Source organism: Euprymna scolopes, chromosome 12 (genome assembly GCF_053919585.1).
Source record: "Euprymna scolopes isolate OS-2025 chromosome 12, ASM5391958v1, whole genome shotgun sequence".
Taxonomy (NCBI): domain Eukaryota; kingdom Metazoa; phylum Mollusca; class Cephalopoda; order Sepiida; family Sepiolidae; genus Euprymna; species Euprymna scolopes.
Window position 1 is genome coordinate 92,534,727 of NC_136493.1, and position 144,179 is coordinate 92,678,905.

The 144,179-nt window shown below is 33.7% G+C and overlaps 2 protein-coding genes across 8 annotated transcripts in view; both read right to left on the bottom strand.

Moving 5' to 3' along the window:
- Positions 1–9,850: 9,850 nt before the first annotated feature.
- LOC145291421 (uncharacterized) lies at positions 9,851–115,152 on the bottom strand. Of its 3 annotated transcripts, none has more exons than XM_080137249.1 (8): positions 115,016–115,152; positions 45,742–45,802; positions 30,930–31,310; positions 25,181–25,579; positions 16,774–16,884; positions 15,486–15,593; positions 13,102–13,123; positions 9,851–10,125 (listed from the first exon to the last, which is right to left on the bottom strand). In XM_080137249.1, exons 1-8 carry the CDS (start codon positions 115,076–115,078, stop codon positions 10,080–10,082), a joined length of 1,191 nt encoding a protein of 396 aa, XP_079993375.1. In that variant the 5' UTR covers positions 115,079–115,152; the 3' UTR covers positions 9,851–10,079. The 3 variants fall into 3 exon arrangements, with proteins under 3 accessions (XP_079993375.1, XP_079993374.1, XP_079993376.1); XM_080137248.1 differs by lacking the exon at positions 115,016–115,152 and adding an exon at positions 73,373–73,453; XM_080137250.1 differs by lacking the exon at positions 115,016–115,152 and adding an exon at positions 60,024–60,968.
- A 13,621-nt stretch (positions 115,153–128,773) lies between these two features.
- LOC145291423 (uncharacterized) overlaps positions 128,774–144,179 on the bottom strand; it is a 117,192-nt gene continuing 101,786 nt past the window's right edge. For all 5 annotated transcript variants that reach the window (XM_080137253.1, XM_080137251.1, XM_080137254.1 and 2 more), the window contains exons 5-6: positions 139,833–139,925; positions 128,774–131,463 (exon numbers count right to left, since the gene is read on the bottom strand). In XM_080137253.1, the coding sequence (XP_079993379.1) occupies positions 131,356–131,463; positions 139,833–139,925 (201 nt within the window). In that variant the 3' untranslated portion in view covers positions 128,774–131,355. The remainder of the gene's footprint in view (positions 131,464–139,832; positions 139,926–144,179) is intronic.

The following is a 144,179-nucleotide window of genomic DNA, read 5'->3' on the forward strand; positions in this document are numbered from 1 at the left end:
CTAGTACAAAATTAAAGTTTAAAAAATATCTAAATTGTAACATGGAAAAACTTATACATCGAATGTGCATGTACTTCCTTGTTCACAAAATCTCTTCAGGTTCGATTGGATTGTACTTATAGGAATTACCGATTTTTTTTTTCTGTAACTAAGTCGGCGCCGTTGATAAAAAGAAGATGAAGCAAACAGAAAAAATTATTACGGATTTAAAAAGAGAATTATCTCGCGTTTATTTATTTATTAATTTCAAAAGTCGCCGACAGTACATATATATATAAAAAAAAAAGATTCGTAAAATCAGAGTATGCGCTGACTTTTCGACGGGTGTCAATAAATGTTTGAAAGATCATGCATATCCGCTACCATCACCGGAAGAGATATTCACGAAATTAAACAATGGTGAAGTGGTTTAAAAATTGGATTGGTCGGAAGCTTACCTTCAGGTTGAAATCAGTGAAGAATATTCAGATAAATAAACACACAAAAATGAATTTTTAAACTTAATCATCTTCCTTTTGGATTTAAGGTAGCTCCAAGCCTATTCCAGCAAATAATGGCGGATATTGAATATGCCATCGCACATACGGATGGCATTTTAATTAAAAACGAAAATAAATAAGGCGCGATATAAAACCCATATTAGAACAGTATTTCAGGTAATTGAAGAATATGGATTCAAGCTGATTTCTGAGAATGCGAGTTCTTCTTAAAGAAAAGAAAATATTTAGGGTAAATATACAGTAAATGAAGAAAACCAGACCCAAAAAAGGTTGAAACTATGAAGATTATGCCTGCACATGATGAAGTTGCTAAACTGATGGCTTTCTTGAGATTAGTAAGTTCTTATCTTCTATATATATAAAAGCGAAAATGTGTGTATGTATGTTCGCTTTTTGTGTATGTCCAAGAAAGGCTTTTTTCAGAGAAGCGGTCGGTCGGCTCGCAACTTCTTAAAACTTTTTATATCACATATAAATCATAATATCTCCGAGTTAACAAAGGAGCTCGCCTGTCTATTTAATTTGCTCGACTTCGGGAAGATAAATATTCAACATTTGTCGCTCATAGCATGTGGATTAGGCTTTTTTCCTATAATAAAAGCGACACTAATTCTGGCGGTATTTTTCCGGTGGCGATCGCCGGAAATGTCCGAAAGCAATCAGCTTTGATCAATGCGGATATATTTTCCTTATATCAAACAATTGCTATTCAATTTGGACAAGGGGAGCTGGTCCCCCCCCCACCAACATCTTGGGGAAAATAAAAAAAAAGCATTCCCGCAATAAATTAAATACTATCCCGCAGTCAAAGTTGACCTCATTAAGTCATTAAAACGTGCACCTGCCAAATCTAAGTAATTAAATAAATTCAAACGTGTTTCCCTTAGTATCTTGTGGTGGGCCAATGGTTAACGTCGCACTCTTTTTTTCACACTTTAATTTCCAACTTCGCCTCAAGGGTTCGGGTTCGATCCTCATACTCACCTACCAAAACTTTTTTAATTTTACCCCCCCCCCTTCTCCGTAGTTTTGATTTACCTCCAAACACCCGGGCAACGCCGGGTACCCCCCGCTAGTCTATAATATAAATCTTACCTGTCGGTTTAAATGTCTGTATGTATGTCTGCCTAAAACTTTCGACAGATTATACGGATTTTCACGTGATTGGTATCGTTTTGAAGCGCGGCCCTTCGGACGACAAATATCAAAAAATTGGCTAAAAACATTAATTCCTTCACCCTTAACTGGGAACTTTTCTTCAGGGAGGGGTCTTATTTTTTGCCGATATTTTCGAAAGTTATCTCCTCTTTCTGGTTGACTAGCCTTAATTTAAACCTTCGTCACTTCCGGTTTGGCAATGGACGCAACAGCAAAGACATCACGTTTTTTATTTATTTATTTTTTTTTTTCACATTCTTTTCCTCCTTTGCGGTACGGATTCCAGTCTGCCTGCCTGCCTTCTATCACTTTTTTTTTTTTTTTTTTTTTTGCTCAATACACACCTCCACATACCTGGGCAACGCCGGGTATCCAGGCTAGTCTAATATATAAACGGCTATATGCCTGTCTGTCTGTCTGTCGATCTGTCTTCCTAATTTAAAACGTATCTCCTCCAAAACTAAAAATCGCAGAGCGATGCTAGGAGCCTCAAATGATTGAATTTTTACGGCTGTTCTTTTAGGGGTCTTTAGCCAGCTAAAATACTTTTTAAGGGGTCAAAAATTGTCAAAATTGAAAAAATCGTGTACATTCATCTTCGTGTATTTTTAATTTTTAATCGGTTTGTATGCGTGTCACGTCGGTACAGGGGTAACTACACCAGGTTTCAATGCTACAGTTTCCGTTTCGATTCTAGCTGATGGTACCTAAATACATATTTTACTTTTGAAATCACGACTCTATAATAAGATATACGACATGTGGAAGAATTTAATTCTATCATATTTAAGTGTATTTTACGCTCGGGCAAAGCAGGGCGCCCCCCCCCCACACACACACGCTAATCCCTAAAGTATATGATATGAGAGCGTTGTTAAATTATTTGATAAAAAAGGGCAAAACGTGGATATGGTCAGAAGAATGCAAACAGGCGTTTAAAGAAATAATAAAAGCTGTTTGGTGTCAGACCTATCATTGGCACATTTCAACCAGAAAAATAAAATCATCGTAGTGGCGGATGCTAGCAATGAAGGTTTAGGTGCCGTACTGTTGCACAAATTCAAAGATGGATTTACAAAGCTTCGAAAACATTGCTGCCCACAGAATGAAATAACAATCATATTGAAAAAGAGAGTTTAGCAATCATTTACGCTGTAAAAAAAATGTTTCACAGATTTGTATACAGAAAAGCGTTTATTCTGCAAACAGACCACAAACTGCTGATAACAATTTTTGATTTTTAAAAAAAGGTATAACAACGAACACGGAAATCGATTTCAACGTTGGGGCGTGATTCTATTAAATTATAATTTTGAAATAGAATGTGTACCATCAAAAAGGATAAGTCACGCCGATGGGTTATCAAGATTGATACCTAAATATTCGGAATCACTCAAAGAAACAGTCATAGCGGCGCTAAGAGACGAAAGTGAATTGTCGAATGTGTTACGTAATACGATTAGAGAATGCTAGACGTGAAAAAACTGCGGAGAAAGAAAATTCCATTAATAAAATAAAAAAAAGCGAGTCTGGTGGAACGGAAAAAAAATTAAAAAGGAAAGTAGTGTGTTACCTTTATCTATATGCGACTACGTATTGCTATACGCTGATAAAGTCGTAATGCAGGCTATTCTGTAGAAGAGAGTACTCAAAGAACTCTACACTAGCCATTCAGGGAGTATATATATGAAATCGTTAATGAGAGGTTACATGTATTGGCATAGGATGGGCCGGGATATAGAAATTGTGGTGAAACAGTGTTGAGTATGCCAACTAGCAGCAAGAAATCCGTTGGTAAAAATTCGATGGCCAAAGATGGATGTCCCATTGACTTGATTGCATATCAACTATACAGAACCGATAAATGGATCATATTATTTGGCCATAGTAGACAGTTTCACAAAGCCAATATTGTGATTGGCTAGTTAAGCCATAAATACCGGCTGATAAAGGCATTCTGGGAAAAACGTCGAAAGGTACACAAGCCTCATGATACGAACTCTGCTGCGTCTACAATACTCGTTCATACTGTAACATGCCGGATTTATAACTCAAGCAAGATTACGCTTTCGTAGATTTTAAATCATAAGTTGTCATTTAAAAGAAAATTGTGGAGGTGGGCCTAATCTAAAAAAAATACCGAAGCATCTACCCATATAAAATTCACAACTTAAACATTGCAGAATTGTCAGGCGGAAGTAGTTTTCATTTTATTTGAATTTAACATCATTTCATTCAGTTACAAACTTCCGGTTACATTTTTATTAACCCAGTAAATATGATAGTTGAAGTCAATTTTGGGAGACATACGTTTCAATATTTTCTTAGACTGCATCACAGCCGATGTGGGGATTAGAGATGTCAATAATCTGAACACGAGATCACACTTACAAATTGTTTGTTAGAGATGAACATCAAAGCAGTATACATAGCAATTTTTGAAAAGAAAAGAAAGAGAACAGGGGGGGGCAGTTTTCATTTTTTTTTCTTCTTCTTCTTTCTTTTCTCTTTGAAGTATTTTTCTTATTAGCCAATGAAAATGGAATGTAAGGGGCTACTATTTGGGATCATGTCAAACAGTGGACTGTAGGTGTACCCCTACTTTCCGATAAGGTCCAGCAAGTGATGCCACCCAGCTTATCTGCTCTGGTCTCAAGTAGCTGCTGGAACAATGCTGTCTCTTTGGTGAGGGTCCTGGCTGATAAGACGATTCGGTTGCATACGTTGCCACTCTCCCCACGTTGCTTTCGATAGAGCGTGCAATCCATTCATCTCTGGTCTCCAAAGTCAGTGTCACTGGAAAGTAGAGGTCATTTCAAAACAAAGGAAGAGAAGAAAGACAACATGAATTGTATAACAAAAACAAGATAATTATTCAGCGTTAGTCACAATTTTTGACCGTTTCTGATTCCAGGGGACCTGTGGTTTTTGTTAGTAAAATCGGGGCGACTAACCCTAAGTTGGAGAGGCCTGTCTCTTCACAGTGTGGACTCAGTGGTTTGGAGTAGAGGGAGACCCAAGTGAAATGTGTTTTCTCTCAGAGGTCTGGGTCTCCCGGCAGTCGGGCAAAGGTGTCTTCGAGGCTATTGTTGCATTTCATTATAATCAGAACCAGGTAGGCTTAGCTCCACCCCCACCCGATCAATAGAACTTTATTCGACTACTAGCAGTTCAGCACAGCTTTGCTCGGGCCCTATGAACTGTTCATAACTTTATGTGCATATATATATATATATATATATATATATATATATATATATATATATAATATAAACCTGAATGTCTGTGTGTGTGTGTGTGTGTGTGTGTGTGTGTCTGGTCACGAATAGGCTCCTATATGGTTGACTATTTTAAAAAACTGATTACATATAATGATAGAAGATGTATCGAGACACAGGAATGGGTATGTTTGATCCGGCAGAACGGTGGTTCATTAAAATTGTGGGGTCTGCATTCGCGCCTGGTCCACAAAGTATAGAAATAAAAAATTTAAAAAAACGTTTACAAGTCGGTTTTTGATATAGATGTACACAAAAATACTTTGATAAGTATGTTTTAACTTAAATAGGGATGCTATAATAAAATTGTGGGGTCTGCGCTCGCACCTGGCCTCCATGGAATGGAAATAGGCACAAACTTTAATAAAGACTTTTCATATCTATCTGCGTAAGTATACTTTGATAATTATGTTTCAGTTTGAAGAAATATGGTATAATAAAATTATGGGGTGTTCGTTCGCACCTGACCGCCATAGAATGGAAATATGTCACAAAGTTTAACAAGGTTTTTTTAATATAGATCCACAGAATATTGTGATAAGTGTCTCAGTGTGAACAGGTATGTTATAATAAATTATGGGGTTTATCTATTTTATTTTTACTTTCATCATATTTTGCTTTGGTTTTGATACCTCAAATTCGAAGCTATCTCTTTACAACCCTTCTTTTTCATAACCTATCATACTTTCATAAATCAGTATCCATTTTCTGTAGGCTGCTTTTGAACCCAGTCAACGACAGGTACTTTTGCTAGTATATATATATATATATATATATATATATATATATATATTAAAAAGTTTGATTTATGTCCAGGTAACCTACATCTAAAATTTAAAATGTTTAGACCCAAAATTGGCTTAATAGTTTGCTAGAGACCACAAAGAAACTTTGACCCTCTGGTAGCCAAATTTTCGGCTAAAAACTGATTAAAAAGCTTACCCTATATCTGAATACACTTTATGTAAAATTTCAAATGTTTAGACCAAAATTTGGCTGAAAGGTTAATTTTTTTTTAATTTGCCTCCAATTTTTATCCTTTAACATTTCTTTTAGGCTCAAATCAAGTTAAAAGGTTTGATCCATGTCTAAAGAACCTACATCTAAAATTTCAAGTGATTAGACCCAAAATTGGTGGAGGAGTTTGATAGAGTTTTCAAAGGTCAAATCCTTGAACTTTAACCCCTTGACAGCCAAATTTCTGGCCAAAAACTGATTAAAAAGTTTTTCGCAAATCTTAATACCCCTTATGTCAAATATCTAGTTTGTACACTGAAAATTGACAGAGTAATTTGGTAGGAAAATGTACACATACACACACAGACAATTTCACTTTTATAGATATACTAACATTTCAGCCCGGCGTTGCCCGGGTGTTTGGATGTGTATGTTGAGCAAAAAAAAAAAAAAAGTGGTAGTAGGAAGGCAGGTTCGAATCCGTACCGCGAAGGAGGAAAAGAATAGGAAAAAAAACTGACGTCTTTCGTGTTACGACCACCACCAAACTGGAAGTGACTTATGTTTAAATTAAGCTAGACAGTTCAAAGGAGAGGATGACTTTCAAAAATATCAGCCAAAAAAAAAAAAAAGCGACCCCTCTCCTGTAGAAAAGTGCTCAGTTAAAGGTGAAGATATTAATGTTTTTAGCCAATTTTCAATATTTGTCGTCTGAAAGGTGGAACTTCAAAACGATACTGATCTTGGTAAAATCCATCGCCTCTGTCGAAAGTTTTAGGCAGGCATGCAAACATACATACATTTATATATTGTTAGCTCAAATTTTCGACCCAAACTGATGAAAAAGCTTGCCCTATCTCTGAATACACTTTATGTAAAATTTCAAATGTTTAGACCAGAAATTGTCTTTAGTAATTTGGGAGAGACCGTAGAATACAATTTTTTTTTTTAACTTTGACCCCTATTATGACCCCTTAACATTTATTGTTTTGGGCTCAAATGAAGTTATTAAGTCAGATCCATATCCAAGGAACCTATATCTAAAACTTCAAGTGTTTAGACCCAAAATTGGTGGAGGAGTTTGGTAGAGTTCTCAAAGGTCAACTCGTTGAACTTTGACCCCTTAACAGCCAAATTTTTGGCCGAAAACCGATCACAAAGGTTTTCCCAAATCTCAGTAACCTGTATATCAAATTTTGAGTCTGTAGACTCAAAATTGACAGTGTTATTGTGTAGGGAAATGTACACAGACACATAGGCACACAAACACACACACATAGACACATTCACTTTTATAGATATAGAGATAGATTCTCCAGAAACCAATCTCAAAAAGGATTGAGAGAGCTTTTCGCTTTCTTCTTCTCTCTCAATTCATACCTTTCATCATTACTAAAGTGGAAGGGCTCAATTGCCGTCACCCTCACTTCCGTTAAGTCTTTGCCTTTTTTCTATCCCTTTGGCTGGTTTTCCAAAGGCCATCTGTATATGGTAGGATAAGTGAATCAGTCATCATAGTTGATCCCCTTTCCAAAGTGATTTCACGGTCAATCCAATAATTAAAATCCACTCACAATTTATCTAATTGACTTGATTTTCTGGTGGTCCCTCAAATAAAACTTGAGTGCCAATCTTCACAGTGTGGAAACATTTTATGATTCCAACTTAGATCCTTCATCTATCCAGCTTGTGCAGGCGGGGGGGGGAGGGGGGCGCATTTTGATTATCTATAAATATAAAAGCGAAAATGTATGTGTGTTCGCTTTTTCTGTGTGTCTACAAAAGGCTTCTTTCAGAGAAGCGGTCGGTCGGTTCACAACTTTTTAAAACTTTTTATATCACATATAAATCGTAATATCTCACAGTTAACAACAAAGCTCGCCTGTCTATTTAATTTGCTCGATTTCGGGAAGATAAATATTCAACATTTCTCGCTCGCCGCATGTGGGTTAGTCTTTTTCCTATAACATCTTGGGGGGGGGAAAAAAAAGGCGTTCAGCAGTAAATACTATTCCGCAGTCAAATTTGACCTCATTAACTCATTAAAACGGGCACCTGCCAAATCCAAGTAATTAAATAAATTCAAACGTGTTTCCGTTAGCATCTCGCGCTGGGGCAATGGTTAACGTTGCACATTTTTTTTTTTTCACACTTTAATTTACAACTTTGCCTCAACGGTTCGGGTTCGATCCTCATACTTACTTTTTTTTTAACCCCCCCCCACCTCCAAACACCCGGGCAACGCCGGGTACTTTTCGCTAGTCTGTTAAGAAAACAGATTTATTATTTTTTTTGCATCATCATCATCACTGTTACCTCCAACAATGTGAAATCCCCTTGATTTGTGTCAAAAGGAGCACCCAGACGCCAACTGCTTCCTAACCTAGCAAGCAGGGCCACTCGGCATTGCTCAGTCAAGCATCTGTTTACATAGGGAGTTGGGCAGCAAGATGTCTGTTCACATTATACTTAAATTTCTGCAGGTTAGTGAAGCCAGTGAAGTAGTAAACATGAAGAAAAGGAAGACTTTAGGGACCAAATCAGTGAAGGGGTGGGATTTCACTGCTTGTCGAGTTAGGTTGGTTGGTTGTTTTTGTTTTACGGCATATCAACCCTTTTCAGGTTATTTAATGCCGAATCCAAAGATTTTGAAGAAAATTTTTTTAATAGAATATATTTGTTGTTTTCAAGTCGGTTTCTATTTAACCCATAGTTGGGACCCTAACAGGTACTACCACTCCGGGTCAGAGTGGACCTGGGAGGAATGGTAATTAAAGGGTGGCTCCACACTCCCCAAAGCCCGCAAGCTGGGGCCTCACTACTGGATATAGTTTAAGGTCATATATAGGACCGTCGAGTTAGGAGTATATATGTTGGTGGAGTACAAATGCTATGAGTTCATCATAACACTTTCCATCCATAGCGTTTAACAACCTGACGAAGGCCAGAGGAATAGTTGACCGAAACGTTAAACAAAAATTATAAAAGATAAGGATAATAGTCCACAATAATAAAATTAATCATCTCAAAAGAATTCCAATAATCAAATAATAGATTAATTCTGTATTAAAAATTACAGAGTAGCCTAATAATACATAATATGTGCTTATATCTACAAATTTTCATTCCCACTGGAAAAATACAAAAATATATAAATTATAAAATCATAGCTATGTTAGTCAGCTGGGATGATTGAACACTCCAGAAAGACAAAGTGACGTCTACCTCCAAGGAAAACTGGGACACAACTATACCATACCATGTGTGCTATACCCTCATTGAGTCAGGAGAGTACTGAGGAGGAGCAAAAGAAATAAGCTGCAAACTAGGAAATATGAGCACTTGACAAAACGCACCATGGGACTAACGCAGGGTTAAAGATTATCTGCCAGAATTTTATTTTTAACATCATAAAATTTTTATTGATTTTCTTCATTGTTGCATTTTTAAAAAAAAGTTATTGACCTTTTTATAGTGTATCTTCCTCGTGTTTCAGTGATGTTAGCCATTTGGATTCTCGCTTAGAATACAAATTAAATTTAAAACAAAAAAAATCTTTGATATACATACTCATCACAGAATGAAGATGTCATATTCCAAAAATCACCAAAATCGATCAAATATTTTTTTGTAATTAAGAAAATCAAAATTTACGATTTTTGTATACAAAAAAAAAGTTGATTTTGAATAAACAAAATCCCAGTAGCCATATTGAGTTATAGCCCTTGAATTTTAATACATTCCTAAACGACATGCCTGCTTCCATTTCATTCATTATAAAATTTGATTTTCTAAGTTAAAAAAAATACTTGATCAATTTATATAATTTTTAGAATATGACATCTTTGTTCCACGAGACATACTTACATCAGAAAGATTTGCCTGTATTTTCTGTATCTTTGTTTAAGTCAAATTCTTAAGAACCGCCATTTGTTAAAAAAGAAAAAAAACAAAAAATATTCCAGAAACTTTTATTTACATTACAAAAAAAAAAAAAAAAAAAAACATGCCAAATTAAAAAAAAAAAATAAATGCAAAAAATGTTTATAAATAAAATGTTTGAGCATTGTTTTTTTCAAATGGATTTATTGCAAATAAAATGACTTTTTAGATTAGGAAGCTGAATTTGAACAAATAATCGACATTATGATAACATTCCATTATAAAAAAAATTCTTCAGCTGATTTTAAATTGAGCCAAGTTCCATATATGGTGTGTGGACATTGGAGAGACTGAAAAAAAAAAAAGAAAGAAAAGTTATAGAAATTCCATCTGCATAATTTACCGTTAACTGTATTATTTCAGATAAAATATCATTATGTAAAGTTTAACAGTCGACTTGAAGTCCGCGATAAATGGTGTCAGATAAAAAGATTTTAACTTTTTAGCAAGTCGATAGGAATTACTTTACCGGGGGGGGGGGATGTTAAAATATACAATGACTGGTTTCATTCATTTCAGAATTTTAATTTATTACAGAAAGTATAAGTTATCTAGAAATTATCACATTGTATTATTAATACTAAATAAAGTGAATAAGAAGAACAGGTGACTCAAAGTCTGCAGCAAACGGTGTCAGATATAAAAATTATTCAAGAAAAAAATCAATAAATATTTTATAAAATCATATTTTAATACTAAAATCAAATTCAAAACAATTATTTATTATTTTATGAAAAAAAAATAAGTCGAATGCCATTTTTTTTTATCTGAAATTGTTTGCTACAGACTTTGAGTCACTTGTTTTTTTTTTTTTGTTTTCGTTTTTTTTTGATTCACCAACAATATTATTAAACAAAAATTATCCCTTTCTTTTATTAAACAACAACTATAAAAGATGAGGATAGTCTGCAAATAAATAAAATATACAAATTACTCATCTCAAAAGAATCCCAATAATTAAATAATAGATTAATTCTGTATTAAAAATTAGAGTAGCCTAATAATACATAATATGCGCTTTTATCTACAAATAATTATCATTGCCATTTAAATATTCTTTAAATAAATATTTCTCTTCTTTATTTATTATATATTGCAACAATTAATATCTTTTGAAAGGGTTGGGTTCACTAATTTCAAGGGAAATAACTTGCTAAAGTTATTTCCCTTCAATTAGTAAATGTTATTTTCTAAGATTTAATAAAATCATATTGATAATAAGGGAGAGAACTCTTAACGATATGTAACGAAAAATACTATATATAACAGAACATTGTTGCTGCATAAGGAGTAAACATTAATCTATGCTACTATCGTCTGCCAGGGAGTATTACTTGGTTTGTCGTGGGGATGATTCTGGAATTTTTGTTAGTGTCTGGCATGGCAACAAGCTCTCCAGTGGAATCAATGAGATGTGCACATAGACAATAACTTAAATAATATGAAGACAGTAACAGATAAAACAGCATTGCAATAATTAACAAACTTGTTAATCCATTCTATATTTAGTGTATATCGTAGGGAGACTCGATGTTGCCCGGGATTGAATGAGGATCAATGAATGTTCCACACTTCCAATACTTTTATTGTTGTTGATATCAGTGAAATCGCCCATTTTTCGATCAAATCGATTAATTGCTTACTCTAGTTGGGAACCCACAATAGTGCACCAGAAGGAAGCTTCACATGCCTCTCCACAGTAACAGTCCACAATACATTTTAGTCTACACAGCACTGTAGAGAAACTGTTGATTTTATAAAATTATTTTTATATAATGGTTTGAATTAAAGTTTAAAATGCAAAAGTCAAGTATTATCGTTCAATTATGCTCCAAACAGAAACATTCATTTCTAACACATTTTTGTCTTATCAAAGAACCTAACCTACCGTTTGCAGAACATGACTGAGTTTTGAAAAGAAAAAAAAAGGAAAAAAAAAACAATAGCATCAATGATTGGTGCATTTTTGGTTAGGAAGCCAGTATTTTCAAATAGCCTGATCTGGTAGCGCCAGTTGCCCTAACAGGTATTACCACTTTGGGCTAAAGTGGAAGTGAGAGGAATTAAAACTATGGGAAAACTCTACTTTCCCCATAATCCCTAAATGACGCCTCACCACTGCATTATATACTGGTACACTACCTCAATAAGTAGAGATTATGTTAATAGTCTGAGTTTCGTTGAGGATTACATTAAGTGAGAGAAACAAAACCACCTGCAGTTGGATTGATTGAAATGTTACATCCATAGACAAAATGCACTTCAACTGCAGGTGTTGAGTGATAGTACATAACATTAACATCATGTTTTCAGAGAACATGACTGACTTTTTTGTCAGTTGAAGTCCGTAAAGCAAGAGGCCACGTGTACCTGAAGATATAGAGAGAATCTAATTTAATGTCACCTCGATGTCTGCCATTTGCATCTCTCCAATCCCCAAGTAGAAGCAGCCAGTGTAATTGAAGCGGGGGGGGGGGGTATCAAGGATTATATCTCCCAAGAAAAGCACACTAGAAATGCAGGTGTTGAACGATATCACATAGAAATGATGTCTTCTGGGAACAGAACAGAGTGTCTAATCAGTCGAATGATGCTAGATAGAAATGATGTCACATGTTCAGTGGACAGAATAGAGTCAGTTGAAGTTGAGAAGCAAAAGAGGCGTCAGGCATCTGAAAACAGAGAGAAAATATCAATAAATGTCACCCCTATGTCTGCTATTTGCATCTCTCAATCTCCAAGCAGAAGACCAAGTAAGAAGGAATTAATTTTAGTCTAGGTAGTCTCTCCCCACCTTGTGAACAAACTTTCTTTCTCCAATAAATCCTTTGAGATCTCCAAGTTTCCATTATGTTTACATGCCCAAGTAAATTCATTTTGAATTAAATAGAAGATCAACGGTCACAGGGGATCACAGCCCATGCATGGAAATTCAACGATCGGAGAATGAAGAGCAGCACCTGCACACCATATGTATAAAAAACTTTTGTTGATTTAATCGTTCACGGGGTAAATGCACATGTGCACACTACGTATTTGTTGGAAACAACTTTTGCAAACTATTTTGCAAACATTTATGAAAATGTCACAACTGGATGTCTTTTAAGGTCACACCGAGGATCAGATACACTTTAAGACGTTCAAACGATGGAAACGATGTGAATATAGCAACCAAGATGAGATTGTCAATCTCAATGTGCAAAATAATGCAATTTTAAAGTTAAATAAAAAAAATAAGTTAAAAAAAAAAAGTAAATTTAACTTACATGGAGTCGCTTCTGACGGCACCTGTTAAAATAATATCCGTGATAGCAATTATAATTATAATAAATAAAATTGATAAAGATAAAAATACATTTTTTTTTTTAAATAAGGTTCATGTTTGAAATAAGAACGAGAATCGAAAGGCGCAAATTTGAATTTCAATTAAAACCCAATGTTATCGACTTAATTATTATGTCAATTTTCAACTAAAAATAACGTCATCTACTTATTAGTCATGTCACAATTAGTAACATATTACTGCATTATTACATAAAATATGTACTTTCACGATTTTACGATCCACTGATCAGCCATTATTATTTTTGAAATGTAACTTAAAACAAGGAAAGTGACTTATAGTTATCTGTTTATTTAAAGATACAACTTCGCATGTTATCGTTCTTCTAATCTCACATCTCAAATTATAGTTTAGAATTTGTTGAAGTATAACTTAGAATTTTTTTTTTTTTTAAAACTATTAATATATGCATATAACGTGTCACCGCTAAGGTGAGAGAAAGCAAGTGTATCATGTGGCACGCAAGCTCACACAGAAATCTTTCCCTTTGTCTGTGGGTAGGAAGATGAGATCTCTATTTCTTGCGTTTTCGAGTGTAGTTCGTTGAGATCTTGTTTGGTTGCGTATAATTCTATTCTCTTCGCATTGTAATATGGAGAAAATATCTCATTTTAAACTCTTACTCTAATATTTATCGAACTAAAATACAGTAAGATAAAAAATGCGTCTGACAAATCGATATTTGATTCAGACTATCCATATTGTTTTTCTCCTTTCAACGTGTTTTAAAATACCAAAAACGTATTTCGTTTTAAGAAAAACCTTCTCCGGCTAAGCAAATTATTACAATTTAGGTATATAAAACAGACACACAGGGATAAACAAGTAATTAAAAATGACAATTATTAATTCTCGGCAACACAGGATATGTACTGCTATATAAGTACAAACATACGTTCATTTTACTATAGATATTCAGATATCTAACTCTTAATCTCGTCTTATCAATTTATCAATTATTTCATTGACTTTGCTTTTCTGTTTCGTCTTTGTTTTCTCTTTGTTACACATTTTCGTCCATGTCCGCAATAAAATCGCACACGATTGTACACGCTCCCCGGGTAAACTCCAGTAAATTGATTAGCAAGTCAAATCAGCTAAAAGGAGATACATATATTATAAAGGAGAGAGAAACACAATATTACTGGAGTGCGTTACCTTTAATAATAATATTTGATGTCTAATTCACTGTATATAAAGAGAGAGAGAGACTCATTCTTTTTTATAGACTCCAATAATTCTTGTCATATTTGTTGCGGTTATGCACATTTACACTTTGCACAGCCATCTTCCTACATTCTAAATGAGAGACATAGAAACCGTACAGATGAACAGTTTTTTATTATTGTTATAAAGCTCTATGAGAAAGTATATTGAGTACTTAGCATGTACAAGCATGGAAAACATTGTGGCCTTGTTCAATTTCATGTTCAACCCTTTCAATGCATGTTTAATGTTAGCCATATATATATATATATATATATATATATCAAATCCCCAAAACAGTATTTCATGGTAAACAACTGATGATCCCTTAAAAAATAAATTATTAGTACTATAGTAAATTCGAGAGCGAGTTGATGCAATGATTAAATGACTTACTGACTAGATGGTTTTCTAACGAACGATAAAAAATATTTTTTTGTATAGTTTTAAAGGTTAAAAACTTCAAAGACTATATATATATATATATATATATATATAAAAGCGAAAATGTATGTATGTTTGTATGTGTGTTCGCTTTTTCTGTATGTCTACAAAAGGCTTCTTTCAGAGAAGCGGTCGCTCGCCTAACAACTTTTTAAAACTTTTTATAGCACATATAAATCGTAATATCTCACAGTTAACAACGAAGCTCGCCTGTCTATTTAATTTGCTCGATTTCGGGAAGATAAATATTCAACATTTCTCGCTCGCCGCATGTGGGTTAGTCTTTTTCCTATAACATCTTGGGAAAATAAAAATCCCGCAGTCAAACTTGACCTCATTAACTCATTAAAACGGGCACCTGCCAAATCCAAGTAATTAAATAAATTAAAACGTGTTTCCGTTAGCATCTCGCGGTGGGGCAATCGTTAACATCGCACGTTTTTTTTTTCACACTTTAATTTACAACTTTGCCTCAACGGTTCGGGTTTGATCCTCATACTTACTTTTTTTTTTTACCCCCCCCCCCCCATACACCTCCAAACACCCGAGAAACGCCGGGTAACCCTCGCTAGTATATATATATATATATATATATATATAGGGAAAATTTATGAAATAATGAGTTGAAGAATAGTGAATCGTTGAAATAATGTTTACCTTGTAATCTTGGATAGAGGAGCAGTTTTACTTTTATTGAAATGAGGATGATGATGAGGAGAAGCAAGACAATTGCGATACCAATCGTCACCGGCAACCAAATTCGCACTGAAAAAGAGATGAAAACATGCAACCACCTTCAAACATTTACATCAAACTTTAAAAGAAAAAAATTAAAAACGCTACCAGAACAAATAATGGTCAACAACTTAGTTCATACCTACACTCATCTACCTGCACCCAAAAACATCTTAATTAAAATACATAAATTTGAGAATTGCATACAATAGTAAAGTAACAGTCGCAAGGAAGGTGGCTTCCTTCTACCATGCTAGAAAATTGCTCATGCCAGATATATCACCTAAGCCACAATTTGCCCATATATGTAGTATTGTTGTCACATCTGGGCTAGTGTTTCTACCATTAGTCTCTCACTCTAATACAGTGTCCAAAAAAAAAAAAAATAATTAATTCTAATAACTCTCACACTGTTGGCCAAGCTCCAACCTCTGTCCCACAACCACTATGTTGCATCCCTGTGCCCGTTTATACAAGTAAGTTAATGGAATTCGTTCTGATGAACTCATAGCACTTGTGCATACTCCTGACTAACCCGACAAGCAGCAAAATCCCACCACTTCATTGTTGAGATCCCTAAATGCTGCAAAACCTTCTACTCTAATAGTTTATTCTTGCAGACTGATAGACTTTTTTAAATTCCCTCCCTTTTTCCTGCTTCTTTGACTGTACTAATCTGCTGAAGTTTAAATGTAATGTGAACAGAGATTTTGCTGCTCAAATCCCCGCCGACCTCTGTTAGACATGATCATAAATACTAGCCTCTTATGTTCCAAGTGGCAATATGCCTTGTTTGGGGGTGAAAAAGAATTTAAAAAAATAAATAAATAAAATAAATAAAATGCTACAAAGATTAAAAACAAAAACAATATGTACATGCACATAAAAGTTTTAATGTTAAAAAAATTTTAATTAAAAAAAGATACAAAAATTAAAAACAATATATAGATACACATAAATATTTCAATGTAAAAAATAATTTAATTAAAAAAAATACTACAAAAATAAAAACAATATATACATACACAAACGTTTTAATGTAAAAAAGAATTTAATTAAAAAAATGCTAAAAAAACTACAAACAATATACGCATGCACATAAACGTTTTAATGTTAAAAAAAAACTTTAATAAAAAAAAAATCAAATGGTCAAAATGAGAAAAGCTTCTCTATTCGTCATAAATCTAAAAGTGAACGAATTGATACTCACTTTTTGAACAGTTGGGTCCTTTAAAGCCTATCAGACATTTACAATGGTAAGTTGTTCCATTATTTATACATTCACCACTGTTTAAACAAGGTTGATTTACACAATGGTTCGCTGTGAAAGGAAAATCAAGAATGATATGATAGATGTGTTGATGAATGATTAAAGACTGGCTTGGATCTGATAACATCAGATAAAGATTATCTGAACTGTATAGGGCAACAGGTATACAACAGGAGACTATGTTGGTTTGGTCATGTTGAAAGAATGTTTTGGGGTTGGGTGTAGAATAGTTGAGGTAGCATATTCAGTTCATATGAGGACGGCCCGGAAAAACATTCTTTTTTTTTTGGTTAGTTGCTCGAGACGAGACATGCAGCCACTTAATGTAAGGCGGTAACAAACACGTTGATTATTGCAAAGACAAGAGATGCTTATTGACCTTAGTCTTGAAAAGACCAAGGATGTAGGTAGAAGAAAAACAGTGAGGCATCGATAAGAATTCACTTAAAAAAGAGGAATACATAAAAATAAAGACCTGGCCAGAGATAGATTAGTTTGAAAGTCAATTTCTAAAAGCTGCCCAACACATGCCAACATGTAAAATATATGTTAAACCAAAGAATCTGACAAAGAGTTTTGCTAAAGATTGGAATAAGTTAACACAAATGTAATAAACTAGATGATATTCACAAAAAAAACATTGCATGAAAATTAAAACAAAGAATCAATAACGTCATCAAAAAAAGTGTTTTTCTCTTTTATACAGTTATTTAAGATGGAGATGAACATGTATTACCCTCTTATAGAAATAAATAATCTCTTGTGTTTATCAGCTAAAACCCTTAGTACGATAAACATGCATCAACTAAAAGAAAGAATAGAGGACGTTAGACTGATGCTTCATTGAACTACACGTTTTAAAAAATGGGCAAAACAACAGAAAGCTGGATATCCAAGAGGAGAAAGTTTCCACAGACCAAATGGAAAAGGACACAAATACCAACATGAATGTCAGTTGGAAGTATGAATGAATGGTCAGTATAAGAAAAATCGTGTGTTCTATAAATAAACAGATTTTTGTTAGAACGAACAAACTAATTGTGCTCGTGTTTTTATTATTTTTTGCTATTTTGTGAAAAGCGATAATTTAAAAAGTAAAAAGAAAGCTAACAGAAATAAGACAAGGGAGGCCACTCTTCAACAGACGACAGCACAGATTTTAAAATCACGGTTATCCCCCTTTCAATGTTTTATATATAAGTGAAATTATAATTATATAATTAAATAATTATTTTTATACCTACAGACACTAATGTTTCATGCCAAATGCTTACGCAATCATGACAATTCCTGCCGGTAAAGAGATTCGAACCCAGATATAAGGCCAGATTTGACTATATGCTTCACCTCTACCTCTGGGCCACCAAACAATTGCCCCAAGAATGAAGGGTATTAACTAATAAACGCTCAATTCGGGCACAGACAGACAATCCAGAGTGTTCAAACGAAAGTGACGTGAAATTATATAAACATCAGAACAATCCCACATAAATTAATCTAGGTTACGTCGATGTTAATAGTCTTATAAGGGGTTCAATGAGACGATTAATAGCGGTGAAACAGATTCATACCTGAAGGATTTTTCTGCTGTTTATATAATTGTATAATTTAATTACAAAATTTCTGCATATGTATTGAGCACTTTTGAAAAAGTATTGTTTTCTTTTTAGTTCAATACATGTAAACTTAGTTTATATATAAATAATATATATATATATATATATATATATAAGATGTATAATATATATATAATATATATATATATGTATAACATATAAAATATATAAAATATATATACAGATAATATGCATATAATATATATACATGTAATATGTATATAATATATATATATATATACATGTAATATGTATATAATATATATGATATATATACATGTAATATGCATATAATATATAAATGACATATATATATATATATTATATATAAAATATACGTATATAATATAATATATATATATAACATACAAATATAATATACATATATTAATATACATATATAATATATATATATATACATAATATAATATACAAATATATATATATATATATATAATATACAAATATAATATACATATATTAATATACATATATAATATATATATATACAAATATAATATATATTTGTATATATAATATACAAATATATATATATATATATAAAATATACAAATATAATATACATATATTAATATACATATATAATATATATATACAAATATAATATATATTTGTATATATAATATACAAATATATATATATATATATAAAATATACAAAGATAATATATATATATATATAAAATATACAAAGATAATATATATATATAATATACAAATATAATATATATATATATAATATACAAATATAATATATATATATATGATATACAAATATAATATATATATATATGATATACAAATATAATATATATATATATGATATACAAATATAATATATATATATAAAATATACAAATATAATATATATATATAATATACAAATATAATATATATATATATATGATATACAAATATAATATATATATATAATATACAAATATAATATATATATATATATGATATACAAATATAATATATATATATATATGATATACAAATATAATATATATATATAAAATATACAAATATAATATATATATAATATACAAATATAATATATATATATATAATATACAAATATAATATATATATATATATGATATACAAATATAATATATATATATAAAATATACAAATATAATATATATATATATATGATATACAAATATAATATATATATATAAAATATACAAATATAATATATATATATAAAATATACAAATATAATATATATATATAATATACAAATATAATATATATATATATAATATACAAATATAATATATATATATATATAATATACAAATATAATATATATATATAATATACAAATATAATATATATATATATAATATACAAATATAATATATATATATAATATACAAATATAATATATATATATATAATATACAAATATAATATATATAATATACAAATATAATAAATATACAAATATATATATATTATATATATAATATACATATATTATATATACAACATACATATATAATATACATATATAATATAACATACATATATAATATATATAATATACATATATAATGTATATAATATACATATATAATGTATATAATATAATGTACATACATAAGATATATAACCTACATATATAATATATATAATATGCATATAATATATATATATACTATATATAATATACATATAATATACATATATAATATATACATATAATAATATATACGTATAATATATACAAATAATATACAATATATACATATAATATAATATACATATAATATATACATATTATATATATAATATATAGATATAATATACATGTATAATATTTACATATAATATAATATACAATATATACATATAATATATATAAATAATATACAATATATACATATAATATAATATACATATAATATATATATAATATATACATATAATATACATGTATAATATATACATATAATATACATATATATATATAATATATATAATACATATAGAATATATACAATATATAGTTCATATATAATATATATAATATATAATTCATATATAATATACTAGCGTGGGTACCCGGCGTTGCCCGAGTGTTTGTTTCCGGGACGGGGGGGGGGGTTTAAAAAATGTTATGGTAGGTAAGTAGGAAGGATCAAACCCGGAGTCATGAGTAAAAGTAGGAAAATAAAGTGTGAAAAAAAAACAAAAAACATCTGCAACGTAAACAGTTCGGCCACCAAGAAAAGTCCATTCCAGTTGTTTAGGAAAAAAAACAAAAAAAAAAAAAACGACTACGGTAGGTCGGCGCGAACGTGAAAATATAATGTGAATTGTCCAGCACGCTAACCACTACGCCACAGAGCACTGCAGCTTAGTTTAGTGCTTTTAAATAACTTCACATGAAAGAACTACGAAGCCAAACCGGTGTTCTCTTCTCAACTGTTCCTTGTGAACGATCCCCAAACGGTGTTTAGTGGTGGCAGGGGGAGGAGGAATTTATTAGAGAGAAAATATTTTACCACTTCCATTGATCTTAACCGATTTTTGCCGTGACTTCTCAGCAGTAAAAATTATAGAAATCTAAGATTATCAGGGAATTTGAGAAATAATAAGCCTATAACACACCTCAGATATTGTTCTGCCGTTTGTGCATATTATATTTGCATGAAATATCTTGATTTTTAATCCTATTAAGGTCAAAATCAGACGGGGAAAAATGAGTTCATTTTATTTATATAGAGATAATATTTATAATATATAATTATTATATAATATATATTATATATATAATATATAATTCATATATAATATATATTGCATATACATGTATATAATATATAATTCATATATAATAATTTAAATATATATAATTTACATATATATATATATAATATATAAAAACATATATAATTTATATATATATATAAACAAATATATAATTTATATATAATATATGAATAATTTATATATATATATAATATAAAAATAATTCATATATATATCTGTAATATATATATATATATTATATATAATATATATAATATACGTAATATATATAATATATATATCATATATATATAATATATATACAATATTTATATATAATATATATAATATATATGTAATATTTATATATATAATATATATTAAATATATACAATACTTTTTATAATATATATAAAACATATATATATATAATATATATAAAATATATATATATAATATTATAAAATATATATATAATATATATAATATATATAAAAAATATATATATATATAATATATATATATATTATAAAAATATATATATAATATATATTATATATAAAATATAATATCTAATAAAGATATATATATTATACATAATATATATAATATATATAATACACATAATATACATATATAATATATATAATACACATAATATACATATATAATATATATATATATAATATACATATATATAACAAAATATAATATACATATATAATATATTTATAATATAATATATATATATATATATACAATATACATATAATATATATGTAATATGTAATATAATATACATAAATAATACATATAATATACATATAATATATATGTAATATGTAATATAATATACATATATAATACATACAATATACATATATAATATATATTATAATATAAATATATAATATATAGAATATAATACACATATACATTACATATAATATAATATACATATATAATATATATAATATACATATATAATATATATAATATACAATATATATAATGTATAAATAATATATATATATTTACATATTATATAATATATATATTATATATATATTATATAAAATATATATATAAAAAATATATATATATATATGTTATATAAAATATATATTATATAAAATATATATATCTAAAATATATATGTATAATATATTATATAAAATATGTATATATATAATATATTATAAAAATGTTATATAAAATATATACGATATATATATAATATATATATATATTATATAATATATATTGTATAGTATATATATAATATATAATATAGTATATATAATATATATATATATAGTATATATATATAATATATAATATAGTATATATAATATATATATAATATAGTATATATATAATATAGTATATATAAATTAGTATACATATAATATATATAATATATATATAATATAGTATATGTATAATATATATAATATAGTATATATATAATATATATATAATATAGTATATATATAATATATATATAATATAGTATATATATAATATATATATAATATAGTATATATATAATATATATATAATATAGTATATATATAATATAGTATATAGTATATATATAATATATAATATACATATAATATAGTATATAATATATATATATATATATATAATATATATATATAATATAGTATATAATATATATATAATATATATATACATAATATATAATATATATACATAATATATATAATATAGTATATAATATATATATAATATATATAATATAGTATATAATATATATATAATATATATAATATATATATACAATACATAATATACATATAATATAGTATATAATATATATATATAATATATATAATATATAATATATATAATATATATATACAATACATAATATATTTAATATATATATAATATATATATAATATATATAATATATATACAATATATAATATATATAATATATATAATATATATTATAAATATATAATATATATTATAAATATATAATATATATAATATATATATAATAAATATAATATATATAATATATATAATATATATATAATATAATATAATATATATAATATAATATAATATATATAATATAATATATATATAATATAATATATATAATATAATATATATATAATATATATAATATAATATATAATATATATAATATATAATATATATATAATATATATAATATATATAATATATATAATATAATATATAATATATATATAATATATATAATATATAATATATATATAATATATATAATATATAATATATATATAATATATATAATATATAATACATATAATATAATACATATATAATATAATATATATATGATATATATAATATAATATATATATGATATATATAATATAATATATATATAATATATATAATATAATATATATATAATATATATAATATAATATAATATAATATAATATATATATACATATATTCAAATATTTTTCCTTATTCCGATACAATTACTGATTCTTATTCTTTTTAAATCAGTAAATATTTAACTATAAAATCATTTATCCTGATTACCTTAAAAACACGTGAAATGTGCATATATTTTCTCAAACATAAAAAAAACACTTGTAGGCGATGATCTATGGGTTTTAGCTTCACAGGTAGTTTAAAATCAATAAAAAAGTTAATTAAGAGAATTGTTTTTGGCATCAGAAAATATGCACACATTTTTCTGATTTCAATACCCTAAAAAGTTATGATTTTTTCAATTTCCTATTCTGTATAATCATCCCAACACTATTATATATTCAACATTAATAATTATATACTCAACACTATCATTATATACTCAACACTAATAATTATATATTCAACATTAATATTTATATATTCTTCAAACAGTATGGTTCTGAATCACTTATCTGCCTTTTATAAAGACTAAAGTCAAAATATAATGTTATTAAAACTTTTTTTTTTTTAAATTTTATTCACAAACAAGGCGCAGTGCCACTAAGTCATAAGGGGATATTATTTTGAACCAGATTCGCAGGGATACTGTGTAGAGAGTGTGGTGACGATGGGAATTTCCATCTTTTACAGAAATCCAAAATCTATATGAAAAATTTTCTTTGATTTATTTTTGAGATTAATACATATCTACTCAATTTTTTTCTTTGAGGGGAGTAGTAAATACCGGCCATTAAGGCATTCAATGTCTACATCTAAGATTAAGCTTTTCTTTGGTGAGGGGGTAGGAAAATGCTTATTCTCAATAAAGCTATATTTAAATACCACCATAATACTTAGTTTTGTTCATAAATAGACACCCACTGTATATCATGCGTCAGTTTAAAAAAAATTGAAATTTGTACATCATAATTTATAATTCATGGCTTATGGTAAAGAGATACATCAGATTTGATTGCATAATCAGAAAGAACACAGAATTTTACATAAGAGTGCCAAGTTTCATGAGAATAGCTTGGAAAATAAATAAATGGTGGCGAAATTACCGAATTTCTTGAAATGTTGAGGTCCATAATTTAGCCCACTTTTTCTAAAAGAAAAATGCCCACGGAAAAGCCTAAATTTTGGCACTTAAAATTCTCATAACTTTTGAATTACTGATGGTATTTGCATAATTCAAACGGGTTTAAGCATGTTTTACATAGCTATTTTCATGCAAGTTGATAAAATAACAATTATCTAAAAAGAAAAAATCAACTTGTAATGCTATATATATATATACACATATATATATATATATATATATATATATATATATATATACACATATATATATATATATATATATATATATATATATATATATATACACACACAATGTATACTATATTAATGCAATATCATACAAAAGGAAAAGAATAATAGCTGAATAGGTTTACAATTACAAAAAAAAAAAAAAAATCGAAATATACTTACGATATACACGTAAAGTGTACGAAGCGTCAAATGTGATTCCCCAACAATTAATGGAAATGCCATCATCTGCTGCAGTAACATTTGTGATGTTAATATATGAAGCCGATTCATTCAAGCAACCGACACTCGTCCGACCTTTCAGCGGATAAGATATAGAGTTGGATTCTCGTTCGCGGAGATGACCTCTTTCACATGTCCGTTTTGGAATGGCATAATTGTAACAATAGAGCCATGGGTCACCAACGTATTCACCACCAGTACTTGGCCAGTCCCAGCACACAAAATACGCATTTTGTGCCTCTGGATTCCAAGAGCAGATGAGAGTCACATCTGAGCCGGGCAAGACATAGCCAGCTACATCTTCAGACGTTGTACTGATGTTTGCTTGGGATATGGCATCTGGGATTGTCAAGATTAAAATAAAATACATAAAACATGGAATAATAAAAATATTTCATAAAAAAGATAAAATTTCAGTACAAGTCTAGGGTTCAACCTAATACAAAAAAAAAATACAAAAAATCTTTATGATGTACATACCCATTACAGAATGAATATGCCATATTCCTGACATCATGTAAATTGATGAAGTAGTTCTTTTTTTTTAAACTAATAAAATCAAATTTTATGAGGAAGTGAGTATGGTGTGTTGCGGTCTGCCATCTTTAAAATTAATTCAATATGAAATAATGAGGAGTTCGGAAGAAGAAATATAGTTTATGTATTCTTTTTTATATGGGTTTTATCTTGTTTTTTATGTATAAAAACAAATAAACAAACAAACAAAAACAATAACTCAGGATTAAAAGTGGTGAAAAAAAGAGTTCATTGATGATGGAGAAGAGAAAAAGCGGTCGCCCTTTAATCCAGAGAAAAAAAGGGAGGGAAGGGGGTTAGTTCCGAATTGGGATCAACAGTTCGTTTAAAAGGTCCATCCACATGGTAAACTCCGGTCAAGTATCTGCCGAATTGCAACAACAAAAGTCTTTTTGGTGAGGGATAAAGGAAGAGAAATTCACAAACCTGTTTATCATGCGAGTCCAAATCGAAGACCCTTATTTCCATTTTAGGGTAATATGTCACCGCATATAACATTTCTTTTTCTTTCATTGTCCTCTCCATTCTTTTTCTTTTCAGAGTCCAGTGAAAAACAAAAAAAAAAGGAGAAACATTCATTGCTCTTCATGGCTAACTCAGATTCAACCGTATAACATTTTTCCTTTTTAAGCTATCATTCACTTCATCGCCTCTGATTCTATGAGCCAAGAAAACAAATACGTTGCCTTCTCTTGGCGATTTGTGAACCCAGACTGCCTCTCTTTCCTTCTTCCTTTTCCTCTCCGCCTCGTTTGCTGCTGCTGCTCGTGTTCCCTACAACGTTTGCATGGTTTCGCATTGATTCTAAAAATAACTTGACCCCAGCAGTGTCATGGTTGTATCCGCTCTGCCATGGACTTGCGTCCACTCGGGGGGGGGGGGGGGGTCATTTGTGTCTTGTGCTTCTTCGTGACAGCACAATCATTGTGTCTTCATTAAAAATAGGTCCAACACTTACTGTGCCTTTATCTGGAATGTCATCAACCAAGTCGTCATCTTCCCCCACAGTGGGTGTTCACTCCCCCAGCATCTCATTGGTGGTCATAAATCTCTCACTTCCACTTCCTGAAGGCATGTTAGAGCAGGTCATTGGTGGGCCCGGTCCTACTATAGGTTGCAGGTCTTTCACATGGTGTGGCATTCCATTGACCAATATATTTTGTGTACTGGTATTCCCAGTCACACGTCCCGCTCCATACTTTGTAGTACATCGTCCGTGTGGAGCCTTTACCCACACTCGGTCACCCACTGTGTGGACAGTTTGCTGTTGATTGTCTATCGGTATCATTATTCCATCAGTTCCTTTAAGCTATGTACAGTACTGATGGACCATATTGGCCAGTGCTGTAGCAGAGGACAAGTCATCCTGCGGCGTAACATTGTACAAATATACTGTCTCCGGTATAGTACATGGTTTCCTGCCTGCAATCCTTTTCACACTTCTATGACATCACTCGATGATGGAGTTACCAGAAGGAACATATGCACAATTAAATCAAAGTCTGATTCTCCATGAAGGCTTTTAGCAAGCTGCTCAAAAGGCAGTGTCATTATCCGTTAGAATTTCTGACAGCAGACATTGTTCATAGAAAAGTCTTTAGTTGATTGATTATACGTTTTGCATCTTGCCAAGCGAGGCGTCGCCAGACGGCAAACTGAGCAGGGCCGCAGTCAATTAATGTCAAAAAATGGGCCCCATCACAATGAGTGATATCCATCGCTATTCTATGCCATGTTTGTTTAACATTTAAAGTCTCTTTTGACCAGTGTATGGGTGACGGATCGATCGACTGACACTCTTTGCATTCTTTGACGACAGTTCTCACAGCACTTTTAGAAACCCCAGGATTAATTTGCTTCACACCAGGATGAACGCTTTGCTGGCGAACAATTTGGATTCGGTCTAATCCGACCGAGTTCACAGATGCAATGCAGACAGGTTCTACAGGTTCGGTGTTCCTTTTAATCCCATCAAGCCACCGCTGAGACACTCATCAATTCATACGCCTTGTTTTGGCTAGATTTGACCAAGACTACATCCATCGACAGTGCATATTCCTTCACCAGTTTCATTATTGTGTCAAGACACCATCGGATGAGCATCTCACTCATAGCTTTAGTCCATACCTTGGCTCTGCTGGTAAGGATATTCAAGACCCATTTATGGACACATACGGAATCAGTGAATAAGTGTAAGGTGTTCATCTTCCAGAGGATTGCCAAGTTCATTCCTTTAATGATCGCATAGAGTTCTGCTAGGTATATATGTTAGGAATCCTTTTCTGGACGTAACCAGCATGCATCCTCTATCACAGTCCCATTATATATCAATGACACACCGTTAGCGAGAGAATTTGCATCGACCCAGACGTCAAGAGCTTTGCTTTTGATGCACCATTTGCGACAGATCTTTGTGGAGTCTGGTGAGAACTTTCTTGATCATAGTTTTGATAAATGCCACAGCAACACAAAGCCAACCACCCACAGGAAGGTGTCCAAACAACTTGCCACAAAGTGAAAATATATTTCGTCGCATAACAGCATGAGGTATGTCTGGGATCTTGTTTCCTCTTCTCCAACGCAGAGTATTATGCTCTCCCCAGAACTGCAAACCAAGCACTCATGCACTATCCTGCAGTTTCCCTGGTTCTTTGCTGAGAAGTCTGAAGTTGCTGAGATGCTCCTTCACATGTGCTGCAGACAACACTTTCGTCGACATATACATTTTCAATATAAGCGGATGTTGCCTGGTGTATACGCTTGTCCTTCGTCAGGATAGCATCATAGATGGTTTGCATCATAGATGGTGCCACATTGAGTCTGAACCCCATACGGATCAGGCAATACCTCTGTTCTTTGATCATTACTGTTTGGTATAGCCACAGTGATTTGTGCACACTTACTTGAAGGTATGCTTTGCGAAGGTCCAACACCGATACATTTGATCCTGCCTGCCGTCATTCTCTTAGTTTTTCAGTGCATATGTCTGCACAGGCCGTAAATGGGTCTATATGTTTATTCAACTCCCGATAGTCGAGCACTGGCCTCACCTTTTGTTGGTTCTACTGAATGACCACCATTAGTGGGATCAGGCCCTTTGAGGCCCCAATTCTTTCTCTGGGTACAGAACCAACCATCCATTATCAATCCAGGCCTGTACCTCAGCATCATAGTCTCCACGGGCTGTCGCAGGGATGTTATACTCTGGCACTCTAGTGTATAATTTTTGTTGTGGCTGATCATCAAACCACTTTCACGACACGGTTCAGGTTTTGGTGCGTTGGTCGAAGTCGGGTTGTTCCAGCTGAATGGTTGCACCCAAAGCAAAAGCTGTCCCAACAAAATGTGCCTTGCCTCTCTTATCAATATGCACGCCATCAAATTTCTTTATGACATCCATCCCTAGAAGAAGGTCAAACCCCAATCGTTTTCCATCCACCACCAATATGTCAGTCTTCAGAGGGTTCCTGTTGGCTAATGTTAATGTTATGGTGCCAACACCATGAGTTAACAGACACTTCTATCCTGCCGTCAGAATTGTGGTATTCTTTCATATCTTGTGTCGACATAACGACCCACTTACAACCGATGATGAGCATCCAGAATCCACCAACACTATCCAATCTAGCCCGTCAATCTTTACCTTCATCACAGGGAGCACCTCCTCTAGTTTATGTGGGGAGAGAGTGGTGTTGGCCTCTCGCCCCCTTGCCTCATTTCCCGGACACCTTGATGCCACATGTCTTTGCTTCTTGCATCGATAACAGTATATCTCTGAAAGCACCCTGCCTGTTTTGCCCACAGGCTGCCGGCAGTCTCTGGCAAAGTGATTGGGATCTCCACACTTGTGGCACTGCACTATAACTGCATCCTGTTGATCAGAGGTTGAAAGTTGGCCCACAGATACATGAGGAAAAATTGTGCGTCTCTTGATTGCTGCAGCAACAAGTTTCTCCACTTCTGCCTCCTCCATCGTAAGAGCCCAGGCACTCGCAAGAATCTGCTCCAGAGTCATTCATTCCATTCTGAAAGATCCCCGCAATCATTGCCAGAACTGGGGAGTCCTGACACAAAAGCACAGCTGAGCTATCGAGGGGTTTTCTTCTATTAACCGCGCAAGATCCTGCAGGTCACCCACATATTCATTGACAGTTTCCCCAGGACACAAATGACAGGAGACAAACTTGTCATATGTCAAAAAAGGGTCCGGCGCAAAAGGCACGAGGAGGGCTCGTTTTACTTGCTTCAAATCCACCCTTTAATCATGGGTTAATCTCCGGTATATGGACAGCATGCCACCTTTTAGCCTGAATGGTAAAACATGCTCAACATTGTCAACCCCACACATTTCACACACCAGTTCCATCTGTTTCAACCATTCAGACACTGTGTGATCAGGTGAGATGCCATGATATTCAGAAATAATATGGATATCAAATGCTTTGCCTGCCATTTGTAAGCCGAAATAGCTTGAAAACTGGTGGGTCCTTCCAGCCTCACTTTCTTTCTCACTTTGAGCCGGAACTTTCTTTAGGAAGGGACTTTCCTCGCCTCTCACCATTTTTTCTGCTTGAGCCTATCCGTCCAGGTTCGGTCTTTTATTCCTCTCAAATCTTGAGAATTCTCGCAGTTTGTCTCACCCTCTTTCCCATAAAACCAACCATGCCTATTGCTTCTTCTCCTTCCTCTTCTTCCTCTCCCAGCCCCTGTGTATTGACAGCAAACAGAACGGACTTTCTGTCTTTTGGAGGTGAGTGCATTAGAAGAATTACTACTACTACTACTACTACTACTACAGGTATCTTATTTATTAAATTGTTAAGTGAAAGCACAAACTAGTTACAAAACTCCTTCCCCCTCCAATGTTAAGAATACGAGTTTCGAAATAATAAGTTATTATTTCAGTATGGTCTACTTTCTAAGCTTTGAAATATTGAAATTTGGAAAAGAAGGAAAAGGAAAATGTGTTAAATTAATGGAAAAATTTAAATTAAACAGCCAAAACTAATGAGTTAAATGAAAGATGTTAAACCATACACGTTAAATGAAACACATGAAACAATACACATGAACTGAAACACGTTAAACAATACACGGTAAACAATACACGTTAAACAAAACACATTAAATGAAACACATTAAATGATCTTACTGGGAAAATCAAATTTGTACCAAGCTGATTGGAATGATGCTGTTCGACTTTTGCAAGAGATGCGGATAGCATCACTGTCTTCTGCAATGTTAGTGATTGTTAACAATAATGCAGATCCATTGAGACATCTCACAGAAGTGTTCCAATTTGTGTGTCGATATCCAACACCCAAACTCCTCTTTGGGATCAACGTTCCATTGTTACACGTACGATTTTCTGGTGTTGCATACAGAAATATGTAGGTTTTACCGGGTATATTCCACATCACTCCGCTCACACTCACCTCTTCTGTGTCCTGCCATGCACATACAAGTTCAGTTGATTTGCCTGCAATTAGCACGCCATTGTTACTGATTACGTCTATTTTGGCAGCTAACGATTCTGGAAGAGAAATTTTGAAAGTTTTAACAATAATAAAATAAAAAAGTTAAAGTCAAAATCATTTTGGGGGGATTTCTTAAAAAGAAACTTGAATTGAATGAAGATAAAAATGTTTTAATTTAAAAAGAAAAAAAAAAAAAGGAAATATAAATAAATTTAATAAAATGAAATTTTAAGTTTTGTCCAGATTTAAATTTGCTAGAATTTTAAAGGGCGTTTTATGAAAATTCAACCACTCACATTTAATTTTTAGACAGTTTTGTACAAATCGCAAAGAACTACATCACTCTACACCAAACTAACCCGCTGAACACAGTTACCTCAATTTTGACAGCTACCACCCTACGGAAATTGCTCCAGACTTGATATAAGGAGCTTAAAAAAATACTCCAAAGTCTAACCCTAACTTGATAAGTGTTAGGTAGATTATGACCTGGAAAACAGCAACTCTTTAATGTTTCTTGCTGATGGAATGTGAGGACTAAAGAAGAAAATAATGAACGTGAGGATTACAAGTTCCTGTACAAATCACAAAGAACCACATATCACTCTACATCAAAGCCACTGACGGACACAGCTGCCACCCTAACAGCATAAAACGATTCATTATTTACAGTCAATGCCTGCATGTCAAAAGAATCTGCTGAAATTCAGATGAGCATGAAACACAGTTAGAAATTTTAGGTGAAAACTTCCTCCGTAGAAACGATCGTTTCAAAATAATCAAACAATTCATAAAAAAGAAATCATCTATAATATAAATCTCACCTGTCTGTTTAAATGTATGTATGTATGTATGTACATCTGCCTAAAACTTTCAACAGAGTCAATGGATTTTCACGAGATAGGTATTGTTTTGAAGCTCGACGTTTCGGACGACAAATATCGAAAAACTATCTAAACACATTAATTCTTTCACCCTCAACTGGACACTTTTCTACAAGGAGGAGTCGCTTTTTTCACCAATATTTTTATAGTCATCTACTCCTTTTGATTGACTAGCCTTAATTTAAACCTTCGCCACTTCCGGTTTGGTGATGGGCACAATGGCAAAGACATCAATTTTTTTTTTTTCATGTTCTTTTCCTCCTTCATGGTAGGTGTTCAAGCCTGCCTGCCGGCCTGCCTGCCTACTACAAACTTTGTTTTTGTTGCTCAACACACACCTATAAACATCCGGGCAATGCCAGGAACCCAGGCTAGTCTATAATATAAATCTGACCTGTCTGTTTAAATGTATGTATGTCTGCCTAAAACTTTCGACAGAGGTGACAGATTTTCACGAGAATGGTATTATTTTGAAGCTCGACGTCTCAGACGACAAATATCGAAAAATTTGGCCAAAAATATTAATTCCTTCACCCTCAACTAGGCAGTTTTCTACAAGGAGGGATCGATTTTTTGCAAGTTGTCATAATGATTGGATTGACTTTGCCTAATTTTAACATTACAAACTTCCAGTCGCGTCATGGAGTAACGTTAAGACATCAGATTTTCTTTCACCTTCTTTTCTGCCTTTGCATCACAGGTTCGAGCCTGCCTGCCTACTACTAGGTGTGTCAGAATTTTGGGGGAATTTTTGAGACCACTAACACAAAACTGCGAATAAAATATAAAAAAAACTTGTAATTTCTCTTTTAAAAGTGGGTTGTTTATTTTCATTATGTAATATACTTCCAAAATAAGCTATTAAAGTTGTTTAAAAAATAATAGAAATATTATTTTTTTATTTAAAAAAAAAAAAACAGTTTACAAAGTGCCTGCGCGCGTTCATGCAGCCATGCTTTTTATGTAATGAAATCAATTGAATTTTACAAGTTAAATTTTTTTCAATTTTTAAACTTTAAAAATCTATCAAAATTTTTCTACGGGTTCAATTTTTCTGATATTTTCAGGTTCAATGTGAAATTTTATGCTCTTTCCAATAAACCGAATATAATATTCTAGGTAAGCGTTTTTTTTTTTAATTCACCCCCATATTTTGAAATGTCTATTCAAATGAAAATAATTAATTTTCTCACCTCAAATTTATATATCACAAATTGAAGATAAAAGATCAATAAATAAGATAATTTTAAACAAAAGAAAAAAAACAGTTATTTCCAAATTTACCTGTAAAGTCCAAAGTTTAAAACTTTTAAAAATCACATTAAATTTTTTTAAGTGAAACCTTATAATCTTGTTATATTGTCCAGAAAATTTGTAGAATTACGATAATTTTTTCTATTTCATTCAATGTTTTTTTAGATATTTAAAAAAAAAAATTTTTACTCGATAAAGAAGAAATAAATATATTAAATCAAAAACTCATGTATTTCTTTGAGAAAAGAAAAAAAAAATTTGTCGAGCGTTTTTTTTTTTTTAAAGGCAAAAATTGAAGTAAAATGTGATTATTTTTTTTTTTTTAACTACAATGACATATTTCTTCACGCACAAGGCTAGATGGCTAACGTGTATGTGTTGTTTTTACATCCTTCTATCCATCCATATTTCAAAACAGGAAGAAACAACGCTTAGCTAACACCGGTTAATGTTTACGCAATTGCAATCTTTTTAAATAGTTGTTTAAAAAAACTCTTTTATTCAAAAAATACATGGAATATAAAGTATAAATATGGACAAATTCTCATAAATGAAGAATGACAGCATCTATTGATTAGTATTTTATATAGGTAAGTGATTTTTTTTATTTATATATATTATATTTACATTAAGTTAAAATTCGTTGAATTAGGTGAAATCTTTCTTTAAAGAAAACTGATCGAAAAAAAAATAAAATTGTATATTTTTTTGATAAAATCTTTTATTATTTTAAAGTTTGATCTTTGCTCCTTTTATTGAAAAAAAAAGGAGGATTTAAATTACATTATTCATATTGTTATATGCTTCGAAAGATGGCAAGTCTATTTAATCACTCCTTTTTTAATGGCGAATTCTGACACTCCTAGCCTATACCACTTCTTTTTTTGGCTCAACACATACCTCCAAACACCTGGGCAACGCCGGGCACCCAAGCTAGTCTATTATAAATATACAAATATATAAAAATCATACAAATGGTTTGGACTTCAACCACAACACTGACATGCAAACCCTTCCGAAAGTACTCCAATGGCTAAAAGATGATTCCAGCATCAACACAATATGGTGACTTAAAATAAGATGTAAAGCCACTTGATGTAAATAGATTAAAAAGAACATATTATTGTCAAAACTGAACCAACAATAAGCGCTATAAGGATAGAGTGTGACCCAGAAAACAGCAGTTTTTCCTCCTTTGTCAGAAACATTGCTCCTGGAATGTGAGGACTAAAGGATAAAACAAGGAAAATGAGTTACAAGGCCACCATAAATTTAAAATGTAAATAAATTTTCAATTTTATCAAGGAAATATAGAAATGTTTATATATTTTTTTTATTTCTCATTTTATGACAAATAGGAATATAAAGGGTCTTTTAAAAACAGAATTTCCTGGGACCCTTTTTTTTTTTTTTAAATTCTATTTTCACCCCAAACAAGGCACAGCTATGACTTTGATGTAGGCGGCTACTATTGGGGACATAAGTTGCAGGGAGACTATGTAGGGAGTTGTACAGCAAGATGTCTGTTCACATTACACTTGAGCTTCTGCATGTCAGTACTGTTGGGAAAGCAGAATGTCGGAAGGGAGTTCCAAAGTCTAGCAGTTCTGAGGAAGAAACTATTGGAGTAAAAGGTTTTCTTACATCTAGGGATCTCTGTGTAGGGGTGGGATTTTGCTGCTTGTCGGGTTTGTCAGAGGTACAAGTGCTTGTAGTTCGTTGGAGCAGTCACCATTAAAATACTTGTAAAACAGACAGAGTGATGCAACATTTCGTCGCTAGGACAGAGGTTGAAGCTTAGATGACAGTTCAGAACCTATCAGGTTGACGACTCTTTTGAACTCTGTCCAGGAGCGACTAGTAGACGATGGATCAGTCCAAATGTGACAATATTCCATTCATGGACGAATGGTGGCCTTATAGGGATACAGGATACTTTCAGGCATAAGTAGCTTTCTAACATGATAGAGAGAGCTCACCTTCCTCGCAGCTGCCCTGACAATGCTCTCAATGTATCTGTTCCAACTCATATTCCCTGTGAACGTTTGGCTGAGGAGTTTAAAAAGAAGTACTTTCAGGTAATGTATCTTTAACCATTGCTATTGGTGGTTGAGAAGGTTTCTTGTAATTATTGAAGGAAACAAGCTTAGTCTTGGCAGCATTGAATGTAACCATCCATTTTTGTCCCCATTCCACTACAGATTGGCAGTCTTCCTCTAGTGTTTCCTTGGATATGAGTTCATTTGTTTTCCCCTTGCGCCTGTTATAGAGCATGATGTCATCAGCAAATATACCCATATCAGAGACAATTTTATTAGGGAGGTGATTTATGAATATTAGGAATAATAAAGAACCAAGGATACACCTCGGAGGTACTCCCACATTCATATCATATTGTTTAGACATACAACCATCGAAGACAACCTAGATTCTTCTTTTACTTAAGAAAGATTTAATTATGTTAAGTATTCGTCCAGTGATGCCATATAATCAGATTTTCCTGAGAAACTTTTGTACCATACTTATATATATCTAGGGCTACCTTACCTGTTTTGTCCAGTGTATGGTATATACATTCAAAGATTACATTTAGGATATCTGCTGCAGAGCAGGCTTGCCTAAATCCATATTGTTGGTCAATCACTCAAAAGTTTAGCAATTGTAAAGTGATGGACTAGAGCTTGGTTAATTAAGAGCTCAAATATTTTGATGAAAAGTGGGAGGAGGCTAATGGGGCGATAATTTAATGGGTCAATTCTTTCGCCAGATTTCTTGAAAACAGGTACCACCGAAGCAGTTTTCCAGTAGATAGGAAAGCAAGATTTGTTAAGGCATTTGTTTTAAAGTTTGGAGAAAACAGGAGCAACCACAACAGCAGAGTGACTATCTTTAAACGCAGATCTGAAAAAATTGACAACGTCCTGTCTGCTTATCCTTCAGCTAACATTCACGTATGTGGAGACTTCAATGTTCACAATGTGGAATATTAACCCACTCAAACAAGACCAATGATGAGGGAACGTTCTGTCATGATTTCTCCATTGCTTATGACCTCACTCAGATTGTTAACAAACCCACCCATGTGTCCGACATTGACGGCCAGTATGCAAATCTCCTAGACCTTTTTCTCACAACTTGCCCTGAACTATATTCAGCTTCCGTTCTGTTTCCACTGGGATCTTCCAACCACTTGTACCAGTTAAGATAAAAATGAAATGTAATACGTCCTCAGATGTACCTCCCATCATACAGTATATCGATACTCTATGGTGGACTGGGATAGCTTCCATATATTTATATCAGATCTACCTTTGCGTTCCATGTTTAAAAAGGATATGTTTTCGATAGTATCAGACCTGATAGAATGGTTAATTATAGGTATAGACCATTTCATACCCTCAAAAAAGTTCCAGCAAAAACCTAACAGACAGTCGTGGTTCTCTCCAAAATGTGCTGGTACCATTGTGCACAGAACTCACTTTTTCCATTGCTTCAATGTAATAGATGTACTGAGACTAAAGCTGCTTTCAGGACTGCCAGCAACCACTGTCAAAAAATAAGAAAGAATACGAGAGAGTTGTATGCTCAGTCCGTCAAGTCCAAAGTAACTGAGCAGCGACTTGGTTTCCACCAGTTTTGGCAAATAGCAAATAGAATCCTGAACAGAAGCGGGTGCTCTATCCCAACTATCATCAATAGACCTGAGGTAATCTAGTCAGGATCAGACAAAGCCAAACTCTTTGCCAAGAATTTTCCAGCTAATTCTACCCTTTGCGACTAAGGCCACCAACCCCCAATATTTCCTCCTGTATCAGAAAGCACGCTATGTGACATACAAACATCTGTACATGATGTTGCCAAGCTAATCACAAACCTTGATTCCAGTAAAGCAACCGGCCCTGACGGTATTCCTATTATAATACTCAAAAAACTTCAACCAGAATTAGCGTCCATACTTACAAAACTGTTTAAGCATTGTCTTAAGGAGAATTGCTTCTCATCACCCTGGAAAATCTCATCAGTATGCCCTGTATTTAAGAATTCAGGTGATCGCTCATCTCCTCAGTACAGGCCAATAAGTCTCCTGTGTAAGTTGCTGGAATCTGTGTTAAATAGAGAAGTAGTCAACCATCTCAGCAAAAATAACCTTCTTAGTGACACACAATATGGTTTCCATTCTGCTAGATCTACAGCAGATGTGCTGACAGTTATATCTCATAGGGTTAGCAAAATTCTCAATGGAGACTTCCTTTCTAGGGCAATTTCTCTTGACATATCAAAGTCCTTTGATAGGGTATAGCATAAAGGTTTACTTCATAAGACCTCGAGCTACGGTATAGCTGGAAATGTCTTCTCAATCATTAAATCATTTATCTCTGATAGGTTCATAAGAGTAGTGGTTGATAGGCAGAAATCAGAAGTTCACAGTATTAATGCTGGTGTCCCTCAGGGGTCCATCCTGGGCCCAACTCTCTTCTTGATTTACATTAATGATCGTCCAAATCACATCCTTACATCATTCGTAGACATTTATGTTGATGACACTATCATCTATGGTAGCACATCAAAGACCATAAACGACCAAGTTCTCTCTGATTCTCTCTCCTCTGATCTTGAGCAAGTGATACAATGGGTAAAGAGGTGGCTTGTTACTTTTAATGCATCAAAAACCAAGCTTTTATCTTGACATCATCAATGCTCTGATCTCCATCTATTATCAATTGAAATGAATGGCTTTCATCTTAAGGAGGCTTCATGTTTTGACAAGCTTCTGGGCTGGACCTTTACTCCTGATCTGAAATGGAGCACATACATCAAATCGGTTGCCAAGGCCACTGGAAAAATGGTGGGATCCTTCTATCGATCCAGTAGATATCTCACTGCTGATGTAATTCTCTATCTATATAAGAGCCAGGTTCGTCCAAAGATGGAGTACTGTTGACACATCTGGGCAGGAGCTGCTAGAAAGGACTTACCCTGCCTTGATAGGGTTCAAAACAGACTTGTAGCCTCATAAGAGATGCCCTTTTCTTTTCCCTGCAACCTCTTTCTCATAGGAGAGATGTTGTGAGTCTGTTTTATCATTATTTTCATGACAAGTGCTCGTCTGAATTTCAATCCATGGTCCCCCCTTGCCAAACTTTCACAAGAAACACTCGTCTAGCTGAAACCACTATCAATAATGCCCCCTTTATCTGTGCCTAAACCTAAATGTAGGTTCCATGAACAAAGCTTCTGTCTTAGAACTGCACCCCTGTGGAACTGTCTTCCATTTGCCTACTTTCCAGCTGACTACAATATGGCTGTCTTCAAGTCCAATGTAAACAAGTTCTTGATGAGCCGTTCCACTTAAGTTAACAAATTTACCAAATTTCCATTACTAATGATTACTATATTGTCCAATTGATTACTGTACACTTTTTAACCCTTATCCTTGAGTGGCTTCTGGACCTTGATAGGTGGTGGTTCCTATGTAAAAAAAAAAAACTTGGTGTAGCATTTTTTTAATAGCACAGCTGGGATGAGATCGGATCCACATGCTTTTGAGGTGTCAAGGTTTTTTATGATATCATGCACCTGAGAAGGGGTGATTTTCAGATCATCTAGTGTGGTGTCTGTCTGCAAAGGAAAGTCAGGGAGGGAGTGGTTTGCTGGGTCTAATGTGGAGTTTGAGGCAGACTGACTGGCAAGCATGCAAGCCTTCTCGGTTGCTGTGCAAACAACAAACCTTTTTCAGTAAAATGAGAAATGTGTGGGTGTGTGTGTGTGTGTGCATATATAAAGTTAGCTATGTAGATCTCTGTATATATTAGTGTTGCAATGATTGATTTGAATCGGAAATTTAGGGGGTATCAGAATCGGAAAAACAGTGTGCCTCTTTTTCGATGCCAAATATGATTCTTTTAATTGCCTTTTTTTTTGTTTTTAAACTTACTTTTTTGTTGCTGGTACTAATCAAAAAGCGATAAATATTAACCAGTCAAAGTAAAATCTATAGATGATACTCCACACGTTTTTATGTTTGCAAAATTATATGCACATATAACATTTATTTTATGGTAATCCAAAGAAAAGAAAAAAAATGCATAAATAAATATTTCGACATTTTAAAAGAAGCGTGAATTTTATCAAAATCTAGAAAAATATTGCTATTGTTCCATCACTATTAAATATTAGTACATTATAAGCAACTAAATTCACAAACCAATGATTATCAATCAAGGAATAAATATTCTAACCAACACAGTGGATAATACTTAGGGGGTTCATTATAAACATATATACATACCATTGCACACAAACCTCTAAACTAATGAACCAATCATTATGAATTTTGGAGTATATATTCTTGGCAACATGATGACTAACATAGGCACATTAATTTTTGTAAACTTTACCATTTTACCAAACTTGTGTGATCTCCTATTTTTAAATAATCAAAATGCAAACAATGTTAGAGAAGAAAAATTGTAATATAGTTTGAAAAGTCTGCCTGCTTCCCACCAGACTACAACTTGGATGTCTTCAAGTCCAACGTTAACAAATTCCTAATGAACTGCCCCCTTAAGTAAACACTTCATGAAATCTCCACACTAACGTACTGTACTTGCAATAACCCTTATCCCTGAGTGGCTTCCGGGCCTTGATAAGTGGTGACCACCATGTAAAAAAAAAAAAGTATTGGTGTATGCGTGAGCGCTGATAATATATACATGCGTGTTATGTATTCTAAGCAGAAGGGTAAGAAATGTGATACATTATTTACTTTAAAACAAATAGTATATACTTATTTGATTATATAGGTATTCTACTAGTTATATATATATAATTTTTTTTACTATAATAATTAAATACCTACAGACACTAGTGTTTCATCCTTTCGGGAATCTTCAGTGCAGGGTGTCACGATTAACACCAGTCGAACGATTCGAACTCGGCAACACAAGACATCTCTGCCTTGATTAGCAAAGACCGTATCCATTCTGCTACCATTAACCGCATGAAATAATGTTGAATTTAAACATTTTAATTTTTAAATGTTCTTTACGTCAGTCAGACAGTGATCTAATCGTTATACGATGATCTATGCATAGGAGCTAAATTGACCGACTTTAATTCAACTGAAAGTGCTCAACGATAAGAAGCGAATTTCTTAAAGAGGCTGCATTATTATTTTTTTACTATAATAATTAAATACCTACAGACACTAGTATTTCATCCTTTCGGGAATCTTCAGTGCAGGGTGTCACGATTAACACCAGTCAAACGATTCGAACTCGGCAACACGAGACATCTCTGGTTTGATTAGCAAAGACCGTATCCATTCTGCTACTATTAACCGCATGAAATAATGTTGAATTTAAACATTTTAATTTTTAAATGTTCTTTACGTCAGTCAGACAGTGATCTAATCGTTATACGATGATCTATGCATAGGAGCTAAATTGATCGACTTTAATTCAACTGAAAGTGCTCAACGATAAGAAACGAATTTTTTAAAGAGGCTGCATTATTATTTTTTTACTATAATAATTAAATACCTACAGACACTAGTATTTCATCCTTTCGGGAACCTTCAGTTCAGGGTGTCACGATTAACACCGGTCGAGTGAGATATATATGCGTGTGGTGTATCTGGAGCTTTTTATTATCTTAAGAAATCCCAATTTCAATTTGTTTAATATTTGGCTTGCTATTTACATACATACATACATACATACATACAGATACATGCATATACACATATATATAAAGAGAGTCTACAGCAATTTTAAATGCATAAGGAAAACATCTGGAAACTTATTTAAGGCACCTCGTGTGTGTATATATATATATATATATATATATATATATATATATATGTATATGTATGTATATGTTTTCATACACGGATTTAAAATTACTGTAAACTGAAAAATTCAGTATGTTATTGCTATACATACTATGAGATGACTGACCAATTTTTATGATTCCAGGTTCAAATGAACAGGTACAGCAGGAATTGGAATACACCCTACTAAAGCCCGATTGTCTCCGCTAGTGAATTGTAAAAATGCAACCTGGACAAGAGGACACTTTAGAAGAATGATATGCAATAAAATTCTGTTTTAAACTTATGAAAAAATGACACAGAAATGTGTGGAATACTTCAGACTGCTTTTAGGCCATCATGCATGAATCGAGCATCAGTTTTTGAGTGGCATAAGAGATTCAAGAAAGGCAGGGAGTCTGTGATGGATGATAGCTGCGGGAGGAGAAAAGAAGTCAGAACACCAGAGTTGATTGGCCAAATAAAGAATTTCATGGATAAGGACCGTCGTGTGTCTATAGATGCAATAAGTGCACAGTTTGATGTCAGTGTGGGAACTGAAGATGAGAAAGATTTGTGTGAAGTTTGTCGCAAGTGTGCTCAGAGAAGACAAAAAAAAAGATGTTCCTCACACTCCCTATAGTCCAGACCTTGCTCTCTGTGACTTTTTGTTATTCCCTAAGCTCAAGGAAAACTTTAGAGGCTGTCGTAAAGAGACAATTGAGGAGATGAAAGAGGCTGTGATGAGGGTAATTGGCACACTCACACAAGGATTTCCATGGGGCCTGCCAGAAATTGTTGGAACAGTACAAGTGCATTGCAGCCAGAGAGGATTACTTCAAAGAGTTTCATGTCTATTCTATCAATAAAAGTGCCAATACCAAAAAACTGCAAACTTATTGAAGGCACCTTGTGTGTGTGTATATATATATATATATATATATATATATATATATATATAAATAAAATAAAGCTGAGTTTAACACATATCTTATTTTTCTTTTAATAATATTATTGGAATTCTTCCCCATTTTTTCTTGTACCTATTTGTGAATTATTCCAGAGATTTCGGTCTTTTGGATTATTTTGGACCATCTTCCAATTACTTGTGCGAATGGAAATTTAACTAACTTTCTTGGATTTACATTTTTGGATCTTACCGATATTTACCTTTCACCAGACTATCCATTCACATGAAATCACCTTTTTCTTCACTCTATTCCTTCTGTTTCACTTCTTGTTATCAAGTAAGATCTTTGACTTACTTACAGTTTCATCAAATACTTTTGTATGCAAAATCCCATCCTGCATTTTGCTAATTCTCTAATGAGAAGGAAAGTATTTCTTTGAAACTATGAATGGCTCTCGTCTTCAGGAGGCCTCAAGTTTTGACAAGCTTCTGGGCTTGACCATTACTCCTGATCTTAAATGGAACACGTATATCAAATCTGTTGCCAAGGCCGCTGGAAAAATGGTGGGATCTTTCTATCGATCCAGTAGATATCTCACTGCTGATGCTATTCTCTACCTATATAAGAGCCAGGTACGTCCAAGGATGGAATACTGTTGCCACATCTGGGCAGGAGCTGCTAGAAAGGACTTGTCCTGCCTTGATAGAGTTCAAAATAGACTTCGTAGCCTCGTAGGAGATGTCCTTTTCTCCTCCTTGCAACCTCTATCTCACAGAAGAGATGTTGCGAGTTTGTCTCTGATGTATCGTTATTTTCATGGAAAGTGTTCGACTGAGCTTCAATCTATGGTCCCCCCCTCGCCAAACTTTCACAAGAAACACTCGTCTAGCTGTAAACACTATCAATAATTTCCCCCACTCTTTATCTGTGCCTAAACCTAAACGTAGATTCCATGAACAAAGCTTCTTTCTTAGAACTGCACGCCTGTGGAATTGTCTTCCGTTTTCCTGCTTTCCGGCTGACTACAATATGAATGTGTTCAAGTCTAAAGTAAATAAGTTCTTGATGAGCTGTTCCATATAAGTTATTAAATTTACCAAATTTTCATTACTAATGATTACTATATTGACCAATTTCTACTGTACACTCTTTAACCCTTATCCTTGAGTGGCCTCTGGGCCTTGATAATGTGGTGATGCCTTTGTAAAAAAAAAAAAAAAAAACTCTGCAGATTAAGGACTATCCACTTATTAAGTGTTTCCTTTTCAAACTAAATGTTTTTAACTCTTTTTAAAAGTGTTTTTTAACATGTTTTATTAACTATTTGCTCTTTATATATATATATATATATATATATATATATATATATATATATATATATATATATATATATACAATTATATACATACACACATTAATGATGAGAGGATTCCCATATTTTTCCCGATTCCAGCATAATTTTCGATTTTGTAATAAATTCTCTGATTCTTATACAATTACCAATTCTGGTTCTTTTCAAATTTCTAAATATAGAGTTGCTTTTTGTGGAGGGAGAGTCGAATTACCACAAAAACCCATACTATATGTGCACATATTTTTGCAAATGTAAAATTACACTTATGGGTGTGATCTATAATTTTAGTTTTATTGGTATTTTAAAATTCAATAAATTTTTATCATTTCATCACTAACACGAGATGTGGAAAGTTGAGTTTTAAACAAAATGAAAAACGGGCACAAATTTTTCTGATTCTAATAACTCTAAAAGTTCTGATTTTATTTTTTAATTCCGATTAATCGTCCCAACACTAATACATATACATACACACATATATATATATATATATATACACACACACACACACTAACAATATATACCCGATATTGCCAGGTCAAAACATATTGCCAGGCGGTGAGTCTAGTCATATACTATTTAAGATATACCAAAGGTATTTATTTTTCTTCCACCACAAGAAATGTGACATGAGGGTCAGAAGGTGAGATTGAAAAGCAAGCGTCCCAGAAGAGGAACATTCTTACCCTGCAAAAGATGCCTGTGCAGCCCTGTCAGCATTACCCAGTACAGGTGCCTAAAGTGATTAGCAATAAATTAACTTCTCCTCAAAGAGAGAAGGCAAAGCTTGAGAAGCCGAACTTCTTAGCACTGCGCAGAATCAGCATTATACTGCAATCAATAGAGAACAGCTCATTACAGGAATGGTCTAATCTGTCTTGATTTGGGGGTCATGTGAGAAAAACAAATTCCCCAACCGAATATCTTAACTCTCAATCTTGCTAGGTTTTCCCATCAAAATGGAGCACATGTTGGATTTATGGAAGCATAAAACACACCCATCTTCATCTATAAAAATCAAATGGGAAATAACTCTTATAGCTTAAATAAATAAAGCTTACTTCTGTTTTTAAATGCAACGGATGTTGGGTAGTTATAATTAAAATTAAATAAATCAACTTTAAATAACATTTCTAAACAGAACAATTAAAACAATTCTATTACTAATAACCATTAATAACATCAAACTAACTATTGAAATAGATTTATTTAATGTAATATACAAATGAGGTTACTTCTTTAATGTAGATTTCCTTTGAATAAATAGTATATTTAGAAATTGTACTGGAATAAAAGTGTAAAAGTCTGTTTTAAGTATGAAAATTAATTTGTGAAACAGTGTATCTTTTGTAGATATTAATCAAATTGTAAACAAACAGACAGACAAGAATACGACTTATATATATATATATATAAGGAAAATTTAAGTGAAAGAGCAAAACAATTTTATATGTCCCCAGATCAATACATACGAAATTTATTATTTTTACAAACTAGATCCCATGAATTTCCCAGGATATAATGAAATAAATAATCAAATTCTACAGCACCACCTTACATTCATTAACCCTTATCCTCGAGTGGCCCTTGAACCTTGATAAGTAGTGACTCCCAAGTAAAAAATAAAAAAAGATGTTCAATGGTTAACAATCTATATAATGTTAACCTGTCCTTTTGTCGCTGGTACAAAACACACACACACACACACACACACATACACACACAGCAAAGTAAAAATCACAACACAGTTGATCTACAAAAAATATATTGTTTTTAATTCACGCCGACAAATTATTATTCAGTTTTGACGTTTACTTGAAGGCATAGAGGGGGGGGGCGTGTTTAGACGGTTGTCAGGCGGTGAAGAAATAGTTATGCGTGCTGCAACCTCTCTCTCTGACGGATTTATTTTCTCTACGATGATTTTATTTAGAAACACATTTTTTCATATTGGAATTTTTAATATTTCCTTAGTCTATTGTCTAAACCTTTGACCGATATCTGCTCAAATATTTCTAGGTTAGACAATGATGGCAATACAAATTCTGTTAAATAATGGTGGAAATACAAATTCTTAATCCATTTGCATGTGTGCAACCCATCGAATATCCCCCCCTCCCCAAGGTTGCCTGCCAACATCTAACATTCATAGAAAAAATACAATTGAATATAAAAAGTAGGTTAAAAAAAAAAAAAAAAAAATTAAATCAGATTGGGGTTAAAATAATTTTTTTTTTTTTAAGAATTCAATTCTACGAATCAATAATTACTTACGATAAAATGTGAGGGTGGCCGCAACAATAAAGATGGCAGAATTTCGACAACATTGCATGATCTGAAAAGAAACGAATAAATTTAATGTTTTTCAAACATCCAATTAGTAAACAAAATGGTTTCATGTTACCATATATACTTGCAAAGAAAATATTTACAGATATACTTTTAAAAAGGAAAAAAATCATCTTTCATTTTAAAATCATATTTGGTTTAACGAAATGTTTTACATGCTGATGTCGTATACTGGTAGAAATATATATATATATATATATACACACACACGTGTCTAAATTCATGTATTGTTTAGTAGTATCAGATGTTCTAATAAATGTGCGTATACAGAGTATATACGTGTGTCCATCTAATCTAGTTTTTTTATTGAATTGATGCGTGTACAATACTTATGTCAGTGTTGATATATAAACAGATATGGTTTAACAACAGTGTGACATTTACAACAGAAATGCATGACAGTTCTCTGGGGATTTACATTGGGCAATCAGAGAAACATGCCTGGTTCGTCTTTGGTCTTGTTTGACAAAAAGCTGCAAAGAAAATTCATCCTGATCAATCAAAAAATCTTGGGTTGTCTTTTCAGCAACTTTATTACAGATGCTTCCCCGTTGGAAACTGCAACTCGATTCTGACTATTGCCATTTCTGATCCCCTCTATTTCGAGCCATCCGGACCTAAACTGTCTCTTGACTACAAAACGATACATGGCTTTCAAGCTCTCTCCTAAAGTCCATGCTACATAAGACTACATCAGACTGTAGAAGTCATACCTATGTTTAATTTATTGTTTGCGTTCTAACATTCTTTTCTATTGAACATTTAAACATAAATAGTTTTATCTGTAAATTTTTTATTTTGCTATGATAACATTCTATTTTGACAAATATTATAACAATCATAATAATCTAGCACATTTTCGGCATTGCCCTTCCAATATCTAATACTGAAACGGAGAGCTATCTCTTAAGTCAAATCAATTTTATCACTTCCTCCCATTCCGGGCAATAGCGGTTAGAAAATAATTATTTAGAATCGGGTTTATCTATCTATCCATTTTATATATATATATATATATATATATATATATATATATATATATCCAATTATCTGTCTAGCTGAAGAACAAGAATCGTGAAAAGCAGTAAGGTTAATAAACTTTGCAGGTGCAATGAAGGGTGAGGATGTCATGTGATCTAAATCAAACTCTATGAGTGACCTAAACTTGCACCAGAAATTAGGTAGATGGGGCCGGATCTGACGTGTCAAAAGTTCCAGTTTGGAGAAATTTAGTAAATTTGATTTGAGTTGGTTCCTAGACATGCAAGCGACAACAGGGGCTCCTCAAAAAGGAGTGATGATTTGTCCGCATGCTAAGATCGCCGGTCCATTCCAGTCTGCTCAGATAATACCTGTGAAGTGGAATGAAATATATAAAACAACAATCATCATCTTGTGTTCATTTGGCATGCGTTTGTCTTCAGTTGGCAGAATAAACTCCCAAGATAATCGATGAAGAGTCCTCCACAGCAAAAGCAGCAGAGCCAGGTATGTCATTACATCATGTATTTGTCACACGTGTATTATAATTCACACATCCACACACTAAGAGATATCTAACTAGATGGTCATTAAAATAGACATTAACTAGAAAAGAGTTAAAGATAAAAAAAGAAATAAGTAAATAGATAAGCAGATAAGAACAGACAATTCCTCGCATTATATAATATAGCACCATGTTTTTCTTGGCCTTTCCCTGTGAACTGGACCTGCTACCTCAACTATTCTACATCTAAGAACTCTCGTCCATTTTTCCAACATGACCATACCATCAAATACTCCTGTTCTACAGACATCTCCATATAATGTTCAAATTTAATCTTCCTCTGAGGTCTTCAGAACTAAGATTGTTTTTAAGACTCACATTACATATCCATCATATTATTTTCATATTATTCCTCCCCATGCAACACATATCCTCAACTCTCACTAATCAGGTTCCCCTTCCATACATCATCACACTGTGTCTACATGCCTGATAGACTCTTTCCTTGGTAAAAAGTGGTTATGCTCTGCTGGATGATAAAGGCAGAAATTCTCTGAACTTACTCCATCCAAGCTTAATTTTTGTGAACAGCTGCTACATCCTGTGCTCCACTGGTATCACCAAGGTAACAAATCAAAATCCCACATCAAAAACAATTCAAACCAAGGCTGATTAGACTTTTTTTTTTTATTAGTTTTTGTTTTTTTTGTTTTTTAAGTGTAACATTTGAATATAGATGGTAATTTATTCAAATATTAATTTGTTGAACAATAATATTAATAAATTTCTTGTATTTTCGGATAGGGAGTTCAGAATAAATCTGATACTTTTTAAAAAAAAAACGAAAGAGAAAAAACTAGGAATTTATTGTTTTTTGTTTTTGTGGGGGAAGGTCTTAGCAAACAGTAGTTGGCCTGTGATACTATCAAATGTTAGAAAGTACAAAAAGAAAAGTAAGTTTATCAGCAGAACAAGGTACACAAAAGGCAGCTGAAATAGGATTGCTAATCAAGGTATGGCAAACAAAAGACCGGCCATAAAGGTAGATATATTTAGAATTAGTTTAAGGGCAGTTTAGGATTGGTTATGAGTTTTACAACAATTTACAGGCAGTCTTGAGTTTGCGACAGTTGAGGATAGTTTTCATTTTGACAAAGTTGAAGCCAAGTTGTGGCTCAAAGCAGATAGAGATGACATCATTGTTATATGGTATGAATTCGAAGATTCTATTGTTGGCATTGGTTTTCCTGATATTTTTCTAGTCAGAATTCTTTCTAGAATAGCATTGAGGTTACAAGAAGGACCACGTGATGGTTGCCAACATCCTAAATGAAAGTGATTTTTGTAGAAGAAACTGAATTTGAACTTGGAACACCCTGTTCGTCAATCCGTGTCATTAATAGGGCTGTGACAACATTCTTTACATTCTTTTGACTCTCGAGTATATATCCGACACACTTAGACTCATCTAATCAACCAAGGACTACATCAATCTATATAAAAACATAATATATTAATGGATATATACTCAAGAGTCAAAACAATGAAAAGAATATTATGTTGTCACAGCCCTAACCACTTGATCACCGTCACCTCTCAATCGAGATGAACTGATGACATCTAATGAACATGGCAGACAACTAAGTGTTCAGAATGTCGATGGTGTCAGGCACACACCCCATGTGCAACAGATATTCGTGACATGAGTCAAAGTTTATTTTTGTGTTTTCTTTTATTTTTATACTTGTGAAGCTGAACACACTCCCTCGGCAGTTGCTAATGTGAGAGACGATGACACAGTCAGATGAAGAGACGAAGTAGATGTTGGGGAGAGGGAGGGATCGGAGCTTTTGTTGAGCAGGAGCCACATGGTTGCACACTTATATAAAGAGTAGCAAAGAACCTCGGTCATTAATTTTTTGATGATTGCCACTCCGGTGTCCATCTCCCTCTCAAAGGTGCACCTTACCACACCATTTCTTACAGATTCTTGACAAATATTACTGTATGCACACAATCAGAACGTCTGCTTGTCACCATTCTCAAATTGGCTCAGAGCGATTCACCTAGTTGGTTGATTTCTTGGCAGTAAATATATATTGAAACCATACACCAGTAAGTAATGATTAACTTAACATATGAATTTTGGTAAGAGTCACATTAGTGCATGTCAGGATAACCTGGTGGCAAACGGAAATGGACTGAGCTGCAGGTGGCGTGATTGAAGCCTGGGGAGGGGGGGGGGATTAAGGTTAGCTTTCTAGACAAAACATGCCAGAAAAGCAGGGGAATAAGATGACTACAGAAAGGTCGTCATATGTTGGAGGAAGAAGAATGGAGAGTTTCTAGTTAGTTCAACATTGTAAGTGGTGTAGACGAAACATGCCTGACAATGTAGAAATCTAAGCGAATGTAGCCTAGAGACAATGTCCGTGCATCACTATCATTAAGACTATGTTAGAAAAAACAGGCAATTACTTAGAGATATTGGTCTCTCCTCCCATGAGTGAACTCGCTCTTAATAAAACCTTTGGAGCCTCAGCAAGCCCCCATTGAGTTTTCATGCACGAGTATTTTTGTGTTTTTAGTGAAACAGGGGAAGTCAAAGGTCAACAATCATGAAGGGGATCAGGGCCAGTCATGAACGTTGAAGGATGACTATAAAAGAAAACCAGCATGTAAACCCCCTGTGTGACGTAAATATAAAATGGCTTTTGTTTATTTGATTTTTTTACATGATTGCTCACTGGCAGAGTGCATGTGTCCCAAAGTATGCAATTGCATGTGAAAACTGTTTGTACAAACATTCAAAAATGTTCGAACAAGTAGTTGACCTTTGACACCTCACCATGTTAAACTTTGTATTGCCTTGACTGGATCATTTTTTTTTTTTTTTTTGCAACTTATCAATAAATTTCATTTTGCAAATACAATCGAAACACTTACAATGACCCTTCCTGCTAGCCATTGCTTCCACATCTCCATCGTAGTTCCCCAGCTCTTATCTCCTAGCTTTTCAAAATGCTGAAGGAACATTGAGGTGCAGCTAAGTTTTACAGAATTTTTAATCCGGTTCAAATGTGTGATACTATTGATGTTCTTCACCCCCTCTTCTGAAGTGTTAGGAAGTGGTCGAGAAAGAGAAAAAGAAGTATGATAAAAGACAAAAGGAAATCAGTTTACGTGGGGGGGGGACAAAGATATAGGAAATGGGGTTGGTAAAAAAAACAACCTATAGGAAGGTGTTCACAAAGGAACACAAGAATTTCAAGGTGGGATTGTTGGTCAGGGTGTAGCAGTAAAAGGAACTAAAATAGGATGGTTAATCACGGTGTGGCAGACAAAAGATTGGACACAAAGGGATATATATATATATATAGAGAGAGAGAGAATGAGTTTTAGAATTGACAATGAGTTTTACAACAGTTGGGGAAGTTTGTGACAGTCTTGGGTTTTCTACGGTTGACTTGACAGCAGTCCAGTTTAGGACAGCTGCCAGTTGAACAGTGTTGGAGATGATCAACGGTGAATCATGGCTTGGACTAGATTGAGAGAGCTTTTGAGTATTGAGATGAGCTGACATCAACCGACTAACATGCCCACAATAGAATATAGATGTGAATTTTAGTGTTCATAGGGTTGATGGTGTCACACACACACACACACACACACAGTGCAACTAATATTTGCAGAAAATGTCGGATTTTGTGTTTGCTTTTTTAATTTAATTTTATTTTATGTTCGTACTTGTGAACCTGTGCACCCTCCTTGGCAGTTGTCAATGCGTAAGAGACAACAACAGGATTAGAACAGAATAGAAAATGATCAAGAACAAATCCATGGCAAACAACGTTGGGGTTGGTGGCTTGTCGAGCAGGGAACCATATGGATATCACAAATGATCACGATGCTGGTCACTCTCTTCCAATATTCTTGTACGTTCCAGTAACGTATTCTCTCAAACCCACCAATAATACATAGAAACAGCAGTCTGTTACACTTTATCAAGATTAACTAAATTAATGAAATTACATCCTAAAATGGAGTAGTGTTGCCATGTCGGAGCACCCTATCCTGCCTTGACAAAGTTCAAAACTGGCTTCGAAATCTAGTAGGTGATTGCATTTTTGTCTTTCCTACAACCTCTTTCCCACAGAAGAGACATTGCAAGCCTGTTTCTGCTCTATTGTTATTTTCATGGCAAACACTCGTCTGAGCTTCAATCTATGATCCCCCTCCTTGCGAAACTTTCACAAAAAACACTTGTCTAACAACAACAACCATCAACAGTTTCCTCCATTCTCTATCTATACCTAAATCTAAATGCAAATTCCATTAACAAAGTTTCTTTCCTAGAACTGCCCGCTTGTGGAACTGTTCCGCTGGCCTGCTTTCCAGCTGACTACAATATGGTTGTTTTCAAGTCCAATGTAAACGAGTTCTTGTTGAGTCTTCCCCCATTAAATAATCCATTTCTGTCCCATTTCCTCCACTAACTATTAGGTCGATAAGAAAGTTCTTGCAAAATTTTAAATTTTGTTTTCAAATATATTTTCAAGTGAATTTTCATTATAATACTTTTACATTATATATCATTTTAAAGTGCGTTTTTCGCTCTATCTAATCATTTCAATTACAATCTTTAAAACAATTATGTCTTTTTTTTCATAACGTTGACAAGATGAAAAAAAAAAAAAAAAATTTGGACAATATTTCAATTTAAGCTAGGCTGAAAAGCTGCTGAAACAGGTTGTGATATCAACAAAGCATTTGGTCCAGGAAGAACTACTGAACACACAGCACAATGGTGGTTTAAGAAATTTTGTGGCAGCGGCAAGAGTCTTGAAAATGATAAGTATAGTGGTTGGCTATCAGATGTTGACAACAATCAATAAAAAGCCTTAGTCGAAGCCAATCCACGCACAACTGTTCAAGAACTTGCTTTTAGATTAGACATAATGTATACGATGATTTCCAACCACTTGAGAGAGATTGGAAAGACAAAAAAAACTTGATAAATTGAACAACAACCAAAAGACAGACCGTTATGAAGTGTCATCTTCCCTTATTTTACACAAGAACGACTTGTTTCTCAACCTGGTTGTGACTTGCAATGTAAAGTGGGTTCTTTACAACAACCGCCAATGCTTAGTTCGATGGTTAGATACCAACAAAGCTTCACAACACTTCATGAAGCCAGAGTTGCACCAAAAGAAGGTCACGCTGATTGTTTGGTCTGTGACCAGTCTTATCCATTAGTTTTTTTGTTTTTTTTAATGCAGACGAAACCATTACAGCAGAGAAGCACGGTCAACAAATGGATGAAATGCATCAGAAACTTCGACAACAACACCCAGCATTTGTCAATAGAAAAGGCCCAATTATCCTCCATGATAATGCCTGATCGCACTTATCTAATTGATACTAACATCCTGGATTACAAATAGTTAGAATACAGTATCGTATCACAATGTGTATCATATTCAAAAAATACACAAGTCTTTTAATAAAATATCTGAGGCTTGTCCAGTATTCCCCCTGTATTAATTTTTTTTTTTTTTTTTTAAATCAAGAAACATATATTTCTGTTAATACCAGCAACGGAAAGAATATCATATTCCAAAAATCACATAAATTGATCAAGTAGCTTTATTTTTATAAAGAAAATCATTGTCAAGCGAATTTCAGTTTTTCCAATGTCCTCATTTTAAGAATGGCTTTCTAAAATCTTGCAAGTTTGAATTATTTGAAGTCATTTCCTTTGTTTGTATTTTCAAGATAACATCACAATATTATCCTCGCTGTTCATTTAGCCACATAATTTGATTTTCTTATTTAAAAATGAAACAGATTGGTTTACATGATTTTTGGTGTACGATATTTTCTCTCCATCACTGATATATACAACATACAGATTTTTTTTTTTTTTTTTTTTTAATATAGGGAGAATTCTGGATAAGCACTAAATTGAATAATTGCAAAAATAGACACTCATCTTCACGATCTAAAAGAAAAAAAGTTTGTTTTTGAATCGTAAATTTTAGTCTCTAATAGCTGAGTGTTAATAAATATTTAAAAAAAGAATTTGTTTACAAAAATTGGCCTAAACTTTCACCTTTGCTTTTCATCTATCATTTCAAACAATGTGCGTTTTACATTTCTGAAATTTGGAGTTGAGAATTGATTATTTGTATTTATTTGGATAGAGGTTTTTTGTAAAAAAAAAAAATCTTATTTTACTAAACTGGGTTGATGTGTACAAGCAAGATCCCCCTCCCCCAGTAATTTTATTTTCGTCTTTTTTTTTTTTTTTTTCAATTTTTTCAGCAGATTATTATCGAATCTACCAGATTATCAAAAACATGAAAAAAAAAAAGTCAATATTTAATTATTTGTAGGGTAGCTCGGTTTCTAATGCAACATTCTAGTAAATCGATCACCTGATTTTAGAACCACTCGACGTTTTAAGGCCAAATTTTGCAACTTTAGCCTTTTTTAAGCAGTTTGTTTTTGTTTTTTTTTTTGCTTGAAATTTGCTCTTTTCTGATTATTTTATATACAGATTTATAGTTATCTTCAAGTTTTGTCACCCGATATTTACAAAAGGTTTTGCCCGGACGATTTTCTTCTTTTTTATTTTTTAATAAGTAATCTTGAAGTTTTATCAACCAACATTTATAATTTTTTAATTAACAAGGAAACTCTTTGGTATACTGAAGTGTTTACACAGTTACTAATACAATAAATCGCTCCTCCATATCGGAACCACTTGACGAGAACACACACACACCCTTCTTATATAAAGGATTTAGCACTTGTACACTATGTTGTGGCCCTTTGGCTTTGATCACAGCGTAGTAATTGTTATGTTGTGGCAATCAGTGCCAAGAGTCAGAATGATTATTATGATTAATTGTTAAATTATTAGTTTTAAAAAATATTCAGGAAAATGTTTTAAAAGAAAAGAATGTTAGTTAAAATATTACGGTTAAATATTTAACTTGGGAATTTTGTCTCAAGGAAAAATGTTATGAATAGAGGAAACGCATAAACAAAGCTAGTTTGGAATTTGGTTTAGTAAACAACGATGTGGCTTGCGTGACAAACAAGATGGTCCATTCTGGCTTACGTAAGAGAAACGTAAGCCAGGAAGAATCAGAATTAGGAGTTTGTAACAGGAAGTCGAAGAAACGATTTGTGAGTTAGCTAGCCACTGGGTTAGTTAGCAAACAGGAGTTGTCTATATAGTCTGATGGAAGCATCTACGGACCAACTAAGAAAAATGTAAGGGAGAAGGTTAAGAGCTGCAAACTCCGAGACATGGAACATTTGGAAATAAAGATCTGGAAATGATAACTCAGCATTTTGGGTGTTTCCTTCAAAAGAAGGTGGTTTTATTTCAGGTGCTGTGCTGCCAGCAGAGAGGAAGAAAATAAATAAGGCATGTGACCATGTCGGGTGTCAAGCAGACAAGGGTGTTATTCATCATTGTTAAAAACTGTCCGTTTTATAGCCCCATTCGTTATTGTTGTGAATATGTGAAAACACCCATATAGAAAGACTATCAAATGTAGACATAACAGACCGACACGTACAGACACCCCATATACAAAGAAAAGTAACTGTCCTTATAATTCAAACAACTAGACGATACATGAGTATCGATTACAGAAACAGGTATACCTTACATACATAGACACAGTTATATAAACCCGACAATGCAACATTTGTATGATTTGGTAATATAACACTAAGGTTATTCCAGCCCAATTCATCCAGCCCCGACACACCCCTTCTTGGATTTTTTTCATATTTACACCATACAAACTTTGGGTTAAAACTAAGAAGTCTGCAATTTCAGCCCAGTTGGATTTGAGGAACATATTTTTTTTCATAGTCAGTTTCGGCCTGGAAATCAAAAATTGCTATGTCATGACGTAGAATTTTAACAGAACATAACAGCAAGAAATCATAGCATGAATTCTCTACTTCACAACTGAAGTCAATGTAATGTCATTTGAGTGACACTGATCAAGAAAAAGTATATCGATTTGAATCAACATGAAACAATCAGAACTTAAGTCAATGTAGTGTATTTTGAGTTAAACTGAACAGGAAAAAGATATTTAAATCAACATTTAAAAAAAGCAGCATAGGACATTATTCGGGTATCATATGATAGAGGAATTTGCTCTGACACTCAAACTTGATTACTCAGGTGGACATGATTCTGAACAGCTTAAATGCATTGATTGAAAGCCTATAATACAAGGATTTGCTGATTTAATGGTTTAGAAACCATGATCCAACTGTCCAAAAATTATGAACTGCATGGCACGATTATATGGTATGTGCCTGAAGGTATAAATACAAAACACAATATCTTATTCCCACTGACTTTTTGTGTCAACTGAGTCGATTCTACACTACCCCTAGTCACAATTCATCCATACATACAAATGAAAGAATACTGTTATCATGATCAGTAATATTCTACTGCATATTTTCAATTAGATCTAAGCATAAAAGAGAACGAAAGAGAGGGTTAGATCTTGCTTCAGTATGATAATGAGCAGAATGTTATGCTTCAAATGAAAATCTGACCACTTCATTCATATCTGAATGTTACCTTCAGTGGCGTAGCTAGACCTTTTGCCGCCTGGGGCAGTAGTAAAATTTGCCCCCCCCCCCAGCATTTGGGCGTCCGGAAAATTCGTCCATTTTTTGCTAGGTAGGAAAACTGGTCCATTATTATCAAGTTAACATTTATTCTGTAGTTGACCGGTCTAAGCATCAAACGGACTGTGGATACTAGATGGAGTAGTCGAGCAGATGCTGTAGATGTTGTGATAAAAAAAATATTGGAAGTCGTCATTGCCCTGGAACAGCTCAAAGAAGAAGGAGAAAATGCAACCACAAGATCAGATGCATCTTTAATTCTCAACTCGATACTATCGTTTCCGTTTCTTTTATTTCTGAACCTTTGGAAAACTATTCTCCCAGAAATCAATGATGTCCAGAAATATCTTTTAAAAAAAAAAAAAAAGGCTGGATCTGCAACAAAGTTCTGTCAGGCTGACGGCGTTGAAAGATTTCCTTCTTCAGAATAGAGAAAAGATAGTGGGCACTGCAATAGACAAATCAAAAACACTCTGCTCTGAAATGGGGATAAGCATGGAGCGTCGTATTTGCAAAAAGAAACAAATGGATGGTGAAGGATTGACTGATGCAGCGCTGAGTTTTGATACTGAGTTGAGACGGGAAATGCTGTCTGTCATAGACAGATTGACTGAAGAAATATCTTGCAGATTTCAACAAGTTCACAATCTTGCAAATAAATACGCTTTTCTTATACCGTCAAATCTGCTTGATGATAATTATGATTGTCAGCTTCGTGGATTTGACGAAGATATAGAAAAAGAAAAATTCTTTGCTGAAAGGAAAAGGTTACAGTATGTTGTAAAAGCTTCAGAAAAAGACAAAATCGATGGACCTCTTGAACTTTATACAAAGATACCAACTTGGGAATTCCGTCCCTAATATTATGATCTTGCTGAGAATTTTCCTCACCAGAGCTATTAGCGTTGCTAGCTGTGAGCGCTCTTTCTCAAAACTGAAGCTCATAAAAAACTACCTTGGATCAGCAATGAGCCAGACAAGACTTACAGACTTGGCAATCCTCTCAATAGAGAGGGAACTTGTCGAGGAAGTGAATTTTGATAGAGTCATTGATAACTTTGCCGAAGAAAAGGCGCGAAAAATCTGTTTGTAAATTTTCAACCGACTTGATGCCTTGCGACAGTTCTCTCACAAAAAATAAATTTATAGCCTTATTTGCCATTCATAAATACATTTATTTAAAATATATTAAAACTATTTTTAAAAGAGTTGAAACGTTATTAACAACAACAAATTTCTGAAAACCGAGCGATTACACACACGGATTTAAAAAAGCACCGATACAAGACGTTTTTTCTCTTCGGAGGGCTCGACCTCTTAATAATAACATTATGAAGACAAAGAAAAGAAAACTACATCGGACTATTCTCTCCTTGATACATCCATGTTATTTGGCGAAAATTCGGACTTGTAACAACAACGACAAAAAAGTAAATAAAAATGATTTTATCATTTCATAACATTTTCAGGTTTTCAAATGTTCTCATTTAAATTTATTATATTTGCTTGTGTAGCTAATTCATTTAATTTAACATTTTTTTTATAATTTGAATTATAAGTTTTTGTTTTGAAAAAATATTTGGTTTCTTTTATTTGGGTACCTAGTCTTTATTTTATTAGTGGTTCAGAGGCTAGGGAATGAGGGTGGAGAGTTGGGTTTCGATTTCGATTCTAGCTCATGGCACCCAAGTCATATATTATTATTGAAAAGAAATTTCAATTATTATTATAATAATATTCAATTATTATTGAAAAGAAATTGTTAAATTAACTGGCTACGTATACAATTATGTAGCCAGTTAATTTAATTTAACAATTTCTTTTCAATAATAATAAGTATGTAAACATTAATCTGAAAGGAATTGTGTGAACATTAATCCGAAGAAAATTATATAATTGTTTTGAAAAATCTTTGGTCTTCTTTGACGAGTACTGTAATACGATGAAAATCTAGGACTAATAGCTGCAGTCTAACATTAGTTCCATGAAAATAAATATTTTGAGGGCTTTTGGAATTTTGAAGGTTAATAGATTATCAAATGCGGGGGGGGGGAATCTTACGATCGCCGCGGGCTGCAAAGACTGTTGCTGTTTAATTTTTCAACATTTTTCAGAACATGTAAAGCCACTGCTTTCTTTGAAAGGTTACATAGAGAATTTATGCAATTTAAAAAAATTGTTTTACAAATAAAATAAATTTACATCATATTTTGAGGTTATTCTCATTTTAGTTTTAGTGATAATTTAAAAATAATAAATATTTATAATTAGTACCAATAATGAAAAATTAAATTAAAAATTTAAAAGAATCGGTTTTGGAATCGTAAAATAGGGACACATTTTTCCGATATCTCCAATACTTCAGATTTTTACAAACTTTCGGTATAAAATTTCAGATTTTTTGTTAGCTTTTATATATTTTTTCTATTTTCTATTTTTATCCTCTCAAAATGCCGCCCCTGACATGTGCTGCTCGTAAATAAGAGACACATTTTTCTGATTCTGATACCTCAAAAATTTCCGATTTTTTACAACTTTTTCAGTATAAAATGTCAGATTTTTTGTTAGATTTTGTTTATTTTTTCTACTTTCTATTTTTACTCTCTCAAAATGCCGCCCCCTGACATATGCCGCTCGCAAAATAGGGACACCTTTTTGCGATTCCAATAACTACAAAAGTTCTCATTTTTTACAACCTTTTCGATATAAAATTTCAGATTTTTTGTTAGCATTTTTTTCGATTTTCCCCTTTTACCATCTCAAAATGCCGCCCCCATGCCGCCCCCCCCCCGACGCTCAGAAAATAGGGACACATTTTTTCTGATTCCGATATCCCCCAAAATTCCGATTTTTTACAACCTTTTTGGTATAAAATTTCATATTTTTTGTTAACTTTTGTTTATTTTTATTTATTTTTTCTACTTTCTATTTTTACCCTCTCAAAATGCCGCCCCCTCAGTCATCCCTTCTTTTCGATTGTCTAGCCTTAATTTAAACCTGCGTCACTTCTGGTTTGGCGGTGGTTGTAACAGCAATAACGTCACTTCCCCCCCCCATTCTTTTCCTCCTTCTCGGTATGGGTTCGAGCTTGTCTTCCTACTACCATTTTTTTTTTTTTTTTTTTTTTTGCTCAACATACACCTCCAAACACCCGGACAATGCCGGGCTGGAATGCTAGTATTTCTATAAAATAATCTGATAAAGGCAAATTTAAAGCCAAATTAAAAAAAAAAAATTAAAAAAAGAATTCGCGAAATTTAGCTTAAAAACAGCGAGTGGTTATAAAATGGGTGATCCATGTTGCATTAGAAACTGAGCACCCCTCCTACATATATTTAATTTTTTTGTTTTTGTTTTGTTTGTTTGGTTTTTTTTTTTTTTTTTTTTTTTTTTTGCTTTGTTTTATAATCTGGTAGATAAGTGTCCATTTGATAATAATCCGTTAGAAAAAAAATTGAAAAAAAAAAAAAAAAGACGAAAATAAAAAATATAGTGAGGGGGTGGGGTGCTCGTACACGTCGATCATAAACTGTATTGAACATAAGGCTGATTTTTTTTTTTACATCGACACTTCCATTTGAGTGGTCTCCCCTTTATTTATTTCATCAGATTTCATTATGCCCGACGAAAACACTACAACTCGCTTAGTCGTAAAATTTAATTTTCTTGAATAGAAAATAATCTACTTGGTCAAATTACGTGATTTTTGGAATATGACATGTTCGTTCTGTAACTAGTACGTACATCATACGGATTTTCTGCATTTTCTTTTTTAATTTTAATTGCCGCTATAAGTGCCAGTTTGAATATAAGCGTCGCAAGAAACACGATCTCGTTCATTCATTTGTTACTTATTGACGTTTATTGAAATAGTTTTCTTTTTGTTTTTTGTTTTTGTTTTTTTGTTTTATTTAATCTTTTAAAAACGACAGCTAGGAAAACTTATAATTTAAAAATATGGTAAAATATTTCAGAACTTAACAGGAATTTACTAATTAAAACAAAAAGAAAGAAACGTTAAAATATGCGATTTATCACTTACCAAAAATGTGCGATGTTTTGTTGGCCGCAAGTTTGCTCAATTTATTAAGGCGTGGGGGGGGGGCTTTTTGTATTTTTTTTTTCTCGGTCAACAAGTGAGGGGGGGGGTAAAGTATAAAAAAAAATCAAGTTAAAAAACAATAAAAGAAACTTTTATGATACAATCCCACGCCTGCTCGAGCATCTCCCTCCCTCCTCGACAACCATGCGAGGCCGGTAAACACAATAATGACATCAATTGGCTAACGATTTAGTTATTTATGTACATATTTATTTAAAAAAAAAAAAAAAAAAAAAAGATTCGGAAATCTTAAGTAGGACGACTCCAGGAGTGAATGTGGTATTATGGTGATTGAAGATTCTAACTAGGAAAATGATAGACTAAGACTAGACAAATCGTGCGTATAGTGACAAGGATGACCGTAGATTCCCCCTCCCCACAATGTTTTTAATGGCCTTGTGCTTAATTTGTTTTTGAGAATTTTGATTTTCAGAAATAAGTAAATTTTTCAATTGTCTTGTTGTTTGAAGATGCGAGGGGATGTTTTTTTTTGGGGGGGGGAGGTAATGAATTTTTCGCATAACTGTTTATTCACACCGACTACACGCGCGCACGCGCACTGCTTAGACATGTGGTCAGTTCAATGTGTATGAAGAGGGGGAGATTCAGCCCCACCCTAAACCTAGCTAAATAGGGGCAGTCTATAAGGGTGTAAAATTTACCATGATCGATCCTGTAGGGGCGCTTCTTCAGGTTATCGGCAACAAAACACCCCCTCTCATTCTGAAGGAGGGTGTAATGCCGGGGCGGCCGAATAAAAGTATACTGGACTGCGTAATCGGAAAAGAAACCCACCAACCACCCTTCCTGACCGAGGCGTTTTATCTCTCCTCATCTATTATGCCACACAAATAACTGAACTTGTGAAATGAAAAAATTAAAAAAAAGACAGCGTGTGAAGTTCCTTTTCCTCCCTCCTTCCAACAACCACTTGCAAAAATTATAGACTCCCCTCCTCTATCTTAAGTGACCAGGTCAAAAATATCAACCAAAATTATCCAGTATGTGAGATCTATACTAAGTACAGAGTTATTGTTCCTTAAATAGAATAATTACACTTGCTTCTTTTTTTTTTTTTTTTGTATGATTGCATTTTATGAGACTCAACAAGCAGTAAAAGAAAGTTTAAAATAGTGTTGCCAAGGATATAATGTCTAGTTAACGTTCTGTAAATGTTATTTCTTTTAAGTTTCTAACAGAAAAGATAAATAGTAGATTAATATTCTCCGCTGATTCATCATCTCCCCCTCCCAATGAGATTTTACTTTCTTTAGGCGATTACGTGTGCACACATTGAAAATCTTGGCGAAAACAAAAAGAAAAAAGTATTTTAGAATTTAGACAGGGGATCATGCGAAACTGATCCCAGATGACTTTCGTATATAAATTTAACATAAACTAGTCTCCTTATTTCCGAACCATTCTAGCTTTTTAGGACAGTTAACTTTTTTTTTTTCTTTTTTTTTTTTGCTATAAGCGATAAATTTTGTGCATTTTCTTTTGCAGCAGGGAGTTCATGCTAAAAAGTTACTACAAAAAAAAATAATTAACCTACTACTAATCCTAGATGAAAGTGGAAAGTACCCTAAAAAAAAAAAAAAACTCATAAACCTAGCCACAAGTCAGAGTGGCAAAATTCTACTACAAAAAAAATAAAAATAATCTCTGCTTTAAACAAGCCATCGACCCTAGGTACGAATGGCAAAGCCCTCTCCCAAACAAACACTTCCTTTAGTCGCCCTCCTGTCAAATAATAATAATAATAATAATAATAATAATAATAATAATAATAAAACCCACTTAAAAACAATTTGGTTAACGTCCGTAAAATATTAGAATGGTCCAGAAATAAGGGACCATTTTACATTAAATTTATGTGCAAAACCGATCCTCACTCTAAATTCTAAAATATTTTTTCTGCTAAACTTTTTCAGAATGTTCGTTCACACATAATCATCTAATTTTAATAAATAAAATAACAGGAAAATAAAAAAATATACCCTTTTTGGGTTTGTATTACTGTACACAGATTCGAAAAAGTTGTCAGAAAACAAATATATAACAAATAAATGTTATCAAAGGCAAGATAAGTTACTTTTCTACCTAACTGGATATGGTTTTAGTATTTTTATTTAATGTAACATGTTTATTCAGCTCGAAAAACATACAGCGTATGTATTGGAAAGTTAAAAATGGCACACAACTGTCTTTTTGAATGGCAGGTTTGAAAAAAGGAGTTAAAAATAAAAAACTGGACAAAATACGGTTAGAAACTCGCTCAATATATGTTACCGTGACATAGGCTGCTATATATTCAGTGGGTTTTTAACAGTATTTTGTCTAGTGTTTTTACTTTTAATTCCTTTTCCGAAACTTACCATGTCAAAGAGAGAGTCGGGCGGGCGCCATTTTTAATTTTCCAATACATCGGTAAACACTGTTTATCGAGCTGAATAAACATGTTACATTAAACATATCCAATTAGGTAGAAAAGTAACTTATCTTGCCTTTGATAACATTTATTTGTTACATATTTGTTCTTGGTACTTGTACAGATTAATCAAGACATTAAAAAATGAAAATATCGAAGGAAAAAAAAAAAAAAGGTTATATTGTACATATCCGTTATGGAACGAAGTTCTCCAAAAAAGAAAAAAGAAAAAAAAAAAAAGTATTTTTTTTTACAGCGAAAAAACAATTTATGATACCGAGCAAAAGGTTCGATTTTTAGGAAGAAAAGCTAGTAATAAAGATGGGGAGGGAATGTTGGCGTTTTACATGGAGTTATCTCCCCATGGCGTGTTAAAAATTTCCATAATGGCTGACTTAAAAAAAAAAAAAAAGAAAAAAAAACTACTCTATTAAATTAAATAAAAAATTTTGCAGAGATCTTCAATACAAAACGGATATGCACAATGAATTCAGGAAAACTCGTCCCGGGAAAACTCGTCTCCGGAAAACTGGTCCCCTTTCGCTAGGTAGGAAAACTGGTCCCTTATTGAATAAATGTCGATTGAAAACACATTTTATGATCGTTCTAGAAGGAGATATGGTTTTTTAAAATAGACTATAACCCCCATAATATTTTAAAAAAATATTTTTACTTGTTTAATTTTTTTTTTTGGGGGGGGGGTTGTATTACTGTACACATAGATTCGAAAAAGTTGTCAAAAAACAAATATATAACAAATAAATGTTATCAAAGGCAAGGTAAATTACTTTTCTACCAAACTGGATATAATTTTCGTGTTTTTATTCAATTTAACATGTTTATTCAGCTCGAAAACCATACAGTGTTTACCGATGTATTGGAAAATTTAAAATGGCGGCCGACTCTCTCTTTAACACGGTAAGTTCAGAAAAAGGTGTAATAAATAATAAACTAGAAAAATACTGTTAGAAATTTGCTCAATATATGTTACCGTGACATAACTTCACATATATTCGGTGGTTTTTTAATAGTATTTTGTCTAGTTTATTATTTATAACACCTTTTCCCGAACTTACCGTGTTAAAGAGAGAGTCGGCCGCTATTTTGAATTTTCCAATACATCGGTAAACACTGTATGCTTTTTGAGCTGAATAAACATGTTAAATTGATTAAAAACACGAAAATTATATCCAGTTTGGTAGAAAAGTAATTTATCTTGCCTTTGATAACATTTATTTGTTATATATTTTTTTTGACAACTTTTTCGAATCTATGTGTACAGTAATACAAACCCACGAGAAATAATGTCCGGTATATCACATCTTAGGGGTCTTGATAATCGCTAAAAAATAGAAAATTAAAGAAATTACTGAGGGAGATTTGGTTTTAAAAAGAAAATAATAAATTTTAATATTTTTTAAAATATGAGAGAGAGAGAGAGAGAGAGAGAGAGAGTGGGGGGGGGGTAAAAACTATATCTCCCTCCGAAAAACAATCAACAAAAAATGAAATTAAAAAGATTCTTGAAACGATAGCGGAGTTTTCAATAAAATTGATTAATAAATTTATTTAGTGATTACCTTTTCTCTTAATGATTGATTTTAGAATTTTGAAGTAAAAATTTTAAAAAATTAAAAATTAGTTAACGAGAGATTGTTAATGTTAGCACATGGGACATGGCATCTCTCGCGCCAAAAAATATTTCGTTTTTAATTTATTAGTTAATTTTTGCAAAATTTGACAGGACGACAATAAATGTTGATAATTGATAAAATCATAATTTTAAATAACGCATGAGTGCATTTGGTATGAGAGAAAACAAAAACATAACAACAAAAAAACTATCATAATTAAAAAAACAAAACAAAAAAGTAACGAAAAATCGAATCGCTCCTCGTTTTTTAATTTTTTGGTTTTGTTTTTAATTATTGTTTTTATGACTCCAAAAAACATCGTTAAAATAAGAACAAACTTTGTATGAACATAATAAACGCTTTAATATAAGTGAAACCACTAAGAACTTAGCCAGTTAAGTAGAAAACGGACACTTAGAAAATCGATTTTATTTAAACAAAAAAAAAAAAAAACATTAAACAAGTAAAAATATTTTTAAAAAATATTGGGGGGGGGCTATAGTCTATTTTAAAAATAATATCTCCTTCAAGAATGATCATAAAATGTGTTTTAAATCGATATTTATTCAATAAGGGACCACTTTTCCTACCTAGCGAAAGGGGACGAGTTTTCCGGAAACGAGTTTTCCCGGGACGAGTTTTCCGGGCACCATGCACAATATAACCTTTCTTCGATATTTTCATTTTTTAATGTCTTCATTAAACTGTACAAGTACCTTTTATGTGTACAGTAATACAAACCCCCTTTTTCTTTTTGTCTTTTTTTAGGGTCAGAAATGAACCATAAATAGATGGCTTACCTTTAAACTTTAATACAAGACCCAAATTACCTTTTATTCGATAGCTTAACGGTTTCAAAATCATTTTCGAATTTCGAAAGTGTTGGTATACTAACTACAAGTTTAAAATATGACTGTAGGGACTGTTTACTATCATAATTTGAAATTGTGAACCTTTTAAAACTGACCCAAACTAAGCTTGAATTAAAGTTTTAAAATCAAATATGTAAATACAGAGGTTACCTCCCCTTTCCTCTAAATAATTATCTCCCCTTATATTGCATTATCACATTGACACACAGGTTTCCATTAGTCACCAAAGTTAAGCAACGTTGCGTCTGGTCAATATAAAAATGGGTGACCATTTGAAAATTCCGGGAGCTGCATGTGCTCTCTGCTTATCTTGGCATTGTTTTCAGTCGTCCTGGACTTCTCCTTGCCACTGGATTCAAACAGTGCTGATTATAAGAGGTGTGGTTAAGGCTTGAGCAACCCTTGACTCACAATTATATGAACAGCTACCCTTACACGGGGGAGTATCCAATGCCTTTTAAGACTGAACAGAGGAGTTTTATCTCCCCTTATCTATTATGACACTGCATTTGCTCGATGTATTGCAAAATTGACCACTGTGACTACAGTGTGATGGTGTATGGAAGTGATACCTGGCCAGTGCGGGTTGAGGACATGCATCTCATGGCAAGAAATTATATGAGAATGATATGATGGATATGTAATAAGTAGGGATGTGACAACAGCATATTCTTTTGACTCTCGAGTATATATCCGACACAGTTAATCAACCAAGAACCACATTAGTTTATATAAAAACATATCAAATATTAACAGATATATACTCAAAAGTCAAAACAATGAAAAGAATATGCTGTTGTCACAGGGCTAAAAAATTTCAGTTAAATTTGAAATTTGAATAAATTAAATGCAAAAATTCTTTGAAAGATGAATATTAGTTTTCTGGAATTATTTAAAAGATAATTAGTAAATTAAAGTCTTGAAGAATTTTTTAAAAAATTGTACCTACTTTTTACTAAAAAAAATGCATAACTATCTAAAATTCATGTTTAGTTTTTGAAAAAATAGTCTTTGTTAATTAGTAAACAAACGAGTTATTGATGTACAGAAATTGTTAGGGAAACAAGAAATGCACGTTTTTACTTTATATAGAAGAAAATGGTTTTGTAAGCTATATTATAAGTCTCACCTGTCTGTTTAAATGTATGTATGTTTCTATGTCTGACTAAAACTTTGGACAGAGGCGACGGATTTTCACCAGATCGGTATTGTTTTTAAGCTCGACCCTTCGGACGACAAATATCGAAAATTGGCTAAAAATATTTATTCCTTCACCCTCAACTGGGCACTTTTCTACAAGGAGGGGTCACGTTTTTCGCCTATACTTTCGAAACTCATCCCCCCCTTTTTGATGTACTACTCTTAATTTAAATCTTCGTCACTTCCGGTTTGGTGATGGATACAATGGCAAAGACGTCACGTTTTTTTTCACATTCTTTTCCTCCTTTGCAGTACGGGTTCGAGCCTGCCTGCCTACTACAACTTTTTCTTTTTTCTCAACACACACCTCCAAACACCCGGGCAATGCCGAGTACCCAGGCTAGTAACATTATATAAATCTCACCTCTCTGTTTAAATGTATGTATGCATGTTTGTATGTATGTCTGCCTAAAACTTTTGACAGAGGCGACGGATTTTCACAAGATCAGTATTTGTGTGAAGCTCGACCCTTCGGACGACAAATATCAAAAAATTGGCCAAAAACATTAATTCCTTTACCCTCAACTGGGCAGTTTTCTACAAGGAGGGTTTGTTTTTTCACTGACATTTTTTGCAAGTCATTCAAAGCTTGCATAAACGACATTGCATAAAAGACATTATCTCGACTGCCCGTGACATTATAACCACAGTAGCCTCATTGATAAGAGTGTTTGTTTTTTTTCCACCTTTTTTTCTTCTGGTGCGTTACAGGTTCGAGCCTGCTTACTACTCCTATTTTTTTTGTGCTCGCAATTTTCCTTTTGTTTTTGTTTTTTGCTCAACCAATACTCTTACACACACCTCCACTTTCTTTTCTGCCTTCACATCACAGGTTCAAGCCTGCCTGCCTACTACAACATTTTTTTTTTTTTTTTTTTGCTTAACACACACCTCCAAACACCCGTCTGTCTCCATATTTTCAAACTCTATCTCCTCCGAAACTAAAAGTTACAGAGTGGCGCAAGGGGCCTCAAATGATTGCATTTTTTATGGGTATTTAGCAGTTAAATTCCTTTTAAGGTGTCAAAAATGGGTCAAAATTGAAAAAAAAATTCGTGAAATATTCTGTACATTCGTCTTAGTTTATTTTTAATCGGTTTTTATGTGGTCATGTTGGTACAGTGGTAACGTCACCAGCTTTGAATATTACAGTTTAGGTTTCGATTCTAGCTGATGGCACCTAATACTTTTTTTATTTTTTTACTTTTGAAATCACGACTATAATAATATATACGAAATCTGGACAAATTAAAGTATCATATTTAGGTGTTTTTTATGGTCAGGCAAAGTCGCCCCCCTCCCCAGTACTTTATAGAAAGTGAAAAATTATTATACCTTAATTTTTTGTTTGAAAATCATAAAAATGTTCAGTGCTTGCGTAGATTGATGACCGTTAAAACCGACGCATTTCAGGTAAAATGTTGAAATGAGTATAAATTCCAAAAAATTATCCAGTAGATGTGCTAGCTGTAACATTTTAACAAAATCATCCACAATTACGTTCTGACATTTTGTGTTAGACAATTAATTTAAGTGAATTTAAATCAAGGGAGATAAGTCAGTTTGTCATACTGTATTGGTCATAAAACTCTTCCACATTAAAAACATACCATAAAACGATAATTCGATAATTGTATTTTTACTTGTAATTATTTTTCTTCTGGATCATTGTTCGCAATGTTTTGCATTTATACTAATTTCAACATGATACGTACATTTCACTTGAAATGTGGTGGGGTAAAAGACCACCAATCTATCCAAATACCAAAATTCATTAATTCAAATGTCTCTATTCTGTTTTAATAAATAAAAAAAAAAAGGAAATGTTTATTTTATTAAAAATTTTTTTTAATTTATACAAGATTTTATTTTTATCTGAAAGACATTCACATTTACTAGTTTTTAATTCTGAAATTACCAAAAACGTCTAGTTAGTAATGTTTTCTCTTAGAATTGAAAAGAAAACTTTTCTAAAATTTTATTCAAAACTTTTATTTCACTACAGATTGCCTACTGTGGCAATTTTATTGATTTGCTGAAAATAAAATTTGAATGGTTGGGGATTGCAAATCCGGTCATTCATTTGTTCTGGCCATCTATATTTCAAATTAATTGTTAGTACTTTTTTTTTTTTTTTTCGTCATAGCGCCAAGATCACAATTTTTTCCATTTTTGTTTTATTTTCAAGATTTTTAATAATTTCTTATACTGATGTTTACATTCATATGCACAAGAGAAATATTAGAATATAGCATTTTAAAATTTCTCAAAAACTTATCATTAATATCACAAACTAGCAGGGAAACCAGACGTTGTCCAGGATTGAAAGAGGGTCAACAAATGTTCCATCCTCCCATACTTTTATTGTCATTCAAATTGGTGAAATCGCCCATTTTTTTTTTTTTTTTTTTTTTCAAATCGATTGAATGCTCTAGTTAGGGAGCCCTCGTCCTCTGCAGTGTACCAAGAGGAAGTTTCACATGCCTCCCTGCAGTGACTTAGTCCACAATACATTCCTTTAGTAAAGGTGTTTTTTGTTTCCAGAAAATAAAATATTTTCACTAAAAAAATTGATATGTTTATTTTTTTTTTGGATTCTTTGAACTATTGTTCTTAGCTTGAGTGGTATTTTTATAACATTTCGGTTGATGTTACTTTCAACCTTCTTCAGATGTCTTTGGTAATTTGAAAGAAACCCTCAGCAATAAGGTGTTGAATGTTGTCTTCCAAGTGGTCGATTGTGTCTGGTTTATCAGCATAGACATGAGACTTTACAGATCCTCAAAGAAAGCGATCTAATGGACTTAAATCATACAAATGAGGTAGACAGCTGACAGGTTCATTTTGTGAAATTATTCATTCATCAAATGTTCCCCTCAGTAAATTAACCATATTATTTGCAATCACTGCTTGGGTGTCAGTCTCTTCATGATGAATTGCCAAACCAAGCTGAACCCAAAGTAATTGATAAATTAAAATAAAGTTCCCCGCCTCTAAGTGTGTGTTGGGACGATTATCGGAATCGGGGAATCAAAAAAAAAAAAAAATCAAAACTTTTTGGGGGTTGAAAAAATTATAGCCTAATTTTCAATTCCAAACCGATTTTTTTTTTTTTTTTTTTTTTTTTGAGAATAAAAAAAGTGAAACAGCACAAATTGTTTTTTATTAGAAGTTCATTTACAACATCAGACTGAGAGGAGCCACAGAATGGGTTATAAATCTCATTTACAGATTTAACACTGATTCACAGACTATTTTATTTATTGGTCATTCATTTGCCTATTCCTTTTGTCAACTTTTCACCCTTATTCTCTAAATGTCTAGATACCTTCATCCAGGGAGTTCACTTGATTATTAAAAGGTTAAATGCTCTCGATGTTTTTTTTTGTTTTTTTTTTAATGTCGTTGGTGCCAGCTATATGTATATTGACAACTTCTGTCATCAGCTTCTTCTGAAATAAATAAAGTTTTATGATGCTCATCTTTGGATGCAAGTGAAAAATATAGATGAAAAGCTTCCATGAGTTAATCAAAATCTTGAATTATACATAAAGAGATTCGTCCACGGAAAACTCATCCATTTTTTAGGAAAACTGGTCCATTATTGAATAAATATCGATTGAAAACATATTTTATGGCCGTTCTTGGAGATATTGTCTTTAAAGAGACTACACCCCCATAATATCTTTTTTTTAAATATTTTTATTTTTTTTACTGCTCTTTTAAAAAAAAAAGATAAAATCGATTTACTAAGTGTGTGTTTTCTACTTAGTTGGCTAAGATTTTAGTAGTTTAACTTATTTAAAGCGTTTATTCAGTTCAAAAAAAGACTTCAGACCACATAATATTTTTTTTTAATATTTATACTTATTTACTATGGTTTTAAAAAAAGCAAAATCGATTTTTCTACCTAGTTGGCTAAGTTGTTTGTAGTTTAACTTATTTTAAAGCGTTTATTCAGTGAAAAAAAAAAGTAGTATCGAGTATTACATGAGAACAGAAATAATGTTCAACATGAGGGATCACATCTAAGGAGTTTTGATAATCGCTCAAAAATAGAAAATTAAAAAAATACTGAGGGAGATTTAGTTTAATTTCGATGAGTTGAACTATTTAAATTTAGTATGGTCAGTGAGTAAAACTTCGTTTAATCTGAACGTAAATTATTATTATTATTATCTATATTATTTATATATTAATACGATAGCATGTGTTATTTTCTGTGTCACTCGGGTCGTTTAATTGTTATGTCATTCCATTTCTTGTAATAAATAATTTTACTAAGAATTCTTCATAATTTTTGTTTCGGTTTCGATTATAGCTAATGGCACTCCAATAATCTATTTTTTTTTTAAATAATTTTATCAAGAATTTTTGGTAAGTCTTGGTTTCGGTTTTGATTTTAGCTGATGGCACCTTAGTAATCTATTGTTTTAGTAAATAATTTTATCAAGAATTCTTCTTAAGTTTTGGTTTCAGTTTCGATCATAGCTGAAGGAACTAAAGTTTATATATATATGTATATTTATATAAGTTTGGGATTCGGTTTCGATTCAAGCTGATGAACCCAAGTCATATAAGATATATTTTTTTATTTTTGAAATCCCAACTTTATAATATATAAAAATCGATAGAACATTAGCTCTATAATAATATATACTAAATCTGCAAGAATTAAAATATCATATTTAAGCGTATTTTACGACCTGGCTATGCCGGACATTCCTGCTAGCTTAGATAAATACTTTTGCAGTTTTAACAAAATAGCTACAATAATATCAGAGCGTCTTTATTTACACTGAACATCTACAGAATGCCAACATCAGTATATTACATATGAATCAGTCCCCTGTGGAATTTTCACAGGTCCTGCTAGTTATTATTATTATTATTATTTTTATTTCATTCATAAAGAAAATGCACAGAATAGTCAACAAAGCCCATGCCCTCCCCATGTTAAAAATGGTTATCGAAATAGTAACATTATTATTTAGAAATTCGTTCATAACAATGGGAAAGGCGTTGTTGAATATTTTGTTCTTACATCGTTTTCTTATTTTACCTACCAATCGTTGACTATTTTTAACTGTTTATGAAAACTTTCAAGTAGCATGTTATACAGTAATGATACAATCTGGCTTTGTTTTGAAATCAAAATAAATCTTTTGTTGTCCTACAGTTTTCAATTAGGATGAAGAAAATTCTCTGAGCAAAATAGTTTTGCACCACTTTTATACCCTTAAATCAAGGCAAAATACTTATAAACTTTATGCCTAAAATTCTTAATCTAATTTCCATCAAAATCCATTACACGACTTTGATTCTAAAAAATGCATAAAATTTAAGGTTTAAGCATAAGTTTTTAAACAGAAATTGAGATTCAGGGATCTTGTTTAATTGGTGTCTAACGAATCATATGCAATGCAAATCCATAACACTTGAACATGTCACGTCGATGTCATACCTCCTAAAAACACTCTAAAATACCATAAAGTAACTGAAATTTGGGAAATGTTTATTAGTTGATGTCTAATGCCTCGTGTTACTTTTGCAAACCTCCTTCACATGAAATTAAATATAGCAGACATCACAATCTCTTATGCCTAGCAGCCGTGTTCTAAAATTTATAATTAGTTAATTAGTATAGGAGTGTACCATGTACATACAAATATATAAACAAGATCAGAGAGTGAACTGAGTAAGCCAACAGTCCTAAACAAGAGGCACTCTGACTTTTTAAAAATGGTTGGGCAGTTCAATCAACATTGCCTAGTCGGAACGTTTCAGGCATTTAGTTAGAATCTAACACCTCCCCCTCCCCCCAAAAAAAGGCAAGACCTGAAAGGTTGGCCCTCTTAGGGTTACCCAAGATTAATACCACAGTCCAATGAATGAATGTCAACTGAAATGACCAAGTTTCTCTTGGATTGATTGGGAAGAATGAGTTTTCAACTAAGAATTTAAACAAAAAAAAGAGGAAAAAGTATACAAAAAGGAGGAAATAAATTTATCAGCAGAACGAAGGTATAGGAAGTTGTTCACCAACACACGATAGGCAGCTGAAATAGGATTGTTAATCAAGGTGTGGCAGACAAAAGACCGAACATAAACGTAGATATATTTAGACTAACTTTGTGAAGTAGCAATGAGTTTTGCGACAGTCTACAGACAGTTTTGGGTTTGCAATGATGAACGACAGTTTCAAATTGAGGACAGTGGTCAGTCCAGCACAGTTGATCGCAGGTTGATCAACATGAGCTGACAGCAACTGACAAACATGGCGTTGGCAGACAACTGTATAAATGTGAACCTTAGCGATCAGAAGATCAATGGCATCTCTCTCTCTCACACACACACACACACACACACACACACACACACACACACACACACACACTGCAACTGATATTGGCAGAATGTGTCAGAGTTTGTTTTTTGTTTTATTTTTTAATACTTGTGAATACGTGCACCCCCTTTCTCGGCAGCCACCAATGTGACAATGACAGAGCTATGTGAGGGAGAATACCATGGAATCAATGTTGGGGTTGGCATTTGTTGTCGAGCGAGGCAGCATACATGGTACTATCACAAGAAAATAATTTAGGGGTTCACATTTTTCTTATTGAGCCAGATTTGCTTATAACAATGCATGTTATGCAAAAACCAGCTTTTCTATTTCTCGTTGTTTGGATGTTCGATCTGTGCTAGTAACGTTTGATTTTGACATTTCCATAATTTTCAAACTACATATTAGGCAACAATGGACAGTTTCATGATGCACATGAGGCAAGTCGCAGCCACTTTCGTTGCCAGATCAGAGTTTAGGACCATGTCATACACTATACATGCAGTATCTGGGATTTCCAAATAGTCACCGTTCACAGTGCGGATAATTCTATGGAATGTAAAAAACTCAACTCCCTACATTTTGCCCTTGAAGATAAAGTCCCAAATAGTAACCCCTTATGTCCAAGTGGCAACATGCCTTGTTTGAGATGAATAAAAATTTAAAGATTTGATTGCTTTCCAATCCTTCTTAACACAACATTTATTTTTTATTTCTTTAAACTTTCGTGAACTTACTTTAGATGGCTAACACACATGAGCAAGGCAACGAAGAATGTATTTGCGATTGATCAACAGTTTACTTACTCTCTTCTCTTCTTGGTATTTTCTGCTTATATTTTGTTGATAAATAAAAGCCGTCGACCTCGCCATTACTCCTCCCCACCCACATTCCAAAGTGAAGTATTATTTCCTTTAAATTCACTTGAGACACGAATTCTCTGCTTCCCACTTCTACCTCCCACCCTCTCTTTCTCTCACTTTGCTGCTCTCAACTTTAGTGGCATTAAAAAAGTGCATATGAAAATGGAGTTTCCCAGTATTGTAAAAAGAAAAAGAAAAAAAAAAAAACAAGACAAGCATGCATGCCCCCCCCCCTCCCGTGAGTGCACAGTGAACGAGGCATAAAAAAAAAATGACTAAGTTCGGCATTTGCCTTCCCCCACCATATTTAGCCCCAAAAGTCCCCAGGGGACGTCAAATCCTGGTGAAAATGAGCAAACGGTGCAGTCTTAGGCCTTAACATATGTAAATTTAAGTTCTGCACCATGCAAAAAACGAAATGATTAAGTCCATCATTTGCCACCCCTCCATTTAGGCCCAAAACTCCCCAATTACTTAACATATTTAAATTTGAATTCAGCACCATGAAAAACTGCTAAATAGAAATTCACAGAAAATTTTGGACAAAAATGGTAAAATAGTCCCAAAACTGGAATGTTTTTTTATTAGCCCTAAAAGAGCCCCTGAGGCACACCCAAGAGTTATCGCAAAGTATAGACAAACAAAATTATATAGAAATTAGTTAGTTACAACTTTTCAGAAAGTTTTATAAAAATCCAAGACATCAATTTTTTTTTTTGATAAGCACAAAAGTGTCAATTTTAATCATTTTAACATAAAAGGCACCCCTACGGGGGCAACCGGAGTTTTCCTGGAAAATCTGTTCTGTTACATTTTTACTCATATCATGTTTAATGTTTGTGCAAAATTTGTAAAAATTCCAAGGCGTAGTTATTGAGAAAAGTGCGAACAGACGGACAGACAAAGGTGAATTTAAAGGTCCACCCTCCTTTTGTCGGGGGAACCAATAAAATAAATAAAAACCTTCAATCCATATTATTTGATTTTTGAGACTAACTGGTCTCATCTTGAATGTTATTTTCACAACGTTTCAGTCAATGTCACCACCGGTCTTTTTCAGGTGTATCTTGTCAATTATCTTGGGAATCTCTCGGTTGAATTTGAGAATCTGCACGGAATTTCAAACGGAACCTTTTATTTAATCCTCACATTTCGGTTGATATTCATCTTGTCGCACTCAAGAATCAGTGCAGAATTTTCAACCGGACACTTCATTTTTAACCCATGATCAACAGTCTATTCGACTAATAAGTTTTGTATCTAATGTTGATTTTATTCTTTCTTTTTATTATCACCTGTAGTTAGGATTGAACCTTCAACCTTCGGAAGACTACGTTTCTGAATTTTGGGGATGAGGATTGTTCTCATCTCCAGTTGTATTTTCATAGCCTCTGACCTTCTCCAGGTGTATCATGTCAAACTTGGAAATCTTTCTGTTGAACTTGGGAATCTGTATGGATTTTCAAATGGGGTAGCAGATTCAGAGTTCAACGTAAAGACCCCACCTCCCACCAAGTTCAACAAGATACACCGGAAGAAGCTCAACTAAAACGTTGTGAAAATAACACTCCCGATGAAAACAGTAGTCTGAAGAATCCAAATATGAACTCCAGAAGATTTAGATGTAGAATTGTTTTCTTAATACCTTTTGTCCATTGCACCTAACGTCCAGGTGTTACATTGGTGGAAACACTAGAATAACATTCAAATTGAGAATAATAGTCCCAAACAAATGCAAGTGATTAAATTATCCTTATCTAAAAAAAAAAATCCCAAACAACTTATCAGTTTGCCTAAACAAATCATTCCACTTCACACGAGATTGAGAGTTTAATGATTACTAACACCTCGACATACCAGACGATCAAATCTTAAGGAAAGAGTAATGACAACTCCTCACTGAACCATTTTTCGCATGTTGGGGTTTGGTGGGGGAGGGATATTTTTTTCATGTAATAAATATTTTGGCTATTTTTTCTAAGCTAACATCTTGTCTGATAAAACTGAATAGGTTTCTAAATTTTTGTGATAAGGATTGATAATCAGTATTATTAGGATTATTCAAACTATTGTTCTCATCTTGACTGTTACACGCACAACATTTTGGTCGATGTAACCTCTGACCTTCTTCAGGCATATTTTGGTGAACTTGGGAATCTGTACAGAATTCCAAACAAAACTCACAAGTAGTATATTCTTGCTCGACCAGCCATGACTGGGTAGAAGTTCTAAGTAATTCGCAATTATATTTTAGTGTGCCCTGCACTGAGGATTGAACCTTCAACCTCTGGAAGAGTGTAACTTACAACTGAAATTTACCAAGAACTTTTATCTACTATGCCGCAGATTTTTGCTTGAATAAGAAAAAGTCTGCAAGGACCTAATGAAAAAAAAAAATGTGAAAAGATAAAGATGTCAAAAAAGTAAAACAGTATCCGAGACAAGAAACACCATTTCATTCCCCAGGTCAGCATCACAAATTGTATACAAACTGTGCATTAAGGATGACTCGTTTGTGGACAAACATGACTTCAAAAACCAAACTCAAGTTGATATTGGCAACACTGCACCATTATCTTACATCTTGCATTCACAATTCATTATGGTGGGTCGGTTTGATGAACAAAGTTGATGAGAAGCAACAAGGTGATGATGTAGATGTCTAATTCATATACACTTATGGACTAGGGAAAATGTTCAACTGGCTCAACGTCACGACTGCCACCATCTGCATGTTTATTCGCCATTACAACCAACATTATATGTGGTTTAAATATATTTTATTGTAGAAAAAAAATACACATTTTTTGGTGGGGAAAAAAGTGTACATTAAAACATTAGATATAGTTTCTATAGTTTATTGTATGAGCTAAAAAAAAAAGAATAAAAAAAAAACCTGCACATATAAAATTGAGTTTTGTCACACTGACATTGATATTTAAAACCTACTTTTTCTATTTAAAAACTATTAAAACAAACTTCTTAATATATTCAGTCATGGATATGCAAGCAACTTCATGGAGGTTAACTAATTTGCATACTCCTTTGAAAAATAACATTTCATTAATTAATTATTCATTCTTTATGGTTTCTTATTGGATGATTGGTTTCATTACGCTTAGTTCCATTTATGCATTTTTTTCTACATTGTGCATAATTACATAGCATTTCGGATGAAATGTTTTTAGCATACACACATAAGTGTGTGTGTGTGTGTGTGTGTGTGTGTGCGTAAAAAGCCTCTACCAAACTCTTCTGTCAATTATTAGTCTACAGATTTGAAACTTGATATATAGGGAATTTGGATCTGTGGAACAAATTTGATTTGGTTTTTAGTCGGTAATAATAGCTATTCACTATTGAAAAAATATTAACCTTGAAAAGAGTAAGTCGACTAAACCTGTTACTGCTACACATGCATAAATATAAATTTATATGTTAACATTGCTTTATTTTTTTTCTTATTCATCTGTCGATAGCTCAAATGATAACGACTAAGGCTGGGGCACTAACTGTTTTCATATCGATTCTAACTGATGGTACTGTTAGGGTTAACCTATATAAAAAATAAATAAATTTTTTAAACTTATTTCCCTTAGACAGAGACAAGAGTGACCGCCCTTGGATTGGAAAAAGAAGGAAGCCTGCCATAACATTGAGACGAAGACACATGCTTCAAAAACCGAGATACTTATCATCGCCCATTTAGTGGTTAAAAATATCATAAAGTCAATCGTAACTTGAAATAAAACTGTTAAACGTTTCACTTAGTTGCTGGATCCTTTTTACATAGTTATTTCACATTCAACACTCAATTTTAAACACGTAACAATTCTGGTTTACTAATAGAGTAGTTCATTTTTTTTATCTTATAATTTCTAAGATGCTCGATCTGACAATATTTTCTTATAAAATAAAAAAAATAAAAAAAACAACCTTCTACAGGGTGGGCCAAAATAAAGGGTCCTATCTTTAAATTTGAATAACTTCCACAAAATAAAAGTTAAACTCGCCAAACTTTATGTGTGTGTAGACTGACCCTTCCGAGATTTTTTTGAAATAAAAAAAACAAATTTTGGCCGAAAAACACTTCTTAAAACTTACATGAATTTATGAATTTTTAAAAATAGGACCCTTATTTTGGCCCACCCTGAAAAAAAAAAAAAAAAAAAAAAAAAAAAAAAAAATATTCCCCAACTTTTCACAGGAAAGTTAGAACATTTTTTTTTTTTCCGTAAAAATAAATAAAATAAAATAATATTTTTATTTTTCGCTATTTGTTATGCTATCTTTTTCTCTGTTGGCTTTCAGCCTAAGCAGGGGGTTATGTAGCAGAAACAAATGGAACTTTTTTCTTCCTCGAATCAATGCTTTTCCCCTGTGCTATTTGGCCATATACTCACCAATCAGAGGTGCGGCGCATTGATCCTTTCTCTCCCTGGAAGGAAATCGGACAGCTTCCGGTTTGAAGGAAAAGAACTTTTTTACCGAGAGAGACGCCAAACAGAACGAACCTTTTTTCTTCGCTCTCTCTCCTCTACCTCCGTGTTATTTTATCCGGTGTCGACGATTCCCACTGGAAATAACTACCGCGATAGCACCAGGTAGCCAGAGTCCAGCTCTAACCCAGGAATATATCTCCCTGTGAACATTCACCTAAATAAACTTTTTCTTTGTTACATTTATTGAAGTTGTTGTGTTCGTTGTTTCAGAAGCTTGTGTTGAATTATTTATTTTTAGTTGTGTCCTAAAAGCACAAAACCCTAAAATTCTCTTAATAGACGCATAAAGACTACATTTTGGTTTATTATTAAAAAAAAGTTTCAGTCTTTGTATTTTTTTAAGAAATTTTTTTAAAAAAATCTTACCAAAACATTTACTTTCTAACTTTAAAAAAAAAAAAAAAAAAAAAAAAAAAAAGCTGCAGCTTTAAAAGAATTTTTTTTTTTAATGTTTTCATTTAATGAATATATCGTTGTTTTAGCATCGCAAATTATTATATGAAACCAGAAACGATTCTGTTAATAGTCGCGTATACACCTTTACTAAAGTTATAGTTTTAAATACAAAAAAAAAGAAAAAATCGCATGAATTGTTTTGGCTTTTTTATGAAAATAAAGCATCATAGATTGTAACAATTTCTGAAAAAATATTTAATTTTTTCAGAAATATTACGAAAAAAAGCTCCTAAAGTATTCGTTCTAATTCAAAAGAAAAATTAATTTTCTCGAACTAACGATATTATTCAGTGAATTAAGCATGGTTTATTCAATATTTTCACTAAAAAAAATTGGTATTTTTTTTTTATTTACCGACCCCTCAGTATTCACCTTTAATTTGTCGACTTTCATGGTTTTCAGGTAAGATGAGAATGAATATCGCATTTATTTTTTGCGCAAATAAGTAATCATCCATATTTGAAAACATTCAGTATCCAACGCAATCACTATTGTTTTTGCTGGCGGCCATCTTGTTTCCAATTTAGAAAAAGCCGCCAAATGGAGCCAAAAGGGCCAAACATGGCCCCAAAACATTTTTCGACTTCAAGGCCGAAATGACCCCCCACCCCCACCCTTTCGGATATTTTCCGCTTCCCGATATCAAAAAGGATGTTTTTTGGGTTTTTTTTTTTTTTTTCACTTTTTTAATTATATTCATTTTTTTCACTTTCTTACACACGCGCGTAGTAATTTGACGTTCCACTGAAGTGCCAGTACTTAAACAAAATTATACTTATTGTGATCCGTAATTTCGTGAAAGCGCTATTCGTGTTTACATTTCCAACGAGACGTTTTCTTATACCGTAAGTTGCATTTTTGGTTTATTACACATTTTTTCTATTAAAAAGTACATAGTTTTTTGTTTTTTTTAATTCGGTATCTTATATGAGTTTAATTAACTAATTACCATTGAAATAGTATCAGAAAGCTGATAATTATTTTTCCAGAGATTTTTAAAGTTGATTTATTCGGACTTGAAATTAAAACAAAATGTTGTGGGGTTTTATTTCCAACATTTTTCCCAAACATTTTTTTAACACATAAATATATTTTTCCCCCCTTTAGGAGGTTGACCTTGGCCTGTTATCTTCTAAACACAATAAAAATTTAGACGTAAAAAAAAAAAAGAAAAAAAAAAAAACAATTATGATAAGCCTCTTTTAAAAAGCAAATGGGAGGGGGAGGGGGGTCAGTTATTTTATCCCGTACCTGATAATAAATATGAAATATGTATGAATTGAAATATCATATTTAAGCATATTTTACGACCGGGCAACGCCGGACGGACAGTTTGTTATAATTTTGTGTTTGATTGCTTAATCTTTAATAAGCAAAAGAAATAGTTAACATTTTTTATGTAAATTTAGAGGGATTACATAATTCAATTTCACATTATATAATCAATTCTTAATGCTGCAATATTTAAAGTTATAAATTTATATTTCTTACTAGAATATCTTGTCCTTTTCTTTTCCAGTTTTAACAACTAGTCCTTTTACTTTTCTAAGTTTAATTTTAAACATGGGTCATTCTCCAGAAATTTCTCCCAAATGAAGCCTTATAGAGATATTAAGGGTTTTTGGATTTTTCCACATGTGCACCAAAATCGAATAAAAAAGGGTGTGGCTGGCATGGTAACACATTACTTTTTTTTTCATATATTTTTTTAGACACAATAAATTTTATCTGGACCAAAAATGGTTAAAAGTTCTTGTTTCGTTCACTTACAGTTTCTGTTGAAAATCTGGTATATTTTGAACGATAATGAAAAATATTCCCTCCCCCTATTGGTTTGTCTGTTTGTTTAGCCAGCATATCAACCTTCTTTGGGTCATTTAATGCTGTATACAAGATTTAAATTTTGGATACTTTTAGAGTCGATTTTCGCTGGATATATTTGCCCAATGTTTTGGTATAGTTTGTTATTTGATGGTTTTTATATTTTATGGTAAATATTTGTTCTTTTTAAGAAATTTAAAATGGTTTTAGGATTTTCTTTATCAAACAGTTTTTTTAAGTTTGTGGCCTTGTAGTAGTGTTGACGAATTTGTGCGAGGTCATAGCAGTCAAGTAAAAAGTGTTTCACTGTATAAGGTTCGTGACATGGTATACATTTGGGAGGTTCTTCACTTTTTAGTATATGGGTTGGTTGTTTTTGTTTTACGGCATATCAACTTTTTTCGGGTTATTTAATGCCGAATCCAAAGATTTTGAAGAAAAATTTTTTTAATAGAATATATTTGTTGTTTTCACGTCGGTTTCTATTTAACCCATAGTTGGGACCCTAACAGGTACTACCACTCCGGGCCAGAGTGGACCTGGGAGCAATGGTAATTAAAGGGTGGCTCCACACTCCCCAAAGCCCACAAGCTGGGGCCTCACCACTGGATATAGTTTAAGGTCATATCCAGGACCCCTAAGTATATGGGAGTAAGTTATGTATGTGTGTCTTATCCAGATACGTGATAAGACTACTCCTTCTTTACGTGATTTCTGGTATCTAGAAGGTTTTTTTTTAAGTATATTGTTCCAGTTATCTTGCCATTTCTTTGTGATAAAAATGTTTATTGAAGGTTTGTAGTCCGTATATGGGACTTTATGTCACTTATTTGGAGTTTTAAGGAATTTTTGACTGCCATGTCAGCTTTTTCATTTCCGCGGAAACCGTAGTGACTGGGAATCCAATAGAAGAAGAAATTTTTGTGTTGCATGACAGAATGGATCTTTTATAACAGTTTGATGAGTAGGGATTGTTTAATTTTTTTATTTTTTATTGCTTCTAATACTGATAATGAGTCTACAAATATTATACATTTCTTGGAGTTTTGGTTGGTGATAATATCTAGAGTCAGGTTTATGGCTGTAATTTCTGCACTATAGATAGAGGATTTATTTGGTAACCTTTTATGCTGAATAGTGTTTTCTGAAATAGTGGCACATTCCACTTTGTTTGGATTTTTGGAACCATCCACGTAAATGTGTGTCCAATTTGGGTAAGTATCCAAAATGTCGTTTGGTTTTTCTCTATAGTCTGCAAGGTGAATATTGGATTTAGGATATATTGTCAGGTCTAGTATGACTTTAGGTTGATTTAACAGCCAGGGTGGGAGTTCTTGGAGATTTTCCTCTTGGATGATGGTTGGGTGTATTGAGTTGTCTGTAAGTGGCTTTATTGTTTCTTCCATGTAGAGACCAAAAGGCTTAATTGTATTTTTTGGAAGTTGGGATTGAAAGTGCATTCGTAGGCAGAATTTGGGAGTTTGATTTTAGTTTTAGATAATATTGTAAGCCTAATTTTTCATGTCTCAATTTTAGTGGAGGTTCATTGGCTTCAGCATGTAAGCTTTCTATTGGGGAGGTTTTGAATACACCCAAGGCAAGTCTTAACCCTGTGTGATGGATAGAATCTAGAGTTTTAAGGTAACTTTTTCTGGTTAAACCATATATGAAGCTTCCATAATCTAGTTTGGCTCTTATCAGGGTTCTTTATAATTTTAAGAGTGATGAGCAGTCTGATCCTCACTTAGAATTTGCTACAACTCTTAATAGCTGTATTTGTTTTAAACGTTTTAAGTGAGGGATGAAGGAGAGTTTTTTTTATCAATCCCAGAAATTTATGTTGGTCGGCTATTTTGATTTTTGTTCCTTTTAGGTTGAGAATAGGGTCATTGTGTATTTTTCTATGATCACAGAAATGGACACATTTAGTCTTGGTTGAAAATTTAAGCCATTTTCTGTCACCCATTGTCTTAGTTTGTTTATGCACATTTGTAGTTGGTGTTCTGAAGTATGAATATTTTTTTATCTATGGCAGATTACAAGGTCATCCTCATAAGTAGCCATTTATCTCATTGTTTAGACAATTTACAATATTACTAATTTTTATATTAAAGAGCCTAACTGATAAAATACATCCTTGTGGGACTCCTTCCTGTATTTTTGTGTCTGATAGGGTTGATTCGATTCTTACTTTAAAACTTCTATCAGATAGAAAATCTTTTATCAGTATGGGTAGTCTGCCCTTTAATTCAAGATTGTAAAGGTCTTTTATTATACACTGTCTCTATGTTGTATCATAAGCCTTTCCTAAATCAAAAAAAGATAACTATTGCATGTTCTTTTTTAATGAATGCTTCTTTGATAAAGGTCTCCAATCGGACTATGTCGTCCATTGTTTCTCTTTTGTTTCTAAAACTACTTTGTAGGTTGGCAATTGAGTCGTCGGTTTCCAGATACTAGTTCAGTCATTTATTTATCATTCTTTCGAATGTTTTGCAAAGACAACTTGTCAAATTGGTCTGAAATTTTGTGGATCTGAACAGTCTTTCTCTGATAAGGATCATGATAGCATGTTTCCAGCTATTGGGTAGTTTTCCCTTGAACCATATTTTGTTGGGGGTGTTTAAAAGATGTTATTGATTTGGGAGGAAGTTGTTTCAGAAAATCATAATGTATCTCATCCGCCCCAGTAGCTGTATTATGTGCTTCGTTTATGGCTTTTAAGAGTTCATTTTTGATAAAAGGATAGTTGTATTCTTCTTTGTTGTTTGAGTTGAAATTTAATTTGTTCTTTTTTTTTCTGTATCTTATTTTATCTTTTGGAAGGATTGACTAATTTTTGCTGGAGAAATTGTTTTGAAAGGTTTCAGCGAGAAGATTTGCTATATTTTTTGTCTGTTATTTTAATGTTTTGTAGGAGATGAGTTAAAGGGGAGGGTGAGTTTTTTCCAAAAATTTTCCTTACCATCTTCCACACTTGTTTGGAGTTTATATTTGAGTTTATTTTATTTATATAATCTTTCCATGATGTTCTTTTTGCTTCTCTGATAACTTTACGAGCTATTGCTCTTTTTTGCTTAAAAATATTTAAATTGTACTTTGTTGGTTGGGGAGTTGAATTTTCGTAAGGCAGCTTTACATTGCCGAATTTCTTTTTGGCATTCATCATTAAACCAGGGTCTTAGTTCTGCTACTTTTAGGTATACATTCATGTGCAATAGCTAGTAAAGTTTTAGAGAAGTATTCTATAGATTTATTTGGGTTTTTCTCCTGAGAGTTTTTGTTGGCATTTTTTTATATTCCTCCCAATTTGCTTTTTTTTATTTTCCATTGGGAGAGATGGAATTTTATTTCTTTTAGACGTGTTAAAAATCACTGGAAAATAGTCGCTACCTCATGAATCTTCTAGAACCTTCCAGTTATAGTCCATGAGGATAGTAGGGTCACACAAAGATAAATCTAATGCTGAGTAGGTGCCTGAAGCGGGATGAAGGTATGTGTTGGATTTATTGTTTAATATACACAAGTCAAGTTTTTCAAGATTTTTTCCTTTCTTATCAGAGTATGCAGATCCCCATATATTGTTGTGACTATTGAAATCACCTAACAGTAAGAAGGGTTTGGGTAACTGATTTATTATTTTGTTCAGCTCTGCTTCATTTATTGGATCCTGGGGTGGGATGTAGATAGTGCAGATATTTATAGTTCTGTGTAGTGTGGCTGCTGCAGCAATGGCTTGAATATTAATGTTTAGATCTATTTTGCTTTGTGGGGTATTATTTCTAATAAGTATAAATACTCCTCCAGAGGCTCTCTGTTGGGTATTGCGGATGTGGTTGTATTGTTTGTAGTTTTTTATATTTATTTTATCTTCAGTTTTTAAAAAGGTTTCTTGGAGACATGATGGCTGGTTGATGGTTTGTTATGAGAAGTAATAGATCATTTATGTTAGGTTTTAGGCCCCAGCAGTTCCATTGGATGATTTTTGGGGTTATGGTTAGATTTTATGTATTTATTTTTTACTTTTGTTAGTCGTTGGTGTCTGATCTTCGATCTTTTGTGTCCATTTCCTAAAATCTGTTTCGGATTGAGTCGCTTGGTCTGGAAGATGAATGTGGTCCATTTATTTTGATTTCAACTTCTTTGTTGGTTGGTGATTTGTTTCCTTTTCCTTCATGGACAATTTTTGGCGTCTGTTCTTTTTTTGTTGTTGTTTTTTTGTTTTTTTGTTTTTTCGGCGAGACGGGTCGTTTCTGTGGGCATTGTAGGACTTTGGGGTTTTGTGGGTCTTTTGGGTTGAGTTTTGGTTTGGGAGTTTTGTTCAGTTTTGAAATCTTTATTTTTGTTGTCGATTTGTTTTATAGTTATTTTTAATTCTTCCATTAGTTCCTTTACTTCATTGAGTAATTTCATAATGTCTTCTGGTTTGATGTTTGATAGGTTTGCTTTTGTTGTTTGGTTATTTGGTCCGGTGGTATGCTGTATGTTTTTTTTGTTTGTTTTTTTTTTGTTATTTCTGAGTATTTTATATTTCCGGCTAGGTTACAAGCTTCTTGGAAGGTTATATTTTTTGTATATTTTATTTTAATAATTTCTTTTTCTTTCTTCCATTTGTCGCATTCTTTTGAGTTTGCACTATGACCTTTTTGGCAGTTGGTACATTTTGGCTCTTTTTGGCAATCTGTATGGGTCTCGGTTTCGCCACACCTCATGCATACTGGAGCGCGTGTGCACCAGTCTCAATGTTGTCCGTACCTTTGACAGTTGTAGCATCTGAGAGGGGTTGGGATGTATGGTTCCATGCTTATTTTTTTTCAGATCCCATTTAAATGTTACTTGGGATTTGATGAGTATTAAAAGTTAGAATATAAGAGTTTGTATCGATGGTTTCACCATATTTTTTTTTAATTTGGATTCTTTATATCAATAACATTTTGATTTCTTAGGTTAATTTTAATTTCTTCCAAGGAGCACAGGGATAGTTCTGAACTCTTGATCACTCCTTTACTAGTATTCAGCATTTTGTGGGGGTAGATTTTTACTTTTTGGTTGTTAAAAAGTCTCTATTTAAAGATTTCTGTTATTTGCTTTTGGCTTTCTACTTCCACTAGTAGTGTGCCGTTATTTTGTTTTTTGACCATTTTTGGTTTGATACTTGAGAAAATTTTCTCTATTTTGAAGGGAGACACTTTTGGTTATCGGTTCTCCTTCGGTTGCTTCAATAATTATGAAATAAGGTAGATTTTAAACTAGATTTTGGTTTTGTGATTCTGTTTCTGAATCTGAACTAGATTTGTCTGAAACTTCACAATGGTTTCTTTTTTTTAGGCTTTTTATTTGCCATTTAAATATCTTGAAATTTTCATTTCTCCTGCTCCCCACTTGCCTCGGAGCCCTATTTTAGGAAGTGTTGGGGGGGGGGGCATTCGCCCCAACACAACAAGGATACAGGAGAAGTATACTCTTCCTGCTGATGGCCTCAAAGCACCCGTGTTTCCTTTGTCTTTTCTAATGGCCTCATTTCTAGAAAAGATGTTAGTTCTCCAGCCGTGTTTTATCCATTCTTCAGCAAGTTGATTGACTCTCCAGCCACCACTTACTAAATCAGTTTATTGCCTAATGTGTGGAGCATAAGCATATTTTCTTGTTGCGTTTGTCTGATTTAGTGCTAGTCATGACCAACCGATTGATTGGATCGGGCCTATCCAACCGCCCATCTTAGCCCAAGTAAGGGCCAAAGTGGCGTGTTGCATCTCATGTCCTAATAGGACTTTGAACATGATCTGCTCAACCACCAGGATCCCATCCTTAAGCATTTTTCGGGTTGCCACCTACGGTCAACAGGCGGCCCCATTGAGGGACTTTTACTCTCTGCAGGGGGGCAGTCGGTGTATTCTAATTCCCCACCGACAGGGCCAGTTGGGAAGTAGGGGAGGAAAAAAAAAAACAGGGCAGGGAGCGGGCTGTTGTTTTTGTTTTTACAGAACATAATTAAGTTTTACAAAAGAGAATAGAAAAACAAAAAGGAACATCAATGTAGTTGCATTTTGTCTCAGGAAGCCAATAGACAGCCTGATCTGGTAGCACCAGCTTTCCCCTATTGGATGTGATAATCAATTTAGACAAGTGTTAAACTCACATCACACCTTAATTTTGGAATAAAACAAAAACATAAAAAATGCTCTAAATCGAAAACCGCTTGGAGTTATGTGCTCAAATTTTCAGAATTTCTTAGTTCCTATATTATTTATCTGCAGTGCAAACTTTAGCCAAATCTATGGATATGAGTGTCAAGCCCTGGGCGATTTGACACGGAATAACTCCCATATTACTTTTCGTGCTCACATATTTCGATGTATTCCATGATTTTTCCAAACTTTGCTTTGCCAACAATCCATATAAATGAATATTACCAACTTCTTAAATGTACTTAAAAAAAAATAAAAAAAAAATATCAAATAAAAAAAAAATCAAATAAAAAAAATTTAAAAAAATCAAATAAAAAAAAAAAAAAAAAAAAAAAAAATCAAATAAAAAAATAAATAAATAAATAAAAAATCAAATAAAAAAAATAAATAAAAAAAAAATCAAATAAAAAAAAATCAAATAAAAAAAAAATCAAATAAAAAAAAAAAATAAAAAAATAAAAATCAAATAAAAAAAAAATCAAATAAAAAAAAAAAAATCAAATAAAAAAAAATCAAATAAAAAAAAATCAAATAAAAAAAAAATCAAATAAAAAAAAAAAAATCAAATAAAAAACGTAATTAAGTAAATAGTAAGCAGTCAGTTTTGGCTGGTGAGCCAACGCAAAAAGTCGATTAGCAGTTGAACACAGCGACAGTGAATTATCAGCGACAATTCAGCTGAGTGATAGATCGGAATAGCAGTGAATTATTAACGACAGTAGTAGCTGAATTGACAATCGTGGCGACAGAGTGAACAATGCGGGCGCGCAATAAATGAAAACATTGCAAAGAGGGCAAAATATGAGAGACTATATATTTTATTGTTGTCTTCGAGAATTGGGTATCCCCGTTTTTCCCTACTGCTACAAACTCGGGGAGGGGGGGGTCCTTTTCTTTCATACATTGTTACGTCATCTCCGCTGTTCCCAGCCAATTCGAGGTAGCATAACAGATTTGGTTGCTATGGTAATGAACAGTCAATCAGAAAAAACCGTCTATCCATTCCTTACAGATTCTGAGAACTTTTGAACACCAGTAATTTTGTAATAACTTTTGTTTTACTGAACAAAAATTGAAAAAAAATTTTTCAAACTATAGCTGAGAAGGTGAAACGCGGTACACAAGATCTTGTACTAGCTTACATTTTTATTTTACATACATGGGTCGTTCTAAAAGTAAGGTCTCCTATTTTTTAACTAAAAAAAACTAAAATGGTGAAGAACTACGAAAACGTGAATGGTATCATTAAAACGAGTAATCTTTTGTGCTCCAGAATTTATTTTTCTATATAGTTACCACCATTCTCGATGCACTTTTGCCAGCTTCTTTTGATATGTCGTTTGTAAAAAAAATCTGCAGCATGCTTTGTCACTCACATCTCTGCCGCCACTCTGAAATCAACGAACCCAGCTCCTGTGCTGACATCAACTCCATCGGCTTCGTAAACGTTCAACAGGCGCCAATGAATATTGATCGGTTCATTTTTTTTTTTATGGAAGAAATGACACATCTCTGCTTCTGATGCATGTCCATGGCAGGGGATTACTTTCTTAAGAGTTCCACACTATCAATATCTGTAACAGAGATTAAACTTTCAGGTCATGAATGCATTCGGGCGGGATTAAAAAAAGAAATAGAAGGCATTATTTTTGGAACACACACACACACATATATATATAAAATAACTTCTAATGTGTTATTTTAACTCCTTGAGTTCAAGATAACTCCCTCACCCGAATGTTTCTTTTTTTTTTTTTTTCTTTAATTGTATGCAAGTTGATAGTGTACGTTCTACTGCTTTCTTCCCTTTCCTTAAGGTTTAGACAAACTTCAACTAAATATATCATATTGCAAAAAAATAAATAAATATCTGAAGCATATGACTTTAGGGTGACCTGCACAGCGGAAACTCTGCGAACCAAACCAGTTTCTATAAAAAGAGACATGGTATTTTAGTATTTGTTAATCGCGCGCACTCTAGTCTGATTGCGAGCGTCTTTCGACGCTAATTTGATTAGAGATGAGGATAAGAGTACAACTTCGCCTCTGGCTCCTTATTTTATAAGCCCAACATCATGAAATATCATCGCAAAAGGAGATCTCTCTCTCTCTCTCTCTCTCTCTCTCTCTCTCTCTCTCTCTCTACATATATATATATATATATATATATATATATATATATATATATATATATATATATTTCTTTTAATACGGTTGGTTATTTTTACTTTAATATTGAACAAATATTGCATTCCATGAACAAATAATCTAAAATATTCGTTCAGAGTTATGTCCCCTGTGTGAACACGTCACTCTCTACTTTATAAAATCTAAGAAAAGTTGGAATTTTACCCAATTTTCCATAAAAATTTCTTTTAACTATAAATAACTTTCTATCTACTCAATGAATTTTCGTAATTGTTGGATATATTACTATTTTCGACATGACAATTAAGTATGTCATTTTTTTTTTTTTTTTCGTAGTAATGTTGCTAAATAGGGTTTGCAGGTGATTTGACCAAAATAAGAAAGACATTCAAAATGTCTCTTATCTTTAACTTTATTACATGAGGAGCCATTTCGAGTCAAATTTTAATTTATTTTACCCATATAAACAAGAGAAATGCACGATTAAAATGTGGTAAGAATTAAAGATGGCTGCCTTCAACAAGGCCGTAAGCACGAAACAGCCTCGACCTTGTGATCAAAAACCAACAGAGTGTAACGGAACAAAATGGGGCTAATCTAAACATGACAATTTATGCGGAAAATTTGTCACTATGTGCAACGATGGTTATCCCGTGGATCATAGTTACCAAGGTACAAAAAAAAAATGCAACAATAAAAACAAGAAAGAAGCAAGAAACGACCGTCAAGAAGACGAAATAATTTGAGAAAAAATTTAGAAATTTATGAAAAATAATTTAAACAACTTTTAAAAGTTCTTTAAATTATTTTGGATGTTTTTTTTTTTTTTTGCATTTATTCTACATGAGTAAAAATTAAAGTTGTTTTAATTGCCATGTTCTGACTCGTTACCTTTGCCTCGGTTTGTTACTCTCAAAAAGTTGTTTAAATGTTTTGTCATTCTAACTTACAAAAAAAAAATGAAATAATTTTAGAAAAGTTGCTTAAATTACTTTTTTGTCTCATTTTGTTCTGTTACACTCTATGTTGGTTTTTCATCGTAAGGTCAAGACTTCTTCATGCTTACGGCCTTGTTGAGGGCAGCCATCTTGGATTCTTATGTGATTAAAATGTTTAAACATTTCAATTGGGAATTTCTCGAGTTTATATGGTTAAAATAAATCAAACTTTTACTCGAAATGACTCTTTATTTAATAAAGTGTAAAATAAGAAACATTTTGAATGCCTTATTTTCCTCAAATCACCAACAAACCCCATTTAGTGGTATAACCTTTTTTGCTTAAAATGACATTAAAAAAAATTGATCTGTCAGCTATCTTAAACACCCATTTTTGTTCCGTGACAGATACATATTTCCTAAAGATTTTTCTGTACTTTTAATTCAGTTGAATTCTGGACAAGCATCATTCTGTAACGCAAACAAATATGGCTACATTCCTAAGATCCGATATTTAGGAAACTTTAAAGGCTCCGAACTTAAATTATTTTTGGTGCTTCTACAAAAATCGAAATGAACTTTTTAAAAACTAACAACCCTAAATTAAGTTTTTTTTTTAAGTTTAGTTCGGTTAAAGTCAGTTGGAGTTGGTTCAAATTCTGTATAAGCACCATTTTTACATAAGTCACAAATTATTAGTTAAAGCAAAACAAATCAGATTTGACTAATTTCGCAACAATATTGTATTTTAAATAATTTAGGTCAGTAATAATAATGATTACCAAAACATTTGTAAACGTGAATTTTTATTTAACTAGCATGCCACCCGGTGTTGCCCGGTCATAAAATACACTTAAATATGATATTTTAATTTATGCAGATTTCGTGTTTATGTTGTGTAGTAGAGGTTTCATATTGGGCCCATATATAACGGGACTCATGTAGTACAGACACAACGATAGTGATGATGAGGGAGAGAAGACATTTAGGGTTTGTATTACTATACACATAGATTCGAAAAAGTTGTCAAAAAAAATATATAACAAATAAATGTTATCAAAGGCATGATAAGTTACTTTTCTACCTAACTGGATATATTTTTTGTGTTTTTATTCAATGTCACATGTTTATTCAGCTCGAAAAACATGCAGTGTTTACCGATGTATTGGAAAATTAAAAATGGTGCCCGACTCTCTCTTTCACACGGTAAGTTTGGGAAAACATGTTATAAATAATAAACTAGACAAAATACTATTAAAAACCCACCGAACATATGTCAACCTATGTCACAGTAACATATATTGAGCGAATTTCTAACAGTATTTTGTCTAGTTTATTATTTATAATACCTTTTCTCAAACTTACCGTGTTAAAGAGAGAATCGGGCGCCATTTTGAATTTTCAAATACATCGATAAACACTATGGTTTTCGAGCTGAATAAACATGTTACATTGAATAAAAACACGAAAAAATATCCAGTTTGGTAGAAAAGTAACTTATCTTGCCTTTGATAACATTTATTTGTTATATATTTGTTTTTTGACAACTTTTTCGAATCTATGTGTACAGTAATACAAACCCGAAATTTATATTACAGTTCTTTTAACACATATTAGAGGAGAGGGCGACCCATAATCTTTGAAGGGTTTACAATGTTCATTATAATATGATAAACACATTACCTTTTTCGTTCGTGAAGGATGACACAAGACAACAGTTACAAAACATAATGATGATTTCTTTATTCGACCGGTCGATTGACGTCAGGAATTCAAATGGTATGGCTACATTGGTTTACTCCTCTCCCCTCCAAGGGGTTCTGACTCCCAACTCACCAACTGACTGCCAACTGCCTTGCTCTCTGACTGACTAAAATCCGAACCCATAATATGGAGAAATGTCCTTTGTCTATGACGTCAGAAGTGTGTTTTTCAGACGTGACCAATTTCACGTGGCTTTACATATGTTTGCCCAACACACTTTTGGCGAACAAAAGAATCCTCAATATATAACTCTAACCTATTTTTTAACAATATAATTTAATTTACATTGTTCATTCTTTTACTGATATATTTAATATTCAAATTTCCGAAGAATGGACAATCAACTCTTTTTTTCGATATAAACAATATTTAACTATTCTAATAGAATTTAACAATAGACTAAATTTCTAACATTCCATTTCTTAACTTTGCCTACAGGGTTCGATTCTAGGCTTATCCTAATCTCATTGTCTCTTATCTAATATTCTTCTTATTTACATGGGAAGGGGACAGCCCTTCCCTGTAACACTTACTATTACAGAGCCAATTCGCTACTGATTATTATATAGTACCCAGTATAGTAGTGGCCGCCTGGCATTACTTGGTTGTAAAATATGCTTAAATATGAAATCTTAATTTATGCATATTTCATATTATAGAGCCAATACTCTATTAATTATTATATTGTACCCAATATATAGTAGTGATTTCAAACGTAAAAAAAAAAAATATATGATTTGGGTGCCATCAGTTAGAATCGAAATAAAAACGTTTAGTACTACTACAGCCTTTGGCATTACGGTTTGAGCTATCATCAGATGGATAAGAAATAGTTCAAAATGAACTGACTTTAATGTATAAATGTATATTTATGCAGACGTAGAAGAGCACTTTAAGCCAACTTAGCTTGTACCTCTACAAAGCCATCATTTGCCCACGTATAGAGTATTGTTGTCACATTTGGGCTGGTGCATCTGTTACTAGTCTCTCTCTTAGACAGGATTCAAAATAGGGTCGCCAACCTAATAGGTCTTGCACTATCAGCTAGGCTTCAACCATTGCTCCATCGGTCAAATGTTGCATCCCTCTGCTTGTTTTACAAGTATTTAAATCGTAGGTGCTTTGACGAACTACAAGTCCTTGTACCCCTCGACGTAAACACCCCCAACAAACCTGACAAGCAGCAAAATCCCACCTATACACAGTAGAAATCCACAGATGTAAGAAAGCTTTCTACTCTAATAGTTTCCCCCCCCCCTAGGACTGCTAGTCTTTGGAATTCCTTCCAGGTTCCTGCTTCCCTGATTCTACTAACATGTAGAAGTTCAAGTGTAATGTAAGCAGACCTCTCAGGGCTCTATGGACAAATTAATGTTTAGTTGACCTTTGACAACAAAATATTTTTGTTTACTAGCCAAAAGGTTACTATCCAAACCCACATGATTTTTGGAATATGGCATCTTCATTTCGTGATGAGTACATACATCATAAAGATGTTTTTTAAATTTTTTTTTTAATAAATGTAATTCGAAATATGCACTGAATTTTATATTGAAGCTTGAATTTATTCAAGTGTTTTTAAAAACACCCTTCGTTAAAAAAAAAAAAAAAAAAAAAAAAAACAACAGAGTTTATTCTATTAAACTTTTATTGTTCAAATCATTTGACTTTGTTTTATTAAAAAAATAAAGGTTGAAAAGACATTTTCCACTCAGCAATGAGCTTTGGAAGATTTTCGGTGAAAAAAGAAACACAATCGTCAAAAAAATAAGCATTTATTATTTTTAGTCACCACTTTGAAAAATCACTCGCAAATGCGACTGTTTCACTCGCAATGTAAAGCCCTGCATCATGCTGCTTAACTCCCTACATAGTAGTCCTGCAAATTATGTCCCAGATAGTAGCCTCTTACATCAAAGTGGCACTGTGTCTTGTTTGGGGTGAAAATGCAATCAAAAAAATTAAAAAATAAATTTTTAAAACACAATCTCCATTGCCAATAATTTACTATTTTTGATTCTTGGTAAATAAAAACATGATATTGTATTTAAACGATCATCAATGTCTGTCATTCTTTATTGCTATTGTCGTTACCTCTTTGTCTTTGTGTTTAGTTGTACGGTCGATTGGCACCCTTCAATCTTTCAGCCCGCTGAAAGTGTCGTGCCATGCCGAAATTCAAATAAGTTACAAAAAAATTACAAAGAATGATCCAGTAGAAAAATAATTACACTTGAAATAGAAATTTATCGAACTAACGAGTTTTATTGTATGCTTTGATGTGGAAGAGTTTTGCGACCAATTCAGTATTATAAACTGACTTGACTTAATTGACTTAAATTAAGGATTCTCCATTTTTAAATAAAACATAATTGTGGATGATGTTTTTTTTCTTTTGTTAAAAATACATCTAGCACATCTACTACTGGATTATTTTTTGTTATTTTTGGAACTTATACTAATTTCGACATGGCACGTAAGTACATAACAAATGCTTCCACTTGAAATGTGTTGGTGGCGATCACTTGTGCGTGGCCTACGTAAATAGACGGCCGTTCTAAAGTCGCGTGATCTATTGCAAAATAAAGTATAATGGTCACGGTTATGAGATAGACGACTATTACGCGGATAGTTATTTTGTTTTGTTTTAATTATAGAAGAAATTGCTGAGGGTTTTATAAAACTGGTCCAAAATTTACTTTTTTTTTTTTATTATTAATTTTTTTTTTTTTTTTTTTTTGCCTGGAAAATACTGTAATGAAGTTTTTTTTTTATAGGCCTATTTAATTAATCATTAATCATTAATATAGAAAATACACTAGATTAAAATAATCCTTGCAATAGTCATCTATCGCCTAACCGTGTCTATTGTACTTTATTCTACGACGTAAACAAGTTACGCGACTTTAGTGGAACGGCCTTCTATTTACGTAAGCCACGTTCGAGTAGGCTTGCATGTGTGATCGCCGCCTTGGTTTAACAGATCACCGATCTACACAAACATCAGTTGTTTCGGAAGAATTATTTTAAGGGGTTAAGAAGTAAATGTCTTCAAGGCAATTTTTATCGTTTCCCAAAAATGTGTATAAAGTCGATTACGATTCTATTTCAGTTTTGAAGTAGTCCCCCATTTCGATAATCACCCGCCCCTGAGGGGCAGGGGCGGGTGATTATTATATGGGGGCCTACTTCTAAAGGTGCCCCCCCCCTACACGCCCCTATCATCACCAGGCAAGCGTTTTTTTTTTTTATATTATTATTATTTTATTTATTATTTTTGGGGGGGGTTGTATTACTGTACACGTAGATTCGAAAAAGTTGTCAAAAAACGAATATATAACAAATAAATGTTATCAAAGGCAAGATAAGTTACTTTTCTGCCAAACTGGATATATTTTTTGTGTTTTTATTCAATGTAACATATTTATTCAGCTCGAAAAACATACAGTGTTTACCGATGTATTCGAAAATTCAAGATGGCGTCTCACACCCTCTTTAACACCGTAAGTTTGGAAAAAGGTGTTATAAATAAAAAACTATACAAAATACTATTAAAAACCCACCGAATATATGTCAACCTACGTCACGGTAACATATATTGAGCGAGTTTTTAACAGTATTTTATCCGGTTTTTTTATTTATAACATCTTTTCCCACACTTACCGTGTTAAAGAGAGAATCAGACGCCATCTTGAATGTTCCAATACATCGGTAAACATTGTATGGTTTTCGAGCTGAATAAACATGTTACATTGAATAAAAACACGAGAAATATATCCAGTTTGGTAGAAAAGTAACTTATCTTGCCTTTGATAACATTTATTTGTTATATATTTGTTTTTTGACAACTTTTTCGAATCTATGTGTACAGTAATACAAACCCTTTTTTTTTTTTAATCTGAAGCGATTTATCTTCATCTTTTATGGGGTTGAACTTGCTGCATGTAATAAGGAGGGGGAACTCCCACACACTTAAAACAAATCGACTATTTCAGAAAAGCACAATTTCAGATATACGCCACCCCATCCCACACCTAACCAGAGAAGAGTCACGCCGACACGATGCAGGCAATTTTCATTCCAAATCTTGGAGTTTTTCAAGGGAAGGGAAACTCTCCATATTAATATATATATATAGTCGCCATCTTCATAAAGTTGATATAGTGGCTACCTATGCAAGAAAGATAACTAAAGTTCATAATTTTCTAGTTAACTGGAGTTATTGTTCTTCCTTAGCTAGCCTCTTCCTCGATTTGTTTACAAAATATGATTATTATATTTTTCCAGGCGAGTTTTCATTTCGGAGTTTCACGTGTACGATGAAATTTGCTATTATTTGATTGTCACTAACATGGTTGGTTTAAGTAAAAATAAAATACGTTATTTGGGAGCATTGGCTAAAAAAAAAAGTCTATTTTCAAAAAAAAAAAAAAAAAAAAAAAAAAGAATCTTTAAAAAAAAAAAAATGCGTATTTGTCACGAAATGAAGATCTATTCAAAAAAAAAACACGTAAATTTATATAATTATATATATATATATATATATATATATATATATATATATATATATATATATACTAGCATGGGTGCCCGACGTTGCCCGGGTGTTTGGAGGTGTATGTTGGGCAAAAAAAAAAAAAAGTGATAGTAGGAAGGCAGGCTCAAACCCGTACCGCGAAGAAGGAAAAGAACATAAAAAAATGTGACGTCTTTGCTGTTACGACCATCGCCAAACCGGAAGTGACGTAGGTTTAAATTAAGGCTAGACAATCGAAAAGAGGGGATGACTTTCGAAAATATCGGCGAAAAAAAGCAACCCCTCCCTGTAGAAAAGTGGCCAGTTGAGGGTGAAGAAATTAATGTTTTAGCCAATTTTTCGATATTATTCGTCTGAAGGGTTGAGCTTCAAAACGATACTGATCTTGTGAAAATACGTCGCCTCTGTCGAAAGTTTTAGACAGACATGCAAACATACATAGATTTATATATTTGTAGCTCAAATTTTCGACCCAAAGTGATTAAAAAGCTTATCCTATCTTTGAATACCTTTTATGTAGAATTTCAAATGTCCTTAGTAATTTGGTAGAGACCGCAGAGGTCAAATTTTTTAACTTTGACCCCTATTATGACTCCTTAACATTTATTATTTTGGGCTCAAATCAAGTTATTAAGTTAAATTCATGTTCAAGGAACCTATATCTAAAATTTCAATTGTTTATACCCAAAATTGTCGGAGGAGTTTGGTAGAGTTCTCAAAGGTCAAATCGTTGAAATTTGACCCCTTAACAGCCAAATTTTTGGCCGAAAACCGATCACAAAGGTTTTCCCAAATCTCAGTACCCTGTATATCAAATTTTGAGTCTGTAGACTCAAAATAAACAGAGTTATTGTGTAGGGAAATGTACACAGACACATAGACACGTTCACTTTTATAGATATATAGATAGATTCTCCAGAAACCAATCTCAAAAAGGATTGAGAGATCTTTTCGCTTTCTTCTTCTCTCTCAATTCATACCTTTCATCATTACTAAAGTGGGAGGGCTCAAGTGCCGCCACCCTCACTTCCGTTAAGTCTTTGCCTTTTTTCTATCTCTTTGGCTGGTTTTCCAAAGGCCATCTGTATATGGTAGGATAAGTGAATCAGTCATCATAGTTGATCCCCTTTCCAAAGTGATTTCACGGTCAATCCAATAATTAAAATCCGCTCACAATTTATCTAATTGACTTGATTTTCTGGTGGTCCCTCAAATAAAACTTGAGTGCCAATCTTCACAGTGTGGAAACATTTTATGATTCCAACTTAGATCCTTCATCTTTCCATTCGTTTCATTATTTTCTTTTGTGGCGTGTTAGGATATTTATATCCTGGCCCGCAACAAACGATGGTGACCCCGTTATTTTAAAATGAAATGGATGTGTTTGAACGAAACACTCATACACACATACTCTCTCTCTCCATAACAATAAACTTTCCTTCTCACCAGCTAACAGTGCGAGACGCACGCCAAACGAAACACGTGCTGGACCCTTTTCTTTCATTTGTTTCTTCACAAAATAAATCCTAGTTCGTTTAATTCAATAAACGTGTTGTTCGTTCCTTCCTCAAAGCAATCCATTTTTCCTATTTTGCGCACCTCAACAAATTGGTGACACCGTGACACCCGAACGTGAGAGGAACACGCATTTCCTCCTATGCCACAAGTTCCGCAACAAACTGGTGCCCGACTGATGTGAAACGAACACGCATGGTGACTCTACCTTTTTGGAATTAAATGTTTTGAGCGAGACGCGCGTTTTATTTGATAAACAAAAAAAACAAACATTTCAACAAAGAAAAACAAGTGAACTACTACCGACAAGAACATCAAGAACATCAGACTCGGCAGAAAAATGAACACGGAGCTGTCGACTTCATACCGAATATAAAGAAAAAGTCGAGCTCGACAAACATTTTTCACGGTTTCCTGACATTACCCTTCAACAAACGCGAGGAGAAAAATCACATAGGCTTGTACAGGTTCTCTCCCGCACAGCAGACGCAACAACAAAGAAACAATTACAGGACATCCCTATCAACACATAGGAAGAAGTTGAATCAACAATACGAGTTGAGATGCACCATGCACGCTGATAAACTCACAACTGGAAGTTTCGTTGACAGCCGGCAACCACACTCACCGTTCAACACGAACGAATGTGCAACAAGTGCCAGTACAAGCAATATACACACACTACAGCAGACTCACTTGCGAAGACACCGTCAATTTGACACACGACATCAACACAAAACAAATTTTCCTTCCAAACGAACAATTCACTTCACTGTCCAAGCAACTCGTTGCACATGTTAGCACACCACAAAAAACAAACAAACGTCACCCTAAAAAGAGTAAACGCCTTTTCCACGCGTAAGTAAATACTTTTTTTTTTTTTTTTTTTTTTACAAACACACTCCGTTTTTGGCGTTTTTTTTTTAAACAACCACACCAACAGCAAAAAAACAGGACGAGCAGTCAACTGCCCAAAACATTACTTAAAAAAAAAAAAAAAAAAAAAAAAATATGCATACACTGCATATTTTTTTTTTCTGGGAAGGGGAGTATTGTGCGAGCCTTTTCTAGTCTCGCACAAAAACACGCATTCACATCTCAAGCCATATTTCTTGTCATATACATACGCGCACACAAACATACGCATGCACGTACACACACGTACATATATTCACGTTCGCGTACATACACTCACATTCACATGCATACACACACACGCAACGTCACTTCTTCTTTGAAGGAAATCCACACATGCGCAAAAGACCACCGGAAACAACTATAAAAGCAAGTGACAAGCTGTTTCCTTCCTTTTTTCAATTCAGTTTCCGAGCTGAGAGGTCGACAGACCAGCCACCTCCCTTTCGGGGCCCGCGCGCCTTACGCCACCTGCTACTGTGTGAGGCAAGAGTCAACAGACAGTACATACACCTTACACTTTTTTCCTCTCCACGAACTGGATTGACTTTCTCACTCTTTTTTTTCCCCCCTTTCGCTTTGGTCAATCAACCAGACAAGTTCGCGTCCACAGCTAGTGGCCTGAAGACATTTCCACGTGGACAAGTACCAACATGTGCGCGCAGCTTTACTGATGTCAACCCTCTATCTTTTTCTTTGTCTACATGCTGGACTGCTATTTCTCGTTCCACTACATTACTCACTCCTCTTTCCACGCGCAGACATGAACACGAGTTACACCTAAAACATTCATTTTTTAACAGAAAATAAACATGTTTATTTTATCCAGCAATTGAGTTTTGTTTCCTTCTTTCCATTCGTTTCATTATTTTTTTTTTTTGTAGCGAGTTAGGATATTTATATCCTGGCTCGCAACACGTTTTTTCGAATTAATATATACTATAATTAGTTAAATTGCCAAGAAAAAGAAACTTCCTAAAAATTAATTTTAAAATATTAAAATGATTAAAATTCCATTATTTCAAAATGTTCCGTTACAACATAGATTTTTAATTGTGTTTAATTTTTTTTTTTTTAATATTAAGTTTCATATAAACATGACTCTTGTCAGCTATTTTATCGCCAAATTAAAACCAATTTGAAAATATTATTGCACAAATATTAAGCATTTTGTAGGCCTCCCCTCATATTTTGTTTGTCTCTTTTTACCAAACAAAATATGGAAGCCCGTAGGTAACCAAAAGAACATTCAGTAAAACCGTATTTCAAGTTAATATACAAATGTTTATAATATTATTAATCATTAAACTGTGTAAATCTTAAAACCTAACAAAATTATAACAAAGATTAATTATTAATTGCAGTTTGAAGAAGATAAACAAAGGTTTTAAAAAAATCATCAAGTTACTTCTGCTTTTCCATAGTTCGTATAGTTAATACAAATCTGACGTCCAATCTTCACAATCGTTTGGCAGTCCCTATGGATTTCAAATAAAAATAATGACATCTACTTAATTGTCATGTCACAGTAATGAACATATCCAAAAATTACGAAAAACGATAAGGTAGAAAAGTAATTATAAATGAAAACAGTTTTCGAGGATAATTAGCGAAAATTAAGTTTTGCTAAATTGGCCAAACATTTTCAGTTTTAAGAAAATATTTATGCTTCTTTTGTTATGATTCGAACTGCCCGGTTTCTCTTTCCATAAAACATAAAAATTTGCTGGCGTCAATGTTTTGCTTATCAATACTAAATTACCGATCAACAGTCTTAATTGTCTATAATAGAATTGTAGCGACCACTACATACGGCCAGAACAAATCACTGGCAGGAACATGAAGAACGCGTAGGTACACAACATTGTGATGCGACCTTGCGCACACATAAAACAAAGGAACTATTTTACATTTCCTCACGTAGAAATACAGCAAACTGGCTGGAACATTCAAGAACATCTCTATATAAATATTTGCCGCAAAAAAATGAAGCCAGTTTCTCTCCAGTTCGACACGCATCAAAGAAACTGTCCACTTAAACATAAAACAGCAGCGCGAAGAATGCCATCTAACAACCAGTTTTTCTTTTCAAATCCACAAACACAACACGTGCCAAAGAACTCTGTCACAAGGGAGACATTACAATCTCCCATCTTGAATTTATGCACCATGCACATTTTTGGTGTACGTTAATTAATAAGTTCATTTTGTTACTTAACATTGTTTTATTTTAAGTTCGTTAATTAACTTGTTTTCTTTTTGAAAACTGCTTCGGAAACTTCTAAGACTAACTTCATCTGGCGCATATAGGTATAGTATTCATGTATTTTTTTTTTTTTTACTGCTTCAGCAATTTCCGGGACTAATCTAATTCATGTATAGTTTGATTGCTAACTTATTTTGTTATATGTGGTCGGAATAACTCTCCAGCAAGAACATTTCATAGCGATCACCGTTTCAATGCCTATCCGAATGAAGAATATATAGCTACATGACGTCATAACACACCCGCACACATATATAAAACAAAAGGAACTATGTTACGTTTCCTCGCGTAGAAATACAGTAAACAGGCTGAAACATTTGAGAACATTTGTATATAAAGATTTGCCACGAAAAATCAAATCAGTTTCTCTTCAGATTTCTCCAGTCCGACACGTGTCGAAGAAACTCTGTCTTTGAGACGTTAAATCACCTATCATGGATTTTATTTGCACTACAGACAAAACAACATCAATCGTGGAAAGTGTTTCTCTTGATTTTCCCAGAACTGGATATGTTTAGAATAACTCCGCCACTGGGAGATGTTAAAATCCTCCACGCCACACGAACCTTAATTCTCATCAGGGAAAGTTACCACATTGAACGAGAATTTAATTCTCCTTTTAAACAATTTTATTTCGAACTACTATTCTTACGAGATGAGCACACACAAACACATACATTCGCTTTCATGATCATGGACTGTTTTTTTTTTTTTTTTTTTTTTTTTTTTTTCATAAAATAATCAAATTAATTTCAAGCCGTGTGTAACATTCTTATTATAAAAATCAGTAATTTTAAACCTCGTACTATTCTCACGAAATCCTCATTTCACTAATCTTGCGTTATGAACACTCCACACAATAAAACACTTATGTTGGAACAAATTTAACCTAATATTCATAACACGTAAATAAATGTTGTTTATTTCATGTTATTACAGTGATTTCGAGTTCTTTGTCAAGTGTTGTTATTTTCCGGAGCTATTTTTATTTATTTATTTTTTTATTATGTGAGGATGTGGATTGGTGAAACCCTTCAATTAATCGGCAATTTCGTTAAATTTACATTTAACGGTCCCGCAGATACACTCCTACTTTCGACTTCAAGAGATTTCAGCACCCGCAACCACGGTTCTAAAAATTGATAGATCTCGATTATGAATTGGTGGACGCCGACTCACACCCTTACACTCCACATCGATCATAAAAGGATCATAAAACGGGGCGTGGGGGAAAGGGGCAACAACGGAGTTAATTCAATTTATAACGGATGATTTGTTAATTTACGGATGAACAATTTATCCATTATATTGAGTTAAAATTCCAATTATTCCTGAAAACGACTGCATGGAGAGGACAACACAAGAATCAATTATTTTATGCAATACTTGGACGTGTTTGTGAGGAGTATGTATTATAAGAAGCTAAGAAATAAATTCCTGTAAAAAAAAAAAAAAAAAAACACTGTTGGGTCATATTCTGGACAATTGCTATCTTAACTAAAACTCGTAAAAAAAAAAACTTGACAAATTTTGCGAGGGGATATTTTCGCTAAGTCCCCAAATCAGCAGAGATTAAACCCTTACTGTAATGACTAGAGCTGTGTGACAACAGCATGTTCTTTTCATGGTTTTGACTCTTGAGTATATATCCGTTAATATCTTCTATGTTTTTATATAGACAGATGTGGTTCTCTGTTAATTAAGTGTCTGTGTCGGATATATACCCGAGAGTCAAAAGAATGACAAGAATATTCTGTTGTCACAGATCTAGTAATGACCTGTTCCCTGTTGATTGCAGTGTAATGCTTCGTCTGTGAAGTTCTAGGAGGTCTACTCTCTCAGACTTTGCCTTCTCTCTTTAAGAAGGGGTTAGTTTGTTGCTAATCACCTGAAGCACCTCTGCCAGGTAACACCGACGAGGCTGCCCAAGCATCTTTCGCAGGCTTAGAATCTTTCTCCTCTGTTCAATCCCACTTTCCATCCACAATGTCACATTTCTCACAACAGGATAGAAATAAATATTAAGAATAATAATAAAGAAGACGAAAAGAGGAACACGGAACCAAGAAAACTGAAACCGCAAAATTCTAAGTTAACAACCCCATCCTCCGCCCCCCCCCCCAAAAAAAAATGTGTTGGCATCAACTAGCACCACACCAAATGGTCAAGAAGAGTAAAAGAGGATGGAAAGATTGAGGAGAGAAAAGACTAACAAGATCTCTATTAGCTGAGTGTGAATAGGCGTGGCACCTTGGGGATGTGTAGTCGATGTTTATACATAGACATATAAATTCAAAATGCATAAACACGTTTGTACACGTATCGTCTGCACATACACTATCCTTAATAAAAACAAATTATATTTTGGACCAATTAGAAAACTTTATGAATTTATTTGAAATGGTCTTTCTGAGAGCTCCCCAAACCCTTTAAAAGCCAATTTTTTTTTCTTTTCTTTTCTTTTCTTCAATAAACCAGTGGAACGCAGCTGACCTGAACCTGTGGATCGCCGGTGTCACTAGACGCTCATCTCGGCAACAATTCTCTTCACTCATTAACTTATGATTGTCTGCAAAAACTTTATTCATTAAAATATTCCAATCTCTTTTCATTGCACTCCAATTATAATACGAAATCAAATGAACATTAAATCTTATGAACAACTTTCAATGAATAATAATTTATAAAAATGAGCAGGGAATTTTTAAATACGATTTTCCTGATCCCTGAAACTCGCAGCTCTTAATTAATCGATCCAGACTTCTAATGTCTCAGTTAACGAACCCCCCCCCCCATTGCTTTTACAGGAACTCTAAAACACTCATGAACATTTTATATTTTACTGTTGCTGTAAACCTTCCATTTTATAAATCATCCCTTTTTTTGACTAAATGCCTTCTTAACTCATTTTTTGTTATTATTTACCGTATAACATGCCTCTTGTTTTTCTCACATTTGATTATAAAACCTGGAAAAAAACTTTTCACTGAAAATATTTCTGTGGATCCGGCTCATCCCAAAAATACTTCTCCAATTACAAAACACCCTAAAGTATAACCCCCAAATTGACATGAGCACATCACAAAAAATGAAGGGCCGACATCCTAAAACTGGTGAACAAAATCCCGTAGAGGCTTCTTGCCATCCAAATTCTAATAAAAGCCAATGGTCATTGCCAGTGAGAAGTCATTTGCAAGTGACTTTTGCAATAAATTCATTTGCAAATGTTATCGCAAGAGGTAGAGTACTAGAAATCTGGGGAGACTTGTCATCCAGACTCCAGGGAACACCACCTGCTGCTGTCAGCAAGTAATCTCCGAAAACTCCTAGTGAGTACAAATAATAATAAACACATAGTCAGCGACAATTACACTTTTTACTTAAAAGAAAAAAAGAGTAACTTCAATTTTATTGCATGCAAAAAATACGATTTAAACCCAAATTGTCATTTTTGGGTAAATTTTTACTTGAATGTAAATAAACACTCACCTTTAATTTGACGACTTTTATAGGTTTTGGGGAATGCTGAAAACGAATATCATTCAAATTTGGAGAGGAGGTATTTTGTAACATGCATCCACATTAGTACTTTTTCAGTTGTGAAAAAAAACATGGTCGCCAGTGAAAACATAATGGATTACATTAAATAGTAATTGATTATTAATATCTAGAAAACTACTTGTTTGCCTCAAATTTAAATGTGATATTTGTTTTCAACATACCCGACACCTTAGAAAAGTCGTCAATTTAACAATGAAATGTTTTGTTGCAGTTAAAAAAAAAAAAAAAAAAAAAAAAAAAAAAACATAAAATAGAAACAAATTGAATGACTGGAGTCTGCCATGATTTTGGTACTCGTGCATTTTAGTTTTGGAGGGAAAGTTTTTTGTTTGTTTTCTTGTTTTTTTGTTGTTGTTTTTTTCATTTTTTAAGAATTCAACTCTGAACAAGGAGAGAAAATTCAAGAAGTTCTTAAATTTTTACCAAAATATCTCTGAAAATGGATGAAATTCAATTTTTACAGTATCTTTTTGTTTATTGTTAGTTGAAAGTACTGAATAGTTACAAAACACTGTCTCCTCTCCAGGTTAAAAATGAGTTTCTAAATAATGCTATTATTTCAGCACGGTCCATATTCTCATACGTACCAAAATCGAATAAAAAGTTTAATTATTTTTTATAACTTGGCCTAGTAAATTTTTTTTTTTAAATGTTGTGTTATTGTATTAATTTTGTTTTGCTTCTACCAATAAGTTAGGCAAAACTTTAACAACTCTTTGAATTGTCTCTCATTGTTCTGAGTGGAATTTTTTTAAAAATGAAAAAAAAAAAAAAAAAAAAATGTCCTCCAAATCTAAAATGCCCCAATGCTACTATTTTGTCACATCCATTTAAGCAAATAATTAGAATTTCATTTTTTGATAATCAACGCTATTGGTGTCACAAATTATTTCAAAAGAAAATGCCATTTGAAAATTAATAAAAAATTAAGTTTGCCTTACTGACTCATTTGTGGTCTATTTGAGTTTTAAAACTATTTTACAATTTTAAAATAAATAGCTAATTTTAAATATTTACATATTAACACAAATAGGTCACAAATTTAGAAATTTTTTTGATGGGTGGCACATGCCTGATGCTAGCAGCTAGGATTAGTCAACTAAAGTCCTCCAACGATTTCTGCGAGCAGGTTTCTGGAAACGGTGAGGACTAAGAATATTCCTTTCAGTTGCTTCACGAGAGAAGAGAGACAAAGAAAAAATTGTTATCAAACGTGGAAGTATGACTGCAACAATTATCAAGTCAACTGGATAATAAACGGAAACCGAATGATGTCACATACACGACTTAACATCATCCCAAACAATTTCGTCCACGCAAACTGACACGATCTTGAACAACTCTGTTGATTCGAACCCCAACACTACCGCTGAAATTACTCGACAATCCCGAACAACTCCGTTAAAATGACTCAACACAACACATTACCATCACACTCCTCCCTGATCGTGAAATCATACAAATGACAATGTTAGGCAAGCCACTTTTTCTTGCTACTTCGCCTTAGTAGTACAGGCTTAGGAACTTTCTCAATAGCGCCTTCGTCTGTCGCATCATTGAACTCTTCCAGCTCTGGATCCTTGGGTGCATCATTCTCTGAAGAGCTTTCTTCATGTGGTTGTTTATATAGCAGTGGGGCTTCGTCATCTGAGGAGGTCATTTTGTTATGGATTAAGCAATCATGCCCGCATGCTGGGCGCATATTCTTTATGTGGTGTAGTGTTCCATTAACTGACACTAAATGTTGGCTATTGATTTTCATCACTGTACCCATGGTGAACTGTGTCGTACATTTTCCCTGTGGATTTTTTACCCAAACAGCATCTTCCTCTTTTTATGGACTAGCAACTGCATTGTCAGGCACAACCACTTCATTGATACACTTGACACGGATCCTATATGTGTATAGTACATTCACAGGTGCAGTCATAGCCATCTAGTCGTCCTTAGGTGTAACATTGTGCCAGTACACTGCCTCCAAGATCATGCACCATGTTCTTGCCACAATGCACTTTATTGTGCGATGAGACCTCTCGATTATTCCATTTCCCCGATGGTACGTGGGCGGACTGAAATCAAATGTGCATGCCCCACATCCGTGGAAACTCAGCAAATCTCTTTCCACAAAATGCCATGCCATTATAGGTGAACAACTCAATTGGTGACCTCCTTTCACAGAACACAATCTCCAATTGCTTGATTACGCTAGTAGTATCTTTTTGGTGCAACTGCTTCCAGACAGCAAAACGGCTAGGGCCACAGTCTATGAATGCCACGTACAATTGAGTGCCGAAATGAGTTATATCCATAGCAACCCTGCTCCAATTTTCAAGGACATCAAACCTACCTGCACAGCATCAAGCTCAGCAAAATTTACATGCTTGTCTTCATGCACCGCTAGGGGCAAGCTTGTATCTTCCGCCACGGAACTATTGCTTTTCACAACCACACCTGTGGCAATGGAACTAGCCTCCACCCACACTGTAACATCTCTACATATACACCAGTCACCTTTCGCTGGATCATCCTGGGCTACTCTCAAACAAATGTTTTCAATCATTTATGCTAGAAAAGGGTCTTGCACTTCGTCATCCTATCCAGTTGTTACAGTGTTTGTCCTTCAGTTTACAAATGCTGCAACAACACATAACCAGCCACACACCAGGAAATGGCCAGTCAGTTTCCTGCACACTCAAAATACAATTCAATGGGTAAGTCTATCAGGAACCACTGGAAAGTCACTCCTATGCTGTCATAAGTTTTCTTTGCTCCTCCTGGACACATGATCCCAACACGCATGAACCCAGGCTCGTTTGGTCCTTGCTGTCACCATTCCCTTAATTTTTGCAAGCAAACATCCACGTTGGCCGTATACACGTCCACACACTCATTTAGCTCTTGATAATCCATAACAGGCCAAACTTTATTTGTTCAGCACAACAGCCATGAGGGGGATTAGACCCTTTTAGGGACAGAGTTTGTCCTCTGGATACAGCAGCACACTTATCAATCAACATTTGCAGTTTACAATCATATTTCTCACAAATTTGGGCTGGATATTCTACAAGTTTATTTTTCAACATAATTGTAGGTTGGTCACTAACCCATTTCAAAGGTGCAGTCCACTTACAAGTGTTCGTTTCATAATCTGTGGAGAAATCAGGCTTGGTAATGGTGATGGCAACAAAATTTGTTTTGTTGAAATATGGAAGAGTTACCTCACCGGCACTAAACACAGCTACTCCTCTCAGCCACTTGATTGCATCCAGCCCAAGTAACAAATCAAATCCAAATAAGTATCCATCCACAACTAAGACTTCTTTACACCAATGTTAACTTGCACCACTCCTATTCCACAGCAGCTAAGTATGCTTCCATCTGCTGTGTGCACAGACGTTACTTTCCTCATCCATTCCTTACAACATGACTTGCGGACTATCCACTAGAACTGTACATAGTATTTGATTGATACGAACAGTTACAACTGGCAAGGCACCATTTACAACAGTTTGGGGAATGAGATTGTCACAGAATTCTTGCCATCTCTGTCGACCCGAACCAGACACGATCCCAATCAACTCCGTCGACCCGAACCCAACACGATCCCAATCAACTCCGTCGACCCGAACCCAACACGATCCCAATCAACTCCGTCGACCCGAACCCAACACGATCCCAATCAACTCCGTCAATCCAAACCCAACACGATTCCGAACAACTCCGTTGACACGATTCCGAACAACTCCGTTGACACGATTCCGAACAACTCCGTTGACACGATTCCGAACAACTCCGTCGACACGATTCCGAACAACTCCGTCGACACGATTCCGAACAACTCCGTCAAAATCACTCCACACAACACGTTATCAGAGCAACCTCGGCAGTTACTCTCTGAATGACTCTGGTATTGGCTTTTTATAGCCCTTGGATCAACTCATTTTCGCCTTAGGTAAACCTATCTAAAACACTGACACACAATTCTTGCGCCTTCTGCGCATTTTCCGCATTTCAAAAAATAAAAAAATAAACAGCAAAACCAATCATTATTTGCCTTTTTTCTTTATGTTTATGAAATGAGTTTTTTTTAAGAAATAAAACTCTCTATAAGATTGAGTATTAACACACACGCTATTAATATCTTATACATCTGAAACTCGTCTGACGAAGAGAAGAGATCACGGACACATAACCTGTGACCGCCTGACGCAAGTAAGAAAGTCTTACATGTAAAATATTGTATAAAAAAAAATGTGTGTGTGTGTTTTTATACACAACCACACAAATCGGATTAATCATCTGGTTAATAAAAGTGAAACTGCATAGCTAGTTCAACCATTATATCTTAAGTTGCTTCAGCTTGAGTTTATCCGGTACATCTTTGTATTGGTCTGCCTTCTACAAATCTAAATTTCCTTTCATCTTTATTTAAACTGTTTGAATATGCTTATGAAACTAGTGTTTTTTATAAATCAAGTATCATAAAAAAACGTATCCAATAAAATTTATTCCCGAAATAGTTGTCTTTGATTCGCCTGCCACAGCAAATAAAGACTAATTTTGTTATTTTTATAATTGTTATTTTTATTTGTGTAATTTTCAATAATTTGCTTTCTTCTTCAATTTCAATAAAGCGCTTAACAATACAAATAGTGTTTGTGATGGAAAACTTTTCTAATAATTACTAGGGCTGTGACAACATCATATTCTTTTCATAGTTTTGACTCTTGAGTATATATCCGTTAATATCTTATGTTTTTATATAGATGAATATGGTTCTCGGTTGATTAATTGTGCCTGTGTCAGATATATACCCGAGAGTCAAAAGAATGAAAAGATTATTCTGTTGTCACAGCCCTAATAATTACAAAAAAAAAGGGGGGGTGATTCTGAGTATACTCACTGTTTCTGGAAACAGGCTCGCAGAAATCGTCGAGAATGCTTTAGTTGACTATAACCCTCAAATTAACCAAACAATTTGAACCATTTAAAGATGAAGATGATAACCTGCTTTCAATATTTAAAAAGTAAAACCTGTGGTTATTTTTACGCCTCCCTCTAAATATTAGCCGACTTTACAAATTTTGGTGTTTGTTTAGATAGAGTCAACAGATAGAGTTTTTAAATGTGAATTTAAGCAAAAACAACAGTATCTACTTAATTGTCACGTCGAAAATAGTAATACATCCAAAAATTACAAAAATCCATCGAGTAGAACAACCATTATTATGGTTTTAGTAAAAAAAAAATTTTTTAAAAGCAGTCTATTACCCCCTCCCTCATACATAAAAAAAAGCAGTCTATTACCTCCTCATACACCAAAAAAAGTCGGCCATTTTTCCAAAAAGGAAGATAAGTATGTTTCCTGTATTCGCAATCTACAAGATGTTTACGTCTAGGGAAATTGAATTTTCAGTAAAAATTATTTTTAACTATAATTTTCTATTCATTGAATTTTCGTAATTTTTGGATATGTTAGTATTTTCGATACAACAATTCAGTATTGTTTTTGATTAAAACCACATATTTAAAAAAATATCTGTCGACTAGCTTAACATACACCCATTTTTATTTTATTTTATTTTGTTACTTTTCAAAATGGAGGTGTGTTTTTTTCAGATACTATAACTTCTCCCTTTTGTCAATGAATGAGAAATCCTTTCTGACTGTGACAATTTTTTATTTTTGTCCTAATTCAAAGTGTCCCTTTTGGGGAAATTGATTTTCCCTACTTTAAAAAAAAAAAAAATCTATCTTTTCTATTACTGTCCTCGATTTAAATATTTGCCAATTAATATAAAGCATATGTTGTGTTTTAGTTTTTTTTTTTTTTTTAATTTCTTGACTGTTAACTATTCTGCTCTTTACCACTTAATATGTGGCTTTCTTCAAGTTAAGTCCCCCGACGCTTGCAAAAAATAGAAAACCAGAGTTCTAATCGTAACAAAAGGGAGGTAAATATTGTTACATTCATAAGTTAATATCAGAATGAAGACAACACAGAACTAAGTGTAATCGCAGCTTTATGGGCGGTCATCTTACAATGAGAAGACCTCCTCTTTCTATAGGAGAGTTATGTAGAAAGAAGAGAGGGCTAGAGAGACTAGTCTGGGGGGTTTGATTATATGTAACATTTACCACCACCACCACCACCACCCCCATCAGGGAGGGTGTTTGTTTATTTTGTTTTCCTCTTAGGTGGAAAGGGTAGGGACAGGGTTTTGAATGGCAACATGAGGGAGAGTGGTATCCTCATTTGTTGTAGCATGCAGGTTTTCGAATAATGCAATGCGTCTCATGGTGTCTAAGCCTTCTCTCCTCTTCCTCCATGCTTCATCAGTTCAGAGGGGCTTAAGTTTTAATTTGGCAGCTGGCACTGTTGACCTTGTTCTTCTACTAAAGAGTCTTTGTACTGTGCTGGTGCTTAGTCTTCCGGTTGGTGTGTTGCATAGGTTTAACAGCCCAAAGAATGGATCTTCTGATGCTTTGCATTTGAGGAAAAGGTGTTTGGTGATTTTTACTGCTGCTTCAGCAACACCATTTCTTTGGCTGCTGCCTGGTGATATTGTTTTGTGTTTGAAGAGCCATTTCCTTGCAAATTTTCTGAACAGGTATGACGAAAATTAAGGACCATTGTTGGATTTCAGTACCTCATGAATTCCATGTTGCATGCGAAATGCGCTTTCATGCATTCAATCATAGCTTCTGATGTGGTTGCATCTAATTTGTCAATTTCAAAGAAATTGACATGTCTGTCCACTGTGATCAGATAGCTGTTCCCTCCTCATGATAAGAGGTCCGCTGCTACTTGTTGCCAAGGTTTTTCCGGCACTGGTGCTAGGATTTGTGCTTCTGCTGGCTGGTGATCTGCTAGGTTGCGCAGGTACCACAGGCTTCAATGTATTGTCTAATCTCTTTAGATTTTCCTGGCCAAAATATGAGGTCCCTCACTCTTCATAGACATGTATTTATGCCTAGGTGGCCGGCATGTACTTTCTGTTTCATCTCAGTCTGCATAGCACCCGGTATAACTATTCTCTGTCCTTGCAGTATTAATCCATCTTGTACAGTGAGTTCATCTCTGAAATTAAGTAACAGTTTGATCGAGTTTGGCAGGCTTTCCTTATCATCCGGCCGCCTATTAGCGATTACTTCTGCCAGTGCTCTCATGTTACAGGCCTCAACTGTCTTTTGGCGAATCTCTGTGAGCTTGTATTGGTTGCATTGTCAGATTATTCACTGACGTTATTTCTTCCAACTCTGGCTTTTTTGTCGGTGCTTGTGACAGCGTATCTGCCAATGGGATATCTTCCCCTGACTTATATTGGCATGTGTAGTTGTATTGCTGGGCCTGTGGCAGGAGCTTCTGTAGCTGTTTTGATGCTTTTAATAGGATTTTTTTAGCTGATTGAGACAAGGGGCTTGTGGTCAATCAAAACTACCAGTTCTCTTCTGTGGTTATAGTGGTGAAATTTTTCTAGGCCATATACAACTGCCAGCATCTCAGTTTGTGCATATCTTTGTTCGGCATCTGATAAGGATCTACTTGTAAATGCAACGTTTGTTTTTAGGAAAAAATCGTAATAAAAAGACAAATATTTGGGAGCTAAACTCTTCAATATACAAATATATATGAAATGCGTTGGTTTAAAACATCATCAATCTACACAAGCACACAAAATAATAATAATGACGTGGAAACTATATAAATGTCTATATTTACGTACATACTCTTTTTTTTTTTTTAATTTGACTTTTTTTGTTTGTGAAAATTTGGCTACAGTTATCAATTTTGCATTACTGGGCCTTTTATTTATTAATTTTTTTTTTTTTTTGAAAGATCTAGCGTCAAATATTTACTATAGTCTAGCAACTTAATTAGAGTCAACTATTGAACACATTTATCTAAACTTTTATTTTTTTTCACATTTCAAATATATTCATATGGAAATATATGGAGAGAAAGAGTGGGCTCTAATACATTCAATGAGATGCTTTGCTGCATGAAGAAACTTTTTTATACAAACTTAAAATACGCTTTTTTTTTGCTTTTTTTTTTTTTTGATAACACAAGAAGTGTTAATAAAAAAAACTTTCATACATTATCTATGACAAAATTCTGTGATAAAACTTGTAAAAGACAAATACATTATTCCAAAAAGACACCATTTATATAGAAACGTGAATAATGAAAATTATCATTAGATTTTTTTTTCGTGATAATACAAGTGTTAAAACAAAAAAAAAATAATTATAGAAATGTAAAAAAATGAAAGTGTTTTTTTTTTCATTGTTCCATGATAGCATAAAAAGCGTTAAAATTAAAATAATTTTCTGAAATAAATAATTTCCATATGGTTTTGTATTTCGTTTCGTGTTTGCTGATTTCCATTCCATATTTAGATAAACAGAGTCCACTTCCGGCGTCTTCACTTTGCTAACTGATTTTTTTTTTTTTTTTTTTTTTTGCGTAGCCTATGTTCCTATTTATTTTGCCTCTCCATGAGGGCAGAGTTAGACACCAGGGTCGTTTTTAATGTAGTGAAAAGGAACAAAAAATTAAAAATTGCCTCAGTCGTGAAAGATTTCTCATCCACTGACAGAGAACAAGAAATTGAAGTGTAAATGTACTGCACTTTGATCTTGACCTGAAGGTCAAGTACAGAAAACATGTTCCTATTTAGTTGCCAGTTCACGAGGGCAGAGTTATTGTTATAGTGGAGGGGGGGGGGGTCTATCTCTCTAGAAAAGGACGCTGTGAATTGAGACAAAAATAAAAATTGCCACGGTCTAACAGGATTTCTCTTTCACTAACCAAGGAGAGAAAACATTAAGTATAGCATCAGAACAGATACTATACTTTAACCATAGTTCTATTTTGAAAAGTAAAAATAAAATAATATATTAGTGGCCTGGCAAGGCCACAGGGGAGACAACTGAAGCAGCAAAACTGAAACTGGCCTGCAGAGTGCAGGACAGTCTATGTACAAATGTAGGCAAATTTGGACATATTTTATTAGTTTGAAAATATAGATTCTTTTTTACAAATTGTCATAAATTTTTAACTATAGAATAGTATTATAATCTTTAAAAAGCTTGCAAATTTTCATGCAGTTTCGTCTTATATAGAACGAAAGATATAAGCATTTTGCTATTAAATTTGGCTACCAGTATAGATATATCCATAGATATAGATATACCACCGTTTTTGGCAATTTTATAAGTTCGAAATCTCAGCAATTATTGATCAGAATGTAACAAATGAAGGCTTGTTGGAAATGTAATGACCTGCACTGTGTAGTGGGCTATGTGACATTTGCCCTTAAGGTCACACATTAAGGGGACCATCCATCATCCAGAACCTTTTTTGAAACTTTTTTACAGCCATAAAATGTTTCAATCAGTCATTTGTTTTCTAGTTTTGCATATGAATTACAAAATATCTGATATTTCCCCAAAACCTCTGGCCTTGATGGAGGAGAGACTAAAACTTGCTGCTATGGTTTGAGATGATTTGAAATAACAGCAAGGGGAGACTTGATTCCAAATATTTCTCATATGTTATATCCCCCCTTTTTGGTTTTCATACATAAAGTAAATTTCAAAGTGTATAAGGATCATTTGATACTGGAGATTTATAATCGTACCCTATTTCCAAAAACAAGGGAGATCTAACATATGAGAAATATTTGGAATCAACTCTCCCCTAGTTGTTATTTTAGATCATTTGAAACTATAGCAGCAAATTTTAGTCTTCCCTCCATTGAGGCTAGAGGTTTTGGGGAAATATATTTGTGATTCGGACAATATTTAGAAGGGGCGTAAAAATAAACTCCGGATTTATTTATTTTAAATATTGAGGGCAGACGATTCTCTTTTTAATGGTTACGATTGATTGGTTAATTTAAGTCACGTGAGAAATATTTGATTGTGATTATGGCGGACACTGGCGAGCATAAATTGTGCCGCAGGCGGGCCACACGGCCACACCGTCACCACTATCAATTTTCGGTATTTCTTTTAGTAATTTATGTTGGTAATTATGATATGAATGCCCTTAAACTACAAAATCAGATTTAAAGTAATTATTTTGATTAAAAAAAAAAAAAAAAAAGCTTAAGGACATTTTTATCATTCTTCAAATTGGCCATTAAAATAGGTTTTAATCAAAATAAAATAAACGTGATCAGTCACGAATTAAAGAATGAAAAAATAAATAAAGTACTTGTAATGAATAGGTATCCAAAAATAATATTAGTTACTTAGTCAATCCTGAGTATTAATGGAATCAATCCCGAAAATAGCCGAAAAGCGGTTTACGATTTAAAGACGGTGTGTGTACGCGAAGGGTTATGTTAAAAAAGAAAATTAGTCTCACATCTAAAAAAAAGGAAAAAGGGTGGCTTTCAAATCGTAAGCTGCTTCGGCCATTTCCAGGACGGAATCGAGATTTTTTGCTAATACTATGTAAATAGTGAAATTCTTTGGGTGGCTGTTCATTGTAAGTACCAAAACAAAATTGGATTTCAAAACACAAATTAAATAAGAACTCATTGCGTTTATTAAAAGTGCGTTGATTGAAACAAATGAAATTGATTTAAGAAAATCATTTCAGTTTTGCAATACGGAATCACCCTTGTCACAACAGTGTTAGTTTTATAACTTGGTGCTAACGGTTTTCATTTATCACTATATATTAAAAAAAAAAAAAAAATCTTGAGAAAAAAAAGATAACATTCCAGAAATAAAAATTTTTTCCACTATTTTTTTTCTGAAGTAAATAAAAAAAAAAATCAAGAATATGAAAGGAACACCAATTCCGCCTGTTGACAAAAAAATAAATAAATAATTTTATCGGTAATGTTCTCTATTGCATTACTAAGAAAACTAAGGAGCGTTATTTTAGACATTCTTGGTTCTTTATGAATTTATATAAAAATAATAATTGTTTTTAAATGTTTATGGCTCTAACTTACCTTCCGTGTGACGAGGTCGAGTGAGGTAAATTCCCGACGAAAGGACTTGGAACACTGTGGCATTCTGGGATTGTTTCAAAAGTTTCGGCAGAAATGGTGGGTGTGTCGGGAGTCGCAGGAAGGAACTACTGAGAGAGAAAGAAAAAAAAGTTGATGAGTGCTGCTACTGAAGGTACTTGTCCAGAATTCAACCTAATTTTAACAAATACAAAAAAAAAAAATCTTTATGATATACGTACCAGTCACGGAACGAAAATGTCATTCACAAAAATCTGTTCTCGGGTTCTTATTTAGAAATCAATCTAATTAAAATAAAAAAAGAAAGACATGCAGAAAAATCTTTTATGATGTACGTGTCGTACCAGTCACGGAACGAAGATGTCATATTCCAAAACTCACTTAAATTGATCGAGTGGTGTTATTTTAAACTAAGAAAATCAAATTTTATGAGTAAGCAAAAAGAGACTGTCTCGTGGCGCTATTTGAAAAAAATGGGGGTAAATAACTCTACAATAATTAAAATTCGCGAGATTAGCCTTGTAATGCTAACGATTTCACAATAATCGCTTAAAATCGTTTAAAAATGATTTTATATATACATATATATATATATATATATATAAACTACATGATAATATGTGGTTTTTGGAATATGACATCTTCATGCCGTGACGAGAACATGCATTTTAAATATTTTTCAAAATTTAGTTTTTAAAAATAGATTTAATGCGCACCAACTAAAAATAAAATTTTCTGAGTAAGCGAGGCTTGTGTTTTGATCCGCCATATTTAATAAATAAGAAGACAACTCAATTTAAACTACCGAGATCAAAATCAGCCTTGTAATAGATAAATTTATTATTAAAATCTCTAAAAGTTATTTAAAAAAAAAGGATGTTTTCTATATATAAAAAGGAAATTACTTCATTAATTTATATGATTTTTTAGAATATGTCACTTTTGTTGCGTGACAGATGCATACATTATAAAGATTTCAGGTGTGATGAGCTGTCTCCAGTAGGTCCAGTCTGCATGCACATAGCCAAGGGCTGGATCGACAGGAACAGTGATTGCAGGAGTGGAAGTTGGATCCTGGACAATATAACACAAACATTGATGTGGACATCTCTGAGGTGTGATGAGATGTCGCAAGTACGTCCCCCTCCAGGTGGATATGGCCAAGGACTGGATGGGCAGGAATAAGCAGGATCCTGGAGACGGGACCGAGGGCTGGACATTGATAGACATTGAAACAGGGTGCCAGACGTTGATAGGTACTTAAATAAAGAGCAGGGTTACTTAAATAAAGAGCAGGCATTGGAACAAGGAGCTTTACGCTACAGGCAGGAACTGCTGGAAGGAGCTAGGGCAGGAAACATTGATGCAGGTGCTGGTGGAAGAAGTCACTGAAAGTTGCTGGAGCGTGAAGAGCTGGAGTTCGAGCAGCTGGAAGGTGCTGAGCATCAGGAATAAATTGGAACCTGAGAAGGAGTGAGCTGGAGCTGGAAGATGTCGGAGTGAGTTGGAGCCAGACAAACTGGAAGTGCAGGAGTCACAGCAGGAACTGGAGCAAAGAGCTGGAGTCAGGTACATGAAGTTGTAAAAGACTGAATCCTATTTTAGTAGTTATTCCGCAATCAACCAGGAAGAGGTTATTACAGGAATGGTGTAAATTCTGTTGATTTTGAGGTTGAGGGAAAATCCCTGTCTACTGAGGATATTCATTTCTCTCCTACAGTGAGAAATGTGACACAAGGGTCAGAAAGTGGAAGTAAAATATCAACGGACTTGAGAAGGGATATTTTGACTCACAAAAAAAATACCTTCGTAACCCCACTTGCATTTGCCGGTAGAGGTGCCTCAGACAATTAGCAATAAATTAACCCCTTCACAAAGGAAGAAGGTAAAACATGGGAGGGTGAACCTCTTAAAACTGCACGGAACTAGTATTACACCACAATCAACCAGGAACAGAGCATTACAAGAATGGTCAAAACTGTTGAATTATTTCTTTGCAGAAAACATAAAAAATTTACACTTTAATCATTTTAAACAAATTAGGCACAAGGCCATTTAAAAAATGTGGGAAAAAGGGTATCATTGATCATCCTTTGTTCACCATAACTAAAATATATCTATCCTACTCTTAGCAGGAATCATCAATCACCATAGTTCCACATTTACTCCAGGGGCTGTCCTACTTAAATTTCTCAAATTGTTTAAAAATTTTATTGAAAATAAAAAAACTTTATATATAATCATTTCATTAGTATGAAGTAGAAATAAAAGCAAGAAATAAAAAATTTGATTAGTAAGACACCCCACCTCCTAACCCTTTCTAAATAATAGACCACCCACTGTTTTCCGGTTTGTTTGATTCAAAAACAAGCAAGCTACTTTCTAAGTGGGAGTGAGATCTAAATAGGAAACTATTCAACTGGAACCTCCGTGACTCGTCCCAATGCACTAAGTAATCGTCTGTCTTGTAACGTCACCTGTTTAGCGTCTGAACAGCCAAAGTTCTCCCAACCCCTCCAAGCAATCTGCTTTATATTACACTCATCCACGTGAATCTCGCCAGATTACATGAGACCATTTCTGTTAAATATCACAGACGCCATTTTGCTTTTTCTTTTTCCTGCCCAACGTGCATGACAAGCAGATACGTGGACGCTTGACAGGTAAGTCATGTGTATGTCCGTTTCTATTTTCCCCACATTCCCCCCTGATCTCATGATCACAGAGATGGCAGGGAGGTGGCACTCTCTTCCATCAGGTGCTTCTTCGAAGGGGGACTGTGCAGGCCTCTTGTTCACTTCACTCTTACTCTTATCTGAGGGTCGAAGCACACTGCCTCCTCTGAGAGGCTGCTAATATCAGATTCGCTGCTTGATGAGGATGATGATGGTGCAAATTAGAGCGATGGCCCACTGGCCTCAGACCCAGAGTCGCTCCTGTCATCCGGTGGTGGTTGCAACTGTGTTGCCAGCCTCAGGTCCCTAACATGACGGGGCACACCGTCAACCATTACTGCTGACTCACCACATCGATCACTCGGCCTCATTTATATCTGTCAGTGCACAGGCTTCCCGGTGGCTTCACCCAGACAGGATCCTCTGGTGCATACGACCCCTGTCCTTCTTCATTGGCAACTTCTCTGTTGGGGTAGATTCCTTTTTCTCGGACTCGGTATTGGTATATTGCGTTTGCAGGCTCTGTTCCTGGAGAGACGCCATATTTCGGCGTGATGTTGTACCAATATAGGGCCTCTGAGATGGTGCATTGCTTTCTGCTCGCAATTCTTTTGATACTACGATAGCTCCTCTCAGTAATACCATTGCCAGATGGTACATAAGCACACCGCAGTCGCAGCTGCACTCCCCACTCCTTCAGGAACTGCCTGACCTGCTGGCTGCAGAAGGCTGGGTCATTGTTCGTCAGCACCTCTTCAGGCACGCCTCTTTCAAAGAACACAGATGACAGCTGGCGAATAATGGAGAAGGAGTCCTGGCGCCCGAGTGGTTTCCAGACTGCGAAGTGTGTAGGTTCACAATCAATGAGGGTGAGGAAGTGATTGCCACTGTAATGTGTGATATCCATGCCCACTCTCTGCCATGTGCCGCTCACTTCCAATTGCCCTTTTTTCCACTGTATCGGAGCCATGTCGATTGATTGACATGCCTCTCTACTTTCCACTGCTCTCTTGACATCTGCTCTTCTTAGTCTTGGGTCAACCATCTTGGCAAAATATATGTCCGCTTAACCCCTGGGTGTCCACATTGCTGATGAATCTCACTGATGCGATCCGCATCCATATTACACGTGACGGCTGCACATGGCTGTTGCAGCATGTCAGAACATCTCTGGGTATCAGCCAGTAGCCACCGTTGTGGTACTCATGTCAGCACATCTGCTCTGTTGCTTGCAGACCTGATCAATATTACATCTACGGTCAGGTTGTACTCTTTAATTGTATCGACCAGGGTGGTGAGCCGTCTTCGTATCAATATCTCACTCGCTGCCCGTTTAGTTAGCTGTGCTCTTCCAGTCAATGCATCGGTTATCCACTGATGAGTGTACACAGAGTCCGTGATAATATATAGTACTTTGGCTTGCCACTGAAGTGTCAGGATAACTCCTTTCAATGTGGCATCAAGTTCGGCCAGGTTTATGTGCCTAGAATCATTCTCTGGACAAAGCCAACAGGTGTCTTCGATAATACCATCATCAAGTACAAGGACAAGTCCAAGGGCTATTGATCTAGCATCCACCCAGACCATGAACTCGTTCCCATTAACACACCAGTTCCCTCGCACATTGGGGTCTGACAGGACCAGGAACCACATGTGCCATGCTTAGGCAGGAAATCCTAACCCATACTTGACTCCTCTATGTACACACAAGTTTGCTACTTTTATCTACTGTCAAAAACCATGGAATCTAATCTCTTTCTATCACATCCGATCTTGACTTTTACTCCCATTTTCATGCAGGATAATGCTTCCATTCACACAGCTGGCAATGTCAAGAGGTTCCTTGAAGAGCATGACATTCCGTGTTTGGATTGGCTACGCAATGATAAAATTTTAAATCTGGAAGAACTTTGGACAAAAATTAAACAAAAGTGGGATACCTTTTCACTGGAATATTATGCAGACTAATTCAAGAGAATGCCCCAAAATTTGCAGGATGTCAAATTTCAAAAGGGCTATGCTATTAAATAGTAACTAGTTCATTGTGTTCCGGTTGTATTTGTGTTGCATTAATGTTCTAAAGTTATATTTAAATAACAATGTTACATTGTGCAGAGTTTCCTTTTGGTTTCTCGATGTGAAGTTAATTTTTTTTAATTGACATGGACACTAGGATACTTCAATCAAAAGTCAAATATGAACAGGTAAAACTATAAAGGAATAAAAGGCGAATCAAATGATGTATAGGTTGTTTAAACAGTTACATACAATTTAGCTTAAATTTGCGTTTTTTTTTTTGAAAATGATAAGTGTGGACTTTCTTTTTGTATATCTATATAGATATATAAAAGTGACTTCGTTGGTTCTTTTTGAATATTTGGCCTACAGATTTGAAACTTGATATATGGGATATTTGGACCTTGGGAACACTTTCGCTTTGGTTTTTAGCCCATAAAAATAGCCGCTAAGGGATTAAAATAAAATTTTAAAAAACAGTTGATTTTGGCAAGAATAGATCAGTTAACTTCTGAGCATGCATTTTTAGCCTGAAGTCGCTTAATCTTTAGTTTTTTTTATTTTTCTGACAATAGCTCAGATGGTAACAACAAAAGTCGAAGCACTAAATAACAACTATGGCTGGAGTGCTGAATGTTTTGGTTTTGAATCCAGCTAATGGCACTGAAGTCATTTTTTTTTTTAACTTTTGAAATCATTACTATATATATATATATATTGGGTACAATATAATAATCAATAGAGAATTGACTCTACAATAATAAATATGAAATCTGCATAAATTAAGTGTATTTTACAATCAAGCAATGCTGGACGGCCTGTTAGTATATTATAATTCACCCATTAGGGGTTTTCAGACTAGCCTGTGCTCTTTTTTAGAGTCTGAGTGACAACAGGTCTCTCCAAATTTCCAGTGCTTTCCACTTCTCTCAATAATCATAGCAGATTACTTCATCTTATTGTAACAGCCACTTACCTTTGATCTCTCACTGATCGTGTTTGTTCTCATATTATTTTCTGACTAGTTTTCTGCATTTACTTATGTAGTTTATTGTTTTGTCTCTTTGTCTACAAAGTCTATATTTGCTGTTTTCTTGTCGATCTTAGGTTTGATATTGTTGATTCTAATCACATTATTTTGTGTGGCTGTTAGTAATAATTCAGTTTTCTGTTTAGGTCTCCTTTTCTTAGCTATGTTCAAGTGTTTCCGTCAGTCCCATCTTTTGTCATTCTTATGAATCCTCCGTGTAGCTGTTTTTCTTCCCATTTTCTTTTCTCGTCTTGTCTCTTGCCTGTCTATTCTCTGTTTTGTTCTTTTTTAAAGTGTCTCTTGCTTTTCTATGTTCTGCGTAATGTAATTATTTTGTGTGTGTGTGTGTGTGTGTGTGTGTGATTAAATTAATATTAGGAATTAAATTAAAAGTTTGATGCCTGAACGCTAGATATTTAAGACGATAAGAGGGATAAAATGTATCTATTCAATATAGAGTAAAGTAGCGACATATCTATGATTTTGAATTCCGTCACTGCAAAAACGGGAACCATCTTTACTAGCTTGAAAATTATTGCCATAAAATCACTGCATATATGTTCTAGGCTATTGACCTTATCTTAACTTATCTGAATCCGTTAATCATATCTTAACGACATGGTCTGAATATTTTAATGTGCATCAATACTGTTATCTAAATACTGGTTCGAAACACTTTCACTAATTCAAATTATTACAAAGAAACCGCCGCTTATGTTATCCAGGGTGCATTTCCGAACTTTAGTGGAAGGAGGTGAGGTCAACGAGTGAGATTTGAATCTTTTTGGGTACCGACATTCTTAGGAGGAAAGCACATGTATGTCATTTGCATAGTCTTCTATATTAACCAGTCCTCTTCCCTCATTTTTTCTATTCATGTGGAGTCGGTTAGCACCATGCCTTCGGTTTAGTGCATTATTCATAGTCATAACGTTCCTGATCTTCTGGTCGAGATGGCTCAGTTCTTCTCAGTTCTTAAGAAGTAGTCAACCACCTCAGCAAAAATAACCTTCTTAGTGACATGTAATATGGTTTCCGTTCTGCTAGATCTACAGTGGATGTGCTTACCTTTATTTCTTATAGGATTAGCGAAATTCTCAATGGAGACTTCCTTTCTAGGGAAATTTCTCTTGACATATCAAAGGCCTTTGATAGGGTATGGCATAAAGGTCCTCTTCACAAGATCTCCAGCTATGGTATAGCTGGAAATGTCTTCTCAATTATTAAATCATTTTTCTCTGATAGGTTCACAAAAGTAGTGGTTGATAGGCAGAAATCAGAAGCTCACAGTATTAATGCTGGAGTCCCTCAGGAGTCCATCCAGGGTCCAACTCTCTTCCTGATCTGGATTAATGATCACATCCTTATATCATTCGTATACATTTATGCTGACAACACTATTATCCATGGCAGCCGTAAACGACCAAGTTCTCTCTGATTCTCTCTCCTCTGATCATGAGCATGTAGTAAAATGGGGGGGAAAAGTGGCTGGTTACTTTTAATGCATCTAAAACGAAACTTCTATCTTTACATCATCAATGCTCTGATCCCCATCTGGCATCAATTGAAATGAATGGCTCTCGTCTTGGGAAGGCTCCATGTTTTGACAAGCTTCTGGGCTTGATCTTTACTCCTGATCTGAAATGGAACATGTACATCAAATCTGTTGCCAAGGTCGCTGAAAAAATGATGGGATCTTTCTATCGATCCAGTAGATATCTACCTGCTGATGCAATTCTCTACCTATATAAGAGTCAGGTGCGTCCAAGGATGGAGTATTGCTGTCACATCTGAGCAGGAGCTGCTAGGAAGACTTTACCTTGCCTTGACAGAGTTCAGAATAGACTTTGTAGCCTAGTGGGGGATGCCCTTTTCTCTTCCCTGCAACCTCTTTCTCACAGAAGAGACGTTGCAGGCCTGTTTCTGTTTTATTGTTATTTTCATGGAAAGTGCTCGTCTGAGCTCCAATCTATGGTCCCCTCCCACCAAAGATTCAGGAGAAACACTCGTTTGACTGAAAACACTATCAATAATTTCCCCTACTCTTTATCTGTGCCTAAACTTAAACAGATTCCATGAACAAAGTTTCTTTCTTAGAACTGCACACCTGTGGAAATCTCTTCCCTCTACTTGCTTTCCAACTGACTATAATATGGCCGTCTCCAAGTCCAATGTAAACAAGTTCTTGATGAGCTGTTCCCCCTTAAATAATCCAATTTACCAAATTTTCAATTCTAACGATTACTATTTTGTTATTTTGACCACTATACACTCTTTTACTCTTATCCTCGAGTGGCTTCTGGGCCTTGATAAGCGGTGATTCTATTGTAAAAAAACAACTCTGACTCTGTGTCACATCATGCACAGATAAGACCTAAACAAAGAAAAAAACCAAACTCCTATGTAAAATTTTATGAATTCTCTTTTAAATACCGTACAGTTAATCAAACAAGTATACAAAGACATTGTACGTTCATACACAGACATCATATGTTCATACACAGACATCATACGTTCATACACAGACATCATACGTTCATACACAGGCATCATATGTTCATACACAGGCATCATATGTTCATACACGGACATCATATGTTCATACACGGACATCATACATTCATACACACACATCATATGTTCATACACAAACATCATGTGTTCATACACAGACATCATGTGTTCATAGACAGACATCATGTGTTCATACACAGACATCATGTGTTCATACACAGATATTGCATGTTCATACACAGACATCATGTGTTGATACACAGACATTCATGCACAGACATCATATGTTCATACACGGACATCATGTGTTCATAGAAAGGCACCACATGTTCATACACAGGCATCATATGTTCATACACAGACATCACATGTTCATACACAGACATCACGTGTTCATACACAGACATCACGTGTTCATACACATACATCACGTGTTCATACACATACATCATATGTTCATACACATACATCATGTGTTCATATACAGACATAATATGTTCATACACAGACATCATATGTTCATACACAGACATCATGTGTTCATACACAGACATCACGTGTTCATACACAGACATCACGTGTTCATACACAGACATCACATGTTCATACACACACATCACATGTTCATACACACACACATCACATGTTCATATATTCTGATGCACATAACTATTGAGTAACCATGAGTACAAAATCGACTCAGCATCCCGATATTGATTCTATCAGGTTGACAAGAAAATTATTGCGGTTTTTAACTTATAAATTCACATGAACATATCTCGGCTCAAACAAAAATTTATTGATCAAAATAAGCACCATCAGAATGAACACACTTTTGCTAATGCAGCTGTTATTTTAGAAGAAAGATATACCAACAATTCTAGTCAGAGGAGAGATTGTAAGCTCAAGTTATTGCACGATAAAGTCATTCATATTTTCCATGTCTGTTAAGACGCTGACTGGATAGTTTATGCAATTGAGTACAGATGTACGAATGGCAGCAGCAGTGGCAACAGCAAATGACCGAGCCGTGTGCAAGGTGACGTCACAGCGAGGAAGAAAGAAAAAAAAGTTAATAAAAAAGAAAAACATGGCCCGAGAAGGACACAAATAGACGCATTACACACATGAGCTGAGAGTGACAAGGAAAAACATGCCCTAAATATGGCTGGACAAAGACAGAGTACACATGTTCAACATGGCAGAATCTTGTTAAGCACATTGCAGTATAAGAAGATTTTTGAACCAGAGACAGGGTGTTATTCTGGAAAGTACCTGTAAATAAATATCTGTTGTTTCAACTGAAAAAAAAAAACTGAGGTGAATTCTTTCCTTGTTTTTGTTTCCTTTGGACTGTCTGCATCCATTATGTGGGTCCTGAGTGTTGACATGTAACAACTACATTATAGTTTATATGGGTAAACATAGAGACCTGCAATAAATTGGTAGACTCAATAGCTAAAGCCAAATTTAGAGTGGCATCTTGCTAATTAGAGTTACATGCTCTAATGTAATGGCCCTGTTTTACAGCATTTATAGCAGAACATTTAGATCAGAGGTGATATTTTAAGCCACAAAAGTAAGAACACTATAGAGAAAATCGTAACTTACCTGAATAGCATGTGAGTGTGCTTTGTCGGGTTCAATCGCTTGACAAAAAAAGAAAATGGTGACTCACAGTTGCTTTTGTGCATGAGTAACGCAGATTCTCACTGTTTCTATGCAAATGAGATATATATACCAGGTGCATAAAAAGAGCCATGGAGAGAACAGGAGGTCGATTTAGAAGAAAGCATACTACGCAGACGGACATTTGCAAAAGATTGCTTAAGTTAATTAGAAAAACCGTGGGCGGAAAAGATCACACAACTTTATTGAAACTAAATTTCGAATATTAACAGGCGTGATGGCATCACTTTTAGTTGTAGCAAGGTCATTAATGGATGAAGTGACCGTGCCGTTGGATGTAATGATGATGATGATGATGATGATGATGGCAGTGATGATGTTAGCGGTGATTAAAGTAGAAGTACTATTTACAGTACCTGATAATACATAAAATAAGGATCGTTTCTAATGCCAAAGAGGGCGTTTAATTTTATAGACTTGTTTTCATATAGTTGTAGACAATAATGTGTTAATACCAGCTTCTTCAACTTGTGCACATCTGTACACACACTAATAAGAACAAGGTAAACGAACACACATACACAATGTAGTGACAAGACAATTTCAATATTTTTCCCAACTCCAATACAATTACAGATTCCATACTAAATTTCCGATTCCGATTCTTTATAAATCTCTAAATATTTTACTATTGCTTATTCCCGATTACCATAAAGACACACGTTAAATGTGCAGATATTTTCTCAAGCATAAAAATACACTTGGGGGGCGGTGATCTGTAGATTTTAGTTTGAGTGTTAATTTAAAATCAATAAATATTCAGTAGAGATTTAGAAGGCTGTCACAATGCGAAGAATGAAATATAGTCGTTTTTGGTAAGAGAAGACAAGAACAAGTGGCGATTTACAAATCAATAAGTACATACATATATTTTATATATACATATATTTATTCAGTTGTATTGGTAAAATGTCTTACTTGTTGTCTGCGACAAATTCCATTATTAAATTTGGAAAAATTCCCTTTTCAAATGGTAAGTATTCATTATTTCATTATTGCCACCAACAGGGGAAGATTTTGCTTTAAAAAATCTGATAAAAAAAGACAATTAACAGAATCGTTTTTGGCATTAGAAAATAGGCACAATTTTTTCCGATTCTGATACTTTCAAAAGTTCTGATTCCTGATTCTGATTAATCGTTCTAACGCTAACACAATGCCATGTTGTTAAACACTTGCACACACACACACTCACACCATGAACATTTTGAATTTTGACTAACTGTTGAACTTTTTATGAAACACGTGTTTGCAAAATGGACATTTACTAAAAGTAACCTTTACATTCTTATATCATGTACAAAAAATATTTTGTTATCAAATTTTCGTTTTTCTTAATTTATGTTTTAGATAGCACTTGCTACCTGGTGACCCTTCTATTATTTCAATGTTTCATTTTATTTTCAGTTTTATATGCATGCACGGCTATATATCCTCCCTTTTTTTCCTTTGTTAAAACAATAACTTTTAATACCTCAATTCATATTAAATGTTGGTGTGGTTCTTGGCCCTACCTAACCAAAGATGCTTCAAAATGTCCCCTACCAAGGCCAGGGACCACACTACAAGTCTAGTTCATATATGTGTAGAAAATAATGCGTTAATAAACGTGTCCTGCATATACTCATCATGCCTACCTTTTGCTATTTCATCTTTAACTCGCTGTCAATAGCCTGTAAATATTGGTCCAGATTATTATCGGGTTTTCTGCTTCGGAGTTAGAACAAAGCTGGCAAAACTTTGCTAGACATCTTTTTTTACTAGGGGTTCACTGCTTATAAAGGCCTGGAGGCCACTCTAGGATAAAGGTAAATCAGTGTTAGGTCGTCGTCGTCATCATCATCACCACCACCACCACCACACAGTCCTTCAGAAACAATGAGGATACTAAAAAGAGTTCTCGGTTGGTTTCAATAAATAGCAGGGCAATGTTGACAGCTGGCTTGGCTGCTCCATACCCAGCGTTACAATCTTCAAAGGAAGAAAATTAAAAAAAAAAAAAAAAGAAAAAGATGAGTAGTCAGGGTCTCAGTACCTTAGTTGTGCCCTTGGTAATGTTTTTGTTCTGACCTGGACTTTATCTTTACCTCTATTTCTGCCTTTCCTTTTGGTCTGCTGCTAGGTTTTCCCAATTTTTTGCTTTCATATTCATTATCTCTTAGTGACGCTTTATCACATCCTTGTAGCGGAGTTTCTGCCCACCAATCTTTCTGTATTCATTTTCCAATTCTCTATGCAATAGTATTTTTGAGATGCGATTGTTTTCCATTCTGGCCACATGTCCAGTCCATCACAGTTGTGTGGTGGCGAGTATTGCTTCTATGCTATCCATGTTGGCCCTGTTGAATACTTCAACATTTGGTATAAGACTGTTCCATACGATTCAGGTAGATGGCAAGACAACACCGTGATGATCAGTAATGGTGGAACTTAGGTAGGATTTAATTATATACGAGGATGATTACATTAGACTTGAAAACAGCCATGTTATAGTCAACTAGGAAGCAGCCCTGCCGTATTGTATTCCATAGTCAGACAACTCTAAGAAATGTTGAATATTTGGCCAGTTACCCTGTGAAGAGAGGCATTTGATGGGTTGCACACATACAAATTAATTCCATTTAAGGAATGTAAGGCTTTCCACCATTGTCTGTTGAAATGCATAATTTGACCAGAAATATGTGAGAGGAATATCAGTCAAAGAAGTAGAACAATAGACAATAGAAAATATTAAACATTCCAGGATGAAAGAATGTTTATATAAATCGACAACAGAAAGCAAAACAGGACAAATAGAGAGTTGGTCACAGATTGAAGACAAGCTGCCAAAACCCTGCCATGTGTCTTCACTGATGTCACATCTGTCATACTAAAATTGAAAAGGCTATCATTGAAAATAAACAACATATTTTTATAACCCAGCTGTGTGTGTATTTATTTTGTATATATCATAGAAAGTGACAAAAGTTGATTTGAGAAATTATATAGGCTGAAAAGCACATTGAACGATTGACCATAGTGAATATGTAACAGAAACAAACTTTGTTCATGGAATTTTTTGTTTAGTTTTAGGCACTGATAAAAAGTGATGGAAATTGCTGACTATTGCAGTTGCTTGATGAGTATTCTAATTTTTTTTTTTTTTTTTTTTAAATGTCTTACAGGGTGGAACCATAGATTGAAGCTGAGTTGAACAGCTCCCATGAAGATAATGATAGAGCAAGGATAAACCCGCAACATCTTTTCTGTGAGACAGAAGTGACAAATTTTTTTTCCAAGTTCATGTTTATGTAAGGTATGTGACATACTTCTGTATGAGGGGGGAGGGGGGGTCTATGTAATTCATAGTTTCAATTTTGTTGAGTCTTCTAGCCATTAGCCTGGTTGATATGAAAGGAAATTGTGCTTTGTTGGGTTCAATCGCTTGACAAAAAAGCACATTGCAGTATAAGAAGATTTTTGAACCAGAGACAGGGTGTTATTCTGGAAAGTACCTGTAAATAAATATCTGTTGTTTCAACTGAAAAAAAAAACTGAGGTGAACAATAATACTATTCACGGATCAGTCAAGAAAAAAAAAAAAAAAAGCAAAGGTTTCAGCAGTTTTTCAATGATGAAAGTAACTTTAATAATAATAATGATGAAAGTAACTTCAATAATACTAATGATGAAAGTAACTTCAATAATAATAATGATGAACGTAACTTCAATAATACTATTCACAGATCAGTCAAGAAAAAAAAAAAAGCAAAGGTTTCAGCAGTTTTTCAATGATGAAAGTAACTTTAAAAAAAATAATCATAGTTAAACAGTAAATGTTTTTTTATAAAGCTTTATTAATAGATACAAGAATGAAAGAAATATATCAGAATGGAATCTATTACATAAAGAACAGTTGTCTCTGTGTACGTGTGTTTGTATGTCAAGTTAAAAGTCAAAAACTACAAAGCAAATACCCACAAAGTTGGTATACCCTTTCATAAAGCTTTATTCAAATAACGAAGAGATACAAGAATTAAAGAAATATATCTTTATATGGAGTGCAGTTGCATGTGTATGTGTGTTTGTATGCCAAGTTAAAAGTAAAAAACTACAAAGCAAAGATCTCCAAAGTTGGTATATTCTTTTATAAAGCTTTATTCAACTAACAAAGAGATACAAGAAAGAAATGAATATATTTTTTATATAAAGTGCAGTTGCATTTGTATGTGTGTTTGTATGGCAAGTTAAAAGTAAAAAAACTACAAAGCAAAGATCCTCAAAGGTTGTATATAGCATAGCATATAATAGAGCTTTATTAATCTAACAAGATACAAGAATGAAAGAAATATATTGAAATCGTAAAGTTCACTTAATATGTATTAGTCCACTAGATTTTTATTTTATACTTGTATTATGTTCTTGCAACAGTATGGTCAGGTGGGAATTTCTTATTGTATGATATTTCAGGAAAATATACTTCTTCAGGCATTCGTCAAACACATATTTGAAGAAAGGAAATTTTCCCATTATAATCATACACTAAAAAATTTGCATCTGACCATATTGACACAAAAATAACACACTCGAAATATAAAATATAAAAATACACATCTATATATATAAAAGCGAAAATGTATGTATGTATGTATGTATGTGTGTGTGTATGTTTGTGTGTCTGCTAAAAACTTTCGACAAACAACAAAAATTCACAAATTTGGTCTCATATGAAAGCCTCATCCTTTGCCCGACAAATATCGAAAAATTGGCCAAAAACATTAATTTTTTCACCCTGAAATAAATACTTTTCTACAGGGGGAGGTCAGCAAAAACTGTCCTCTCATGACGAAATCGGTTCTACGCATGCGTCAAACGACGTCATAACCTGATTTAGTTTAAATATTTGAAGAAATGACGCAATTTCATGTATGTCGTGTTAGCTCAGTTGGTTAGAGAATTAGGTCATAATCTAAACGTTTTGGGTTCAAATCGTGGTGTGAGATGTCTTCTTTTTTTTTTTGATTTTTTAAATTTTAATATTGAAGCAGGGCTATTTAAGCCATTTTTGACGTAACGTTCGTTTTTCTGTTTTTTTTTTTACTTCGCTTATTCTTAGGTTTTCATTAACACCCCTCAACCCCGACCAATCACACACACCCAAAAACACCCGGGTACCCACCGATTTTTTAAATTTTAATATTGAAACAGGCTTATTTTAGACATTTTTCACATGTTTTCTTTTTTGTTTTTATTTTTCAGAAGTTTTAACGTTCATTTTTCTGTTTTCTTTTTTGTTTTTCAGATTTTTACATTTAACATCGTTTGTTTGCCTTACGTTAGTTTTTTGTTTTGATAACCCCCCCCACACACCGCTTTATTTTTCAGATAAGTTTTAATGTTCGTTTTTCGTTTTTCTTTTTTACTTTGCTTATTCTTAGGTTTTCATTAACACCCCCCATCCCCACCCGACTACACACACGTCCAAACACTCAGGCAGCACCAGGTACCCCCCCCTGCTAGTCTATCGCTATATATATAAAAGGCAAAATGTGTGTGACCATTTCATGTATGTCTCGCAAAGGCTTCTTTACATTACGATCGCTTAGAACTGTTTATATAGCCCCTAGATAATAATATCTACGATTTGGGAACACGGGTCGCCTCTACATTTATTTACATCGACTTTTATGAGATTCACGCTATTTCGCTCTGCCCCCTGTTTGTCCTGCTTTTTAGTATAAATAAAGTGAAACTGAATTCAAACCGTGCGGTTCTCGGCATCGTGCCGGGAAACATCCAGAAGCAATCAGCTTTGATCAATGTGGGGAGAAACTCCTCTTATATCAGACAATTTCTATTCAATCTGGACAATGGGGAGCTGGTTTCCCCCTACCCAACATCTGTTGGGAGAAAAAAACAGTCAAATTTGGGTTAGTAAAAGTTAACTGCGTGACTTCTTTTTGACCTCATTAATTAGGTCAAATAGAAGCAGCAGAGTTAACTTTTATTGCGGGCCACCTGTTTTTAACAAATTCAAATATGTTTCCCTGGCATGTCGCCGTGGCCTAGTGGTAAACGTCGCACGTTTTTTTTTTTCACACTTTCATTTCCAACTTTGCCTCAAGGGTTCGGATTCGATCCTCATACTCACCTACCAAAACTTTTTATTTTTATTTTAAGCCCCACCCACTCCCGGAGTTTTGATTTACTCAAAACCACACACACCTCAAAACAGTCGGGCATTGCTGGGTACCCCCCCCCGCTAGTCTATATATATAAAAGCGAAAATGTATGTATGTATGTTTGTGCTAAAATCTTTCGACAGACACAACAAAAATTCACAAACTCAATATCATATCGAAGCTCGATCCTTCGCTCAAAATTCCTTTAATATATATGTGTGTATGTCTAGTTCTTTTTCATTGGTTAGAGGAACGGCTGGTTGTAATCGTTTTTACAGTCTCAGTTGTGCGAATCTCTTCTTTAATTTCCAGGTCGTTTTTGGGTGTGATTTCTTGGTTTTCTTCCTGAAATAAAAGAAATATTCACTCTTTTAACAGTATTTGTAAAGAATTTTTCTTTAACATAGTTTTCTATCTTAAAGTTCGTTTGACATGTTTTTTCATACTATATTCTACTACCCACAAAATTTATGGATTTTGAATTCCTTTCAAATAGTCATCCATATTTACTTTTTTTTTTTTTTTTTTTTTACACAGTGATCACCACTTATCAAGGCCCGGAAGCCACTCAGGGATAAGGGTTATTGCAAGTACATTACCTTAGTGTGGAGATTTGATGAAGTGTTTACTTAAGGAGGCGGTTCATTAGGAATTTGTTAACATTGGACTTGAAGACATCCAAGTTGTAGTCCGGAGGGAAGCAGGCAGACGGAACAGAGTTCCACAGGCGTGCAGTTCTAAGAAAGAAGCTTTGTTCATGGAATCCGTGTTTTGATTTAGGCACAGATATAGAGTGGGGGAAATTTTTCACAGTGGATTCAGCTAGACGGGTGTTTTTCATGAAAGATTGGCGAGGGGGGACCAGAGATTGGAGTTCAGACGAGCATCTACTATGGAAATAACGATAAAACAAGGATAGGCTCGCAACGTCTCTTCTGTGGGAGAGAGGTTGCAGGGAAGAGAAAAGGGCATCCCCCACTAAGCCACGAAGTCTATTTTGTGCTCTGTCAAGGCAGGATAGGCTGTTTTTAGCAGCTCCTGCCCAGATATGGCAACAGTATTCCATCCTTGGACGTACTTGGCTTTTATATAGATAGAGAATTGCATCAGTAGTGAGATATCTTCTGGAGCGGTAGAAGGATCCCACCATCTTTCCAGCGACCTTGGCAACAGACTTGATGTACGTGTTCCATTTCAGATCAGGAGTAAAGGTCACACCCAGAAGCTTGTCAAAACACGGGGCCTCACCCTGACGAGAGCCATCCATCACAATTGATGCCAGCTGGGGATCAGAGTGTTGATGATGTAAGGATAGGAGTTTGGTTTTGGATGCATTAAAGGTAATCAGCCACATCTTCCCCCACTGAACCACGCGCTCGAGATCCGAGGAGAGAGAATCAGAGAGAACTTTGTCATTTACAGCCTTTGATGTGTTGCCGTAGATGGTCGTGTCATCAGCATAGATGTCAACGAATGATTTAAGTATGTGTTTAGGGAGGTCATTAATGTAGATCAGGAAGAGAGTTGGGCCCAGGATTGACCCCTGAGGAACTCCAGCATTTATATTGCAGGCCTCCGATTTTTGTCCATCTACCACTACTCTTATGAGCCTATCGGAGAGAAAATATTTAATGATTGAGAAAACATTTCCAGTTATACCGTAGCTGGAAATCTTGTGAAGTAGACCTCATGCCATACCTTGTCGAAGGCCTTTGATATGTCGAGAGCAATTGCCCTAGAAAGGAAGCCTTTGTCAAGAGATTCACTAATCCTGTGGGATATAACCGTCAGCACATCTGTGGTAGATCTTGCAGAGCGGAAACCATATTGTGTGTCACTAAGAAGGTTATTCCTGCTGAGGTGGTTGACTATTTCTCTATTTAATATGGATTCTAGCAACTTACTCATAACACACAGGAGACTTATAGGTCTGTATTGAGAGAGAGATGACTTATCACCTGAATTCTTAAATACAGGGCAAACTGATGAGGTCTTCCAGGGAGTCGGAAAGCACTTCTCCTTAAGGCAGCGCTTAAATAGTTTCGTAAGTATGGGAGCAAGTTCTGGTTGAAGCTTTTTTAACACTATAATTGGGATGCCATCAGGGCCAGTTGCTTTACTGGAATCTAGGTTCTTTATTAGCTTGGCGACCTCATGCATGGATATTTGTATGTTACCTAGCTTGTTCTGTGTTATAGGAGGAAATATGGGGAGTTGATGGCCTTCGTCGCATAGGGTAGAATTAGCTGCAAAGTTCTTTGCAAATAGTTTGGCCTTGTCTGACGCTGACGAGATGACCTCTGGTCCATTGATAATGGTTGGGATAGAACGCACACTTCTGTTCAGGATCCTATTTGTTATTTGCCAAAACTGGTGGGATCCAAGCCGCTGATCAGCTACCTTGGATTTAACAGACTGGGCATATAGCTCTCTTGCATTTTTTATTACTCTTTTACAGTGGTTGCTGGTAGACCTGAAAGCAGCTTAAGTCTCAGTGCATCTATTACGTTGGTAGTTATGGAAAAAGTGATTTCTGTGCGCGATAGCAGCAGCACATTCTGGGGAGAACCATGGCTGGCTGTTAGGTTTTTGTTGGAATTTTTTAGATGGTATGAATTGGTCTATGCCTACAATTAACCATTCGGTCAGATCTGATACTATAGAGGACACATCCTTTTTAAACATGGAGTGCAGAGGTAAATCAGATATGAATGTACGGAAGCTATCCCAGTCAGCCATAGAGTATCGGTATACAGTACGGTGGAGGGGTACGTCTGGGGGCTTCTTACATTTCGTTTTTATCTTAACTGATACGACAGAGTGATCGGAGGATCCTAGAGGAGAATGAACGGAACATGAACATAGCTCAGGGGAAGTTGAGAGAAAAAGGTCTAAGAGGCTTGCATATTGACCGGGTGTATCGGGCACATGGGTGGGTTTGCGAACAATCTGAGTGAGGTCATAAGCAATGGCAAAATCATGACAAAAGCTCCCCTCATTGTCTGTCTTATTTGAATGGGTCCGCCATTCCACGTTATGGACGTTGAAGTCACCACATATGTGGATGTTAGCCGAGGGATGTGAAGACAGTATGTGGTCTATTTTCTCAGATATGCTCTTAAAGATAGTAACTCCGCTGTTGTGGGGCCTATAGAGGGCAAATATAAATGCAGTGGTGTTAGCAAGTGCAATCCTGAAGCACATATAGGGTAAATTAGGATCTTCTCTAGAGATATCCCTGCCACACGGGAAGCCATCCTTAATGTAGGCACATATTCCATGCCCATAATAAATTCAAATTTTACCAGCAAATTCCTCACTGTGTTACATACTTCATTTTCCTAAACTAAGCACTGTAAATGTGTGACGTTACTCACACCCCCTCCTCCAAGTAAAAGAAAGTAAAAATAAGCGGAAAAACTATAATAGAAAAGAGTTGTTCATGAAAGTACACAAAGGCAGCTGAAATAAGATTGTTAATCAAGGTGTGGCATATGACTGGAACTAGACATCAGACATAAAGGTTGTATATTTAAAGTTAGTTTACAGAGAGATTTGAGGGATGGTAGTGAATTTTGCGAGAGATTAAAACAGTCAGAAGCAATTTACCAATAGTCTTGAGTTTAGTTAATTTAAGAACAGTTTCCAGTTATTCCAGGAATAATAATGGTCCAAGGATCGATCCCTGAGGCATTCCCACATTAATGTTATGCTGCTTGGCTGTACGTCCATCAATGACAACCTGTATGCTTCTATTGTCTAAGAAGGATCTAATTATATTTAGTATACATCCAGTTATACCATACAATTTCATTTTCATTAGCAACCCTTTATGCCAGACTTTGTCAAAGGCCTTGGATATATCAAGGGGTACAACCCTGGCTTCACCTGTCTTATCCAGTATATGGTAAATGCATTCAGAGATGATTGTTATAATATCTGCAGTAGAATGACATTGCTTGAATCCATACTGTTTGTCAGAGAGAAGATTTGCTTTTGCAAAGTGGTGAACTAGCGTTTGATTAATTAAGATCTCAAAGATTTTAGTAAAAAGTGGGACTAATGGGGTGATAATTGAGAGGGTCTGTTCTTTCACCAGAACTTTTTTTTTTTTTTTTTTTTTTACACAGTGATCACCACTTATCAAGGCCCGGAAGCCACTCAGGGATAAGGGTTATTGTAAGTACATCACGTTAGTGAGGAGATTTTATGAAGTGTTTAATAAGGGGGGCGGTTCATTAGGAATTTGTTAACATTAGACTTGAAGACATCCAAGTTGTAGTCCGGAGGGAAGCAGGCAGATGGAACAGAGTTCCACAGGCGTGCAGTTCTAAGAAAGAAGCTTTGCTCATGAAATCCGCGTTTTGATTTAGGCACAGATATAGAGTGGGGGAAATTTTTCACAGTGGATTCAGCTAGACGGGTGTTTTTCGTGAAAGATTGGCGAGGGGGGACCAGGGATTGGAGTTCAGACGAGCACCTGCCATGAAAATAACGATAAAACAAGGATAGGCTCGCAACGTCTCTTCTGTGGGAGAGGGGTTGCAGGGTAGAGAAAAGGGCATCCCCCACTAAACCACGAAGTCTATTTTGTACTCTGTCAAGGCATGATAGGCTGTTTTTGGCAGCTCCTGCCCAGATATGGCAACAGTATTCCATCCTTGGCCGTACTTGGCTTTTATATAGATAGAGAATTGCATCAGTAGTGAGATATCTTCTGGAGCGGTAGAAGGATCCCACCATCTTTCCAGCGACCTTGGCAACAGACTTGATGTACGTGTTCCATTTCAGATCAGGAGTAAAGGTCAAACCCAGAAGCTTGTCAAAACACGGGGCCTCACCCAGACGAGAGCCATCCATCACAATTGATGCCAGCTGGGGATCAGAGCGTTGATGATGTAAGGATAGGAGTTTGGTTTTGGATGCATTAAAGGTAACTAGCCACATCTTCCCCCACTGAACCACGCGCTCGAGATCAGAGGAGAGAGAATCCGAGAGAACTTCGTCATTTACAGCCTTTGATGTGTTGCCGTAGATGGTCGTGTCATCAGCATAGATGTCAACGAATGATTTAAGTATGTGTCTAGGGAGGTCATTGATGTAGATCAGGAAGAGAGTTGGGCCCAGGATTGACCCCTGAGGGACTCCAGCATTTATATTGCAGGCCTCCGATTTTTGTCCATCTACCACTACTCTTATGAGCCTATCAGAGAGAAATGATTTAATGATTGAGAAAACATTTCCAGTTATACCATAGCTGGAAATCTTGTGAAGTAGACCCTTATGCCATACTTTGTCAAAGGCCTTTGATATGTCGAGAGCAATTGCCCTAGAAAGGAAGCCTTTGTCAAGAGATTCACTAATCCTGTGGGATATAACCGTCAGCACATCTGCGGTAGATCTTGCAGAGCGGAAACCATATTGTGTGTCACTAAGAAGGTTATTCCTGCTGAGGTGGTTTACTATTTCTCTATTTAATATTGATTCCAGTAACTTACTCATAACACAGAGAAGACTTATTGGTCTGTATTGAGAGGGAGATGACTTATCACCTGAATTCTTAAATACAGGGCAAACTGAGGAGGTCTTCCAGGGGGTCGGAAAGCACTTCTCCTTAAGGCAGCACTTAAATAGTTTCGTAAGTATGGGAGCAAGTTCTGGTTGAAGCTTTTTTAACACTATAATTGGGATGCCATCAGGGCCAGTTGCTTTACTGGAATCTAGGTTTTTTATTAGCTTGGCGACCTCATGCACGGATATTTGTATGTTACCTAGCTTGTTCTGTGTTATAGGAGGAAATATGGGGAGTTGATGGCCTTCGTCGCATAGGGTAGAATTAGCTGCAAACTAACTCTTGTACACTGGTACCACAGAGGCCATCTTCCAGCTATTAGGGAAGCAAGATTCAGCAAGGCATTTATTGTAGAGTTTGGAAAGTATGGGAGCTAGCTCGGCTGAACGTTTCTTAATTAGTATAGCAGGGATGAGATCAGGCCCACACGTTTTTTTATGATATCACAGACATGAGAAGGGGTGATTTTTACATCATCTAATGTGGCTTCAGTCTGCATAGGGAAATTTGGCATAGAGTTGTTTGTTGGCTCTAAGGTGGAGTTGGAGGCGAATTGCCAGTCAAGCAGTTCCACCTTCTCCATTGATGTGCATGCAACCTTCTGGCTGTTGCTCAGTGAAGGAATTAGTGATTACCCTTTATTCACTACATTATTAGAGATTTTTCAGAAATCACAAGTTCCTATCTTTTGTGATTCAATGCGTTCCCTGATTATTTCAGCATGTTTTCTTTTTGGCTGTTGCTGTTTCTCTCTTACAATGATTTCTAGCAGCTACAAATTTTTGCCTATTTGTATTTGACTTATGATGTACAAACCAGCAGAATGCATGCCATCTTTGTGCAATGGCAGCTGCACAATCTGCAATGAACCATGTGGGTAAGTGGGGCTTGCTATAATACTTCCGTCTGGGGACATGTGCTTCAATGCCCGCTTTGCACCATTCAGTTGTCTCATTGGCACACTGTTCAGCAAGAAAAGAGAAGATATGTGTCAATGGGGCATCTCGGATGTGTTCTCTAATGGCTTCCCAGTCAGCCCTGTTGTAGTAGCTTGTTGTTTTGAGCAATGGTTCCTCACCTTGAGGTTGGGATTTAAATGCGATGTCAACTGATACCACAATGATTCATATCATTAATTTAATTTTAATTTGTTTCGTTTATTCATTTTTTATTCACATCATTCATTCACTTTTACTTCAATTTTCATTCAGACAAGTTTTTGTCTCTGTTATGTTGAGGCTCTTTTTACCAGAATTTTGTACTTTTAATGAATCACCTCTTCAATTTCCAAGTGGACTGTGGGCATTAGTCACACAATCCTCAGGTACTGTGGTGAAAAATAGGTCTAGAAGTGAAGCCTGCTGAGGTTCACGATCTGGTAGACAGGTTGGGAATATTACTGTCTGTGTGAGGGAATGGGCTATAGAGAAGCTATAAGTAGAACGTCCAGCTGCATCTGTGTAAACTGAGAAACCAAGCCAATTTTTATGGTGGACATTAAAATCACCAAACACATGTATTTGGGCATTACTATCTAAGGAGAGTGCTGTATCTATAATATCAAAGACATGATCGATTAGGGTACAATCCTGACTTGAGAGGGAATGGTAGAGAAAATATAAGTAACTAACGCAGTGATGAAATGTTAGTTGAAAGCATATAAAAGCCTGGTCATAAGATTTTTCTTTCTAGTTAAAGGAATGGTGTTAGGGGTATAGACTCCAAGCCCGTGCATATATCTATTCGAATCCTTATGGCCAAGTGGGATGTATCCTGTCATGTTAAAGTAATTAGAGAGGATTGAAGAGTGTAAGTTTGTTTAACTTAGTGCTAAGATATCCAGGGAGTTTACTAAAAGGTAAGACTCTACATAATCTAGATTACCTCTAAGCCCATAGATGTTTGTGAAAGCAGTCCTCAAGGGTGAAGGGGAATTGGTTTTGTTTGGGTGGTTGTCTGGTTTTATTGTGATATTTGTTTGGGTTGTCATTTCATTACATTTTAGGTTAATGTAAGGTTAGAGGGAGAGCGTTGAGCAAAGTCGGCCAAGTATACACACAGTGATCCATTAGCTGAGTCCTGTCTAGAAAGTTGTGGCCTCATGAAAGCCCACCAGAGATAGCAGCAGGGTCCCTTTCCATGCATGACATGGCAATACAACTATCCTGATATTATACAACTGATGATAGAGCAGCCACTCTAAGTACTACTAAAGAGTTAGTCAGAAACAGCAGCCAGGCAAACTGTCAATCAGGTACGTTAAAATACAAACGGCTTTAATTGCTTACAGTATTTCATTTTCTACTTTGTTTAAATTCGCTTTTGTCCCCACTTTGCAAAGCTAACAAGTTTTAATAACATAAAATATTTCCATTCATATAATTCATTTGTTTTACTACAATTTTCATTCATATCATTCATTCAGTTTTCATTCAATTTTTTCCATATCATTCCTTCAGTTTTCATTCATATCATTATTAATATCATTTATTCAATTTTTATTTATATCATCAAATCAATTTAATTTAATTTTTACTCATACAATTTATTACATTTTTATTCATATAATTAGTTCAATTTTTATTCATATGATTCATTAAATTTTATTCATAAGATTCATATTGATCAGTTTTTTCATATAATTTATTCAGTTGAATTCAATTTTCATTCATACCATTTACTTATTATTTTTTATATAACTCTTTCAATTTTTATTCATATTCATTCAATTATCATTTCTTACTTCATTCAGTTTCATTCAATTTTTTTTCATATTATCCATTCAGTTTTTTTAATTTTTCATTCATATCATTTATTCACCTTTATTCATATTATTCCTTTAGTTTTTTTTTATATATATTATTCTTTCAGTTTTCATTCATTAAATTTCTAATCACATAATTCAGTCAATTTTCATACATATTTCATTTTCCAATTTTTATTCATATCATTTATTCTAGTTTTATTTACATTATTCGTTCAACTTTCATTCATATCATTAATTTAATTTTAATTTGTTTCTTTTATTCATTTTTTATTCACATCATTCATTCACTTTTACTTCAATTTTCATTCATACAAGTTTTTGCCTCTGTTATGTTGAGGCTCTTTTTACCAGAATTTTGTACTTTTAATGAATCACCTGTTCAGTTTCTGGTTCTTGTTTGGGTGTTTTTCCTTTTTTGGGGGTAGCTCGTTTCTGGTTCCCTTTTGGTGTTGTTTCCGGTTCTTTTTCCTGAAATGAAAAAAAAATTAATTCTTTTGATGAAAAACTTTTCTTTAACATAGGCAGTTTATTTTAAAGTTCATTTGACACACATTCTTTTTTTTTAATACCATGTTAGACACAAAAAGTCATATTCTATTGTCCCCCAGATTTGTGGATTTAAAACTCCTTTAAAGTAATCTTTCCATATTTACTTTCACATAATAAATTCAAATATCATCAGCAAGTTCCACACCGTGTCACATACTTTTTTTTCCCAAATTAAATAATGTAAATGTGTGATGTCATTCACGTTCATGCCCAAGTCTAAGGAAGTAAAAAAAGGTAAACTATAAGAAAAAAAGAGGAAATAAGTTTATCAGCAGAACAAAGGTTATAGAAAGCAGACTTAATAGAAAGACAATTAACAGAAAGTTATTCACAAAGACAGCTGAAATAGGATTGTTAATCAAGGTATGTCAGGTCACTGGGACTAAAGATCAGAAATACAGGGCATATATTAAGGGTTAATTTACAGACAGTTTTAAGAGTGGCAGTGAATTTTGCAACAGTTTAAGATAAGGAAGCTTAACAGACAGTCTTGAGTTTGCAAAAGTTAAGAATAGTTTCAAGTTCAGCACAGTTGAATGCAGTTTGTAGTTGGAATCACATTAACATGAGCTGACATCAAATTATGTAAATGTGGACATTTGTGTGTAGAGGGTTATTTCACAGGATGGTATCACACATGCACCTAGAGACCAACTGATATACACAGAAAGTTTTTTGTTAATCTTGAATTTTCACTTTTTTTAGTTGTTTAATTTTTATTTTTAATTATGAAATTATGCGCACACCCTTCACAGCCATCAATGTAAGGGACAATCATACGGCCAGATGAGAAGATATAAATAAAGACTATTGAAAGAATTATATAGTTGGTCGAGCGGAAAAAGTAAGTTATTCATTTGTCTGTGTATCTATCAGTTTATTTAATTATTGGTGTATCTGTACATTTATCAATTTATTTGTTTATTGATCTATCTATCGATCTATATATCTACTTATCTATCTAACTAGCAGAGTAAACAAGAAAAATGTACTATGTTTTGATAAGTGTATCAACCTATGGACTGGTCAAGTTTGCACTGGAGGGTCTGAACAGCTGACCAGAAAGACATGTTGTCTGTCATGTGATCTGTTTTACCGAGCAAAGTGTGAAGCTGGATTGAAGACATTGAAGAGAGAGGATGATCTGAAAAAGGGGTCTCCTCACAAGAGGGAAGAGTCTCAGACGTATAAGAACTAACCAACCAAGCAAAGATCGTCGATCACTCCTCTGTTATGACGGCTACTGGGGAGAAATAAAAGAATATAAAAATACACAGCATATTCGTCTGTCTTGAAACGTCTTGGTTTACACAAAATCCAACTCCCCAAGATTGGTTGAAGAATTCGTAGAGAACCAATAGCAGAAACAAGTGCGTCATCAAACCTATATGTTATGTAATTGTCTGACACCCATACACACATCAACACCGTTACAGATATATGTAGATAAGACAACATATAGTCCAAGTAGTGTAGAACCTGACAGACATTTTAGTGACACACATATACACTTAAACACACGACGATGAAACATAATGCAAATGCATATATATATATATATATATATATATATATATATATATATACAAGTATAATTACCAAGAAAAGTATATACAGGTAATATATAAACACTCCTGCTATATAACATGTTTGTCATTTTGGTACACAACCACAAGGTAACATCCAGCAAGTTGGTACTGACAACAATACAACAGGGATAGATGATTGTTTTCAAGAAGACAAGCACACACCCTTGTGGTGACTTAACTGGAACTAATTGCTACAAACGCTAAAATACAAACAATTTTAATTGCTTATGCTCCTTCATTCTTAAATTCAAAAAGAAAATTAACTTTCATTCCCACATTTCAAATCTAACAAGTTTTAATGTAAAAGTATTCAAGTAAAATTTTTCATTTCATAAAATTACTTAAGTTTTTCTGCAATTTTTATTCATTTGTTTTACAACAATTTTCAATAACATCCATTCAGTTTTCATTAAATCTTTATTCATATTATGCATTCAGTTTCCATTCAATCTTTATTCATATTATCCATTCAGTTTTCATTCAATCTTTATTCATATTATCCATTCAGTTTTCATTCAATCTTTATTCATATTATCCATTCAGTTTTCATTCAATCTTTATTTATATTATCCATTCAGTTTTCATTAAATCTTTATTCATATTATCCATTCAGTTTTCATTAAATCTTTATTCATATTATCCATTCAGTTTTCATTTAATCTTTATTCATATTATCCATTCAGTTTTAATTCAATCTTTATTTATATTATCCATTCAATCTTTATTCATATTATCCATTCAGTTTTCATTCAATCTTTATTCATATTATCCATTCAGTTTTCATTAAATCTTTATTCATATTATCCATTCAGTTTTCATTAAATCTTTATTCATATAATCCATTCAGTTTTCATTCAATCTTTATTTATATTATCCATTCAGTTTTCATTAAATCTTTATTCATATTATGCATTCAGTTTTCATTAAATCTTTATTCATATTATCCATTCAGTTTTCATTCAATCTTTATTCATATTATCCATTCAGTTTTCATTAAATCTTTATTTATATTATCCATTCAGTTTTCATTTAATCTTTATTCATATTATCCATTCAGTTTTCATTAAATCTTTATTTATATTATCCATTCAGATGTCATTAAATCTTTATTTATATTATCCATTCAGTTTTCATTAAATCTTTATTCATATTATCCATTCAGTTTTCATTAAATCTTTATTTATATTATCCATTCAGTTTTCATTTAATCTTTATTCATATTATCCATTCAGTTTTCCTTAAATCTTTATTCATATTATCCATTCAGTTTTCATTAAATCTTTATTCATATTATCCATTCAGTTTTCATTAAATCTTTATTCATATTATCCATTCAGTTTTCATTAAATCTTTATTTATATTATCCATTCAGTTTTCATTAAATCTTTATTCATATTATCCATTCAGTTTTCATTAAATCTTTATTCATATTATCCATTCAGTTTTCATTAAATCTTTATTTATATTATCCATTCAGTTTTCATTTAATCTTTATTCATATTATCCATTCAGTTTTCATTAAATCTTTATTTATATTATCCATTCAGTTTTCATTAAATCTTTATTCATATTATCCATTCAGTTTTCATTAAATCTTTATTCATATTATCCATTCAGTTTTCATTAAATCTTTATTCATATTATCCATTCAGTTTTCATTCAATCTTTATTCATATTATCCATTCAGTTTTCATTCAATCTTTATTCATATTATCCATTCAGTTTTCATTAAATCTTTATTCATATTATCCATTCAGTTTTCATTAAATCTTTATTCATATTATCCATTCAGTTTTCATTAAATCTTAATTCATATTATCCATTCAGTTTTCATTAAATCTTTATTTATATTATCCATTCAGTTTTAATTTAATCTTTATTCATATTATCCATTCAGTTTTCATTCAATCTTTATTCATATTATCCATTCAGTTTTCATTTAATATTTATTCATATTATCCATTCAGTTTTCATTAAATCTTTATTCATATTATCCATTCAGTTTTTATTAAATCTTTATTCATATTATCCATTCAGTTTTCATTAAATCTTTATTTATATTATCCATTCAGTTTTTATTAAATCTTTATTCATATTATCCATTCAGTTTTCATTCAATCTTTATTCATATTATCCATTCAGTTTTCATTTAATATTTATTCATATTATCCATTCAGTTTTCATTAAATCTTTATTTATATTATCCATTCAGTTTTCATTTAATCTTTATTCATATTATCCATTCAGTTTTCATTAAATCTTTATTTATATTATCCATTCAGTTTTCATTTAATCTTTATTCATATTATCCATTCAGTTTTCATTAAATCTTTATTTATATTATCCATTCAGTTTTCATTAAATCTTTATTCATATTATCCATTCAGTTTTTATTAAATCTTTATTCATATTATCCATTCAGTTTTCATTAAATCTTTATTTATATTATCCATTCAGTTTTTATTAAATCTTTATTCATATTATCCATTCAGTTTTCATTAAATCTTTATTCATATTATCCATTCAGTTTTCATTCAATCTTTATTCATATTATCCATTCAGTTTTCATTTAATATTTATTCAT

Coding starts and splice junctions, on each gene's coding strand:
- LOC145291421 (XM_080137248.1), bottom strand. CDS start 73,438: ATGGCGAGGTCGACGGCTTTTATTTATCAACAAAATATAAGCAGAAAA. Junction 16,885..25,180: donor GTACACTTTACGTGTATATC/GTAAGTATATTT, acceptor TTCCTTTCACAG/CGAACCATTGTGTAAATCAA. Junction 10,126..13,101: donor GCCGTCAGAAGCGACTCCAT/GTAAGTTAAATT, acceptor TTTTTTTTTCAG/TCTCTCCAATGTCCACACAC.